We start from the raw sequence: 144179 nt of genomic DNA on the forward strand, positions 1-144179 counted from the left end.
TTTCTACATATGGCTAGCCAGTTTTCCCAGCACCCTTTATTAAATAGGGAATCCTTTCCCCATTGCTTGTTTTTCTCAGGTTTGTCAAAGATCAGATAGTTGTAGATATGTGGCATTATTTCTGACTGCTCTGTTCTGTTCCATTGATCTATATCTCTGTTTTGGTACCAGTACCATGCTGTTTTGGTTACTGTAGCCTTGTAGTATAGTTTGAAGTCAGGCAGTGTGATGCCTCCAGCTTTGTTCTTTTGGCTTAGGATTGACTTGGCGATGCGGGCTCTTTTTTGGTTCCATATGAACTTTAAAGTAGTTTTTTCTAATTCTGTGAAGAAAGTCATTGGTATCTTGATGGGGATGGCATTGAATCTGTAAATTACCTTGGGAAGGATGGCCATTTTCACGATATTGATTCTTCCTACCCATGAGCATGGAATGTTCTTCCATTTGTTTGTATCCTCTTTTATTTCCTTAAGCAGTGGTTTGTAGTTCTGCTTGAAGAGGTCCTTCACATCCCTTGTAAGTTGGATTCCTAGGTATTTTATTCTCTTTGAAGCAATTGTGAATGGGAGTTCACTCATGATTTGGCTCTCTGTTTGTCTGTTATTAATGTATAAGAATGCTTGTGATTTTTGTACATTGATTTTGTATCCTGAGACTTTGCTGAAGTTGCTTATCAGCTTAGGGAGATTTTGGGCTGAGACGATGGGGTTTTCTAGATATACAATCATGTCATCTGCAAACAGGGACAATTTGACTTCCTCTTTTCCTAATTGAATACCCTTTATTTCCTTCTCCTGCCTAATTGCCCTGGCCAGAACTTCCAACACTATGTTGAATAGGAGTGGTGAGAGAGGGCATCCCTGTCTTGTGCCCGTTTTCAAAGGGAATGCTTCCAGTTTTTGCCCATTCAGTATGATATTGGCTGTGGGTTTGTCATAGATAGCTCTTATTATTTTGAGATACGTCCCATCAATACCTAATTTCTTGAGAGTTTTTAGCATGAAGGGTTGTTGAATTTTGTCAAAGGCCTTTTCTGCATCTATTGAGATAATCATGTGGTTTTTGTCTTTGGTTCTGTTTATATGTTGGATTACATTTATTGATTTGCATATATTGAACCAGCCTTGCATCCCAGGGATGAAGCCCACTTGATCATGGTGGATAAGCTTTTTGATGTGCTGCTGGATTTGGTTTGCCAGTATTTTATTGAGGATTTTTGCATCAATGTTCATCAAGGATATTGGTCTAAAATTCTCTTTTTTTGTTGTGTTTCTGCCAGGCTTTGGTATCAGGATGATGCTGGCCTCATAAAATGAGTTAGGGAGGATTCCCTCTTTTTCTATTGATTGGAATAGTTTCAGAAGGAATGGTACCAGTTCCTCCTTGTACCTCTGGTAGAATTCGGCTGTGAACCCATCTGGTCCTGGACTTTTTTTGGTTGGTAAGCTATTGATTATTGCCACAATTTCAGCTCCTGTTATTGGTCTATTCAGAGATTCAACTTCTTCCTGGTTTAGTCTTGGGAGGGTGTATGTGTTGAGGAATTTATCCATTTCTTCTAGATTTTCTAGTTTATTTGCGTAGAGGTGTTTGTAATATTCTCTGATGGTAGTTTGTATTTCTGTGGGATCGGTGGTGATATCCCCTTTATCATTTTTTATTGCATCTATTTGATTCTTCTCTCTTTTTTTCTTTATTAATCTTGCTAGCGGTCTATCAATTTTGTTGATCCTTTCAAAAAACCAGCTCCTGGATTCATTTATTTTTTGAAGGGTTTTTTGTGTCTCTATTTCCTTCAGTTCTGCTCTGATTTTAGTTATTTCTTGCCTTCTGTTAGCTTTTGAATGTGTTTGCTCTTGCTTTTCTAGTTCTTTTAATTGTGATGTTAGGGTGTCCATTTTGGATCTTTCCTGCTTTCTCTTGTGGGCATTTAGTGCTATAAATTTCCCTCTACACACTGCTTTGAATGCATCCCAGAGATTCTGGTATGTTGTGTCTTGGTTCTCGTTGGTTTCAAAGAACATCTTTATTTCTGCCTTCATTTCGTTATGTACCCAGTAGTCATTCAGGAGCAGGTTGTTCAGTTTCCATGTAGCTGAACGGTTTTGAGTGAGATTCTTAATCCTGAGTTCTAGCTTGATTGCACTGTGATCTGAGAGATAGTTTGTTATAATTTCTGTTCTTTTACATTTATTGAGGAGAGCTTTACTTCCAAGTATGTGGTCAATTTTGGAATAGGTGTGGTGTGGTGCTGAAAAAAATGTATATTCTGTTGATTTGGGGTGGAGAGTTCTGTAGATGTCTATTAGGTCTGCTTGGTGCAGAGCTGAGTTCAATTCCTTGGTATCCTTGTTGACTTTCTGTCTCGTTGATCTGTCTAATGTTGACAGTGGGGTGTTAAAGTCTCCCATTATTAATGTGTGGGAGTCTAAGTCTCTTTGTAGGTCACTCAGGACTTGCTTTATGAATCTGGGTCCTCCTGTATTGGGTGCATATATATTTAGGATAGTTAGCTCTTCTTGTTGAATTAATCCCTTTACCATTATGTAATGGCCTTCTTTCTCTCTTTTGATCTTTGTTGGTTTAAAGTCTGTTTTATCAGAGACTAGGATTGCAACCCCTGCCTTTTTTTGTTTTCCATTTGCTTGGTAGATCTTCCTCCTTCCTTTTATTTTGAGCCTATGTGTGTCTCTGCATGTGAGATGGGTTTCCTGAATACAGCACACTGATGGGTCTTGAGTCTTTATCCAATTTGCCAGTCTGTGTCTTTTAATTGGAGCATTTAGTCCATTTACATTTAAAGTTAATATTGTTATGTGTGAATTTGATCCTGTCATTATGATGTTAGCTGGTTATTTTGCTCGTTAGTTGATGCAGTCTCTTCCTAGTCTCGATGGTCTTTACATTTTGGCATGATTTTGCAGTGGCTGGTACCGGTTGTGCCTTTCCATGTTTAGCGCTTCCTTCAGGAGCTCTTTTAGGGCAGGCCTGGTGGTGACAAAATCTCTCAGCATTTGCTTTTCTGTAAAGTATTTTATTTCTCCTTCACTTATGAAGCTTAGTTTGGCTGGATATGAAATTCTGGGTTGAAAATTCTTTTCTTTAAGGATGTTGAATATTGGCCCCCACTCTCTTCTGGCTTGTAGGGTTTCTGCCGAGAGATCCACTGTTAGTCTGATGGGCTTCCCTTTGACGGTAACCCGACCTTTCTCTCTGGCTGCCCTTAACATTTTTTCCTTCATTTCAACTTTGGTGAATCTGACAATTATGTGTCTTGGAGTTGCTCTTCTCGAGGAGTATCTTTGTGGCATTCTCTGTATTTCCTGAATCTGAATGTTGGCCTGCCTTGCTAGATTGGGGAAGTTCTCCTGGATAGTATCCTGCAGAGTGTTTTCCAACTTGTTTCCATTCTCCCCGTCACTTTCAGGTACACCAATCAGACATAGATTTGGTCTTTCCACATAGTCCCACATTTCTTGGAGGCTTTGCTCGTTTCTTTTTATTGTTTTTTCTCTAAACTTCCCTTCTCGCTTCATTTCATTCATTTCATCTTCCAGGGCTGATACCCTTTCTTCCATTTGATCGCATCGGCTCCTGAGGCTTCTGCATTCTTCACGTAGTTCTCGAGCCTTGGTTTTCAGCTCCATCAGCTCCTTTAAGCACTTCTCTGTATTGGTTATTCTAGTTATACATTCTTCTAAATTTTTTTTAAAGTTTTCAACTTCTTTGCCTTTGGTTTGAATATCTTCCCGTAGCTCGGAGTAATTTGATCATCTGAAGCCTTCTTCTCTCAGCTCGTCAAAGTCATTCTCCATCCAGCTTTGTTCCATTGCTGGTGAGGAACTGCGTTCCTTTGGAGGAGGAGAGGTACTCTGCTTTTTAGAGTTTCCAGTTTTTCTGCTCTGTTTTTTCCCCATCTTTGTGGTTTTATCTACTTTTGGTCTTTGATGATGGTGATGTACAGATGGGTTTTTGGTGTGGATGTCCTTTCTGTTAGTTTTCCTTCTAACAGACAGGACCCTCAGCTGCAGGTCTGTTGGAGTACCTGGCCGGCCGTGTGAGGTGTCAGTCTGTCCCTGCTGGGGGGTGCCTCCCAGTTAGGCTGCTCGGGGGTCAGGGGTCAGGGACCCACTTGAGGAGGCAGTCTGCCCATTCTCAGATCTCCAGCTGCATGCTGAGAGAACCACTGCTCTCCTCAAAGCTGTCAGACAGGAACATTTAAGTTTGCAGAGGTTACTGCTGTCTTTTTGTTTGTCTGTGCCCTGCCCCCAGAGGTGGAGCCTACACAGGCAGGCAGGCCTCCTTGAGCTGTGGTGGGCTCCACCCAGTTCAAGCTTCCCGGCTGCTTTGTTTACCTAAGCGAGCCTGGGCAATGGCGGGCGCCCCTCCCCCAGCCTCGCTGCAGACTTGCTGTTTGATCTCAGACTGCTGTGCTAGCAATCAGCGAGACTCCGTGGGCGTAGGACCCTCTGGGCCAGGTGCGGGCTATAATCTCCTGGGGCACCGTTTCCTAAGCCCGTCAGAAAAGCACAGTATTTGGGTGAGAGTGGCCCGATTTTCCAGGTGCCGTCTGTCTCCCCTGGAAAGGGAACTCCCTGACCCCTTGCGCTTCCCGAGTGAGGCAATGCCTCGCCCCTGCTTCGGCTGGCGCATGGTGCACTCACCCACTGACCTGCACCCACTGTCTGGCACTCCCTAGTGAGATGAACACGGTACCTCAGATGGAAATGCAGAAATCACCCGTCTTCTGCGTCGCTCACGCTGGGAGCTGTAGACCGGAGCTGTTCCTATTCGGCCATCTTGGCTCCTCCCCCAAGCCTTTTTTATATGATGCTGAACTCAGTTCACTAGTATTTTGTTGAGTATTATTTATAAGGGACATTGGTCTGTAGTTTTTCTTTTCTTGTGATATCTTCATCTCTTTTTAATGTCATAGAATAAAATTAATTTTTAAGAAACCTATGAAGCAGAGGAAAACAATACTACAATACTCTGACGTGAATTTAATAAGTAGTGTTTGAAAAAAATTAAAGAACATTTTTAATCAGACATTAAAAATTCATGATAGAAAAGAGCAAACCCAGGAATATATGAAATCAAAGTTGACCTGAATTAGGAGGTAAAGGAAAAGAAAATTGTCTTAGAAATAAGGCCTTAATTCCATGATGCTCAAAGAAGAATAGATTTAAATGAAAGTATAATAAAAGACTTTGAGGAAAGGAATGAAAATAGTTTAGAGAATGAAAACAAAATGAAAAGGTGTAAAGTGAGAGATACTTAAGATAGAGAAAGAAAATCAATAGAAGATAATAACTGAGAATAATTGAAAGGGTCCACCGTTTACCTAGGAAAATTGCACTGTAATATTCAACCTTGGGCCCTAACAAATTATTCAACTTGAAAGATTTTCTAAAATACGACCTCTCAGTAAACATCTAGATCATTTAACAGAACAAAAATCAACTTGGCTTTAGACCTTCAGGAGCAACAGATATGTATATCTATATGTCTACAGACATATGTGTATATGGTGCCTGTAGTCTTAGTACTTAGGAGGTAGTCAACTCATGGTACCGATTGCATGCCTGTTTTCGTTTGCATTGACTACCTGGTTTGGGGGTTCACTATTTGAATACAAGAGCTAATTCATGGGTCTGTTCTAACTCTGCTGATGTGGAAATATTCTTGGAACTAAAGATATATTTTGCTTTCACTTTCTGGCTTGCGAAGGATTTTGTTTTATTGTCCTTGCTTAAATGTATTTCAGCATGTTAAGCTGTTCAACAGTGATTTGCTCTGAATGTTGCTACATCATTGTTCATCTCCATACTCAACTTGTTGCTGACAGTAAAATTCACCCCAGGAACCCAAAGCAACATACATACCCACTCCTCCCTTTCTTCCTTTCTTCTTCCTTCCCTCTCTCTCCAACTCTCTCCCTCTCTTCCTTCCTTTACTTCCCTTGCCTTTGGGAGGGTGTGATGGTTAATATTGTCAAATTGACTGAATTGAAGGATGCAAAGTATTGTTCCTGGATGTGTTTGTGAGGTGTTGCCAAAGGATATTAACATTTGAGTCAGTGGACTAGAAGAGGCAGACCCACCCTCAGTCTGGTTGGGCACCAACTAATTGGCTTCCAGCACAGCTGTAATAAAGCAGGCAGAAGAACGTGGAAGGACTAGACTGGCTGAGTCTTCTGGCTCACATCTTTTTCCCATGCCGGATGCTTCCTGCCCTCAAACATCAGACTCCAGGTTCCTCAGCTCTTGGACTCTTGGGCCTTTGACCACAGACTGAAGGCTGCACTGTCGGCTTCCCTACTTTTGAGGTTTTAGGACTCGGACTGGCTTCCTTGCTCCTCAGCCTGCAGATGGCCTATTGTGGGACTTTACCTTGTGATCGTGTGAGTTGATACTCCTTAATAAACTTCCCTTTGTATATACATTTATCCTATTCTGTCCCTCTAGAGAACCCTGACTAATACAGAGGGTCTGACCTATCTTGTTTCCTTGCAGTATCCTGACTAATTCCAGTGGCATTAGTATGAAGTGGATTACGGTTTGGGAAGTATTCATTGAGGACTCAGCAATAAAGGCATTTTGAAGAACACAGAAGATCTCATTGTCAGGCACATAAGCACGGGAGACTTTCCTGATGTAAATGTTATATATTATTGTTCTGTTTTTGTTTCTTAAATTTTGATTTCTGCTTGTTAATACTACATGGAGGGATGAGAACACCCTATAAGAAATTTGGGTGAATAGTAAAAATAATTACAACATTTGATGAATACTATAATCAGGACAGGAAGCAAGTGCTGGTCGGCAGAGTGGAGAGAGATTTTATGCTGCTTGAGAGGTTAGGTATTTATTTGACAGGGGATGTGATTTTTTTAGTTCTGTCTTGGAGGATAAATAGAATTTCACTATTTAGAGAAAAGGCATGTGGCTTCTAAGAAGGAACCAGCGCAAAGAGGAACAGTGAGAAGTTCCTTGAGATTATGTTTTAGGGTAGTTGAGACAAAAATGGAGTAAGAAGCTGGGCAACACTGTAGGCTGAGGACACAGCCCAAGGTTAGACTTCATCCTTCCTTTGACAGGGAGCATCACAGGGTGTTAAGCAGGGGGACGGGATTAGATCAGTGTTTTAGAGAAATTATTCTTGAGGTGGCAAAGAGGGTAAATGATGTGGTTGGAGAGACTGGAGAATAATTCAGGTAAGATAAGATAGTCTAAATACGTCGTCTTCAAACATTTTGCTCATGAATCCCTTAAAAATGTTTGAAAAACTGTTCCTCGCATATTTTTAAGTTGAAGTGTACATTTTTATCTTAAGTTTAAATAATGGCAAAACATGTTATTTTCAGTTTATTGTAACAATTGATATTTTAAGATGAAACAGTATAAAACTATTTTAAATGTATCCAATAGAATAAATATGATAGCAATTTTATTCTTACCCACTAAAAATATACAATATCTTATTTAATCTTTATATCCTTTATTCCTTTCTATCCTTTAGCTTCTATTTCTATTCCACTTCTCTTCCAAAAATGTTATGGTCATATATTTTACTTGAAAGTCTCTTATTGTTCATGATATATTTGTTTTCAACAAAAGTGTATATATACACACATATATATATGAAATTTTATTTCTTAGACAATAAACCTCTAAGAGTGTTAAAATTTTCCTCTGGATTGAGTTTTCATGATAACTATTGATAACACATAAAGTTCTATAAACATACTACAAAGTTTATTTATTTTTTTTTAAATTTTTATTATTATTATTTGAGACAGAATCTCACTCCGTCACCCGGGCTGTAGTGCAGTGGCAAAATGTTGGCTCACTTGAGTTCAAGTGATTGAACTCACTTGAGTTCAAGTGATTGAACTCTCTTGAGTTCAAGCAATTCTCCTGCCTCAGTCTCCTGAGTAGCTGGGACTATAGGTATCCATCACTGCACCTGACTAATTTTTGTGTTTTTGGTAGAGATGTGTTGGCCAGGCTGGTCTTCAACTCCTGACCTCAAGTGATCTGCCCACCTTGGCCTCCCAAAGTGCTGGGATTACACGCATGAGCCTGAGCCACTGCACCCAGCCAAATTTTGACAACTGAGACATAAAAAATAAACATTTATTAGTGGGGCATTTGCTAATGCAATCGATGGAAGGCTTTTTTGCAATTAGTTCATGTATACCAGGATAAATACTGGTTATGTATTGACTGGATGATGCAAGATTCATTAGCAATTTAGCAATTATATTTCTTATTTTTTTATTTTTAAACTTTTTTTTTTTGAGACGGAGTCTGGCTCTGTTGCCCAAGCTGGAGTACAGTGGCACGATCTCGGCTCACTGCAACCTCCGCCTCCCGGGTTCAAGCAATCCTCCTGCCTCAGCCTCTGGAGTAGCTGGGATTACAGCTGCCTGCCACCACTCCTGGCTAATTTTTGTATTTTTAGTGGAGATGGGATTTTGCCATGTTGGCCAGGCTGGTCTCAAACTCCTGATCTCAGGTGATTCACCTGCCTTGGTCTCCCAAAGTGCTGGGATTACAGGTGTGAGCCGCTGTGCCTGGCTCATTTTTAAAGATTTAAGAAGTAAGAATACCTATGAGTAGTTCAAGCATAAGCATATGGAAATGGAAGAAGTTTTGATATAATAATGGCAGTTAACTCTTTGTACTCCTGAGTTACATGGCAAAAATCACGGAGTTACATCACTAAGTATAATTTTTAATGACTGGTAAGCTGACAAGTCAGGCCTCTTTCAATTCTGGGGAAAGTACAGAATTGGAAATCACCTGATTTGCAAACAATTTTTAAAATACAGTTATTAGAGTAATTCACTTTCTCAACACCAACATCAATATTTCAAATTGTTCCTTTATTTGATGGCTTGAAAGTTTCATAGGATTGCAAATAGATGGGATATATGCACTTCCTTCGAAAGAAGACCTATTTTAAGAGGGAAAGTGAGCTTGGGTACCTCTCCGCCCACCACAGGTGATTTCTCAAGCAGACCAATTTTAGGAGAAATTACATATAGAAATTAAACATGAAAATGGATTTCCTTAAAACTATATACGTCCAGCTGTCCCTCAGAAAGCTTTGCATGTTTCCAGGGCACACCTGCCCCATTGGTAGATCATCCATCTACCTTAAGACTAGGAAATAGATAATGGAGAGAAAATGGCAGAGTCAAGAGATTTAGGAAGAAAATTGACATGATTTTCTTCCTAATGAGGAAGTGAGAGAAAATGGTGAAATGTAACTACAGAGTTTCTAGGTGGATGGGGATATCATTGATCCAGGAAAGTGAACATGTTTTGAGCCCATGTGTTTTTAGCTACGTTAAGTTTAAGGGATGTGGGAAACATTCAACTGAATCTATTCAGAGGTAATATACATATGTGGCTCTGGTCTTCCGGAGAAAGATCTGAGTTGGAATTATAGATTTGGAAATCCTTGTTGTTTACATTATAATGGAAGGCACAGATGTACTTATCTTCTGAATGAGAACATTCAAAGTAGGAAGAGTTTTGCAAATATTTTCCCTACCTCTAGAAAGTAAACACTTGGAGAATCTGGTTCTTAGTTACACCTTTAATTTCCCCAGAGACCCCAGTACAGGGTTTGGGAAATGTGAATGAGTAAATATCCCTTGCATAACTAGCAAAGCAGAGTGGGGGACTACAGCTAAGCCTTATGCAAGCATCTGGAATCCACAGATTCCCTCCTTAGGATCCATGCAGACCTGGATGAAATTCTTTTTCTTTTTTTTTGAGGCGGGGTTTTGCTCTTTTTGCACAGGCTGGAGTGCGATAATGCAATCTCTGCTCACTGCAACCTCCGCCTCCTGGGTTCAAGCAATTCTCCTGCCTCAGTCTCCCAAGTAGCTGAAATTACAGGCACCCACCACCATGCCTGGCTAATTTTGTATTTTTAGTAGAGACGGGGTTTCACCATGTTGGCCAGGCTGGTCTCAAATCCCTGACCTCAGGTTATCTGCCCGCTTTGGCCTCCCAAAGTGCTGGGATTACAGGTGTGAGCCACGGCGCCCAGCCAGATGAAATTCTTGATAGCTGATAGCAGGCAATAGCTTCTGGAACCCAGGGAAAGTATAGTAATAAATTCAGCTTTGTATTCTAACTCTGATTGAGGAAGGCAATAGTTGTTACTTTACATCCTGAATAGATTTCTAAGACAGCAGAAGTTGCATAAATGGAAAGTAAACCTGAATTCAAGCCTCAAATTTCTCCACTCCTCTTAGTTCAACTCATGGACAAAACTTTAATCATTGCCACATTAAATAATTTAAAGAATTGCAGCAAACCCCTGAAAGCAATGACAATTCCCACATTTGTCTTATAAATAAGAATTTTGACTATGCTATATAATAATGATTGTGTTTTCCCTAGCTTTCTTGCTTTCTGTTCTTCTTTCAGGATAAATCAAAGATTTACCCAGTGAATGCCACATCGAATGGCTAAAGAGAATGGAGTGTCACTCGGCAATGTCAGGTCCAATTTTCTTTTCTTTTCTTTTTTAATGTAGAGGTTTTTAAAATTTCCAGATTGTATATCATAGAACTTTCTCTACTTTAGGCACCTCTGTATCCCTACCCTTCCTACTTAGGAAGTTGCTTAAAGGTTCCATAGGAGTCCACTTTAAGAGGTTCATTGTTACGGATTTAGTCATACTAGTAATGGCCGTTTCTCATTTGCGTATCTACTATTCTGTTGCATATTTTATGTACATTGTCTCTAATCTCCATTTTGAAGAAGAGGAAATTAAGGTTCATATGTATGAAAAGACTTACCCAAGCCCTAACAGCTAGTTAGTAAGTGAGCCAGGATTTAACTTTGTTCTTTTATTATCCCTACTGTCGCTTAAAGTCTCTGAAAATAGAGGTACTTAGAGAAAGAACACACTGAAGTCTATGATGGTAGTTTGCTGTAAAACTATCAGCCTTATGAAGTCAGTTCTTTATATTTTTTACATTGTACCAATTATATAAAACAATGTTAACTTTAAGAATGTTCCAATTCCTGTGGTTTAACATTCTTATTGTTATAATAGGCTTTTGTATTGACTTTTCTTTGTGGTTCCATTATTAGACAGGGAAAGGACAATAGCAAAAACTGAGGGTATTTTTAAAGGTATATACCTGTGTAACCATTCTTTACTGTTTTACTGTTTCCAGTTTTAGGACTTCAAGTTTTTATGAACCTCAAATATAACAGAATTTATCCATGTAACCTTACTGTTCATAAAGGCGTAATTATGCAGTCACAATCTCAGATGCTAAGACCCAATTGTAATGTGGTTATAGACTGAGCAGATTAGCCCTCAATGGCTAGCTTTCCCTACAAGAAAACAGACGATTTCTAAAGAAAAACACAATACTTGTTAATCTTACTGATTTCATTTTTGCATATTATCTTCCAATCTTTAACTGTATACATACAATCATAGTATGACCACAATTTTGAATTATGTGTTTTCACACATTAGTTTCTCTTGTTATTTTTAATGACTGCACAATACTCATTTGAGTTTCTTCTATTTGTTACCTATGGTAGGCATTAGATTTTTCTAAGTTTTTGCTTTCTAGAGACATTGTAAAAAATATCATCATGCATGTGGATCTTTAAAACATTATTTCCCTAAGGTAATTCCTCCAATAGTGAATTGAGTTAAAGAGTATGAACATTTTAGTGATCCTTGATACGTATTTGGAAATATTCCTTTGAAAAAGATAATCAACTTATACTGTTACTTAAAATATAGGGCTAACCCTGATTTGAGCAACTTACAATGTTGGTGACATGCTTAAAAACATGTTCTAATTCCACAGCTGTGAAATGCACCCCTCATATGTAAAGCCTATTGTCAGGGAGTCAACAATCTTCCAGACCCTTCACTCATTGAATTTCTTAGCTGGTTTTTAACTTTATGTCAAAATAAGGTGAAGCCAGACTGCATAGGTTCAAAGTCAGTTCTGCCATGTATCAGCTGTGTGATCCTTTGACAAATTATTTAATGACCTTGCATTTCAGTTTCCTCATCCATACAAACAGAGTACCTACTTCATAGGATTTTTCTGAGGATTAAATGCGATGCCTACCACACTTTGAAATTAAGCATATATTCTTTTGAAATGAAAGCTGTATCTTTTTTCAATATCCTAAATTGCGAACAACAACAACAACTTTCAGGATAGATTTAATTTTGGTGAACAGCACAAAGCTTTTTGGAGGCAGGGCTACAACATAGTTCATTTACGAAGCTGAGTCATAAATATCTCATCTATCAAATATGTTTAACCTTTTTAAAATGCTGGCATTTAAGCATTAGCTTGGGAAGAAAATTTATGTCTTTGCATTCATATTCTTGAGCCAATCATTTCATTGCTGATCAATGCCAAACTGAGTTACTGCTATTTTATTTGTCCACAATCTCTGTAAGTTTGCCTTATTTTTTCCCCTTTAAATGGATGGATGAGCTTGATGCCAAAGAAAGCAAGTAGAATATTTTATTAGTCTTGAGCTCTGAGAAAATTAGCTTGTATTATTTACTTGTCTTCTACTCTCCTTCAGAAACTTCTATTAGATGGATGTTAAAACTTTGTATCTATCCTCCATGTCTCAAATTTTCTCTCATACTTTTAGTTTTTTGCTCTCTCTCTGCATTGTGTCCTAAAAAGGAATCAAACTGAACCCTCCACCTCATTAATTCATTTTGTGTCTGCATTCATTCTCCTATTGAGCTCATCTATCACGTTTATTTTCATGATTCATTCATTGACTCAGCAAACTCTATCAAATTCTTCTGTGGTGACAGGGGTTGTCTGAGGAACATTTTTTAGATTCCCAGATCTTTTGGGGGATTGCAGCATCCTCAAATCTAAGGTTATTTTGTTGTCTTGTTTAGGGTGCTAATGTTCCTCAAATTTCTCAGATTCAATTCCCTACTTTGTCATTTGAGAATGCCTTTGTCCTCTAGGATCATCCATGTGGGACTGGTTCAGTCAAAGGTAGCCTATGTTGATCCTGCGGAACGCTGACTCATGCTACCACATGAGGGAAGCCAGGAAGGAGCTCGCTTTCTGTGGAAAAGGGCTCCTCATCTTATTGGGGAGCTGTAGCTACTGAAGGTTTTGTGGGTCTTCTCTGGCCCAAGGCCCACAGTCAGGGCTTTGGCCTGAGAGCCACTGCTGCTGCCGCCTCCTGCTCAGCCTAAGTGGGAGAGATGGTCACGTGATCCAGCTGTTTGAAGCGCAGCCTCCACAAGGGCATTTTCCAAGACCTGCTCCTAGTTTGCGTCTTCCCTGTGGTTACTCCCATTTGACCTACACTCCTCATTTCTGCAAAGCCATCCTTTCCTCAGGTCTTATATATCAGATCCTGTTTCTATCTTTCAGAAAGTCCTCAAAACCATTGGTCAGTTGATGAGATTTTGGTTGCACGATGCCATTATTTCATTTTCTTTGTCTTTTTTTTTTCTTTTTGGTGGGAGAGGTTTGGGGAGGAAAAGAAGGCAATGACATTTGCTCAGTCTAACCGTCTTTATCCCATCTCCCTTCTTAAATGGCATTTACTTCAATTCTGTTCAGTGGTCAGCCTAGGTCTTGGAGCTTAAATCTGTCTAAATTGCCAGATACCAGTAATAATACTCAGAAGATTGTTCATGTATTTAATTCAGTTATCTCCCTTAAGTGTCATAAGTGAAGTACAAGGAAAGTGCTCTGAAGTTCCGAGTTCTCCTAGTTAAGTGAAGGCATCTGAGTTACACCTGGAAAAAAAGGAAGAATTTGACATGTAGGACAGGCATATAAGAAGATAGCAACTAGGCCAGGCATGGTGGCTCCCTGTAATCCCAGCACTTTGGGAGGCTGATGTGGGTGGATCACCTGAGGTCAGGAGTTCGAGACCAGCCTGGCCAACATGGTGAAACCCTGTGTCTACTAAAAATACAAAAATAAGCTGGGCATAGTGGCGGGCGCCTGTAATCCCAGCTACTTGGGAGGCTGAAGCAGGAGAATGGCGTGAACTTGGGAGGCAGAGGTTGCAGTGAGCCAAGATTGTGCCACTGCATTCCAGCCTGGGCGACAGAGCGAGACTCTGTCTCAAAAAAAAAAAAAAAAGCAACTAGTTTGGTTTGAAACACTAATTGATGACAGAACTTTTAGATACTTAAAGCAATAAGGAAAAAATATTTGCCAATTTTTTTAAAAAAATAAATTGTACGGAAGGTGCAATAGAAAAAAATTTCAGAGTTAAAAATTATAAACAATAAGATCATTTATCATAAAATTAGTCAAGTGATAAGGCTAATATATTTCCATTAGTGTATGTGTGTGTATAAACATATACAAACATATATACATGTGTATATATACATTTATACACACACACACACGCACCAATGGAAACATATTGGCCTATTTAAATATATATACATAGTGTGGGTGTGTCTCTATATATATATGTAAATTCTTCACTTATATTACTAAGTCATTTTTTAAACAAGCATCTGTTTTTTGTTACAAGAAAACTTAATCTAATACCTTAGAAACTACTGATAAGGTGCTTTCCGTGGAATGGCCCACTCTTTAGATTCTTTCTGCAGAACCACTGAATAGATTCTCAATCTCAATTAGCATAATTGTGACAGTGAGGGTTGATCCTCTAGGGAGTCATTTCTGAATATACCATTTTAAAAATTCAATATTAAAAGATGACATATGGCTGGGCATGGTGGTGCATGTCTATAATCCCAGTGCTTTGGGAGGCTGAGGCAGGAGGATTGCTTGAGCCTAGGAGTTCGAGACCAGCCTCAGCACTATAGCAAGACCTCATCTGTACAACAACAAAAAATTTAATTAGCCATACACCTGTAGTCCCAGATACTCTGGAGGCTGAGGCAGGAGTGATGGCAGCAGTGGCCTTTCTGAACCATCACGCTCCATGGAGCCTGATGTAGTACACCTACTGTAGTGTGTAGGTGTGTACACCTACTCTGTATACCTACTGTGTAGTGTGTGTACACACAATTTGTGTACACCTACTGTGATACTATACCTAATATCCTAAAAATTAATAGGACTCCTAATATCACAGTTCGTGTACAGACTGTGATATTATTCGTAATATTCCAGCGGGATGTTACTCCTCAGGTCACAGGGGGCGAATACCCTGGGACAGTATTCCTCATATTCCAGGGCGGTGATACTCCTAAAGTCACAGGGTGTGTACCCCCTGTGATATTATTCGTCCTATTCTAGGGGGATGTTACTCCTAATGTCACAGGGATGTACACCCTGTGATATTATTCATAGCGTACCAGAGGGATATTAGTACTAATGTCACAATGCATGTACACCTTCTGATATTATTCGTAATATCCTAATGTCACAGGGGGTGTGTTCCGTGTGATATTCTTCCTAACATCCTGGACGGATATTGCTCCTCACATCACAGGGCATGTAAACCTTGTCGCATCATTCATAATATCCTAAAACTACGTTATTCCTCAGGTCACAGGGGGTGTTCACCCTGTGATATTATTTGTCATAGTTTTGTTCCATGTTACCCCTAAAGTCACATGGGCTGTACACAGAGTCACACAGTGATATGAGTTGTAATATTCTATAGAAATGTTGCTCATCAATCACAGGGCTGTACCTCCTGTGTTGTCATTCATAATATTCTAGGGGAATGTTGCTACTATTGTCAAGGGGGTGTACACCCTGTGATATGACTCGTCATATCCTAGCGGGATGTTACTACTAATGTCACAATGTGTGTACACCCCGTGATATTATTTGTAATATCCTAAAGAGATGTGACTACTAAGGTCACAATGCATGTACACCCTCTGATATTATTCGGTATATCCTCGGGGGATGTTACTCCTAATGTCACATGGGGTGTACTCCCTGTCATGTTATTCATCATATCCAAGGGGGATGTTATTTTCATGTCACCGGGGGTGTATATCATGTGTATTCAATGCCTGTGATACTATTCCTAATATCCTAGGGGCATGCTCTTCCTAATGTCACATGGGGTGTACACCATGTGTGTACACCTGCTGTGATATTATTCGTAATATCCTAGGGGAATGTTACTCCTGATGACACAGGCGGTGTACACTATATGTGTACACTATATGTGTACACCGCCTGTACTATTATTCGTAATATTCTAGGGGGATGTTTCTTTTAACGTCACAAAGAGTGTACAAAATGCCACAGAAGGTGTACACCTTGTGACGTTATCTGTAATACCCTAGAAGGATGTTACTCCTAATAGGTCACAGGGGTGTATACCCTTTCATATTATTTGTAATCTCCTAGAGAGATATTACTTCAAAGATCACAGTGGATGTACACACACAGTGTATACCCCGTGATATTATTCGTAATATCCTAGGGAGACACAACTCCTGATATCACATTGCATGTACCCCGTGTGTGTACACCCTTGATATTAGTCATAATATCCAGGGTAACTATTACTCCTCGTATCACACAGTGTGCACACCCTGTGATATTTTTCATCATACTTTAGGGAGATATTGCTTCTAATATCACAGTGGGTGTACCCCATGTGTGTATACCCTATGACAGTATATTTTTTATCCTAGGGAGGTATTGCTCCTAATATAACAGCGGGTGTTCATCCTGTGATATCATTCTTATTTGACCTTGCAGCCTTTTTTAACCCACACTACAGAAGGAATGGAACAGATAAGAAGATACTGAGATTAGACTGTGCTGCTGTGCGGCCGACGCAGGACACTTTTAATATCCCTGTTTCTCAGGCTGTAGATGAAGGGGTTCAGCATGGGGGTGACCACAGCGTACATCACTGAGGTCACTGCAGCCTTTCTCGGGGAAGATGACACATCTGAACTGAGGTGCCCCCAAACGCCTGTTCCATAAAATAAGCAAACAACTGCCAGGTGAGAGCCACAGGTGGAGAAGGCTTTATACTTCCCATCTGACGATGAAATCCTTAGAATGGAGGGGACAATTTTATAGTAAGACAAAAGGATCCCTGAAATTGGAAGAAAGCCAAACATAGTACTATCGAAATATATGAATATGCTATTGATGACGCTGTCAGAACAGGCAAGGTTGAGAAGTTGAGATGGCTCACAGACAAAATTAGAGATTTTCACATTCTTGAAGAAGGTGAATTGTAACACAATCCAACTGTGCAGCTGGGAATCCAACAGGCTAGGGAAAAAGGACACCAAAACTAAGAAGACACAGAGGTGAGGATTCACGATGACTGGATAGTGCAGAGGGCGACAGATGGCTACAAAGCAGTCATAGGCCATCACAGTCAGGAGCATGTCTTCTATACATGCAAAAAGGACCAAGAAAGGCATCCGTGTCAGGCAGCCCACATGAGAGATGACTCTGCTATGTGACTGCATGTCCACAATCATCTTGGGAACCGTGGCCGAGGTGAAAGCGATGTCAGCCCAGGACAGGTTGCAGAGGAAGAAGTACATGGGGGTGTGGAGGTGGGAGTCAGAGCTGACAGCCAGGATGATGAGCAGGTTCCTCAGCAACGTGACCAGGTACATGGACAGGGACAGCCCAGGGAGGACGGGCTGCAGTTCTGGATCCTCTGAGAGAGAGTCCCAGGAGGAGGAATTTTCAGACACCTGTGAGATTCCGTGGCTCTGTGTGACTTGGACACCTTCAGAAGAAAAGAGGATTGGAAAAATGAAAGATAAAAACCAGCCTTAATGCTGTGTGCACATTTTGGATGCCAGCAATTCACAAGGAACATTTTCACACTTGAGGACCATACACCATCAGCAGTATTTCTCAGTTATGACAAACCCCAAAATCTCAGAATTATGACATGACTTACTTTTTTCCTATTCAACTCTTTCTGTACATACTACTTTAGAGAAAATCCACTGAAAAATGTTAGAAGACCAAAAGGTAATACGTAAGAAATCCCTGATCTCAGTAAAATACGGCCTACTCTTTTCAGAAAAAATAAAATGCAATACAAATGTTCTTCTCTCTTTAAGAAAAAGATCTCAGTCTAATTGGAAGAAATTAAGAAGAAGTGAAATACACTCTATTTTATTCTGACACCGTGCTACCAATTCCTTTGATGTAGAATATTTCAAAGGACGGTACAAGAGCTAGAACCGCATTCTCTAAAAATGAAATCGAACCTTAGAGTTCTTCATCGGAAGACCTTTTCCCATGCCAGTTACTTTTCATATTTATTATCATCCTTAGGTTTTCTGACATCATTTCTTCATAAAAGTACATGCACATTCAAATATGGGAGCCGTGTTTCCAAATTAATTGAATATAGAACTCTTGGCCGAGCGTGATGGCTCACACCTGTAATCCCAGCACTTTGGGCGGCCGAGGCTGATGGATCACCTGAGGTCAGGAGTTCCAGACCAGCCTGGCCAACGTGGTGAAACCCCATCTCTAGTGAAAATAAAAAAAAATTAGCCGGGCATGGTGGCGGGTAACCCTAGCTACTCAGGAGGCTGAAGCAGGAGAATCCCTTAGAAGCTGGAAGGCAGAGATTGTACACCCTGTGATATGATTTTTGATATCCTAGGGAGATATTGCTCCTGACATCAGAGTGGGCATACATCATGTGATATTATTTGTAATCACCTAGGGAGATACGATTCCTAATATTACAGTGGGTGCACACTCTGTGATGTTATTTGTAATGTCCTAGGAACATATTACTCCTAATATCAAAGTGGACATACACCATGTGTGTACACTCTGTGATCTAATTAGTAATATCCCAGAGAGGTATTTCTCCTCATATCCCAGTGGGTGTACACCCTGTGATATTATTCGTACTATCCTAGAGAGATATTGCTCCCAGTGTGACAGTGGGTGTACACCCTGTGATATGATTCATAATATCCTAGAGAGATGTTACCTCTAATATCACAGTTTCTGTACACCCTGTGGTGTTATTTGTAATATCCTAGAGAGATATTATTCCGAACATCACAGGGCATGGGTGGACACCCTGTGATGTTATTCGTAACATCCTAGGGGGATATTACCCTTAATGTCACAGTGGGTGTACAGCATGTGTGTACACACTGAGATGTTACTCGTAATATCCTAGGGAGAAATTACGCCTGATGTTACAGTGGGTGTACCCCATGTGTTTCTGTGATGCTATTCATAATATCTTAGAAAGTTACTAGTCCTAGTGCCACAGTGGGTGTACACCATGTGTCTACACTCTGTGATGTTATTCGTATTATCCTAGGGAGATAGTTCTCATAACATCACCGTGGGTGTACATCATGTATGTGCTCCCTATGGTGTTATTGGTTATGTCCTGGGTTGATATTACTCCTAATTTCACCGTGGGTGCACAGCATGGGTGTACATTCTGTGATGTTATTCATAATATCCTAGGGAGATATTACTCCTTATGTCATAGTGGGTGTACAGCCTTGTGATATTATTGGTAGTATCCTTGGGACATATTACTCCTGTTATCACAGTGGGTGTACACCCTGTGATAGTATGTCTAATATACTAGGGAGATATTACTGTATACCCTGTGATATTATTTGTGACCTTTTAGGGAGCTATTTCTCCTAAAGTCAGAGTGGGTGTACACCCTGTAATATTCTTCCTAATATCACAGTGGGTGTACACCATGAGTGATATTTTTTGTAATATCCAGTGGGGGAGAGGATGATATTGCTTCCAATATCACAGAAGATGTACACCCCCCTGTGATATTGTACCTAATATCCAGGGAAGGAGAGGATGATATTATTCCCAATATCACTGGGGGTGTACCACCTCCCGCCAGGATATTGTTCCTAATATCCGGAGGTGGAGAGAATGATGTTACTCCCAATTTCACAGGGGGTCTACACCATCCCTGTTTGTAAACACCCCCTGTGATATTGCTCCAAATGGCCTGTGAAAGAGTAAATATTACTCCCATTATTGCAGGGGGTGTTCAGCTCTGCTGATATTGTTTTCTAACATCCAGGGAAGGAGAGTATGATATTACTCCCAATATGGCAGAGGTTGTACACCTTTTTGTGTTTTTGTGCCCAATATCCAGGAAAACAGAGGATGATATTACTCCCAATATCGAAGTAATTGCACAGCACCCCTGTGATATTCTTCCTTATATCCAGAAAGGAAAAGAATGAGATTACTCCCAACAGCGTAGGAAATGTATACCCGCTCTGTGATATCTTTCCCAATATCCAGCTGGGGAGAGGATCATATTACTTCCAATGTCGCAGGGTGTGTACACCCCCTCTGTGATCTTGTTGCTAACATCCAGGTTTGGGGAGGACGACATTACTCCCAATATCGCAGGGGGAGTTCACCCCCTGTGACCTTGTTAGTCATTTCCTGGGTGGAGAGGATGATATTACTCCCAATATCGCAGGGGGTGTACACACCCCTGTGAAAATCTTCCTAATATCCAGAGGGAGAGAGGATGATATGACTCCCAGTACCGCAGAGGGTTTACACAGCCCTGTGATACTCTTCCTAATATCCACAGGGAGAGAGGATATTACTTCCAGTATCGCAGGGGGTGTACACAACCCTGTGATATTGTTCCTAATATCCAGAGCGAAAGAGGATGATATGACTCTCAATATTGCAGGGGGTGTACACCCCTCCTGTACTATTGTCCTGAACACCCTGGGAGGGAGAGGATAAGGTGACATTGAGTATCACAGGGAATGTACACCCTCCCCCTCTGATACCCTTCCTAATATCCAGGGGAAGAGAGGATAATTTGACGCCCAATATCGCAGAGGCAGTACACCCCACCTGTGATATTGTTCCTAATATGCAAGGGGGGAGAGGATGTTACTACTCCCAATGTTGCAGGGGTGTTCACATCCCCAGTTTCATTTTTCCTAATATGTAGGGGAGAGACAATTATATGACAGTAAATGTCACAGAGTCTGTACATCCCTTCCTGATATTGTTCCTAATATCCAGGGGGGAAGAGGATGATATCAAATATCAAAGGGGGTGTACACACCCCACCCCTACGATATTGTTCTCAGTATTCGTGAGGGGAGACGATGATATTACTCCAAATATCGCAGGAGTTCTTCACACCCCCCTGTGATATTGTTTCTAATATCCAGGGGGGGAGAAAATAATATTACTTCCAATATTGCAGGTGGCGTATACCCCACCTGAAATATCGCACTGAATATCCAAAGAGGGAGAGGACGGTATTAATACCAATATCGAAGTGTGTGTACACGCCCCTTGTGATACGGTTTTTAATATCCAGGGGGCGGGAGGATGATATTAGTCCCAACATCAGAGGCTGTACACTACCCCTGTGATGTTGTCCCTAACTTCCAGAGGGGAGAGGATGATATCACTCCCAATATCTCAGAAGTTGTACATCCCCGGTGATATTGTTCGTCATATCCAGGGAGGCACAGGATGACATTCCATTGAATTTCGCGACAGACGTACAGGCACAGTGTGATATTGTTCCTAATATCCGAGAAGGGAGAGGGTGATATTACTCCCAATAAAGCAGTGGGTGTACATTACCCCTGTGTTATTGCCTCTAATATCCGGGGCCGGGGGAGGGGGGAGAGGATAACATTCCCTCAAATTTAGCAGGTGGTTTGACGCCCCTTGTGGTGGTGTCGTAAATATGCAGCGGGGAAGACAATAATATTATTTTGGATAGTCCGATTCATCCACTCCACCTTTCTGGAACTCTGAGGCCTGTAGGCGGCATGCACTTTCCGTGTGATCCCCAATACCTCTGCCGTCTTCTGTACCAAGTCAGCCACAAAGGCAGGCAGGCCCGTTATCTGAGCCGATCCGTAAGGGCAGTCCAAATGTAGGAATCAGATCTGGAGGAAGCACACGGGTTACTTCACGAGATTTCTCAGTTCGTGGTGGATAAGCTTCCACCCATCCAGAGTAGGTACGCCCAAGAACTAGTAAACGCTTGTTACCTCCACACTTTGGCATCTCTGTGAAGTCTACCTGGAGATCTTCAAAGGGGGCCGCTCCATAAGCTTGTATGCCGGGCAGAACGGCTTGACCTTGTCTCACATTATGCTGTCAGCAGGTAACACACCGCTGTCTCACCGTCTTGGCAAGGGCTGACAAATGCGAGATGTAGAAATACCAGCCTAGCAACTTTTCCAGTGACTCCTGACCTAGATGGGTGGTTTCCTGCACAGCCAGTACAACTGCAGCTCCTAGCAGCTGTGGCACAGCTACTCTCCCATCTGGTAACCGAATCCATCCTTCCTCCATCACTTGTCCTTCTCTCTACCTGGAGAAAGTCCTTTTCTTCCTTAGAATAAGTAGGTCCAAGATCAGGTGCTTGAGGGAGCAGAGGGGCCGTGACTGATGCCCGGAAGAGGGCAGATGCTGCTTTTCGAGCCTCTGAGTCAGCACGGGAATTCCCCAAACCCAGCAAGGTGGAAGCTCTCTGGTGTCCTCTGCAATGCATAACTGCCATCTTGTGGGGTTTCCATACTGCTTTTGATAATTGCAAGATTTCTTGTGGTTATTTTCTGTCTTTTCCCCCAGAGTTCAACAGGCCCTTTTCTTTCTATCATGCTCCATGCGCTTGAAGGGTTAAAAAGGCATACCGAGGATCAGTGTAAATGTTGACAGTCTTACCTTCACTGAGTTCTAAGGCCCAAATTAAAACAATGAGTTCAGCTTTCTGGGCTGAAGTGGCCTGGGGCAACGATCTGGCTTCAACAACAGTGTCCAGGGTTACCACTGCATACCCTTCACCTCTCTCTCCTTGTGGGTTGATGAAGCTGCTCCTGTCCACGTATAGTTCCCAGTCTACTGATGCCCAAGGCTGGTCCCGGAGGTCAGGTCTGCTAGAGTCAACTGAGTCCAACACTTCTACACAGTCATGCTCGACAGGGCTCTCTGATACTGGGAGCAAGGTGGCAGGGTGTATGGTGTTACAAACTTCAATGTTTATATGGGGATTTTCACAGAGCAAACTTTGGTACTTGGTGAGTCCAGCATTGGTTAGCCAATGATGTCCTTTAGTATTCATGAAAGTCACCACAGCATGGGGGGCCTTTATGTTCAGGTTTTGCCCAAGAGTCAGCTTATTTGCTTCTTGTACTAGCAGGGCAGTTGCTGCCAAGGCCCTCAAACAGGGGGGCCATCCTTTAGAAACCCCGTCTAGTTCTTGAGATAGGTAGGCCACTGGCCTCAGCCAGGGCCCCACAGTTTGGATGAAAAGTCCAGTTGCCATCTTTTCTCTCTCTGACGCATACAATGGAAAAGGCTTTGTCAGATCGGGTAGCCCCAAGGCTGGGGCTGCCAGAAGTTTTTCCTTTAACACATGAATGACTTGCTGTTGTTGGGATCTCCATTCAAAAGGTTCCTGGTCCCCGCCCCTTTGTGACCTCATACAAAGGCTTGGCTAATACTGCAAAATTTGGGATCCACAGTCTACAAAACCCCATGGCTCCTAAGAATTCTCTCACCTGCCTTCTGCTGTTAGGCTCCGGTAGATTGCAAATGACCTGCATTCTTTCTGATCCCAGGCTGCGTTCCGCCTGTCGGATAGTAAATCCCAAGTAACGTACCTGCTGTCGGCAGATCTGAGCTTTTTTCTTGGACACCTTATACCCACAGTCCTCCAGGTGCCGGTGTAGGGCATCTGTTCCCTTGGCGCACCCGACTGCCATGGGGTGTCCCAGCAAAAGGTCATCAACCTACTGGAGCCACAAGCAGCCTAGGTCTCTGGTGGGAAACTTCTGGAGGTCTCCAGCCAACGCCTCCCCAAAGATGGTGGGGGAGTTCTTGAACCCTTGGGAAAGCCCGGTCCAAGTGTACTGAGTAGTGACACCTGACTCCAGATCTTCCCACTGAAAGGCAAACAGCTTCTGGCTCTCAGGGGCTAATCTGATAGGCAAGAAAGCATCTTTCAGGTCCAAGCAGGTGAACCAGCTGTCCTCAGCTGGCAGCAACCCCAACAATGTGGACGGGTTAGGTACTGTTGGTTGTAAAGTCAGTGTAGCTTGATTAAGCAAGCGCAAATCCTGTACCAGCCTGTAGTCCTTGGTCCGTGGCTTGGGAACAGGCAGGAGGGGAGTGTTCCGTGGAGACTGACAAGGAACTCTAATTCCAAAAGTTCTTAGGTGCTTGAGATGGACCTGGATACCTTGAAGAGCTTCTCTGGGGACCGGGTCCTGTTTAAGCCTAACCGGCTGGGCCCCAGGCTTAACTTCTATGAGTACAGGGGCTTGGTTGACTGCCAACCCTGGAGGGTTGTCTTCCGCCCGTAATCTTGGCCGTCGCTTAGCCAGAGCTGGTCTTATCTCTTGGCCCAGCTCAGTTAAGAAAAGTCTCCATTCCTCCTCTCGGGGGACCGTAAGGGTCATAATGACTCCCATTCCGGGTAACTTTAGCAGCAAAGAGCCGTGCTCTGTAATAGAGATAGTGGCTCTCAGCTTGCTAAGCAAGTCCCTTCCCAACAAGGGCATGGGACAGTCAGGCATGGACAAAAACTGATGAATCACATTATGTCCTCCTACAGCACAAGTCTGAGGCAAGCAGAAAGCTTGCTTTGCTGAAACCCCCGTGGCTCTGATGACGTGAATAGTCTTTTTGGATAAGGGGCCGACCGGGGCGGTTACTAGCGAATGTTCAGCACCTCTATCTACAAGAAAATCAATGTCTCTACCCCCGACTGTCATTCTGATCAGAGGCTCTTTGGGGACGCTTGAGCCTGGTCTCCCTCAGTCCAATAACCCTTCTGCCAGCTTGAGCAGGGCCCCTTCCTCCTTGTCCGGGGCCTCCTGCTCTGAGTCACCTTGTTTTCTTTCGAGCTGAGGGCATTTGTTCTTCCGCTGTCCTATTTCTTTACAATAAGCACACTGGTTACGCTGCAAACTCTGACAGCCAAGCTGAGTTTCTGTCCCAGGGCCCCTCTTGCCTTGCCTCTCTCAGGGGGCCCCTCTGATTGCTGCAGCTAACAAACAGGTCGGTGTTTCGCCGGGCCTGACCTCCATTCTCTTTGCCATTTTCCTTACGGCTTACTGCATCCCTGTTTACAAACACCTGATTAGCTATTTCTAGTAATTGTGATGTATTCATCCCTGCAAGTCCAGCCTGTTTCTGCGGTTTTCTTCTCATGTCTTCTGCGCTTTGACGGACTAAAGCCACGTTAATCATGCGCTAATTTCAGGGCTATCGGGATCAAAGGGAGTATACATACCATAGGCTTCACACAGTCTCTCGTAGAATTGTGCTGGACTTTCTTCTTTTCCCTGAATGACCTCAGAGACCTTGTGAACGTTTGTGGCCTTCTGAGCTCCCCTCATTAATCCTTCCAAGAGAGCTTCCCTGCCTCGGTTTAGCCTTTGCATATCCCCTCTTTCATGTGGGTCCCACTGGGTGTTGGTTGCTGGTAACTGGGTCCTCACATAGTCTCGGGGTTTTTGATAATCAGCTGGTGCATGTTCCTCTAGCCACTTAGTTGCTGCTTGGAGCACTCTCCACCTTTCATCTCTGGGAAAGAGGAACATGAGCAACTGGTGGCAATCAGCCCAGGTGGGGTTGTGGGTCTGGGTGACAGTTTGGAGCAAATCAATCAGAGCTTGTGGCTTTTCGGTATAGGACGGGGTATTGTTTTTCCAGTTGAGAAGGTCGACGGAGGTGAAGGGCTGGTACCCAAAAACACGCCTCTCCACCACGTGACCATCCTCATCTATCCCAGTATACCGCTGCTCTCTCAGGGGCATTTGGATCCCCGTTTTGGGTAGTAAAGGAGCTGCCAAGGGAGGGGTTCCTCCAGAGTCCTCACCTCCTCTCTTGTCTACTCTGGGTGGCCTAGGGATATGCTTGTCTTGCGGAGGCGCAAGCACTGTGGGCTCCAGAGTGGGGAGCCTCTTTCCCTGGTAAGGGGAGGGCACCACTGGGATCACTGGTGCCATCTCCTGCAATGCGTCTTCTGATGCTGGGTGGAACAGAACTTCAGGAGTTGATTTCCCTGGGCGGGTGGAGCGGGATCCTTCCTTAGCTATCTGTCCCTTTGCTACTGGTACTGTTGCTGCCTGCCCCCTTAGCCACTGTGGGGGGTCTAGCACCAGCTGTCACCAAGTGTCTATGTATACGAACTGGTCTAGGTATCCTTTACCAGTTACCTTGTGCCACACCTTAGAAACAAGGGACCTGTCCAGGCTTCCTTCTGATGGCCAACCCACTTCTAATGGTGGGCAATCTATTTCCCACAAAGTTCAAAGTTCCCCTGGTGGTCTAGTGGTTGGGATTCAGCACTGTCACCGCCGCTGCTCTCGTTCGATTCCCGATCAGTGAACCAAGAAATCAAGTGGGACGAGCAGGGGACAAAGTCCCTCAGACAGCGGATTCAAGAAGAAAGAGGTTTTTTTGTTCAGCCGGGAGCGTCGGCAGACTCGCGTCTTAAAAACCCAGCTCCCGGAAGGAAGACAGAGTTCCTGGCCCGTTTAAGGGCTTACAACTCTAAGGGGTTACACGTGAAAGGGTCGTGATGGATTCAGAGCACATGTGCTTAGAGTGGGGTGGGGGGTTAATCTTTTCACCTCATGCCGGCTCATCAGTGCCACCGGCTGGTCTTGCCACCGACTTCGTTCCTGTTGTTTTTCCACTTCTACTTCCTCCTCCTCTTCAGAGACAGGAGACAGTAGAGAAATGGCTTCTCTCCTCAGGGCGACAGGATGATATTACTCCCAATATCGCAGGCGGTGTACACAGCCCTGTGATATTGTTCCTAATATCCAGAGCGAAAGAGGATGATATGACTCTCAATATCGCAGAGGGTGTACACCCCTCCTGTAATATTGTTCTTCATACCCTGGGAGGGAGAGCATAAGATGACATTGAATATCGCAGGGAATGTGCACCCTCCCCCTCTGATACACTTCCTAATACCCAGGGGAAGAGAGGATAGTTTTACTCCCAATATCGCAGAGGCAGTGCACCACCCCCCGCCCCGTGATATTGTTCCTAATATCTAAGAAGGGAGAGGATGATCCTTCTCCCAATCAAGCAGTGGGTGTACATTACCCCTGTGTTATTGTGTCTAATATCTGGGGGCGGAGAGGGTAACATTCCCTCAAATTTGGCAGGTGGTTTCACGCCCCTTGTGGTATTGTTTTTCATATCCAGCGGGGAAGACAACAACACTACTCTCAATATCACAAGAAAGGTACATCCCCCTGTGATATTGCTACTAATACCCATGTGTAGAGAGAATGATGTTACTCCCAATATCGTCAAAGTGTCTGCCCCCCTCTTTGCTATTGTTTTTCATATATGGAAGGCAAGTATGCTATGACTCTCAATGTGGAAGGAGGAATACATGCCCCTTTGATATTGTTCCCAGTATGCAGTGGAGGAGAGAACGATATTACCCCCAATATCGCGGGAGGGGTACACCACTCTGTGATCTTGTTCATGAGGTTCAATGGAAAAGATGATCCTCCTGGAAATATGGTAAATACACTGCGTGTCCACAGTGGCTGCTAACATGCAGGGAGGGACGGGGCTTGATATTACTCTGCGCATCAGCCGGGGTGTCCACGCCCCTGAGATGTGGCTCCTAATATCCATGGGGAAGGGGGGTAGATATTACTCCCCGCATCACTGGGGGTGTCTACCCTCCCGCGATGTGGCTCGTCATTTCGGGGGTGGGGGGGAGGGTGATATTTCTCCCTGCAGCGCAGGGGTCGCCCGCCCCCCTGCGATGTGTATCCTAATAGCAAGGGAAGGAGAGGGGGATGATATTACTCCCCGCATCGTGGCGGAGTCTATAACAGATCGGGATACTATCCACCCCCTGAGATATGGGGAGTACACCTCCTCTCATATTGGGAATAATATCATACTCTTCCCCCCTGAATATTAGGAAAAATATCATGGAGGGGGTGTTCATCCCCTGCCATATTGTGAGTCATGTCATTTTCTCTACCCCTGGACATTAGGAACAATGTCAGAGGGGTGGTGTACAACCCATGCGAAATTGGGAGATATATCTTCCTCTCCACCTTTGGATATGAGGGACAATATCACAGGGGAGGTCTACACCTTCTGGATTATTGGGATTAATACCGTCCTCTCCCCGCCTGGATATTAGCAACAAGATCACAGATATTAAGTGGAATGGCACAATATTACTTATCGCAATTAATAATATCACTTTTAATATCAATATTATCGCAATTAATATCAATTTCAACATCAATATTGATATCAATATTACTTATCGCAATTAATAATATTATTAATGCAATTAATAATTAATAACCGATAATATCCATTTTAATATCAATATTACTTATCGCAATTAATAATATCAATTATTAATTGATACTAATAATTATCAATATTAACTCATATAATTTTAAAAATCAATACCAATAATAATGATAATTAATATTAGTTATACAAACGATAACAATAAATGATTCATATTGATGATTAATAACGCCTGATATTAATAACTGATATTGATCTTATTCATTAGAAAACAGTAATATTAGCTCCTAATAATTAATATTAATATTCTGAACACTTTTTATTAGCAATTATTTATTAATATTAATATTGGTGATTCATACTCATGTGAATAATAAATGAGGAATAATGAATAGTAATATTATGCCTAATTCCTCAGTGGGTGTACACCCACCTGTGATATTGTTCCTAATGTCCAGGGAGGGAGAGAGCATGATATTCCGTTCAATATCGCAGTAGGTGTACACCCACCCGCTGATATTGATCCGAATATAATCTCCAGGGGGTGGAGTATGACGTTCCTCCCCATATAGCAGTGGGTGTACATCCACCCGGTGATATTACTGTTAATATTCACGGAAGAAGAGAATGCTATCACTCCCAGTATCGCAGGAAGTGTACACACCTTCTGTGACATTGTTCCTAATATCCGAAGGGGAGACGGTGATATTACTCCCAATATCGCAGGCTGTGTACACCCACCCTCTGATATTATTCCTAGTAGCCAGAAGGGAGAGGACGATATGACTCCCCATACAGCAGGAGGTGTACACCCATCCTGGGATATTATTCCTAATATCCATGGAGAGGAGAGGCTGATATTACTCCCAATATCGCAGGGGGTGGACATCCAGTCTGTGATATTGTTCTTAATATTTATAAAGGCGGAGAGGTTGCTATTACTCCCAATATCACAGAAAGTGTACAAACCCATGTGATATTGTTCCTACTATCCAGAAGAAGAGAAGATGATATCACCCCCCCATATCGCAGGAGGTGTACACTCACCCTGTGAATATTTTTTCTAATGTGCAGGGCGGGAGAGGATAATATTCGTCTTCATAGCGCAGGGTGTGTACGGCCCCCCTGTGATATGGTCCTTAATATTCCAAGGCGGAGAGGATGATCTTACTGCCAATACCGCAGAAAGTGTACACCACCCCAGTGATATGGTTCCCATGATCCAGGAGAGAAGAGGATGATGTGACTTTCAATTTCGCATGGGGTGGACACGCCCCCAGTGATATTGTTAATAATTTCAACGTGGGAGAGGATGATACTACACCCTATGCCGCTGGGGGTAGAAAGAATCCTGTGATATTGTTCTTAATATCCAGGGGGAAGAGGATGCTATTACTGCAAATAGTGCAGAGGATGCACACCCGTCTGTGATATAGTTGGTAATTTCCAGAGGTGGAGAAGATGTTACTGACAATAACATCAACACGCTGTGTGACCACCGCGGACCGTAATATCCAGGGGGGGAGAGAGCGGTGATATTACTCCCCGCATCGCGGGGGGCGTCCTCGCCCCCCTGCGACGTGGATCGTAACATCCAGGGGGGGAGAGGGGGGTGATATTACTCCCCCATTTTTCCTAGGATCCTTTCTCTACTGCCACCCTTGGTTCACACCCTGGAACATTGTTTTCCATATTCTAGCAAGATGCCACTACTAAAGTCACAGGGGATATACACCCTGCTATATTATTCGTAATATTGTAGGGGAATGTTAATCTTGTCGTCACAGGACTCTACACACTGTGATGTTATTCCCAATATCCTAGCGGGTCATTAATAATAATGTCACAATGTGTGTACACCTTGTGATGTTATTCTTGTTCTCCTAAGCGGAGGTTAGTTTTATTGTCACATGGGGTATGTTCCCTTTTATAGTATTCATAACATCCTAGAGGGATGTCACTGCTCATGTCACAGGGTTTGTACACCTTGTCAAATTACTCGTATTATCCTTATAAGGTGTCACTCCTCATATCAGAGAGGTGTGATTCTAGGGAATTCTAGGGGATTCTAGAGGTCGTATTCTAGGGAAATATTACTTTTCATGTCACGGAGGGTGTACACCGTGTGAAATTTTTCATTATAATTTTGTGGGATGTTACCCCTGATGTCACACGGGGTGTACACAGAGTGATGTTACGTGCAATATTCTATAGAAATGTTACTCGAAATTCACAGGTCCTGTACACCCTTTCATATTCTTCGTAATAATCTAGGAAAACATGACTGCTAATGTCACAGGGCGTGTAGACCCTGTCAGAAAATTCGTAATATCCTAGCGGGAGTTCACTACCAATTTCACAATGCGTGTACACCCTTTGATATTATTCGTATTTCCTGAAGAGATGTTACTACTGATGTCCCAATGCAGGTACATTCTCTGATACTATTCGCTATATTCTCGGGGGATGTTACTTCTAATGTCACACGGGGTGTACTCCCTGTGTTCTATTTTGTAATATCCTGGGGCAATTTTGCTTTTAATGACACAGGGGGTGTACACATTGTGATATTATTCGTGATATTCTAGAAAGATGTTACTCCTAATGTCACAGGGGTGTACACCCTTTGATAGTATTCATAATTTCCCAGGGGTCTATACTCCTATTGGCACAGAGGATAACACCCTGTGACATTATTCATAATATTCTACCGAGATGATACTCCTAATGTCACAGGGCATGTACACCCTGTGGTATTATTCTTACTATTGTAGGGGAATGTTACTGTTAATGTCACAGGTGTGCTCCTTCTGTGATATTATTGAAAATATGCTAGCAGGATATTACGACTAATGTCACAATGCCTGTACACCTTGTGATATTATTAGTAATATTCAGGGGGGATGTTACTCCTAACGTTACAGGGGTGTACACTGTGTGATATTGTTCCCAATATTGTAGGGGGATGTTATTCCTAGTGTCACAGGGGGTGTACACCCTTCGATGTTATTTGTAATCTTATAGAGAGATATTACTTTAAATATCACAGTGGGTGTACACACATGGGGTACACCCACTGGGATATTATTTGTAATATCTTCGAGAGATATCACTCCTAATATCACAGTGGGTGTACCCCATGTGTGTACACCCTGTGATATTATTTGTAATATCCATGGTAAACATTACTTCTAGTAACCCACAGAGGGTACACCCTGTGACAGTTTTCATAAAATCATAGGAAGATATTGCTGCTAATAACACAGTGGGTGTACACCATGTGTGTACACTCTGTGACATGAGATAGCTTATAGCCTAGGGAGATATTTCTTCTAATATCAAAGTGAGTTGACACCCTGTGATATCATTCGTAATATCCTAGAAAGATGTTGCTGCTAATATCACAGAGTATGTGCCCCCAGTGACATTATTCGTAATATCCCAGGGAGATGTTACTCCTAATGTCACAGGGGGTGTTCACACTGTGACAATATTCGTAATATCCTAAATGGATGTTACTGCTAATGTCACCACACGTGTACATCCTCTGTATTTGTTCGTTATATCCTCAGGCGAGGTTACTCCTACTGTCACACGGGGTGTACTCCCTGTGATATTATTCCTAATATCCTAGGTGGATGTTACTCCTCGTGTCACAGGGGCTGTGCGTTTTGTGATATTATTCACGATATCCTAGAAAGATGTTACTCCTCAGGTCACAGGGGATGTATACCCTGTGATATTATTCGTACTACCCTAGGGGACGTCACTCCAAATATCACAGAAGGTGTACACTCTGTGATATTACTCGTAATGTGTCAGGGAAATGAACTCCTAACGTCACAGGGCATGTGCACCATGTGTGCACAGCCCCTGTGATGTTATTTGTAATGTTCTCGAGGGATGTTAATCCTAATATCCCATATGCTGTTAACCATGTGTGAGCATCTTTGTGGTATTCTTCCTAACATACTAGAAGGATGTAACTCCCAACATCACATGGGGTGTATGCCATGTGCGTACACATTCTGTGATATTATTCATAACATCGTAGGGAGATGCTACTCCTAATTTTACAAGGTGCGTACATTATGTGTGTACTCCCCTTCTGATGTTATTCGTAATATTCTAGGGAAATATTGCTGCTAATGTCACAGGGAGTGTACACCATGTGTATGCAACCCTGGTAATATTATTTCTAACAGCTTGGGGGGATGTTGCTCCTAATGTCACCTGGAGTGTACACCATGTGTGTACACCTTCTGTGATATTATTCAGAAATCACAGAAAAAGATTACGCCTAATGTAACAGGATGTGTACACCTTGTGCGTCAACCGCCCTTGATATTATTCGTAATATACTAGGGGGATGTGACTTTTCATGTCACAAAGGGTGTACAAAATGTCACAGGGTGGGTATGCCTTATGATATTATTCCCGATATCCAGAAGGATGTTACTTCTGAGGTCACAGGGGGTGGACACCCTTCGATAATACTTGTAGTTGTACAGGGAGATATTACTGTAAATCTCACAGTGGGTGTACACTCACTGTGATATTATTTGTAATATCTCAGAGATATTACAGACTTATAGCTCTCTCTGTTATATTAGAGAGTTGTATCTCTCTAAGACAGTACAAATAATACCACAGTGGCTGTACCTCATGTGTGTACACCCTGTGATATTATTTGTAATATCCATGGTAAACATGACATCTAATAGCACAGAGAGTGTACTCCCTTTGATATTTCTCATACTATCATAGGGAGATATTGCTTCTAATAGCACAAAGAGTGTACTCCCTTTGATATTTCTCATACTATCATAGGGAGATATTGCTTCTAATATCACAGTGGGTGTACATCATGCGTGTACATTCTGATATGATACCTTCTATCCTAGGGAGGTATCTCTCCGAATATCACAGTGCGTGTACACCTTGTGATATTATCCATAATGTCCTAGAAGGATGTTACTCCTAATATGACAGAGGGTGTACACCCAGTGGTATTCTTTGTAATATCCTAGGGAGATGCTACGCCTAATGTCACATGGGGTGTACACCTGTGATATTCTTCCTAATATTCTAGGGGGATGTTACTTTAAAAGTCACAGGGGGCATACACCCTGTGATGTTGTTCGTAATATCCTAAGATGTTACCCTTAATGTCACATGGGGTGTACACCCTGTGATATTACTCGGAATATCTTATGGGGATGCTACTCCTAATGTCACAGGCTGTGTACACCCTGTGATATTATTTGGAATATCCACAGAGACGTTATTTTTGATGCCACGACTGGGTCCACGCTTTGATATTTTTTGTCATATCTTAGGGAGATATTACTTCAAATATCACAGTGGTTGTACACCCACTGTGATGTTATTCGCAATACCCTAGGGATATATAACTTTTAATATCACAGCAGGTTTACACACTACTACACAGTGGAGCCAATAGGGGAGGGAACAGGTGGGAGCCCCACCCCCTACTGAGTTGGCAGGGCATGAGCCCCACACTCATGGGTGCCATTGCAGCCACCCAGCTATGGCTCCAGACCTGGGCATGCCTGTACTCCTGGAAGCCCCCCTGCCCCCACAGGCTCAGAAGTGCCTGCTCCTGCTTCTCCCCTCTCCTGACACCTGCTCCAATTCTGGAGCAAAGTTGAGGCTGAACCCAGGTGCTATCTCAACCTGGCTGGATGTGCGTGTGCTAGGGGTGGTGCTGACACACCAGTCCCACCACCTTGGCCCCCTTTGAATTTTGGGCACCAACAAGCAGGGGCGGGAGGCCGAGGGGGCACTGAGGGCAGTTTGGCACAAGCCTGCCGGTGCCTCTTGGTAGCAACAGCCTGGTTGCTGTGGATGGCATGTTGATGGTGGCAGGATGGAAAAGGGTGGGTCCTGGTGAAACCTCACCTTCAAGCCAGGGATGGCCTGAAGCCTGGGGCCTGAGCTGCCAGTTCCAGCTGGAGTCCACTGCTTGGAGTGAGAACATATGGTGCTTTTTCCCCCAGCCCACCCATGGCCGCCCATGGACCGATCAGCACACACTTCCCCTCCTGAGCCCATAAAAACCCTAGACTCAGTGAGACTCAAACAGACCCTCAGGACTACCAGCTGCAGAAAGGAGCTACCCACTGCGGGTCTCCTTGACTCTTCTGGATGACCTGCTTGTGGAAAACAGCTACCCACTTCGGGTCTCTTCTCTGCTGAGAACTGGACACTCTTTGGGATGAACTGCCTGTTGAAAAGAGCTACCCACTAAGGGTCTTCTCTCCACTGAAAGCTGGACACTCATCAGGACGACCTGCCTGCAGAAAGGAGCTACCCACTTTGGGTCTCCTGAGAGCTGTTCTATCACTCAGTGAAGCTCCTCTCTGCCTTGCTCACCCTCCAGTTGTCTGTGCACCTCATTCTTCCTGGATGCAGGGCAAGAACTCAGGACTTGCTAAATGGTGAAACTGAAAGAACTATAACACAAACAGGGCTGAAACACGTACCCCCCTTACCCCCCACTCACCACATTGTGGGTGACAAGAAGAGCTGCAGCTATCTGGGGAGTCCAGACCCAAGGGGTGCCTAAGCCAGCGCTGTGACACCCTCTTTGGAGCTCTGTCGTTCCTGGCATCTCCAAGCTTCTGGGTGCCACAGTGTTCCCCTTGTCCAGATGTGGGTGCCTGCAGTGGAAGCCACATGTGGTGCATCTGGTCCAGCTGCAACCTCACATGAAGTTGCCCACCCCAACACAGCAGCTGGTGTGCCTGGTTGTGTGCAGTGTCTGGACCCTGCATGCACTTGCCCACACACCCCTCGCTGCTCTGTGCCTGGTTCGCTCTTGGCAGGTGGGGGATCTGGGCTGGTAGCAAAAGCCAAGCACAGCCTGCCAGGCTGAGTGGCCAGAACAAGCCCAGTGGGCATGAGCATTACTCAGGCAGAAGGCGCCACTAGCCACAGATGTTTCTGGCTGGCAAAGTGCCACCCCAAGGATCCTGTGACAGGAAGATCACTTGAGCCCAGGAGTTTGAGGCTGCAGCAAGTTATGATTGTGCTACTGCATTCCAGCCTTGGCAAGAGAGCAAGATCCTGTCTCTAAAAAAAAAATAAAAATAAAAAAAAAGATGAGTGACTGACATTTGCAAAATCCTAGCTGAGGAATTGGGAGCAGAAACAGTCCAGTCTATGTAACCAAGAGAAGTCTCAAATGGTGAGGCATCAAAGAAAAGAATTTTAGCCTTACCCTAAAGGGACACGGATTTTTAAAAGGTTGAAAAATAGTGCTTTAGGGATGGTTCTGAGGCCTAAACCCTCAATAAATTGCTTTTTTTTTCTCAAAAAATAAAAATGGCCAAAGTTTTTGGAAACCATAGCATATATCTAATGCCACCAAACCATAAGCAAAACTCATCTGTTCTTTAACATACGCAGTTTGGTTCCTCTACTGACTTTGTTTTATAACACTGACCTACAATTTAAGAAAAAGTATTAGGAATTTAGCTTTTATTCAAAATTAAATAAGCAAAAGCAAAAATTTTAAGAAACTTTTACAAATTACTTACATAAAAGAAAGTTAATAAGGACAGTCACAAATTTGCAACAAATAATTACAAAAGTTTCTAGGGCAGCATGAATATAAACCATGTCGCAGCATGGTGATCTAACTGTGATATGAATAAGGCATAACTAACATTTGCACCGAGACCAGAATTAAAAACAAAAACAAACTTTAAAAGCTTAGTTCTATATTAAACTTCTTCTCTTTTCCCAGATCCTTAATGGGTTTATACTATGCATTTTTTTAAAACAAACACATCATGTCAAACTATAAATTACATAAATGGGCAGTTAATGTGAAAAGCCCCCTAAAATGTACAAACTAACTGGTACTGAACTGAGTTCTCCCTTTACCTTTATGTACAATTAAATGTAAACCATATTTTCACAGTTTTGAGTGTTTTATGAATAGATGCACAGTACCATGTCAGGTTTACAATTGTTCCTGAAAACTGGCTCTAGGTTCTGCATCCAATGCCTGTCGGCCACTGTGATGCAAGTATTTACATAAATAAGAAACTGTGTCATAGTCAATGGTCAAGACAGTTCAGCAAGAGCAGTATTTCCAACAAAGAATGATCCTCAACACGATATTTTACATACTTGTGCAAATATAAGCATTAGGACAGATATATCTGAGGCAAATTCAATTTGCAAAAACTTGTATCGCTACTCTTGTAAACTTGGGCAATAAATGACCCTCAGCAAGTTCTGCTCTCTATGGCTTTTTCTTTTTTGTTTTAAAATTTTAAAGCCAGAGAAAATGCACACACACTACCCAACCCCCACAAGCACGCACGCACGCACACACCCACACACCCTCTCTCACAGACATACAGAGTTCTTATTTCATTTTAGAGTATGGTACATAGTGCAACTTCACAATGTAGAGGTTCAACACACATTCAGTGCGTGTTTTTCTGTGCAAGTTCTTAGTGGTCTAAATCCTAGTTGAAGGTATTCATTTGCAGAACCACATGATTCAGGAGGTTGAAGGAAAAAGAAAAGTTTCATTAAATTTCTGAAACCAGCACTAGATGTGCAAAGGCAGCAGACAATCTGGCCATCAATGCAGCCAGATTAGGGTAACTTTAAAGGGAGATCCAAACAGTTAGTTACTTAGATTGGTCTCTAGAAAAATAGGTCAGTATATGCTGTATCTTGGTCAACCGTTCTTTCAAAGACTTCATTGACAAAACCGACAGCTGGTATCGTGGATCTACAGGGAGAACTGCAAGAAGCCACCAACACCATGCAGGTCCATTAGGGGCTGCCTAAAAACAATGGACAGTTTATAGCATTAATAAAACAAGGATTTATGTAATAACAGTAGCAAACCACCAAAAAACTACTATTTATTGAGCACTTGTACTATGTGCCAGGTGCTATCTCCAATGTCCTTAACAATTATGCAAAGTATAAAATGGGGGAAACTGAAGCTCAGCAATGTAATGCAAATTGTCCAAGATCTCTCGGCTCATATGTGGCAGAGCCGAGATTCAAATCCAGACCGGACTCTCCACAGTCAACACGCGCTCTTTCCTCCTATTACACTAGCAAGGCTTCTTGACCTCAGGCTACCGACACTTTGAGCCAGATAGTTCTTTGTTGCGTGTGGCTGTCCTACGCACTAGAGCACACTCAGCAGCATCTCTGATCTCTGTCCACCAGGTACCAGCAGCACCTTCCCGCCCAGCTGTGGCAGCCAGAAATGTCTCCAGGCAATGACAAATATCCTCTGGGGGCAACATGACCCTAGTTCACAGCCACTTTCTTGAGCTATATATTTAAAGCATTAAGAAATGTTAATTGAGATTTAAAATTTCCTCAAAGTATTATGGAACCCTTGGGAAGACAGAAGAAAAAGGCCCCAGCTTCCAATTTTGTTCAAAAAAGAAACATATCTCCAGTGAAAAGGTCCTGGTAATGCTGTGAGGGCTGACTATTGGCTACTGAAAAAACTAGAAATTTCCATAAAAGGACTTGTAAGCCACCTTCACTGAACCTTCAGTTGCTATTTATCGGACTTAAAATATAAAGCTTCAGAATGACAAAAGGAGCTATGACATCAGTGCTGATCTCATAGGCCCCTCTAGAATCAGATTCGGTTTCTATATTTGTGTATTGTCTGCTGTCAGCTAAGCATTGCTACCTCCTCATCTGCATTCCACAGACATTACAAACTGTCTCCTAGAATCCCCTCTGCCATAGGGTTCCAGGTTAGAGTTGGCCGATGAAAGGCACTTTTGTTGGGTGTGGAAGCTGTAAGAGAAGCCATTATCCTCTGAAGATTGTTGCAAAGTGTGGGCAGGAACTTTCCAGAGAGCTCCTGGAAACCCTTTTCTCCACTGCTGTAGACTGAGATAGTGGTGCGGACTCGCTGGGATTCCTAAGAATTACAGCCACTTCCCCACTAGTTCTTCAGAAGCACGCTGTTGGCTGTTCCTGATGCAGGATCTCTGGTGGCAGATTCCCTGACTTCTGTAGGTGACATCCCTGACCTTTACTCCCACAGCTCTCCCAACTACTATATAAAGTCTACATCCTACATCAAACCCTTCATTCTGGGAATATGAAGGGTGGTTGCTTTTGCTTTCCTGCCCAAATCCTAACTCACACAACATTGCTAACAGAAAGCAGTGACAGAGGACAGGACAATAAAAGGCAAGGGTGGTGAAGGTGATGGGAAAGTTACGTTGAATTTTTCTATAAGCTGTTTTGTTATTTAAAATTTCTTATTCAATATTGTTCTTATCAAAGCCCATTTCTATGATGTTTAATCAGATTCAGGTAATCAGTTAAAACAAATAGATGCAACTGATAATACGCTAAACAAAATGAATACTAAATGTGGAGGTGGCCTAATGTTGGTGTTTCAAGTTCAGGTGAAGGATTCAATTGGGATTCAGACAAATGTAGACCAACCCTTGAAAACGGGAATGAGGCAGTGTGCATTACAATGAGATCTATTATCTCTCCATCTTCACATATTTACTGACAGCCATTCCTTTGTAAACCTATCACCTTCTGATCAAAAACATTTAATTCAATTCAAAATGCTTATGCCTAAAACGTAGTGCTTTAGTGAGTCTATGACCAGATTTTCCAGGAGCCAGACCCTTCTTTTATGCCTCCTGCAGTTCTGCTTGCACAGAAAAGTGCCAGATAAACATTCATTAGACTAAGCTTAAGTGTAAACCCTAAGTACCAGCAAGACTAAAAGAATAATAGTTTCATGAGAAGTGAGGTATTAAACATGAAGAGACAAAAATGAATTGAAGTGGTTGGGTCAAATGTTGGGAGATACAAAGAAAGGTGAGAAAAGATGTTTTAAATGTATAGAAAATGGCAAGTCTCTCAGCTGTCAAAGAATAACAGCAACAGGCGATGGGCTCGAAGGCATGGTTAGTTGTCTCACAGTCACAGTTTCTAGATAGTAACATCCCATTTTTAATTCCTTACCCCCTCCTAAAAATCCTCTTAAGGACTTGCTCCCTCTCTGGCACTCTCTCGTACAGGCATCTCAGCTGACATGTATTTCCAGCCTCTACCTGTACAGAATGTAGTGGAGACCACTGCTCTAGAGAACTCATGATTGCAAAGATGAGGTGGGGCTGGTGCCGGGGAGGGGGCAGTCAAACAAAAAGTAGTGCAGAAAGGACAATGAAAAAAACAAATGTAGAAGTGTGCAAATTTGGGTTTACAAAAAAGTGACTTTTGGAAGAACAGAAAAGCCACCATACCTGAAGGTTTTCCTCCCTCTCGGGCATTGATCCAAAGTGCTGAAGAATTTGGCTTCGAAATCTGTCTCTTAAATTCTGAAACCAGCTGCAGGCTTGAGAGTAAACCAAATCATGAAGCTCTCTGAGATTCTTAATCTCATCTTCATTCTCAACCTAGAAATACAATAGTCAGTAAGACTTCTGTGTCTCATCCCCCGCCCATATGCCATATGCCAACCAACACAAATGGAAAAAGGAATCAGAAGAACAGGGCGATACCTGTTTCAGTGCTGACCTCCCAGAGAGTATTATTCCTATGCTATAATACATATTTCTGTCTCATATAGGGCTGACCAGACTAAAGAAAGACAGCAAGGCCTGACCTATGCCTAACCTTGCTGACTTAGCAGCGCAATATTGCAGAACCCTACAACAGCCCCCAAGTGGGAGGAGTAAGATTGAGAGTGAGTTCTGGTTCAGAGGTCTACACTAATTTGGAATTCCATTTGTCTTTATGGATCAATGGCTTTTGAAAGCAGTGGAACAAAAAAGTGGATGATAGTTGCTACAAAAAAAGAAAAGTAGTTAGGGTGTAGATGACATGACAGAAAGTAGTAACAGGAGGAGTCCAGGCACATTACATCTTTTACTAAGGAACTGGGTCAAAACACAAAAACAAACAAAAAGCTACAACAAATAAGTTAGCATATAAAGCCAGTATGACAGAGAGTCAATTACACAATGATGAGCTTCTGCTGGAAAGGCCCAAGGCTATGGCTACCTCTGGAACCCCTCAGTGTATTCTTTAGACTACTGGGTCACCAAACTGCAAATGTAAAATTAATCGCATCAGGCTTCCAGCCTGAGATAGAAGAGTAGTCTCAGAGAACACAGGTGGGAAGATCTAAGTTTAACTCATCCATCTTATATTGATTTCTTTAATGCACACTTACATCCCACTTGCTACGTGCCAGGTCGTGCTCTGTCTCATATGCACAAACTCATCTGAAAAAATACCAGGCCTGACTCAGCCTTTCATACTTCAAGGATGACTCATTTAAAAACAACAAAGGGACTCCGAAAACATTTCGAAATATAAAAATAAGACTACAGCACACCAGAGACAAAAAAGCAAACTTTTTACTTTTGAAAGAGTTGAAATGAAAACTAAAGTTTAAAGAGCATCTGCTTTTTGCATAACAATGTGAATGTACTTAATGCCACTGAAGTGTGCACTCAAAGATGGTTAAAATGGTAAATTTTATGTATATTTTACCACAATAAAAATAAACTTTTAAAAAAGGTAGAGGAGCCACACAATTGAAGAATTTTGGTCTTGAAATGACTATACAAGATTCAGGCCCTTGCTAACATACATTGATAGGAGCAAGAAACAAACTTATGCCTTGTTAAATCTTTTTTTTTTTTTTTTTTTTAAAGCATCTGCTTTGCACCCTCACAAAATTCAAGAAAACAAATGACAGGCTCTGGTAAACAAGGAATGATAACAATTATAAGAGTCTGTGATGAAAAACAGAGCTGGCCAAAAAGCAGGCAGAGATGCTTTTAAAGTCTCTGCCTGCTTTTTGGCCAGCTCCATTTTAAAAGCAAGCTTTTAAAGTCAAGGAACTTTATTGTGATAATTTTAACAGAACTTAAAATTTCATTAGAAGTCACAGAAAACAGAATTATTATAAGAGGAAAATTTGCTATATAAAACAAATTTGAGAAGGTTTTCCAGAATGGACAAGAAAATCATTATATAGATGAAGACATTATGATGAGGAAAAATTACTAGACATTCCGAGGACCAAAGAGCACTCGTTTATAAATATCAAATCTGTAATACTTTTAGAATGTGATTCTATTGCCTACATGTTTATAAGTATTAATACATATAGTCATGTAATTCAGCCATATACTCAAGTGATTTTGTCATCAAATCCAATACGTGAAGACATAAATTTACATAAAACTGAAATACGGTTATTAACTTTACAAAGAAGAACCTTTAGCAAGTGATTCCATTAACCAAGTATGCCTAAGGCACAGATTATATCAATCAACTCAAAATTTCAACTCACACAATACTTTCGGCCAACTGCACAAGACAAAGTACCCCCATAGCATTTTTATAATAAGATAGGACTGCCAACGTCAGACTAATCAGGTTTATCAACAGAGAGCCAAATGGCATAATGATAAAGCTCACAGTCTGAGTCAGAGAGTTTGCTTTAATCATTTTTGTTACATTATCTATAGGATCTCAGGCAAATTAATTAACACCTCTGAATTGTACTTTCCTCATCTACTATTTCATAGAGTTGTGAAAATTCTATGAGTTAATGTTTGTGAAAATACCTAATGCCAATATCCAATAAATGTTGACGAAATGAAGGGCCTAAACAGATCAATGAACAAGTGAAGGGATAAGATCTATGTTTTTATAATGCCTTTCCAAAAGAAATTGCCTTCAATTTGGTATTTATAGCATCATAAGTCACTTTTCCGGTTCCTAAACTAACTGCAGTACGTAAACTGGGTATTGCAAACATCAAAAGGGCCACATTAACCCTATTCTAGAAAGACATCACAAAAACCCTACCCTGGTAAGATATCAACAACATGTACACTGACAGTGCTTTCTACGTCTGCCCCAGGGTCTTCACACAGCATTCAACTCTATTTTATCATTAAGGTTATCTTAAGGCACAAGAACAATCTTAATATATAAAACAATTCTTATAAGATTTGATGTGTTTACATTTACATCAAATTTCAATCTACTAATTCCATCAGCTTCAACTACTAATACATTCAATAAAACAGGGCAGAAATGTAAACCTTTCAAAACTTACATGGGTTGGAAGTTCAACCTACTCAACCACTATTGTTAAGTACCTATCATGTGTATACACACATGCACATGTGTACATATACACATACATTCTAGGCACTGGGCTGGTTGTTAAGCCTGTAGAAATAAAGAGAGTCTATGTTCTAGTCTTCCAAGTTCTCTTAGAATGTGCAACAATTTCAGAGCAAGATACGAAAAAGATAACTTGGAGCACATTCTCATAACCTTGGTAAGGCTCTCTGATAAGAACTGGTTCATGCGCCTAGAAAATAGCCTGCATGCCTGTACCAATCCCTGGAACAGGATATACGAAAGTATGCTGGCAAAGCACATTTTAAAATACCTTAACATCTTCCAGATATTCAATGTCGGCAGTGCAATATCCATCTTTCATTCCTCTTTTTAAAACCCTAAACCGCTTTCCTCCAACTGTATCAACCACAGACCTTCCATCAGGTAAGAAATGCACGTTTCTAATTTGTAACATACAACCATAATCTGCAAAACTAAAAGAAAACCTTGATTAGTAACAAAGCTGAAACGTAAACATGCAAGTTCTCATCCATATTGAGAGGTCTAACATAAATACAAATATTTAAGTTCACAAAAAGCATACCTATTTTGTGTATCACTGACACACATGCCAAACTGTTTGGTTCCAGTCTGTATACTTCTTCGAATCATCAGTCTATATCTTGGCTCAAATACATGGAGAGGGCAAGGCACAGTGGGGTAGGCCATAGTGCAAACAAATATTGGAACATTCTTGGTCAAGCTAAGGGAAAAACAGTTTAATTATTAGAATTCATACAAGAAAAATATTACCGAACACATACAAAAAATGAGTGAGGTTTATAACAGTAATGAACGAATGTAAAGCAAAAAAAGAATTAGTTCTAAATAAGGTGGTTTTTATTCTTGGCAAGAACAAGAATCAGCACCCCATTCATTAAGCTCACACTGATGAAATATTAATACTAAAAATCTGCTGTGATCCTCTTATTTATAAGAGTAAACTGAATTTTAAGACACCAGATTATCTTACAGAGCTAAGTATCTTTATGAATCAAGAGAATTTATTATAAGTAATATTTTATATTAAAATCTGTTTTAAATATTTATAAAATGACAATAAATACCTTTTATCCACTCATAGTTACTCTTAGACAACAAGAAAAAGTGAACTCCCACAACAAAGAGCAAATAATTAAAAATTCTTAGCCATTATTTTCAAACGCAAGGATCAGAAAATATATTTTGATGAGATAACATTTTTTCCAAGTAATTAAAATGATGTAACATTTTTCATTGCCAGATTGGTAGAAAGAAAGAGAAGGATAAAGGCAATGCCCAGTTCTGTCTGAGGTATGGGGAAAATGGCAGCAGTCTGAAACAGCACAGGCACGCTAAAGAACATGGCTACAGACAGCAGAAACCTTACGTTGTTGGCAGGAAATGTTCACGTTCTTGGAACCAACCAGCTTATTTTCAGACATGAGTGGACAAGTGCTATATGAATGTTCACCATAGCAATGTAGATAGTAACCAAATTGTAGAATCATAAAGAGGAGACTAGTAAGATCAACTATGGTACATCCATAAAACAGAATACTATGTTTCCATTAAAAGATGATGTGTATGAACTGAATTAGAAGAAATGCTTATATTAATGAGAGCAGCAGGTTTTAGATACTGATCATGAATAACATGATCCCATCTTTGTTTAAAGCCTATTTATACATACTACATTCAAGTTTGCAAATATATATGCCAAAATGCCAATAGTTGATTCCCTTTGGGTTGCAGATTATGGCTTTTTTTAAATGCTCATTTGTATTTTTGAGTTTTTTTCAAAATGACCATCAATGACTTATATAAACATAAGGTGAAACATGTTTAAAATCTGTGTTTTAAGAAACAGCGCCATTAGTAAGCAGTTGGACATCCTGTCGCTTCTCTTCTCTCCAACGCGCAGCTCTCTCTGTGTGACTCCCTCCTCTGTCCTTTGAGTCTACCACTCTTCCGTAGGCAGGCTGGTTGTGTCACTGTGTTTAAATTTTCAAAAGTATAACTGCAGTTTTCTTAAATCTAGATGCTTCAGCATTGATCAGAAAGGTTCATAATTGTCATATCATTTTATAAATCACACAATAAAATATCAATTCTGTGAGAAGACAAATCAATATCTATTCCTATAAAGAGTGGAAATCCTTCTTCTATGGAAGGCACCTGGCTCACTGAAGACATCTGATGGGCACATGTTGATAAAGGAGTCTACAAGCACAGCTTTTCTTAGAAAGTGACATACAAAATGTTCAATTTATATTTTGAAAATCAATGGAAACAAAAAGTTGTTAAATAAAACAGCATATACAAATTATAATTTTGTTTTTTAGTGTGTTCAATTAAAAGAGGGTAAAAGAAATAAAGAAATTAAAAACCCGTTAATAAAATGTAAAGAGACCCAAGTGACTGGACAAAGAGGGAAAGACATTTAGGGAAAAGAAAGGGAGAAAAACGGGAAAGAAAAACAGAAAAGGAACAACAAGCAACACGTGGCCCTGCCTACCCAGCTCCATCAGCTGCTGTGTTCTTTGCAGAGTGGTCTGCCTTACCGAATCCCAAAGTTACCTCCGAGATTTTCACCCTCCCGACACCAACTCAGTTGTGCTCCCACTCAGTATCTTCATTAACTGAGGATTTGGCCCTGAACACCCCTCTTCCAATTTCAATCTCAGATCTCATAGTTTGGAAAGCCCCCTTCCGGGCCTCCATGTGACAGAAAATCCCCTGCTAATCTAGGTTACTGACCCTCAACCTTCCTCTTGCCCTACCATGACACATGAGAGCCGCCATCACCACCAATGTCACTGTCACCAGCGCCCCCTCTCTATTTCCCATTCCACTGCCTGATGGCACTGTAGGAAATTCCTCCCCCGCCTAAAATACTGCTTCAGCCCACAGAGCTGAGTCAATAACTCCCTATAAAACATCCGGATGTTACCAAGTGAACTTTTATAAGATTCTGTCTGTTGAGGACCACAGAAAGAGACCAATACTTCTTGACTAGACTGAGATGAACTAAAGACAGGATCCAGCTTGCGGTGAGGTTTTTCCTTACTATTAAAGGGTAGTAGTTCATAATTTTTTTTTATGAGAAGAAACTTACTGTGAGAGTTCAGCAGTTTCTTCATCATATATTTTTTTTCTCTCAGACAGTTCATCAGGCAGATACTTCACTATTAATTCTTCCAACAGCTGTGTGACACAGTACCTCCTATCTGCTAGATACTAAAAGACAATATTATTTTACATTCCAGCAGTGGTTTTCCTACAGTATAAAACAGGCAACACAGTTAACTGATATATTAAAGCCTTTATTACATACTTATACCATCAATTCTGGATTAATTAGTGAGGGGAACATTACAATGGATGATGCTAAGCAAAAAAACCTGTCTGAGGCTTTGCTCAAGCGCAGTAAAGATAGTTGGCTGCAACCTGAACCAAGCCCTGTACAGAAGAACTGCTTCCTGCTGTGACCACAGCTTCTCTATTAGCCGCAGAGGGCCCTGCCCCGCTGTCTTCCACAACAGAGGCCCTTTTCCATCTGACAGCTCATGGGCACTAAACTATCATTTTAACTGAGATACAAAAAGGGGATAAGGAATAAATAAAATAACACATTTGCCTTATTTAAGAAAAGCAAAACATCTATTTTGTTCCCAATTTCAGACACAGTCTCTAGATAATTTTTCTTCCACTGTCACCCACTATTGAGTAGAGGAGCAGACCTTGAGTGACCCAAGGAAGGTGCGTTTCTTGGGACGCTATCACTCAGACCCTTATCAAGATACTGCTTTTCCTATACGATCCATCCACCCCAGCTCTATATAAAATCTTACATTTGCGCCGACCCCTAAATATTCTGAAAAAGTACTATCCTCATGCATTTTTGTGTCATTCTCTATTCCAACTTACAAAAGCCATCTCTCTCACTCCTGCCTGTGAAAAACATGTCTATCCTTCAAGGTCTGACTCCAATTTTACCTTTTTCACAAACTCTTCCTTAATTATTTTTTTCTCTCCCAAGAACCCATATTTTACTGTTTTTACCACATAGTAGGCATTTTAGAGTGTAGTGTATGCACACAGATACATTACATCTCTGTAGTTAAACTAAAAATTGCTTAGCGTAGGGCCAGGGACATGGTCAGGGTGTATGCACAGAACTTTGTACAAAGAAAATGCCCAATACATATTTATTTCATAAAATTAGTGAGGAAAACCTCCTGGGAAACTATCACAAGATAAAGCCATCCTTGAATCTGCAGTCAGTAAAAGCAAGGGTTTTGTCATTATCCAATGAAGAATAGATGGGGAAATGTGAGAGGTTGGGAAATTGGTGGTGGTTTTCAAAGTTGAGCATGAATCAGGGCTTGTTAAAATAGAGACTACTGAGCCCTATGCCAGACTCTCTGAGCATCTGGGGTAGGGTCCAAGAATCTATGTTTCTAACAAGTTGTCAGATGACAGATGCTGCTGGTCAGGGGAGCATGGGGAGAGGTGGCCTTGGGCAGGTAGTATATACACAGATAATAAGTGTTTATCACAAAATTAATCAAATTAGATATCATAAAAGCAATTCCATTATCATTTTCTATTAAGTTAATAAAGATGTTTAAAAATCTAGGGAAATACAGCCACTCTTACATTACTGATAAAAATCTCAATAAATGTAACATTTCTGGGGATGAGGCAATCCAACAGTTGGTTTTAAGGGCTTTATAAATATATGGCTTTTGATCCAATAATTCACCTCCCAAAAATTTAACCTAAGGAAATGGTTATTGTCTTATTTAAGAAAAGCAAAACATCTGTTTTGTTCCCAATTTCAGACACAGTCTGTAGATAATTTTTCTTTCAAACTTTTCTTCCATTGTCACCCACTATTGAGTAGAAGAGCAGACCTCAAGTCTGTCCTTGAGTGACAGATATATATCTGTCATAATATCTTTGATTATACAAAGATGCATAAAATCATTAATTTTAAATGATGTTGGCAAAAGCATGGTATATAAAAAAGAGAACAAGAAACCTTATATACCAACAACAAGGAAATGTTAAATCACTGGACTATTATGCTGCTATAAAAACCATGTATCTAAAATAGATGGAAATGGAAAAATGAGCAAAATAAAATGACAAGTAGGAAAAATGTAAAACTGAACAGCATACCAATATTTTTTTAAAGTATATGTATTTTGAATTTACAAATTATATTATGCAGGGTATCTTCAAAGTTGGAAACAGGATATTGCTAAATAGTATGTTAGTTATACTTTCAAAAAAATATGCTTAGTATATATTTTTCAATCTCCAGACATTTTTTAAAGAGGGAATATCCCTAATCAAAGCAATAGATCTAGTATTATGCCAAAAACCGCAATTACTTTTGCACCAACCTAACAGTTACTCTGAAAAAAAAAGCATCATAGTTATCCTGGGGAGTATTTAAATAAAGTCTGGAAAAATAGCATGTTTAGAGTACTTCATCTAAAAACATTGAGAATATTAGCTGAAAATGTAACTAACAAACTCTTTTAAGAATAAATTTATCTGATGTTTCCCGACTTTGAGAAAATTCTAAATATGCTTTTGTTTTACATATCAGCTTGTTATATATGTAAGACACATATCAAATGTAATAACAGACATGCTATTATGACATCCGTACTGAGTTGTTTTCTATATAGGAAATACTGTATGTATATTCACAATGGTTTTATGAATTTTTTAATTCATATTTGGAAGATACTTTTTTTAAGCAATCCTGTCAATCATCAGAGACAGAATCACTTTCCCCAATCAATGCTACAAACTGCAATTGCCTCTCAGAATCACAGGCTTTAGCCTGACCGTAGGTGATCTGCAGTCACTCAAGCATGATTAAGAGGGTGCTCTCTTCTCATCAATTAGAGAAGACATCCACTGAGATCTAGCTACTTACCTATCACAGGTTATTAGCACTGATCACTGACTCTACAAGAAGGGGAATAGGAAGCTGTACCTCCCTCTCTTCTTTCCAATCTACCACTTTTCTAGAGCTGCATTGTCCAATGTCGCAGCCATTAGTCACATGTGCCTACTTAAAGTTAATAAAATGTAAATATAGTTCCTCAGTCACACTAACCATATTTAAAAGCTTAATAGGCAAACATGGCTAATGGCTAATATATCAGACAGCAAAAATATGGAACATTTCCATCAATGCAGAAAATTCTATTGAACAAAGTTGTTCTAGATGTTAAGGAAGCTGAAACAGTCCTCACATCTGGCTTATTATTGAGGGTTGGAGGCAGGGCAATAGGGTTTCCCCAATACAGTCATCACCAAAATTGAACTTATCCCTGACCAGATAACTAACCATACCCACTTTTGTTTAAAAAAAAAAATTAAGTACAAGGGATTTGGTCTTCAGCATCTGTCTTCTTTCCCCCCATCCTCTTCAACCTCACTTTTCTCCAACATTAGCATATGGGTAATAAAACATTATCCTTGTTAGTCACTGAGAATATAGAATGTAATTCTGAATGTGATCATCACTATTTCTATGGCTGAACAGAAATTAAACCATGCTGCCAAACTTAAGACCAACAAACAGACACATATACAAATATTTACCTCTTTTAAGCTTTCTTTGCAAAGAGGACAATATGGTGCGTGATCTAAACAACGCTCAAGACAATTCTTACAGAACGAATGTCCGCAAGGGGTTGTTACTGGCTCAAAAAACAACCTGAAATCAACCAAGATACATGTTAGTTTTCACATTAAACTATCCACTGAAAAGCCTGTACCACTATAGAACCATAACACTAATCTCTATTTAAAGGAGGAAGAAAGAGGGGCCAGCAGGCAGGAGAGGAGGGAAGGGGCAGTGATAAGTGTAACCATACCCTCCAGAATGTTTTAAAAGTTCTCCATCAACAAAGGCCTCCTGCCAAGGGCCTAGAGCCAAGGGCCTAGAGCTGTCCTGACTAACGCAACAGCCCCTGGACACTATGGCTACTAAGCACTTGAAATGTGGCTAGTACAAGCTGATATGTGCAGTGAATGTAAAATACATACCAGATTTCAAAGACTTTCTGCAAAATAAGTAATGTAAAATACATCATTAAAAATTATTAGTTAGCTTTTGTATAGCCTTTAGATTCCCATTTTAATATCAACTTAAAAATGATTCCTTAATAGGTTTATAAGAGCCTTGTGATATAAAACTTATAAAAAGAATGGTCTAATAAATAATGCAGTTGAATCCTAATGTTAGGCTTAATACTAAATGTATCATTCAAACATTACAGAAAAACTAGTTTTACTTATTTTCTGAAACATGATAGCTTTGAATTTGCCAGAAATAGATTTAGAGGTACTTTAGGAACTGTTTAGTATAATCCCCTCACTTCACAGATGAAGAAACCAAGGCTCAGAATTAAGACTTGCTCAGGAATGTAACTGCTACCAGCCTAGTGTGACCAGCACTAGGTCTCCTGACCCCGTATGAATCTTTTGATCCTACACAATTCATGTAAATGAGAAATGTTATTTCAAAACATTTAGTCTTTTAGAATTATAGCATTCTGAATAATGGAAATCCTTATCCTTATGTTACTTTAAAAAGACTTTATGGTTAATATACATTAATAAGATAGGATCATAAACATAAAATACTAATTCGAATTCATACCCAAATTTAAAACCATGGAGATAGGTAAGTTTCAATAATGATAATATCTATAACTTTCTTAGTACTTTACAGTTTCCCAGATTCCTTTTATACTGAAGCCATGTGATTCTCACAATGAGATGTAGGCTATGCAAAGCTTGACCCCACTTTCTAAATTAGGAAACCTGAGGTTCAGAGATTCAGTTATTTGCCCAAGGCATGAAAGGTAAACCCAGGCCTAAAACTCATGTCTTTTGATTTTTATTCCAGCATTGTGTTACTTTACATTGTCTATTATTACCTTTATCTACACGGTATTTTATGTATACTAACATAAAATATTCATCTTCTATAAAGTTTTATATGCTTACCTCATGCAGAGAGAACACTCGAAATCTGAGACATCGATTAATTCTTCTGGAATATCACCATAAGCTAAGGAAAACATACAGACTTCATTGGGAGTTTCTATTAAAACAAAGACATGGGGTTTTCTTCCTTAGGAAAAACTTTAAAGACTATTCTGACTAAATAAATTTATTTTATATAAGTGTAGAGCAAAATTTTTACCTCCTTGTTTTTTAAGCTTATTTCTTCCATCTTCATTTACAATCACATCCTGGTCTAAAAGAGACAACTTTCTTTTCAGCAGAACACCTTTTTCTTGAACAGACAGAACAGGTTCTGAGGACACTCTTTTTAAACAGTCCTCTCTGGCAGGCATTTCTGTTGAATTTATAGACTGTGCTGACTGAGCACGGTTTAAGCTTCCTTTGACAGGCTCTGAAGTGACCTCTGGTATTTCTTCACTCTACAAAAATACAATAAACAAAGGTAACTGTATTTCTTTACTATCCTTTATTCCTCTCACCAAGAATCAAACTGAAATGAAATTTCAATGCCTTATAATGCTCATTTTAATGTTCATTTAATAGCACTAACTTGATTCCAACACTGTGACAAGTAAATGATTTTTGCCAGCACAGTTGGCCCTCCGTATCCACAGGCTGTGCATCCGTTGGTTCATCCAACTGGGCATAGAAAATATTCTAAAAAAAAGCCTGAACATATATCGACTTTTTTCTTGTCATTATTCCCTAGACAATACAATATAACAACTATTTACATAGTATTTACATTGTATTAGGTATTATAAGTAACCTAGAGATGATTTCAGTATACAGGAGGATGTGCATAAGTTATATGCAAATACTGTGCCATTTTATTAATATATCAGGGACTTGAGCATCCTTGGATTTTGGTATCTGTGAGAGGTCCTGGAACCAATCTCCCACAGATACAAGGGATGACTGTACTTACACAGCCCTAGAAATCAAGCTGACTTATGTTATAATGAGGTTTAAAAGTAGTTATGCTATAACAAAGCTGTTCCTATCCTGAGGAAACATAAATGCAATGTTCTATACATATTTTTAAAGAACTAAAAGTTTTCTTTCACGTGACCTAAAATTGTGATTCATTAGCAAATATTTTACATAAAAGATTTTAGTGTAAAATAAAGGCTATGGAAAAAATTCTACTAAGATAACTAACCAGGTTAAAAGTACTTAAGTAGGTACTAGTACTTGAAACTAGGAAAGTGAAGATCTTAACTTGTAAAGAAATAGATACGCTAAATTCATGATAACCTTGTCTCATCCCGTACCTGCTTTGGGCTAGGTTCACTGAGAGACTGAGACTCTTCCATCACTGAAGGAAAATCAAAAGGTCTGTTTTTAGTACATGGTAATGAACTCCAGGAAGATTCCTTCAGGCCTTCTTTTAAGTTTTCAGGTAATAATAAATCACATAAAATCTGTAAGAGAAATATTAAAAGTAGTAGAAAATATAAAATATTTGGTTAAGGATAATTTTGTATAAATTTACCTAATTAAGAATATTTAGAAAGTTTGTAGCAGACATTTTTTTAATGAGCAGGAGGGGAACAAGGTAAGCAACACTGTAAGTTCAAAAGTCTTGCAAAACTAGGTGTGCCTCATGGGGTCAAATCACCCGCAAAGAAATGATTCAAAACTTTGAAAGGAAAGCATGGGAGTAGTAAGACTCAGGATAAAGGCTGATCTTTTAACACAAAGACTATAAAAAGATCTTAAAAGACATATTAAATATTTATCTCTGAATCTTAGTGAGCCCTATCCTATCAAAATAGTTCATGGTTCACCTCAATGTATATTTACGAAGTTGGCCTTGGGGCACTTATGTGAACTAAACTTGGACTTCTAACTACAAAACTACAAAATTCCCTGTACTTACACTCAATTTAATCTCTCACTGAATAACTAACCTGTGTGGGCAGTTACTGCTGCCCAATACTTGGTTAGGAGCACCCCATGGCAGCTTCCCTATAATAGCGAGGAAATAAGCTGGGAGACAGCTGGAGAATCAAATTTCTGGGTGCTTATCTCAGGAATATGCCTAAAACTCCAACAGAAACAGGTTAAGATAGGGGAAGAACATGGCTAGAATAAAATGAAAGGGATTCTGATATTTTTGGTTGTCAAACAATCTGTATTTATAGGTACAGCACATATTAAAGTCTAAATTGGAGGTTCGGTTTTTCAGCTGTTATCTTTCAAATACACAAAAATCAGAATAAATCATAAATCATTCATGGAAATATAAACAATGTAGATAAAAGCACGTATCTTTGGTAGGTGCTCAAATACTCCATTTAATAAGCAAACATTTAAAAATCTGTATATACACATTTACATTTCCTCTGTTTTAAAAAATATATTAAACACACATCCACCCTAGAACCCAGCAATTCCACTGCTAAGTTTTTGCCAAAGGGATGTAAAAACATATGTCCACAAAATGACTTGTACAAGAATACTCATAGCAGCTTAATTTATATCAGGAAAAAATACTGGAAACAATCCAAATGAAAATCACTACTAACTGAAAACCACAAATTCCATTATGTTCATATAATGGAATACTTAAAAAACAATTAAAAATGACTAGATGTATCTAAAAAATATGCTCAGCAAAAAAAAAAAAAGACACAAAAGAGTATATATTGTATGATTCCATTCCAATGAAGTTCTAGAATAAACAACACTACTCTACAGTGACAGAAATCTGAACAGTAGTTGCCTCTAGGAGCAGGGGATGGAGGATTTACTGGAAAGGAGATGAAGGTACTTTCAAGGGTGATGGAAATATTCTCTGTTTTGATTGGGATGCTGTTACACAGGTACATACATTTTTCAAAACTCACTGAAGTGTAAAATCCATGCATTTTATTATATGTAAATTATACCACAACTTAGAAAAAGTACATTGGAGAAAAACAAAATATTCTAAAACATTATTTGTTTTGCATCTACCTGATCCTATTAACCGGCAACAGTTACAGAAATAGAAGGATGTCTGGCAGCATGCAAAATGCAGAAACACATGCTCTTAAAATTAAACTTTGCAGTCTTACCAAGAAGATAACACTAATGAACATGGAACAGTCAGAAAACAGACAATAGTAAACATTTTCTTCTTAAATCAGTGGGCTAGAATGTATATGCAAACAAACCTCATAGAGGCTATACCAATGCCAGCTGGATTCTTAAGGGGGCTGAGATCTGAGAGTAATCTCAAAGTTCTCATGCTTCAGGGTACATAAACATCTCCTGGGATGCTTCTTAAATGACTGCTCCAATTTCAGAGATTCTGAATCAAAGACTTGTAGTTGGTGGGCCCAGGACTCTTTAGGTTTAACATGATTCCCACATGATTCTGACAAAAAGCCACACACTAAGAAACACTGCAACAGTGATAAATAATGTGGCATGTTTTGAGTATGTGCAGGAGAGCATCATGACTGGGACCCTGAATTTGTATTAGCATAGATTTTCTCAAAGAATTTTTCGAAGATATTCTGTGAATAAATCTTGTAAGAGCTGAGTGCTATTTTATTTCATGCTGGCATATCAAAAGCTATGAAATGTTCTGGAGAAACCTAATTAACTTGGCTTAACCCAATGCTTCCCAAAGTCACTTCATCAGACAGCTCCCTTCCTTCCCTCATCTCCTATTTTAAAAAATTAATTACGAACACACCACAAATAGAACAAAGTATGGAAAGTGACATATGGAGTATTGAAAAAAATAAGGCAAAACAAATGGACTGGGCAATACTATTGGCAATCCTGGGGAGTAAGCAAAGGTTAGACCTGAAGTAAAAGGCAAAAGGCAGGTCAGTAAGGCTTCTGAGCAGGAACATCGTGATGGTAATGCTTAATTAAGGACCATCAGTCTGGCTCAGATTGAACAAACTATTAGAATACTAACAAAAAAAATGCATTGAAATATCTGTGAATGAAATGTTTCGATTTCACTAAGAACTCAATATAATACGTACATGAACCTGAAAACCACTCAAATTGTCACATTTGTTCCTAAGTTAGATTTATTTACTACTTATGTTCTTATTCCAACTTTTATTAGCATTTTTTTTAAACCTGTCTCTTAGCCCTACCTTGAACTGTAATTGTTGGTAAACTGATTACCTTTTGTACTTGCAGCTTTGCAGGTGCAAAATCTTCATCAAGGGCTAAGCACTGAAGAAAGAGTTGTAAGGCATCACCTAAAAAACCAGCATCGCAGAGTACTTTTCCTTTCCTGAAGTAGACCTTCAATAAAAGCACATATATAAAACCTTTGTGGTAAGAATTGCTTTTTAAAAAATCATTATCAAGTAAAGAAAAACAACAGTCTGCTCAGCAGTGCTGATTTTGGGCTGGGTGCAGTAGCTCACGCCTGTAATCCCAGCACTTTAGGAGGCTGACAAAGGTGGATCACTTGAGTTCAGGAGTTCGAGACCAGTCTGGTCAACATGGTGAAACCCCACCTCTACTAAAAATATAAACATTAGCCAGGTGTGGTGGCATGCACCTGTAATCCCAGCTACCTGGGAGGCTAAGGCACGAAAATCACTTGAACATGGGAGGTGGAGGTTGCAGTGAGCTGAGATCACACCAATGCACTCCAGCCTGGGTGACGGAGTAAGACTCTGTCTCAAACAAACAAAAAAAGGAAATGCAGACTTTGAAATTCTGAATAATTGAGGCCAAAGCATTTTAAAGGCATACCTACACACCACCCTGGAGAAGCACTAACAGGGGAACTGAGGCCCAGACAATGACTTTTTCACCTAAGTTCCACACCAAGTCTGAGCTTGGCAGGATCAGAAATACCATGTCCCCACACTTTAAGGAAATTACTGATTTAAATATTATTGATTTAATAAGAACTGTTTGAGGGAAAAGGAAATTATATGTAAAATTATACTGACTTTAAGAATCCATCAAAATTAAAGAAATATTAAAATGTGAAAAAAATTTTGTCTTAGATTTAGGGCAATATGGTAAATTTCTTCCAGGTTATTAGGAATGTATAATTGCCCATGCTATTTTTTAAGAAAGTACTTATAGACATGACACTTTTCATAAATCCCTTATTTTGTCTTTCACTTTTCTCCTTCATAATGTGAGTTCAGCAAACTCTACGACAAAAATTAGAGTCCTACTAATTATCACTGATAAACCCAAAATTCAGTTTGTGGGTTAGTCCACCAATAAAGTATCACCTGGTAAGCTTTAAATGTTCCTTGCTTATGTGATTAGAATGAAAGAGATTCTTAGTATTAATATAAGAGGAGCCTAAAGAACATTCTAGCCAAACAGTTTTTTAGCTACCACTTTAATGGCTGAAGAAAACCTTTCTGATTACATCACTTCTGTGGTAAGTCCAGAAGATTCCTTTTCAATAGTTTTAAAGCCATGCACACCAACCACTGCCCTCTTATTCTGAATACATTTGCTTTGTACTAACCAGTCATGCCATCCTGAGATTTCGTATCATTTCTCTAATTAATTTGTAATTTTTAGAGCAGCCTTACTACACTGTCCTCAAAGACACAGTTTTGAATGGAGGGAAAAAGTCACTTGAAAGAGTAACTTATATCTTAAAGAACACATTTGGACTAATTTGCCTTGACAATTTGATAAAAAGGAGAATCTGTAAACTGATTGTATGTTATACACATTCCAAAGTCTTTTTAAAAGCCACATGGGCAAGGCAACTTCCTTTGTCCCTATCTTCTGAATTAAATCACTGCCTAATTGCCTAGTTACCATATAATACCTCAAAAAGTTTCCAACTTTAAGAACCTATTCTCTTTCCATTAATAAATCTCATTCAGTGAAGTCCAGTTTGTATCCATCTTCACAACATGGCAAGTTGTATTTCTTTGCAGACATTTTGTATAATAAAGTCTTTTTTTTCCTGTACCATAAATTGTTTGTTCCTTACTTATGAAAGAAAAATCTCCTATAATTTAAAAAATTGTGAGATGATATTCATCCACTCAAAATATTGAACCTAGATTTTTTTTGAGACAGGGTCTGTCACCAAGGCTGGAATGCAGTGGCACTTCAGTGGCACAACCTCAATCTCCAGGGCTCCAGTGGCCTTCCCACTTCAGCCTCTTGAGTAGTTGGGACTACAGAGACGAACAACCATGCCAGGCTCATTTTTGTGTTTTTTATAGAGATGGGGTTTCACCATGTTGCCCAGGCTGGTCTCGAACTCCTGGGCTCAAGCAATCCGTCCAACTCAGCCTCCCAAAGTGCTAGGATTATGGGAATGAGCCATTGCACCTAGCTGAACCTATATTTCTAGAGCACTAGGTATTTTATTTGGAGTCAACCATCTACTTTGTTAAAATTTCTAACTGTGAATGAATGCACGTCCCCTATAGTTGAAATTTTACAATTTATGCAAACATAAAACAGTAATTTTACCTCAGGCCAATCTGGAAGTTGAAAAAGAACTGCATTTAAATCTTCTATGGCTGCTTTAAACTCTTGGAGACCAGCATATGATTCCGCTCTGTAAATTTTTACAATCAAGTCACTGGGCTCTGAAATAAATATTTTATAAGGATATGATTATTTTAAAAAGATTATTACATAATCCACAAAATATGATCATACCAGATTAAGAAATGACTTAGTGATTCCAGGGTTAATAATCACCAAACTAAAGTCTATAAGCCAAGGGCAGTATAGGCACAGCCCATTTCACATGTTGAATCTTATCTAGAAGTTGTATCAAATCATTGTAAGTAGATCATTTTGGTGGAGGAAACTGTTTTCCAGAATATTGTAAATACTTTTATAATATGAATAATCACTCCTAAGAAAACTTTTTTTTTAACAAAGGGTAGTCTACAAAGATTTTAAAGACATATCTCTTAGATGTTTATTTGCCTTTTTATAGTAAATCTTATATTTTTACCCTACTTTCTAAATCCTCATTTATAAAAATAGCCATATGTGTAACTATTACATGTGGAATTCCCACAGTGACAAGGGACTGATAAAGGCTCAATCTTATGAGGGTACACAGTAGTCTTGATTCTGGAGGAAATGGGTTAATAAGAGTCAGCTTTTAAGAGATCGAATTTTAATTCCTGCCACTAGCAAAAACAGTATTGGCCCAATTCAAAATATATTTAATTTAAAATACTCCTGAGAAAAAAAGCTTTGTGATTCATTTCACTATCATCTACATCTGTAACTAAGAAGCCAAATTATTATCCTATGGCATTCAGAATTTCAGATACTTAGCTGGTTCACTGATATTACTGCAATCAATTACTACAGGTACATAGTTCTAAAACTGATGTCCAAGCAAGAAATTAATTTTTAATATAGCAACAAATGACATTAACTTGACTCTTATTTTAAAGCTATCTTTGAGATCTTTAAAAGCATAAGGTATTCATTGTAAGATGGGCATAAACACCTTAATGCTCTAAATAAAATTTAATAAAATTCATCAATAGCTGCTGGGTTTACTCTAGTTTTTAGATGGCTGCTTTTCTATTGAAAACTCTCACTTGAGCGATTAATTTAGGAAGGCCTCTTTCAGTTGCTGGTGCCTGAGAACTGGGATTACAATGTTCCCAGAATTTTATATCAATGAAAACATTTAAAGAATAAAATTAATATTTTATAAAAATGTTTTACTTCTTAAAAAAGACATGTCTAGAATATTTTGTCTTGTGCTTCTTAAAGCAATGAAAAATTGTCTCTGAACAAAATGCATAAGAATTAAAAGTTCAATATGATTATCAATCAAGAATTAAGAGTTCCTAGCACAAACCTAGACCCTGTAGGTATTCAAAAATGTTTTACATTATTCCTGTCTTTGAGGAGCTTATAATCTAGCTAGAAAATTTTACTGTGAAACAGCATCATGCAACACTGACTTGTCAAGTACAACTGGAGTTGAGAAAACAGAGCAGTGTATGGCAAAATAGTCTAAGAACAAGTAGTAAAAGCATCAGCATCAAAAACTCCAGGCTATAAAGGACTAGGCTCAGAAAGTGCAGTTTTCCACCCACAGCTGGGGTGCTTTCAATAGCATCCTTGAGACAGACTCCGCTCTAGTACCTCCAGCAAGAAGGAGTTCACTACTGCAACAAGCAGCCCATTCTTGGATTTTTATTTTTTTTATTTCAATTTTTTTCTTATACATCAAGTTCTCACTCCTTTATATTTGATGACATGCACGTTCAGAACCGATGAATATTTCCCCTTTTATCCATGCCTTCACTGCTCAATAACCTTTATACAGTTTCTTTACAGCAGCAGTGAAAGAAGTGACTCAGAAGATCTGTCTTTGAAAAAACAAACTATAAAATGTATCCACTCTGACCAAAGCAAAAGACATATTCCTTCCCCTCTCCACACAGAAAAATTCAGGATATTGAGATCTCTCTAAAGGAGGTCCTAAAAAGTCAGTATATGTTGGGGTAAGAAGAGAAGATGCATGCCCTAAGTAGAGATAAAAAGAGCCAGATTTTAAAACTCTTGTTCTCTAACTCCTTGTACGTAATGTTCTTACTGAGAATTTCCAATGTTAACGGATTATTTTGAATGATTTTTTTTTTGGAAAAAAAAACCCATCAGGTGAGTTCAAACTTCCGATACTTTTTAAAAAAGATTAGGACCATCATACTCACTGATCTCAAATTCTTAAGAGCCAAGTGCGCTAAATGAGCCCCTTTGAAAGCATACACAAGGTCTGCCTTCCATGTAAACTTTCAAGAAAGACAACAAAATGGCTATCAGTCCTGACTGTATCATTAACTTAAGTTTGAAAGAGTCAACAAGTATTTACTGTATGCTCTCTACGTGACCTTGAGGACACTAGAGAGAACGAGTCACCTCACTGCACACGCCATCAGGGAAGATGCTGGTGCTCACTCCATTACTGCAGGTATCTGTAGTGCCCAGCAAGTGCCTGGCATATTATGTACTTTCCATTTTTGAAATTGACAAAATTTCAAAAGTTGTCAAAATTTTTGAATTTTGTTGTCAAAAAATTGACAACTTTGACAGAATCCAAAGACAACATGGTTTGGGCTAATTGTGTTGAATATGACTGTGGTACTTAACTCTGTGACCTTATTCTAAAATCACTTAATATCTCTAGTCTTGTTTCCATATCTACCAGAAGCAGGGACAGATGTGCTAGTCGTCATGATTTAATTAACTCCCTGATCTTTATCTTTAGTACTGATTTTTCACCCTAACTTCAGATTCATCAAATTTCCAACTGCCTGCCATACTTTTTCTCAAACTCCGCATATTCTTCACCAAAAAAGCATTTTTCATTGTATTCTGTATTACTGACACCACTAACTTCCCAAATCAGAATCAACTTTGTAAATGTCACCTCCTATGATATTCCTCAAATCTGCCCTTTTCCAATCCTATTGCTAGTAACCCTGGGTTAGGCTCCCCAAATCTCTCTCTAATACTATTGCAATAGCTTGCTCACTGATCTCCCTGCCTTCAGTTCTACTCTACCTACATCCTTACCATCCACAAGGTAAAACAGGTATTATTTAGTACAAGTTCCTCCACGCCTGGCTCCTGCCCATCTCTCCAGCCTTAATTATCATTATGAACCTTCCCACTCACTCAAAGTCCCAACTATACCTAACTACCCACACTGCCCCATGCATACCATTCTATTCCATGCCTCCTTCCTGTGCTGAGCTCCTCCCTTATCATGCCATTCTTTATCTTGATAACTTTTTATCATCCAGCAAGACAGCTCACCAATCTCCTCCCAAGATGCTTTGCTTTGGGTCTTCCTCCACAATTTATGATAACCACTAAGAGCATGATCTGGCTCCTCCACCTACTCACTGTGACTTGGGGTAAATTACAAGTAATCTCTGTACTTTAATTTCCTTAGCTTTAAAATTCCGGGGCTTTTAAAACATTATTAACACCACTATGTGTTGTTCTAAATGATTTACAATCTTCAGCACAATTCTAGATGGATCTAGGATTGTCCACATTTTTATAGAAAACAGTGGAGAGTATACGCAGCTTGCCCATGATCATACAGCTAGTAATTGGTGGATTCGAGATTCTAACTCAGGAAGCCAGCTCCAGAGTTCTAGCTGTTTACCTCCATGCTGTTAATATGTTAGTAACAGTCTCTACCCTGAGGCTTACTCTAGAGAGTAAGTTAATGGGTGCAAAGTACTTAGAACAGGGCTTGGTACATTGAAAGCATGGCATGTTTGCTATTATGATTATGTGCCTTCATTGTATATATACAGCATTTATTAAAGTAATTTAATTTAAAGATTTTTGAACTCCCTCCGTTATTTCCTGCCTTTTATCCTCAGATCCTGGCTTTGATAAATGTTTCCTGAATTAGGGAAAATTCATTAAAATTTGATTCCTTAAGCTCAATTCATGTGCCCATTTTCTCTTCTTTTATACCCAGTATTATTTGTAAGTCATTCGGCAAGTAAAAAGATTTAAATAAGACTCTGCTCCACCGTCTGAGGAATCTAGTCTTCAGCTGTCCAAAGCATTTATTTCATGGGTTGAAGAGAGAGTTTTCTATTCTAGAGTCATGGTTTCCTATCTTTGTTCCAATCCTTAGGGATCCATGGTTAGTAACAGGTCTTAAAGTTGTTTCTTTAGTTCACCTTCAAGAAAGTTTTTTTCAAATCACAAAAGCTTAAAAAATGTTTACTCATAAAATTTGAAAAATATAGAAATAAGAGTTAAAAACTATCTTTTTCCCATCACAAAGAAATAGCCAGTGTTGGTATTAACAAAAGAAAAAAATTACCACAAATTTAAAGTTCGAATTGACTTTTATTTGTGATTCTAGAAATGGGCAACAGCTCATTCTATAAAATGGGTCTTCTAATGAGCTAAGCAGAGGTGGTTAGCCTTCTAGGCAGAAAAGGGCTGAAGAAAGCAGAAATAAGGGACAAAAAGTAGATTGGTTGTTTTAAAGTTGAAAACTTTCTTTACAGGTTAAAACAAAGAGGACTTTCTTATTTCACTAACTCAGGTTGACTGAAATCTTTTTTTTTTTTCTTTTTTAAGAAAACGCTCATTTCCGTTCAAATTGAAAGCTCAGTTTGATTATGTGGCACTCAGCACAAGGGCCTCCATTCTAATTCTGTCTGGTCTGCTGGTGCCTAGTGCAGGAGGTCAGTCTAAAACAACGGCCTCCCATACATTATTGTTCTTTATGTGTAGAGCACATTTTTAACATGTAGTTTTATAAAATATACTATATATGCTGTTTATAATCTGCTTTTTTCTTCCATGTAATACTAGTCCACATGATTTTTAATAGTTGCGAAATATCCTACTATATACACAACCTATTTAAAAACTTCCTACTCTGCAATTCAGTTACTTCCAACCGCTGGCAATATAAAAAGGATAACAAGATAACAAACGCCTATCTGTCCATCTTTATGTATCTGCTTTCCTTTTTAGTTATTTGCTATACAGTATGTAGAAAGTTATTTATTTACTGTACTTTATTTATTTGAGAAAAGATCTAAGATCTCACTCTGTAGCCCAGGCTGGAGTGCAGTGGCATTATCATGGCTCACCGCAGCCTCGACCACCTATGCTCAATAGATCCTCCAGCCTCTGTACCTGGGACTCCAGGTGCGTGCCCCCACACCTGGCTAATTTTTAAATTTTTTGTACAGATAGGGTACCACTATGTTGCCCAGGCTGGTCTCAAACTCTTGGGCTCAAGTGGTTCTCCCTCCTTTACCTCCCAAAGTTTTAGCATTATATGCATGAGCCACCATGCAGGGCCTAGAAAGTTACATAGATATACAACATTTCCAACACATTCTGCCAACCCTTCTTTTATAAAAACTTTATTTTATACTCCCACAAGCTGTGTTTTTTCTCTTTGCTAGAAACATATAATTAAAAATAGCATCGTAATTTTAACAACCTCCATTTCTTCATTAAGTTTGACCTTTAAAACTTTGTGTTTATTCAGTATTTGGACTGTGTATAAAGTTCTCTATTCATATCCTTTTTCTCATTTTTCTGAGTGTCTTTTTCTTAGATTTATATGTCAAGCTATCAAAATTTTCAAAGGCTAACCAGAATATCAATTTTTTTTTTTTTGCTTCTATTGCTTCATTATGTTCAGTATAGTAGGACTTTGTTACCAGGGTTGAGCTCAAAGCTGCCAATTGATAAGTTGTTGATCACTGATTAAGAATGTTCAGGAGTAGGAGTTTGGGATAGTAAAATCATTAACACTGGATTCAGAAATTGGGTTCAGATCCCCTTTTGGTACTTTAACTCTTTGAACTCTCCTCACCTATAATATGCTTACCTCTAAAACACCTACATTTTATAACTGCTGTGAGGACTGAATAAGATAATGCATGTTAAACAGTTAACACCACACCTAGGACATATATGCTCCATCTATAATAATTGCTGATAACATTCCAAAATATCTCAAAACAAAGTGATGAAGATATTAGATCAACCCTTGATACAAGATACGGAAGAGTATTTTCTACCTTGTCTTTTACCCACATAAATGGTAGCCTAGATAAGAAACATCTTTAGGGATCAGGAGAACAGACTGGACAACAGATAGCACAAAGGTGGGTCAAGGGGAGGGGGAGCAAAAGACCTTACCAAAGGGAAAGAAAAAACCAAACAGAAGCTTCTATCTTGCATTTTAGAGTTCCCTGAAGTCATTCAACTTCAATAATAAAACAATTCCAATTCTGAGAAATACCTTTGGAAAGAGGCAGAACACTATACAAATTCATTTAAAATTTTACTTGAGATTTTCCAAGCCTCTTAGAAATATTCCAAAAAACAGAAAAATGATTCTGAATAAACAAAAAGTTAATATATAAATAACTAGAAATCTAAGATAATTCAGTTTTGGTAAATTCTGCATTTGATGAATGAAAAACAGTTAAAAAACAAATTACTCATTTGAAATGGGACACGTGAATCAGTTTTTTTTATCATTTATATCAATAGCCATTATAGTTGATCTTTTTAGTAACCCTGAGGCACTAAGGAAAAAAATCCTTAAAGTACCTTATGAATCAAAGAAAATACTTAAGAGATATAGTCTTGGTTAAGTAGAAGTCAATTAAGCAGTAAACCCCATTTTCTAGGGATTTTCAATTTGCTGCAATTACAAAAGAAACAAAAAATACAAACTCTACAAGGACAGGGACTTTATTTTAATCCTTTTTATATTTCTAGCACCTAAAACAATGCCTGGTATATAGTAGCTACTCAATAAAAATTTGTTGAATAGTAAGAATACTTTAGATTTATGTTTTGCGTGCTAATTTTTAAATAAACTTTGTGTTTACAATCAATATGCACATATTTGGGTTCTGCTTTCAGTTTTAACTTGGTCACTTACTTGCCTTAAGAAACTCACCTAAAATTCTTGGAACTTTTCTTAAATCTGTGAATTAGGGATATTAATACTTGCCCTCCTATCTCACATGAGTTTGTGTATGGATCAGTTACGATAATAGAAATCAAAATAATTGTGAACTATAATCACCATACAGACATCAGTGTTTACTGTTTCAAGTCCTCTGCACAATAAGTAAGGACATAAATAAGTTACAGGAGCCTCCCTTTATCCAAGGGGGATACGTTCCAAGACTCCCACGGATGCCTGCAACTTCGGATAGTACCAAGCCCTATATATACTATGATACCTATGATAAACTTTAATTTATAAATTAGGTGTAGCAAGAAATTAGCAACAATAACTGATGATAAAATAGAACAATGTAACAATATGCTGTGATAAAAGGTACAGGAATGTGGTCTCTCAAAATATTTGATCATACTGTATCATGTGGGTAACTGAAACCACAAATAACGGGAAACTACTGTATTGTTTAAATTCAAATTTCATTTTAACCTAGTTGAGTTACTAAATAAAAACCCTCTACATTTTCTTTAAATGTATTCAGTATTTACCTATAATTTGACTGATCTTCTGATAGCTAAAGCTTTTCAGTATCTATAGTTTATTGATGAATGCTAAACTGCTAGTTAACATGTGTAAACTAAAATCGGGATGTAATCGTTACTCTCTACCAAGTGATAGAACAGAACAGGATGTAAAATCGCAAGGTTTAGATTCCACTTCAGCGAAATCCCCTTCTAGCCGTAACACACTTCTACATTTTAAAAATATGTAATTAACATTTACTGGGCATTTACTCTGTGTCAGGCACTATTTAAAGCACTCAGCATGTTTTGACTCATTTGATTCTCAGAACACCCTATGAGGTAGAGCTTATTCTCATTTTTCAGATAAGGAAATCAAAACACAGATAGGTTAGGCAACATGCACAAGGTAGGAGAGAGCCGAGGGCTGCGTCAGGATTAGAACCCAGGTGTCAGCTTCCAGCATGCAGAGCTTTAATCACTAAGCCACATGGCATGTCTATCCATAGGTGCCTCAGTTTCCCTCTGAGGATAATATTACAGTACTCCATAGAATTCTCTGTGAAGATCAAATGATATTAATATAAATAATGTAAAAATACTGGGTAACAGTCAAGGATCATATTTTTATTTTAATTTTTAATTTTTTTTTTTTGAGACTGAGTCTTCCTCTGTTGCCCAGGCTGGAGTGCAGTGGTGTGGTCTCAGCTCACTGCAACCTCCACTTCCCAGGTTCAAGCAGTTCTGCCTCAGCCTCTGGAGTAGCAGGAACTATAGGCATGCACCACCACGCCTGGGTAATTTTTTGTATTTTTAGTAGATACGGGGTTTCACCATGTTGGCCAGGCTGGTCTCGAACTCCTGGCCTCAAGTGATCCGCCCGCCTCAGTCTCCCAAAGTGCTAGGATTACAGGTTTGAGCCACCAGGACTGGTCAAGGATTACAGAATTAATATTAAAGACAAAATTTTCCTTACCCAAATATTTTAAAACAAAATGTCACCCCCCCCTTACAACATTTATTATTATTTTTTAACCTGTACAAATTCTAAATTATACTGTTCTGTTGTCTTCTTTTGGGGGAGAGGTGAACACACGAAGGAGACAAATCGGTGCAAAAAAACATTAAACGCAAAAGGCAGGCAGCATGGCTTAGTGGGATCATTTCAAATAGGCTCAAGCACAGAGATTCAGTGCAGGAAAAACTTTACATAATATCCTTGAATACTAAAAAGACAGAAAGTTATGAAACATCTGAGAGTTAATACCAAAAGATCAATGGTTTAAATGTTATCTAAATATATTTCAATTCAACAGAAACTTATGTAATCTAAATGGGAAACTTCTGATTTTGGCAAAGGTTTTCAAGCTTTCCTTTGCTGCTGGTAGAGATAAGTTTGGATGTGTGTGGGCTAACTGCAGACTAGATTTTTTTCTAGTTAATAGTATTTACTTGTTTCATTATAAGAATTATATGAAGAAATTATAGTGAAGATCTTTTTTCATTATCAACAATAATGACAGGATCATTAATAACTACAACTGTACAGTTATATAAATACATGGCAAATGCCTAACTTGCCAATTCCAAAGAAGTTAAAGCCTAAGGACTGTACAAACAGCTTGACTGTACTAGTTAACATTTTGATTTACACCCATAAATTGTGAAACACTTATAAATCGGCCCTTTACCAACTCTAATTTGTTAGCTCTGAGATTTTTTTTCCTGTTACTTCACATTAAGAATTCAAAAGATTAAAAAACTTATCCTCATTAGTGCCATTCAGACATTTTCAAGAATGGAATTAATGATTCTTGAAAGAACTAAAAATGAGGAAAAAATAAGCTAATGCGGTGAAAGTCAGAAGACTTGGGTTCTATTCCTGCAAAAGTAGAATTAAGTTGCTAAGTGGGCAAAATCCTCATGTGCAATCTATGCAACTTGAAAAAAGGAGAGATTACATCTTTCAGAGCCTTTTCCTGTTAAACATAATATCCTCGATCCAAGAACCAGAATCTCTGTTAACTAAAATATTATCGGTCACAGAATGTTAAGCTAGACCTCAATTAGCAAAAGCGCTCACTGTTCTTCCACGGACCAGGACCTGGATTCTTGTGAAACCCCTAATTTAAGGTCAAATTACTAAATCAGTAGTAATGTCCGTAAGGTTCAGCCTCAGTGACCAAAAAAACTTCCTTGGATATGTATACTGAACATGTGCTATAAGGCAGGATGAACCCTAGACCAACGTTTAGGAGAAGTGGAAGATACAGCACTGCCTCTCCACCAGTTAACAGTGTGATGGTGTGCAAGTCTTCACTGCCTGGCATCTGCTTCCTCGCTTTAAAAATCACACCATGGTCAGTTACTAGGTGGTCTGTACAACTGAGTCCAGTTTCTCTTCTCTTACTTTATTCACCCAGACAGGCAGAGTCATCTGTATCAGAATTCTGTATTCCAAATACTTTTCTTTTGTTCTGAGCCTATCTTTCTATTTTATACCTGCCTACTCCTCACAAAGGCACTAAAAGAATACAAAAATCTCCGGGGTTTGTGCTTCGAACTCCAAAGATACTAAACAACGCAAGATCTTGACATTAGTTCAATATGACTAAGCACTTGGGACAAAAGATGACCCGAAAGATAATCCTTTCAGTTACACAGTCTACAAATTTACCTGTAATACCTAAAGTCAGTTGCTATTCTAGATGTCTATCTTCTCGGGGATTATTCCCCTATCATTTCATGCCAATGGATAGACCCTAAAATCTTGAAATACGCGTAACACAAGGTTTATCAACAGTGGCACTTGGGGCCTGATAATTCTTTGTTGTGGGAATCCTGCTGTGCCTCGCAGGATGTCTGAGCAGCATCCCGGGCCTCTCCCACTAGATGTCCATACCAGCACCACCCCCCACAAGAGGTGGCAACCAAAAATGTCTCCAGATATTGCTCTAGATAATGCCCCCTGAGAGAGGGGAGATAAAATCCCCCTGGTAGAGAACTACCGATTTATAGAACATCTTTTCCTTTTACATAAGAGAAGCTTGAAACTGCCCCCTTTCAGCGCCTAAAACCACCTTAAGAAGAAAGTGCTAACCTAGGTTAGGAGGCCGAGGCTGCTTCTTGGAGACTAAGAAATGCACTCAAGACCTACAAGGCCTTTCCCCACAGCCTGATCCTAAGTGGAAAGGCCAAGAAAAGCGTAGCAGAGAACTCTGGATCAGGGAGCCCCTCTCATCTTTACCATAAGCTAGGTGCACTGCAAAGTACATAGGAAATGAGCATGATCTGAAACAGGCCAGCTGAAACTTTCAAGAGGAACCAGTGCAGGCATTTCCAGGTAGCAAGGGACCACCCGGGGCAGCTCCGCCCCGCGCCCCAAGCCCGGCGGCCTGCGGGGCCTCCCGGGGCCGGGTGCCCGCGCGGAGCTCCCGCCACGCCCACCGGACGTCACTCGTTACACAACGCCCCCCGCCCCCAGCTTATGCAATTCTGCCCTCCCGCGGTTCCCAATTGTCCCGGTGACTTTTGTGGGTGAGGAAGGGAGACGCCGCCTGCCCGGCCTAGCTGCCCTCGCGGGGGATTCTCTCCCCGCCCCGGCAGTCGTTTCCCCGCGGCGGGCCCGGCCCGAGAGCCAATTCCCGGAAAGCGCGCGGCAGGAAGCGAGCGGCCGCTCGGGATAGCCCAGCTACCACCCATCCCGCGCCGGGGCGGCCTCGGTCCAGGTCACCCACTCCGCGCCGGGAGCGCGCGCCCGACAGCCAGGCCGCGGCCGAGGGAACCCCGCGCCGAGCGCCCCTCCCCGCGCCGCGTCACACTCGGCTCCCAGGGCGATCCCCATTGTGACCGAAGCACCCCGGGGCGCCGCCCCCTCCCACACCCCCCAGCACCCCGAAACCCGACACGCCAGCGGCCCAGCGGCCCCGGGGAAGCAGAGGAGACTCTCGGGGCGCAGACAAGCTCCGGGTCCCCGGCCCGCGGGGCCAGGAGGGTGCGGTCGGCCCGGCCCCGCCGCATCCCCGCGCGGTCACCTGCTCGCAGCGCCTCGCAGGCGGCGGCCAGGGCCTCCCGGTAGCGCCCCTGATGCAGTAGCTCCCCGAGCCTGCCGGCCGCCCGGGCCCGCTCGCGCTGGCCCGGAAACCACTTCTCGGCCAGGTGGTTGAGGACGACGCTGGTTCTGAAATCTGAGGCGGCGATGGCGGCGGCCAGAGGCGGCGGCCGCGGGGCGGTCCCTTCAGCATCAGTGGCACTGGCGGTGGCGGGCGGCAGCCGGTCCCGGCAGAGGCGGCAGCGGGCGCGGAGTTCCCTCCGCAGGCAGCGGCGGCAGTAGCTGTGGCCACAGGGCACGGTCACCGGCTCGCTCAGGAAGCCCCGGCAGCCCAGGCATCTGAGGAGCCCGCCGGCGCCGCCGTCAGCGCCCGCAACCGGGGCCGCGCTCCAGCCCAGCCCGTGGCGGAGCCGGTAGTTGAACACCAGGCAGTCCACCAGGGCGCCCAGGCACTCGGGCCTGGCCGGGGCCCCGCGGCGTAGCGCCGCCGCGAACGCCTCCAGCGCGCCCTTCAGGTGGCCGCCCAGCGCCAGCAGCTCCCCGCGGCGGAGCAGCAGCTCCCAGCGTTCCGACTCCGCGGCCGCGCGCTCCAACCGATGGCCGCTGCCGCCGCCCACTTCCCAGAACCGGCCTCGGCCCTGCGGCGCTGGGGCCATCTCCTGACTCCCTCCTGGGGAGCTCCTCGCCACCGCCGGAGAGGACATGGCCCGCGGAGGGCTGCGCCGCCGCCGCCCGCCGCCACGGTCCCGGAGCCTCCCGGGCGCGCGGCTCCGCACGCGGCCCGCGAGCAGGGGGGCGTGGCGCGCGGACACGGCGGGGCTGCGCGCGCCCGGGAAGCCCCGAGGGCGGGGCCTGGCGAGGGCGGGGCCGGGCTCGGCGACGGCGCCCGGGACTCCCCCACGCCGCCCGCGGCCGCGCTCCCGAGGAGGCAAGCGCTGGGCCCCGCCCTTTCCGAGCCCCCTCCGGGTGGGGGACGCAGGTCGGATGATTCCTCCGTCGATCTAATTGGCTTCTCCGGAAAGGAGGGCTCGGCTCGTGACGGAACAAAGCCCGAAGGAGCCCGGAGCTTCAGTCCCCGCTTGCCTGCCCGCCGACGCCCCCACCTGCGGTGGCCCTCGTCCCTGCCGGGGGTTGGGGGACGCTCCCCTGCCGCGCGGGACTCAGGGTCACCACCCCTCCCCCGACGCCCCCGTCCAGGCCGAACCTGCCCCAACTCCTGGCGGGCGGGGGTCTCCCGGCGTGGCCTCGCGCTTGTGCGGGTCTGCATTTTCATAGCTCTATGCCCAGGTTCCAGGTGGGCGCGCCCAAGCAGGGGGCCTGGGAGGGCACCTTTGGCAGATGACTGGGACTCTTCGGTTCTAGAGGACTCAACTTTAAATATGAACAAAAAACCCACGTTCCTGGGGCGACTCCCCCCAGAGGGCAAGGAGTTTTCCTGGTGCCGGGTGACTGCTTGCCCGTCTTGCTCAAAACTCATCGTGGGCCCACCTCGAAGGAGAAAGACCACAGGTTCCTCTGGTGTCTCCACACCTCAAGCACTGCCTTACAGCTGGTTAACGTCTATATTTGGCATTTTTAAAAGAAAACACCAAGAAACATGTTTTTCACATGGCGGTCACCGTATTACTACAACCCAAGCAGTTTTGCCGACAGAAGAAGATAATGGGTACTATTTCCCTTAAACTTCACAGCAGCAAGTTTAAAGCTCTCCGCTGAAAATATAGATTTGATGATAGGGTATTAGATTGTTAATGTTGGGAGTCACTTAGAACTTTTAGTCCTTTTTCAAATGATTGGAAACAGAGGGAAAGTTATTTGTCAAAAATCACACAGCTAATATAGATTTTAAGATCACGTCTATTCCACTATTATGTTACTACGCTAGACTAATCATTGTAATATTTAATAAAATATGTAATATTTCATAGAAATATATGAGATTTTCAAAGTAAAAGAAGTTGCTAATTGGAAAGTTCACCTGAGCATGCTATGTTTGAAATTGGTAAAAGTTTAATATTTCTCTTTATAAGGAACAGGCAATTAAGGCAAAAAAATGTTTTGAGTTAATGTGTTTTCACTACACAACGAACAAGTCGTGTAACGTCAGAAAAGACAGAGTTATATTACCCTAAAGGGAATGAATAAAAAAGAGGTGCCTGAGAAAAAGCCAAGCCTCCTGTTCCAACAGGATGCAGACAGAAACAAGTTCATTTATCATTCACATTGCACCTGAAGCAAATCGCAGCTAGATCCAAGGAGCACCTCCTAAGCATTTGGCGTGGGAAGCATTGGGATTAAGTCATGAGCATAACCTTAAATCCAATCCTAAACCCCTAAATTACTACCTTTCCTTAACAAGCAGAACAGTGACTTTCAGCTGATGTTCAGATACTCCCTTGAGACTTGAAATCACCAATAGTATAACAAATATCCATGTGTACACGCACATTCATTTTTGTAACACATCCTTGTTCTTAATGGCAACTTGCAAAATGTAAAATAGTAAATAATCAATGTGTTCATGTTTATTACAAGGAGCATAATAAATTAATAAACACTGATAAACTTCAAATATAAAGTCAGGTTCTATTATGGGATTTCTGCCAGAAGTACAATATGGTTCAGAAAATAATGTGAAGTATTATTTGTCCTTTGGAGTTCCTTTCCCTAATAAATATGACAACCACATGTGATTCTGATGTGAAATAAAATGGCACAATTATGATAATGTGCGGGAGAAAAAAATGGGACCGTAGGAGGAATCTTACCGTGTTCTCCTTGGCATTTGTGAATGGTTATAATTCATGTTTGCTGGTTTATACATTTACATAACTTGTTCTCATTTATGTAACTTATTTATGTAAGAGGCTGTACTGCCGCTGTGGCCTTTGTGTGCTGCATAACTTCCCTTTGAATCAGGAAGTCTAGGCAAAGCAGTCACTGGCACTATCACAGATCACCCTTCCATCATTCTCTGCCACCCAAAAGTTGCACAATAATGTGACTGCTTGTTTAAATTCAAAGGCGAGAAAAATTAGTGTCCTTCTTCGTTCATTTCCTAAAATTTAGACAGGTCTCTGAGTCACCCAGCAGGCTGTGAGGGAGAAGAGGGAATCCTGCTAAGCTGCCCCTGGCTAGGATAAGTATAATGGAGTGAAGAGCTCTCCTTTTCTTTCTGCATTACTTGCTCGTGTCGTTCTTTGCTAACAAAGTAGTAAAATCATGAGATTTGTATTCTGTTTCGGTTTTTGAGTGTTGTCTTCTAAAATAGATCAGTTATGTAAGAGAGTAAGAAGAAAAGCGTATCTGTTTCCTAATTTGGAAAATGCTTATCACCATCATTGCCTGCTTATCCCCGCCTCCCACTGCCACACCATAAGACTTTTCCTGATATAGTTTGGTAAACTCCTATTTAAGAGTAACATAACACAGTGCTTTTCTTATATACAACTCGGCTGAAGATGTGTATTTGAACCTCTTTTTTTTTTTTGCTGTGGGTGAATTTACCATTTGTTTCTTTACATTCTTATTAAAAAAGAAACTGAATTTGTCAGTCCAAGCAAAATATGTCCCATTCCTGATTCATTTCAGTTGATAATGTTCTATTCAAAGAGAGTAAACTATAACGTTTTGTATAAAGAGTACCTACCCAATAGATTTTTTTTTTTTTTTTTTGACACAATCTAGCTTTGTCACCCAGGCTGCAGTGCATAGTGAGTATATAGCTCACTGCAGCCTTGACCTCCTGGGCTCAAGCAATCTCCCACCTCAGCCTCTCCGAGTAGCTGGGACTACAGACGCATGCCTCTCTGCTCAGCAAATTGTTTTTTTGTTTTTTTTTTTTAACTTGTTGTGGAGGTGGGCCCCATTATGTTGCCCAGGCTGGTCTCAAACTCCTGGCCTCAAGCAATTCCCCTGCCTCGACCTCCCAATAGGCTGGGATTAGAGGCATAAACCACCACGCCTGGTCCCCAATAGCATTTTCCTACAGAATACACAGATGGAGGGGTCTCTAGATACCATCTTTTCATACCTCTCATTATATATATATGAGAAAATTGAGATCTGAGAAGCTGCTAGTTTCGTAGAAGCTATACCAGCGAGGGAATCCAGACACCTGGTGCTGACTGTATTTATGCCTCTATGCCAGGGAAGAGGTCACCTGGGTTCCCTGGGCCTCATTTGCTATCTGTAGAAAGAGGGAACTGGAACTACCCCTAAGGTGCCTTCTGCCTCTGGCGCCAAGCCCCAGGGCTTGGTTTGAACACAGTAAGAGGAGGCAGAGCATCTCCCAGACTGAGGAACACAGCAATGTGATACCTGCTGAAAATGTAACAGCAGGTGAGGGCTGAGAATAGAAGAGAAGGGTATCAAGAAACACATCTTGTTGGTACATACCCATCCCTGTTTAGAGAGGGGGAACCAGTCTCTGAGACCTGAACACCTGCAGTCACTGTACAGGGATCCCCTATTGCACTCACACCTCCTTGCCCCTACTGTAAAACTGTGGGAAGCTGAAAGAAAGCCGGGGGTGGGGGGGCCGAGGGGGAGCTGATTATATAAGTTGGGCATTTGTGGGAAAGTTTATATAAGATGCTAAAAATACCATATATGATTGCTATAATAGCGTTCCAAATGAAAAGCCCTAATGAGGACAACCTGAGTAGGTTAAATAGAGCTGATACGAAGTGTAAGTCTAAAGCCAATTGCCTGCAATGACTACCATCTAACTAAGTACCGTTTACTGCTCATTCTTTGTTATCCCTACAGGGTGCACAAAGTGCGCAAGGGCCACTACCTTTACAAAGGGTGCTATGCTTCATTCTTCATTTCTAATACTCTGAAGAATCTAGAAATACTAAGTGTGTGACCCATGGCCTATTTTGCTGGTAGTCAAATTGATCAAATGAATACATTTCCCTGTATCAAGCTGTTTAAAAAGTAGACATAGGAATAAACCCCATATATTATTTAACAAATTCTAAGAATTTACTACATATGAATCCCTCTGGTACTTTCCATCCTCCTTCCTTGCTGTCCCCCCACCACACCCACCCCCACCTTTAGTACTTATCATCTGACGTATGACATACATATCACTTGTCTCCACCCTCCAGAATGTAAGCTCCTTGAGATTTGGGATTTCTGTACATCTTGTTCACTGTCATGTCTCTAGAACCTAGGCACCAAGAAGACACTAGAAAATCATTGTTAAATGAGCCCACCCACAAAGATATCATGTACTATTCTTCATTCTTGTTAGTGATAAACATCTGGTGGGGCACGGTGGCTCGTGTCTGTAATCCCAGCACTTTAAGAGGCCAAGGTGGGTGGATCACCTGAGGTCAGGAGTTGGAGACCAGCTGGCCAACATGGTGAAACCCTGTCTCTACTAAAAATACAAAAAAATTAGCTGGGTGTGATGGCACACTCCTGTAGTCTCAGCTACTCTGGAGGATGAGGCATGAGAATCACTTGAACCTGGGAGGCAGAGGTTGCAGTGAGCCAAAACTGTGCCATTGCACTCCAGCCTGGGTGACAGAGACTCTGTCTCGAAAACAACAACAAAAATCCACTTACCATTAATACATTGGAGCAATTTATTTTCTTTATTTCTCCTCTGTTATGGATTGAAGGTTTTTGTCCTCACAAAAATTCATACGTTGAAATCTGATCCCCCGAGTGATGATATTAGGAGGTGGAGCCTGGTTGGAAGGAATCAGGTCATTAAGGTGGAGCCCTCGTGAATGTGATTAGTGCCCTTATAAGAAGAGGCCAGAGAGCTAGCTCAGTCTCTTTCCATCAAGTGAGGATACAACAAGAAGAAAGTAGTCTGCAACCCAGAAGAGAGCCCTGGACAGAATCTTACCATGCTGGCACCCTGATCTCAGATTCTGCCCTTCAGAACTTTGAGGAATAAATTTCTGTTGTTTGTAAGCCACCCAGTCTATGGTATTAGGTTGGTGCAAAAGTAATTGCGCTTTTTGCCATTACTTTTAATCGCAACTGCATCAACCTAATACTTTGTCACAGCAGCCCAAGCTAACTAAGACATCCTGTCTTTCTCTGATACTTCCCATTCGGTGTGTCAGACAGTCCTCTTGACCACTCTTACCCCTTCTACCCCACCACCACCCTGGCCCAAGGCAGTAGCATCTCTTGTTTTATTTACTTATTTTTATTATTATTATTTTTTGAGACAGAGTCTTGCTCTGTCAGCTGGAGTGCAGTGGCACGATCTCGGCTCACTGCAACCTCTGCTTCCCGGGTCCATGTGACTCTGTTGCCTCAGCCTCCCAAGTAGCTGGAATTATAGGTGCCCGCCACCACACCTGGCCAATTTTTGTATTTTTAGTAGAGACGGAGTTTTGCCATGTTGGCCAGGCTGGTCTCGAACTCTTGACCTCAAGTGATCTGCCTGCCTTGGCCTCCCATGTGCTAGGATGACAGGTGTGAGCCACCGTGCCCAGCCCACATCTCTCGTTTTAAAATTAAGAGAAGTTTGGGTATTCTTTAGGTAAGAGAAATAATTTTACACGTGGAAACAGATATAAAGAAAGTTATATTCGGTAAACTATATATACCATATATGTGTCAATCAAGAAAGCAAAGAAATAAAGCATTAATAATTTGAATATAGACTCCAGCATTATTGTTAGCATTAGTGTTTTAAACTGCTTCCTAAACTCCTGGGAATATCAGCAAAGTCTGAAGATTTTAGATTTGGTGGGATGCCTATATGAGTCAAAAGATCTCAGTTATTCTCGACTCCTCTCTTTCTCTCACGTGGCATCTGATCTGCCAGAAAATCCTTTTGGGTCTACCTTCAGAGAATATCCAAAATCTGACCCCTTCTCACCTCTCCCTGGCCACCACCCTCCCTGAAGACACCAACATCTTTCTCCTGGATCCATGCATCAGCCTTCTAAGCAGCCTTTGCTTTGATCATTTCACCCCTTCTTTCCTCTACAACAAAAGAGTCATCATCTCAAAACTTCAACTAGGTGCTCTTCGAAACACAGTATCTGCTTCCCATTGCACTCAGAAGAAAATCCAAAGTCCCAACTGTGACCTGGAAGTCGGCAGTTAAATGTGCCCTCACCCTGCAACCTCATCTCTGGCTGGAAGCCCCAGTCTTCACTAGTGTCCAGGCACGCTGGCCTCTCCTGAGCCTTTGTCTTTTCTGTTCTCCTTGCCTGAAACGCTCTTCTGATACACAGCCCCAAGCCTCCTTCCTTCAGACTTTTACGCAATGCCACCCACTCTGTGGTGACTTGCCTGGTCTCCCTATCTCCTTTTCCTATCTTTTTATCTTTGGCATCTATCCCTAATATACTGTATATTTAATTTACACTATATATTTGGTTTTGTACATTTTGCATATTTGATATTATTTATTATTTGTCTTCTCCAAATAATATAAATTCCAGAAGGGATTTTAACTTCTTTGTTCACTGCTGAATATTTGATGCTTGGGACACATAATTGATCCTCAATTTAAAAAACGGTTGTATGAACAAATGAGAAAAGGGCTGTGGTGCTACACACAGAAACGTGTTTGCTTTGATGCTCAGCACCTGACTGTAATGGTTGTGGTCACTTGTGCCACAACTAGAAGGGAGAGTGAAGCCCGTGGAATTAAGGATGTGCACTGGAAGCTCTAACATGGTTTCCTAGGACAGGATCTAACAAAATATTAATTATTTGTAAGAGAGACACGTAGAAATAAAGTTGTAATATCCAGCTTCTTGAAAAAAAAATCACTAGCTCTAGTGACCAACTCTAAGTGACTTTACTCCTTTGGAAAGTTCCTGAAGATAGTGGCAATCAGGTAAATCCCCCATGCCCATCAAATATAGAGGAGCCCCTGCCACTGTTCTCCTCCCATGTGGTTTTGTTTTAGACAGCCCTAGGATTATACGGAGGGTTGGGCTGTCACCTAGTTTAGAGGGCGCAGGCATGCAGTGCAACTTTACCTGGCACATTTTCAGCTCCTGTGTTATTTTTAAAACTCTGAGTTATGCCGAGCAAGGTGGCTCACACCTATAATCTCAGCACTTTGGGAGGCCATGGCGGGTGGATCACAAGGTCAGGAGTTCGAGATCAGTCTGACCAACACGGTGAAACCCCGTCTCTACCAAAAATACAAAACATAGCCGGGCATGGTGGCATGCGCCTGTAAATCCCAGCTACTCAGGAGGCTGAGGCAGAAGAACTGTTTGAACTCTGGAGGCAGAGATTGCAGGGAGCTAAAATTGTGCCACTCACTGCACTTCAGCCTGGGCGACAGAGTGAGACTCCGTCTCAAAAAAAAAAAAAAAAAAATCTGAGTTATTAGGTAAATTGTAAAGGATTCAGGATTGCAGTTCATAAACTAATGAGTGACATGGATAAGATAAATACATCTATCGTTTTGTTTAAAAGACTGGAGTAAGTTAATTGGGTGGGGAGGATGTTTGGTGAAGGAAGTCAAGCATGTTAAGTAGAAAAACACCTGTGACTAGGTTAGACTAGATGATCTGTATTCCAATATGGCCTAGAAGTTCAGTGCCAAACAAAGAGACACGATGACTTCAGATGATGGAAGAGTTCATGACCAGAGGATGAAATTGTATGGACCAGAGTCAAGACCAGGTAGAAATGGCATAACAACCAACCAGGTCAGCAGCTTAGAAAGTCAAGAGAAACAAGAGGAGAAGCAAGATGTAAAATACATCAAGTCAATGTGCATTACAGATGAGTTTTAGTCAGTGTCTAGTACATGTTTTAGGACAGGCACAGGTCTTGGACTAAACAGAAGGACCTTGGATGAAAGAGAAGGACACACATCTCTTTTTCCGATTCTGAAGTAGCTAGAGGAGGGGATATTATTTTCAAACTTAAGTGAAATTAATTAGGTAGAAAACATGAAGGACTCTTTTCTCTAGCATGGAACACTAATGTCTCTATTTGGATGGCTATGACAAAAATACCCTAGACTGGGTAATTTATAAACATCCAAAATTTATGGCTCACAGTTCTGGAGGCTGGGAAGTCCAAGATCAAGGCACCAGTAGATTCTATGTTTGGTGAGGGCCTATTTCCTGTTTATAGAGGGTGCCTGGTTGCTGTATCCCCACATGGAAGAAGGGAACGGGAGGCTCCTTCACATCTCTATAAAAGAGGCACTAATCCCATTCAAGAGGGCTCCACCCTCATGACCTAATCACCTCCCACATCACTACTCTTAATACTATCACATATGTAGGTGCCAACATATGGGGGACGCCAACATTCAGACCACAGCAAATAAATATCACAAAAGTTAACAAGATATAAAAGCGTTCCAAGGAATAATGGATACATTAAAATACTACTAAGGGGACGGGTGCGATGGCCACACCTGTAATCACAGAACTTTGGGAATGGGAGGTGGGAGGATCACTTGAGTCCAGGAGTTTGAGGCCAGCCTGGGCAGCATAGTGAGACCCCGTCTCAACACATAATTAAACAATTAGCTGGGCATGGTGGCTCATGCCCATAATCCCAGCTGCTTGCAAGGCTGAGGCAGGAGGATCAATTGAGCCCGGGGAGTTGAGGCTACAGTGAGCTATGATCACACCACTTCACTCCAGCCTGGGCAACAGAGGAAGACGTTGTCTCAAAAAAACAAAGATCTGCTACTAAGGGAAGTCAGGCTCTACTGAAATTCAGGTTAGTCAAGAAAAGCAATGATGTTTTTTCATGATCTATCCTTTGATATTTCTGTCAATAAAAAATGCCAGGCTGGATGTTCTAGAGGGCTAACACAGTAGGATGGTTCCCACATTCTTGTTTTTAAATAAGTATTTAAAAATTGCATTAGCTTTGGGGGTACAAATAATTTTTGGTTATGTGGATGAACTATAGGGGTGAAGTCTGAGACTTTAGTGCACCTGTCACTGGAGTAGTGTACATTGCAGCCAATATGTAGTTTGTAATCTCTCAACCCCCAATATTCATCTGTCTCTACCTAGTTAATACCATCAACTCCCTTATGAAACCAAATCACAAACGTGACACCTTGGAAAAAAATGCCTTGCAATCAGAAATATCTTGACCAGACAAGTGTAAGTAAAATGTGGAGTGTAGAAAGATGTTCCAGCACATGTCAGCGTATGGTGACCTTTTCCACACTCAGCTGCTGTTCATATGAGCCTTCAGAATTCTGATCACCAGTTTAATCTGATGCTGACCCTGGTCTTTGTGAAAATTCCAAACAACTCTTCTAATCCAGCGTGGGGGGTACCAAAGTTCCCCATGGACATGTTATTCCCAGAGTAACCTTGCTACAAGTGCTTTCAGCTTTAGAGGATTTATGAATCCAGTTGCCACTATATCATTGTCCCCAATGACATCAACTCAGGCCTAAAAAATTCAGGTCTCTCTCATGTAAAGTGGCTTTCCTAGATTTAGATCAAACCTTTCTGAGCAGCATGGGGCCATTCTGAAACACCTACTTTTTTGTTTTCCCTAAATTTGATGATTCTAAATATGAGTAGATAGCTCTAATACAGCCAGCAGTTACTGAGTGTACTCAACTTTCATTTGTATCTACTTACATGAACAGCTTGCTTAGAAGAATGCTTTGGAATTGCTTATATGATAAATCAGGCTTGTTTTGTGTTTATATGGAAACAGAATAGATCCCCATATGTGCACAGGAAAATTGGCAACTGCCAAGATGGTATTGTTACCTAGAATCCTGCCTTGGGGTGGATCCTTTAACCAAGGAGATCCAACAAAGCCGGACCTCTGGACCAGCAGTCTTGGTTCTCGTGATAGTGAGCAAAGAATTGCAAACTAACCCCGAAATGCAAGTTCAAAACAAGGCTTTCTGAAGCACAGTAATGCACTCTCAGAGGGACAGTGGGGTAACCTCTGCGAAGTGAAATCAGCCCCTCTTTACAGAGCTCAGGGTGCGTTTATGCAGTTTGTGGGGAGGAGTTGAGGCTTGGGCTGTGTTTGAGTGACAGGATTGTGTAATTTGATTAGCAGTTTATGCTTATATCACTGAACTTAAACTGCACGTCTTTACTCATACTTTGTTAAGGAAAGCCCACTCAGAAGGGCAAAACGACATGTAAATTTTATTATAATGACTGTATAATGAGGATGAGGTTCCCCGGGTTTATGGCCTAGATGGACTGGGCATGCGCCACGTTAGGGGATTTTTATCTGTGCCCAGTTCTTCTTTCTCCAGGATGTGCTGGCCACAGACTTTACCACAAGCTCCATCTATCAGGGTGGAGTTAGGGTGGTCTTGGGGGCTGAACTTAGGTGGGCCAGGGACTGTCTTAGTGACAGCCCTTCTGCCCTCCTCTCTTGCCCCCTCCCAGCTGCTAATGTCTAACTACCTAATATTATGGCTGGGACACTATGTCCCTGCGGTAATGCCAAAAACTGTAGTACCAAAGGGTAAGCCTCCTTGATTCTGTCCAGCCATGGGTGAAATTTCTCCAACTCTATGTAGGAGGAGAGTGTTGCAATAGATCGTTTCTAAAGTCCCTTCCAGTTCAGGGAGACTACAATCTCTGAACAAACACATTCCTGTCATCCAGTGGAAAAGAGGCCTTCAGGGCCCACAGGTGATAACTTTTATTTTGCAACTTAAAAAAAAACCACCTCTGAGTCGGCCCTCGGAGGAGTGGGCCAGCCCTTCGGAGGCAGTGTCTACACAGGCCTCGCAGCTTCCGCCTAGCACTCTGCAGGGTTTCCGTTGCATTGCGGGGCAGGGACCACCACGTTGTGGATGTGGGGAAGGAGATGTGAGGACAAAGGGCAGAGTGACGGTGATAGGTCACAATGGGTAGAAGGATGGTTTAGGTGGAGACGTCAGAGGAAGGCGAGCAGTGGCGGATTAGGCTCAGGCTGCTGTGAATGGCTGTCAGCCTGGGAGGCCCTGTCCAGTGCGCCCCCACATCTGTCCGCCCTCTATGGGATGGGCACAGTCTCGATCCTGGCACCAGTATCGACCTCAGCTGGCACCAAAGGCCTGAGTAGAGGGTAATCGGTGTCCCCATTCCAGCCTAAGCCCCCACTTCCTGGGTGTTCTGCAGCAAAATGGAGGCCTGCACAGGAGCCCCGGGTTCCAGGGAGACCTGGTTCAGCAGGGTGGCCTGTGAGACGTGGTGAGAAAGGTGTGGAGCAGCCACCAAGAACTGTCTTAATGAAACGTTGCCATGAGCAGCGAAGCTATGTAACCATATTACTTTGTGGAAAACAGCCAGCGGAGGGCAAGTTTAACAGCTCCACGGGGAAGCTCCAGGGACAGCTGTGCAAGAGAGAGTGTACTGTTTTCAAGTACACATCGTTCTGTTGAAAGAAAAAAAACTTTAGACAAATTAAATTGAACAGAGTTTAATTGTACAAAGAATGATTCATGAATCAGGCAACACCCAGAACAAGTGGAAGTTCAGAGAGCTCCCTGGGCAGGGATTATTTATAGAGAGAAAACTGGAAGTACCCTACAGAAATAGCTTGATTGGTTACAACTCCGGCATTTGCCTTTTTTGGACATGGTCTGATCAGTGGGTAGCCTGTGATTAGCAGAAGTTCGGTTGCTATGACTGGCTGTGCCACAGCTATTTGTTACAAAAATATGCTCCTAAATTAGGCTTTCGGTTTGTTTACCTACTAAGTTAGGTTGTGGCTCCTGACACAGAAACTCAAGGTATGGAGGCAGCCTCAGGCCAAAAATAAGTTAATTTAACAGATTTTTGAAAGAGACTTTTTCCAGATAGCAAAAGAAGAGCGATGATCCATCTATACACCACAGGAATGGTGGCTGTGGACCTTGTATCCACCAGCCCCAGCCAGGAAATATCTGACGCCATGCTGCTGGCCTGACCAGAAGCGGCTGAGAGGCTGGGCATGGTGGCTCACACCTGTAATCCAGGCTCTTTGGGAGGCTGAGGCAGGTGGATCATCTGAGGTCAGGAGTCCGAGACCAGCCTGGCCAACATGGTGAAACCCCGTCTCTACTAAAAATACAGACACACACAAAAATTAGCCGAGCATGGCAGCAGATACCTGTAATCCCAGCTACTCACGAGGCTGAGGCAGGAGAATCACTTGAATCCAGGAGGTGGAGGTTGCAGTGAGCCGAGATTACCCCACTGCACTCCAGCCTGGGTGACAGAGCGAGACTCCATCTCAAAAAATAAAAAATAAAAAATAAAAAATAAAAGTAGCTGAGACATCCAGGGTAGAGGCTGTAGGCCTGTAAAAACCTTCGAGGCAACAGGGCTGCCTCCTTGAGGTTTGTAAAGACAGCCATCCACAGTCATGACAACAGTTCCACCTGAAGTTTGCCACTGGCCACTCATTTCACCTGCAGCTGTGCCCCTGCAGATGGAAAAGATCTGGAAAAACTTTGTTTATCCCCTAAGACCACCAATGCAGGCTTACATCTGTACCCAGGCCATCCCGCTGAGGACACAATGGGCATACCTGTGTGGAAGGCAGAGCCCAGTGGCCATGGTGCTCCGTGGAGAAGGGAATCTGCATCAGGCCAGCATTAGGAACTTCCCATGTTCCCTGAGGTGTTTGAGGTCACCTCTGATTATGCTGAGGCGGAAGAAATTCAACACATCTCCGGCACATGTGTTCATGGAAGGGCACTCTTCTTCATTCTAATCACAATGCAACCAGTGCTCAATGAAGGGACAACAGCAGCGGTAACAACAGGCACCAAAGCAGGTGCTATGGACACACAGGCCACCAAGTCTGCAGACTCAGAGGACATTAACACAGCACCAGCAAGAGCGGCCTTCGTGGATCCAGTAGGATGTGGAACCAGCACATCGTGGCAGGTGTGCTCAGAGGATCTTTAGGTAGTGGGAACAACTGCTTACAAGCATGTCCCTGTGCTCAGAGGCTACGTCCTGCATGCCAGGAGGAGCTTCTGGTCTCTCCCCAAAGAGCACCCCGAGTGTGGTGGCTGAAGGAACAGAAATGACTGGCAAGCCTGCTGCAGAAACAGTTAAAGGCCTAATGGCAGGACCCCTCGTCTGGGCCTTGCCGATGAAGGATATGCGAGTGAATTGATGAGATGGAAGCCAGAAAGTCTCCCATCCCAAGACTGAAGCCCAGAGAAAGAGAGAAAGGTAAAGGACAGAACTCCCACAAGACGCCATTGCCATCACCAAAGGACTGGGACACACAAGTCAACTCTATGAGCATTCATCTTCTGATTCTGAGCAGAAGATGATCCCTGCAAGGGACCAATAGGGATGAAAAAAGGAAAAGGCTAGAGCAGTTCGGGAGGCTGAGGACACAGCTTCTCCTCTCTATGAAAATGCCAGTCCCATTCTCAGCACAAAGGAGTCTAGGTTATCTCAAAAACTGTGGGGGAGCACATACCTATACTGGCAGCTACTCAGGAGACTGAGGTGGGAGGATCCCTTGAGCCCAGGAATCCAAGACCAGCCTGGGCAACATAACAATACCTGTCTCAAATAATAATAATAAGAAGAAGGGGGAGTGAAACTATGACAAGTTTAGGGTCTTCAAGCAAAAATAACTCTTTGCGAAGTTCAGAACCTGCTTTACTCACCTGGAAGAGAGTAGAGAGGTGGAATCAAGTCTGAGACAGTAGAAAAGGGCAGTATGGAACACCGCATAGTCAGGCAGAGTGTGGCAGGGGCTGGGGATCACTGGGACCATAGCCGAGATGAGGGGGACAGTAACTTTAAAGCCCATCAAAAAAGAAATCAGAGCACGGAGACCAAGGGGTTTTTGGTTTAGGTGGCCTTGATTTAAGTAAATAAATACAAACCAAATACATTCTTAGAATGAAAAAAAAACCTGTTAAGTATCCTCCAAAGGCACGTGTCATTTCATCATGAAACTCACATATATGCATTGGGAAGAAGCGTTGTTTGAGGTAAGGAAGGAAGAGATGCACACCTGAGGGAAAGGGTGACCATGGCCTGTGCTGGTCAGCAGGAGTTTCTTACCTTCCTTCTTTTTCTCCAAAAGGCATACATTTCACTATTGAGCTTTGTGATTCCTAAATTGTAGTGGGTCTAAGAATCGTCTGGGGTGCTTTTCTGAAATGCAGATTCATGGCCCTGGACAAACTGAACCAGGATCTCATAGAGTGGGACTATCTTAGGTGATCCTCATGAGATGATCCAAGGCGTGGACTCAAGGCTAACATTGGTACATGGTCCAAAGTAAGAAGTGACCTTGAGAGTTAACAAGTAGGTTTTCGTGTAAATGTGCCCATCCTTTTGGACTATGCATTGGTTCATTTCAATCACAGCTACTGTCAACATTTATTCATTAGTTAACCAATATTGGAATAAGAGTTTACTACGTGCCAGACACTGTTTTAGCTGCTTTACTAGTTGAACCTTACATTTCTTGAGGATCTGGTTTTTAGAATGCTACGTGCAGATTTGCCTGATGCTCTTTAGCTGCTGGCTGGCATGCCATTGTGTGAGTGAGTGCTATACCACCGACCATTCCTCCTAAGGGAAAGGACATGGGAAAGAGAAAAGGGACAATGGCCCTCTTTATCCTTTTCCTTCTGACAATAACCTTTGCAAAGTATAGAACATTCACTGACTTTCCAAGGCTTTATAATGTTTTATTTATTTAGAAATATAAATAAATACACTGTGAAATATATGCTGGGGGAGGTTGTGAAGCAACCTTCACATAATACATAAGAAATTATAAATCTTTCTATTTTGAGACAGTGTCTGCATTGAGAAACAGATAAATCTATCTACCCCTCCTTTTAATCAGTAATCTTATCTCTAGTAACAGTGGAATGCACTTGCAGTAACACTTGCAAGGCTGGAAAACAGGTTAATGAGTAGAACAGGATACATATTTCAGGAAAAGAAATAGAATGCTTTATTGCCTCGAGATACCAAATAATTGCTTCTTTCTCAGTATTATCTCGTCTCAGCCTTGTGTAGTATGTAGGAGAAAGAAAAAGTCTTTCATTGAATGATAGTCACCTTTAGAACATCGTTTTGCTCTGGTTTTATACACCAAGAGAATGAGAGGTCTGTCATCTTGACATGTGTGGTCTAAGGTCTAAAATTAAGGCCCAGTGTTATGTGCTGCCTTGACATCTGTTGAAATTGGGAGGCCTTGAATGTTCTCACTGCAATTTCCCCTCCTTGCTTTGCTCTTGTGGATAAGGTCCCTTGGCTGAACAACTTTCCTTTCAAGGGTACCAGAGGCAGTTTCTGCTTATCCTGGAGTATCCTGGGGTTTCAACTCCCTGCCAGTTTTCCGAATTGTTCAAACAAGCCAATCACTTCCTCCTATGAACCAACAGACACCTTACCCTCTTGATATTACAAAGCCTGCCTCCCGCAGCACCTGGTTGTCCACTCTTTTCCTGAATACAACCCTACTTGGTCTACAGGGTCACCCCCACTCCCCGGGCAGTGAGTATATCTGACTAATAAATTGCTGTTAATCTTATCTTTCCGTTGTTGGTAGTAGCATCTTCAGCCATCCTTATAACCCTAGGGCAGAAATCCCTCCCTCACCAACTGAATGAATAGGAGGTGATTAAAACATGTTTTATCCACTGAAATAGGATCTTTCTTAAAATAAAATATATATGTGTAATTTTAGAAAGCATTAAAAATTAAGTATTTTTTTCACCAATACTAAGATAACCAGCAAAAGGGCTACTTGGATATTTTCTTTTTACTGTAGCTTGTCCTCGTAATAGTCTGGAAGCAAAAATATGAAAGGCAGGCCAATTGCACAGTGTCTTAAAAGGACCACAGGTTATCACAGTCACTGGTGAGCCCAGAAATTAGCCAACACTGGATGAAGGAGGAACTTCTCAGAAAGCTAACTAGGTAAATAAAAGAAACAAGGCCTCCCACAAGTTTATTTATATCTGGATTAGGAGTATGATAATACTTATGGGTTGACTCAATAAAAATAAGAGCTCAGGTCACAAGGCTCATATAGGACAGCAGGCATCATGGCTCTAGAAGAAAGGTTTGGTGGGAAAGAAGGGAAGAGTGTCCTGGGAGGTATTACCATCCAATCACTTCTCTGACTCTACTGTACATGCCAAGCAGGGGCACAGCAGCCCTTCTTGATTTCTACCCAGGCATGATTTTCATGCCCTAGTGCCAGGTAGCAAGGCCATCAAGGCCCACGCAGGCTCAGTAAGGATTACGTTTTGTAAAGGATAACCTAGGAGGTGAAGCCAGCAACAGGGAAGAGGGCTTTGACCTACTGAAGGCAGCACTTGGTTTGGTGGTTGCCTTCGCCTGTGTTTGTGACTGCCTTCGGAGTGCAGTGCTGAAGTGAATCATACAACTTATCTGCACAACATCAAATGCAGCTGGCTTTTCTAGTAACAAAGTTACTACCATTTATTAACAACTACATGGTTGCTAATCACACACTGGTTCATTATCTTCTTTAATCCACTTAATTCTTCTAGATAAGTACTCTTATCTACCTACATCTTGCAAATGAGAAAACGGCATTAAGCAACTTATTCAAAGTTGCATAGCTAACAAGGAGTAGAGCCTGGACTCAAAGCCAGAGCCAGGGTTCAATCATTTTTTAAAATCAATTTCATTGTATATATTTGAGGTTTACAACATGATGTCATAGGATACATATTGATAGTAAAATTGTTACTATAGTGAAACATATGAACATATCGTCTCACAGAGTTACCGCTTTGTGACAAGAGCAGTGGAAATCTACTTATTTAACAAAAATCCTTAATACAATACAATTTTATTAACTATAGTTCTCATGCTGTACATTAGATCTTCAGACTTGTTCATCCTATGTATCTGCTACTTTGATCTACATCTCCCCATCCCACCCCCTGCCTCTTGACCTTTTTGTTGTTGTTTAGATTCCACATAAAAGTGAGATCATGTAATATTTTTCTTTATATGTCTGACTTATTTCACTTAAAATAATGAAAGTGGTGTGTGCGTATACACGTATATATGTATGTATGTATTATATATAATGTATATATAATGAAATATTATTCAGCCTCAAATTAGAAGGAGATTCTGCCATTTGTCACAGCATGAATGGACCTGCAGGATTTGTTCTTAATAGCACCCAGGGTGTGTCTGAGAATTTCTGGGGAGAAGGGACTAGAGAAAGAAGGTTACCTAGGGCTATCAACTCCAAGTACAATGCTACTAAGAAAATAGGCCATGTCTTTAATACAAGTATAGGCAAGTTTGTTTTTGACAGAGAAAAAAAAAAACTCAACCAGGGGTCCCACAAGCATATACCATTAGGACCCATTCAATGTAGACTAGATTATAATAGACTAGTCATAATAGAGCTGAATCCTTTAATAGAAAGTGATGTCATAATTAAATAACATGAAACAAACACATATTTACACTGTGTGTTTTCCTGTCACTTCCAAATAGCTTGCAACTCATTGTACAAATTTATTGAAGCAATATTTTGTGTTGTACAGAAAGCACAATCCAAAACATGGGAGCTCTGAAGGGCACCATTCTGCATTGGTTATGTGTTTATCTCTCTTTTCCTTATGTAAGCGTGTTTATGTTATATAACATCAATACCCAGAGCAGTAGCCAAATGATGTTATGTTAACTGATGGGAACAGAAAAGTACTGCAGAGCTCAGCACCTCACAACAGCCCTTCCTTCTGATGGTATCTGGTAATTAGAAGCTACTCACCTTGAGAACACACCCCTTGTAGATCTGTAATTAGTTCATTTAGTTTTACTGCTTCTTTGACATTGATCATAGTCTCCTTTGAAGTACAAAAAAAAAAAAAGAAGAAGAATAGGAAAAACTGACCTGGCTCATACCTGATGACTTTTATCAATGTCTCTTGTATGAATCTTTTGTTATGAGGTATTTTAGACATAATGATTTATAATGGCATTTACGGAGCTTAATGTTAGGTCTGAAAGATTCACTTGTAAATTACATAACTTCAGTACATTCATGCTAATTGTGTTGGTTCAGAAAAAATGTTTAAATTGACATGAAATCACTATGTTTTGGAGACACTGCCTTTCATTAAACCCGCTCATGGTAAAACCAGACTACTTTAGTATCCTTCACTACTTCAGTACTTATTGTAATTAGTATTTATGTACACTATTTAAATATATAATTATCTGCACACATATGCTCTATAACCTCTAATTTGCTTTGACTCCTTTGTTGTTGTTGTTGTCGTTGTTGTTGAGACAGGATCTCTCTCTGTTGCCCGGGCCTGGAGTGCACTGTAGTGCAGTGGTGCAATTACAATTAACTGCAGCCTTGACTTCCTGGGCTCAAGCGATAATTCCTTTTTAGCCTCCCAAGTAGCTAGGACTATAGGCATATACCACCACACCCTGACTCTTCCTTAATACATTGCAAGTTTTACATTAGGATCGATATATGTCTTCTGCCTCCACAGGCTTCAAAACTCTGAGCAGAATTCTCTGAATATTGTGAACACACACACACATACACACACAACAGGATGTTGTTGGACAATAAGAGTTTCAAGTAAATTTCAAGTCAATTAACAATATTGTAGCTTTGGAAGTATCTCACAGGAATCAAACCTAAATGACTTTTCCCAAATACAAGCCCTCTCTTGGGTAGTTTTTAATCTTAGAGTAAAACACTTTCAAATTACTTGTTTGTAGTTTACCTAATCAAATGGCCGTATGCTTTGCTCCTCTGAGAACCAACATTAAAAGGAAATTCAACATCTAAGTATTCATTTGCAAAACATCTTACTGTTTCTAAAGGCTAAAGATAGTATAAATGTATATCCTATTTCTAGGTTATGCTGATTTATCTACTCACCTTTTTCCCAGCTTTTTCATTCAGATTCCATCAGTAATATTTTATTTTCCCAGCCCATGTATGCAAGTATTTCTAGATCCATCAGTTACCTTATAGGTGTTCCTTATTTAATAAAATCATATATATATGATATATATATATACACACAAGTATCACATATATATCACATATATATCACATATATGCCACATATATATCACATATATATCACATATATATGATATATATATATCACATATATATGATATATATATATCTCTCATATATATATATACACACAAGTCCAAACTTCCCCAGTGGTTAAATTGGGAGAGATATAATTTTACATTACAAATAATTTTTCACTTTATAAAAAGGAGCTCTCATCCCTTTTTTCTATAAATATCATTGATTACATTTGTAAATGAAGAGTTCTGTGGTTGGACGGTGGTGATGATAGCACAACAATGTGAAAGTATTTAATGCCCCTGAACAGTACACATAAAAATCATACAGATGGCAAATTTTATATTATGTGCATTTTACACAATTATATATACATAATTATCACAATTATATATATATAAAATTATCACAATTATATATGTATATATGTGTATATATGTGTGTGTATATATGTGTGTGTGTGTATATATATATATATAAATATATATAAATAATTGAGGCATCTCTGTGGGCCTGCACCGTGCTGGGTGCTGGGGCCAGGGCACTGAGTGAGACAGAGATCATCACTACCCACATGGAGCCTGCAGTCTAGTGGGACAGACATCTAGTCCACTGACCATGTAATCCAGCAAATGTGGCCTAGTGCTATGAAGGCAGGATATCAGCAGGACTTGTTTTTGGAACACTGGTCATGACCCCAATCACGACTCCACTGATTGGAGCAGGATCTGGTCAAAGCAAGGGTGCAGTGAAGAAGCTGGCCAAAACCAGTAGATGGTGATGAAAGCAACCTCTAGTTGTCCTCACTGTTCATTAGCATAAAGACACTCCCACCAGTGCCGTGACAATTTACAAATGCCATGGCAATGAACCACGGCAATGGCCCATAGTTACCTCATATGGTTGCAGAACATCCCTGCCTCATTTCCAGAAAGTTCTGAATAACCTGCCTCTTAATTAGCATATCATTGAAAGTGGGTATAAGCACAGCTGCCAACAGCCCATACATTGCTACTCTGGGCACACTGCCTATGGGTTAGCCCTGCTCTGCAAGGAGCAGTCCTTTGCTTCTGCTGTACAATGCTGCTTCAACAAAAGTTGCTGTCTAACACCACCAGCTCACCCTCGAATTCTTTCCTGGATGAAGCCAAGAACCCACCCCTCTCAGGGAGGTCATGTGAGAGATAGCCTAAGCATTGTCATCTTACCTAAAAATTTCCAGCCCTTTCTTCAATGTCTCTACATTCCTGCCCAGATTCAGCAACTCTTAGAGAATAACTGAGAAGTGCAGACGAAGGACAATTTTTTATTGGTAAAAGCATATTAACTTTTGAAACAAACGAATCCTACCACTGCAGTTAACACAGTACACATTTTTTCTGCTTCACAGTCATCCAAACGAGAATGTGGTGTTGCCTGCTCCTCAGAGTCATTCAAGAATCCAGGTTGCCAGAGGCTCTGCCCTCTTAAGTAGCTGGCTTCCAAAATTGTCCTAACCATCAACATCTAGCAAGCAGTTGTTGGAAAGGAATAGATTACATGTGATAGCTTTCACTTGTTCAGACCTAGACAAAGTGTCCATGACTTTCACTCACATTCCTCTGGATAGAATTCCACCTGCAAGGGAACTTAGAGATGTAGCCTGGCTGTGTGTCCAGGAAGAAGACGAAACAAGTTTGATGATCACTTAGCCATCTCGGTCTTATCAAAGATGCTGTGGTTCTCATATACAAAGAGTTATAAAAGTAGAAACGGAGGACAGATGGTTGGAAACTGTATTTTATTTACTCATTTGCTTATAGTTACAGGGATCAGAAATTAGGAGTCAAAAAACAATAATTTATTGTTTTATAATAGAAGAATATGTATTAGAAATTTGGAATAGTTATCAACTTCCCTCAACTAAAGATCTGGAAAAGGAACTTGGTTACAACCTACATTCAGGAAGGGGCTCAATAGTGATTCATATATAATATATGTTGGCAAGCATTAAATTAGTCTCTACTTACTACAAGTAAAGATAAGAAATAAATGGAGCCTATAAAAATTTGCTCAGATGAAATGAAATGAAATATCATATGAAGACAAATTAAAACACACCCCTGAATGTGACTTATTACAGAAGTCAGAAGAAAAGCACCCTCAGTAGACTGTAAGACTGCAAAGCCTCCAGGAAATAAAAGGTGTAAGTACAAGCAATGAAAAATCAAGATCAAAGAATGGGCATGTAGAGAAAAGGAAAGGAGACGGTTATTTATGACATTGGAAAGGGTCAAAAGGACACTAAAAATGCTGGAATAATTCACTGTTGAAGATGTGTAGGGCACAATTGGAGTAGATGAAAATGAGTTAGAGATATGGAAACAAAGTTGAGTTCTTACAGAATGAAAATAGAGTGGATGGATGTGAAAAGATGAAAGAAGGGAAGGTAGCTAATCAGAGAACTCAGAGCATCGCACGGGTAAGTTAGGTTCTAGACAAAAGGTCAGAGAAATACTTTGCAAAAGTGATCATATATACATACACATATATATGTGCATATATATATATAGAGAGAGAGACAGAGAGAGAGAGAGAGAAGAGTTTAAGAATCATTTAATTCCAGGCAAAAATCAAGTACAAAGAGATACAAAGAGCTACATCCTGGCACTCATTTTGAATTATAAGGATAAAAAATTTAAATCCTATCCAGGCTAAAAGACAAGGTACTTAGAAAAAAAGGATAAATGGACAAGATTCACCTGGCTCTAAAATTTTTGAGATCAGCTGGGACAGTTCTATCTAATATTAAGACAAAATTATTTCAAATCCAGCTCCTCATAGGCAGCCAAATTGTCCTTCAGGTGAAATAAAGATGTGTACATAAATGCCATAGCTTAGAGAAAGTATCATCCATGTGCAATTTTTGAAAAACTATTACTTGATTATATGATCACATTGACTACGAATGAAGCAAAATTATGAGCTCAGGAATAGGGAAATCGTAGTGCAAGAGTACTTGGAGTGAGCACCAAAAGCATTTGTATGTAGGTTTAAATCTAATCCATGTGCAAAACTAAATGATCTAAACTATTTCTTGAAAGAGAAAATATATAATGTAAGATAATAATTTTAAAACAGTAATATTAACCTATATTCTTAAGTTATACTAATAAAAACTGAAAAATCAAAGGGATTGTGATTGTATTTATTTCCTTAGCTTAGCTAGAAGAAGACCCAAAAGATTTATTTTGGTTCAGATAATTAGGGAAATAAAAATCGAGCAAGGCTTTTGAATCTTAAAGCAAACCATAAATAGTTTAACATAGAGCTGTATCTCCCAAATCAGTAGAAAAGATAAAAATAAAACCATGTCTGCATTTTTAGCAGTGAGAAACAAAATGGAGTCACTGTGAAAAAAAAAAAAAAAGCACAAAACAAGATGACATAAGCGAGACTGCATGATAAGGCATAAGGAAAGATGTCAGAAAATATGTCAGAAGTTAGACTAATCTTATTAGTTATAACAATAGATGGAAATGTACAAAAATAAAAGTAACAAAAGCAACATTGAATGGATCGAAACTCCCAATTTAACCTCCCAAAATGCTGGGATTACAGGCGTGAGCCACTGTGTCCGGCCTATTACTTCCTTTGATTTTCAGTTGACACACAACTGTACATATTTATGGAATACAGAGTGATATTTTGATACATGTGTACAATGTGTAATGATGAAATGTATAAAAATGACAAACACCTCCAATGTTTATCATTTGTTTGTGTTATGGACATTCAAAATCCTCTCTTCTAGCTTTTTGAAAATATGAACTAAATTATTGTTAACCATATTTGCCCAACAGTGCTACAGAATACTAGAACTTATTTCTCCTATCTAGCAGTACAATGTAACTTTGTATTCATTAACCACTTTCCCTATCCTCTCCCTCCTCCTATCATTCCCAGCTTCTAATGACTACAATTCTTCTTTCCACTTTTATAAGCTCAGTATTTCTTAGCTCTCGTATATGAATGAGAACATGTGGTATTTATTTTTCTGTGCCTGACATTTCACTTAACATGATATCCTCCACGCTCATCTATGTTACTGCAAATAACAAAATTTCATTGTTTTTTATGGCTGAATAGTATTTCATTGTGTATATATTCCACATTTATCCATTCATCTATTGACGGATGATTGGATAGGTTGATTCCATATCTTGGCTATTGTGAATAGTGCTGCAAAAAATCATGGGAGTAAAGGTTTCCCTTCGATATAGAGGTTTCCTTTCCTTTAGATTAATTCCCAGCAGTGAGAACACTGGATTCTATGATCATCCTATTTTCAGTTTTTTGAAAAACCTCCATACTGTTTTCCATAATGGCTGTACTAATTTACATTCCCACCAACAGTGTATGAATTCCCTTTTCTCTGCATCCTTGCCAGCATTTGTTATTTTTTGTCTTTTTGATTATAGCCATTCTAACTGGGTAAGATGATATATCATTAAGATTTTGATTTGCATTTCCCTGATGATTAGTCGTGTTGAGCATTTTTTTTCACATATTTGTTGGCTCTTTGTATGTCTTCTTTTGAAAAATATCTCGTGCCTGTAATCCTAGCTACTCTGGAGGCTGAGGCAGGAGAATCACTTGCATCCAGGAGGCGGAAGTTGTGGTGAGAGGAGATGGTGCCATTGCACTCCAGCCTCGGTGACAGAACAAGACTCCGTCTCAAAAAATATATATATAGATATGTGTATCTCTATATTTCTATATTCAACTCCTTTACCCACTTTTAAATTGGATTATTTGTTTTCTGTGGGTTTTTTTACCTTTTTGTTTTTTTTAAGTTACTTGTATGTTCTGGACATTAGTCCCTCGTTAGATGAATAGTTTGTGAATATTTTCTCCCATTCTGTAGGCTGTCTCTTCACTCTACTGATTATTTCCTCTGCTGTGCAGAAGCTTTTGGGTTTTATATAGTCTCATTTGCCTCGTTTTGTTTGTTTTTGATGACTGTTTAAGTCTTACCTGTAAAATCTTGCAATGTCCTGAAGCATCTCCTTTATGTTTTCTTCTAGTAGTCTTACAGGTTTGAGTCTTTTGCATTAGCCTTTAATCCATTTTGAGTTGATTTTTGTATGTAGTGAGATATAGGGGTCTAGTTTTATTCTTCTGCATATAGAGATTCATTTTTTCCAGCACTATGTATTGACAGGGTGTCCTTCATCCAATGTAAGTTCTTGCCACCTTTGATGAAAATGTGTTGGCTGTAACTGTATAGATATATTTTTCTGTTCTCTATCCTATTCCATTGGTCTATATGTCTGTTTTTTTATAACAATACCATGCTGTTTTGGTTACTATAGCTTTGTATGTATTTTGAAGTCAGACAGTATGATGCCTTCTGCTTTGTTCTTTTGGCAAAGGATTGCTTTGGCTATTTAGTGTTTGTGTGTGTGTGTGTGTGTGATTCCATATACATTTTAGGATTTTTTTCTATTTTGGTGAAAAATGTCATTAGTGTTTTGATTGGGATTCCATTGAATCTGTAGATTGCTTTGGATAGTATGGTCATTTTAACAGCACTAACTCTTCCAATCCATGATTATGGAATGCCTTTCCATTTTTGTGTATGTATCTTCTTCAATTTCTTTATCAGTGTTTTATAGTCTTCATTGTAGATATATTTCACATTTATTCCTAGGTATTTTGCTTTTCTTATCATAAATGAGATTGCTTTCTTAATTTACTTTTCAGCCAGTTCATTATTAGTGTGTAGAACTGTTGCTAATCTTTGCATGCTGACTTTGCAGCCTGCATTTTTTTTTTTTTTTTTTTTTTTGAGACAGAGTCTCTCGCTGTCGCCCAGGCTGGAGGGCAGTGGCGCCATCTAGGATCACTGCCAGCTCTGCCTCCCGGGTTCATGCCATTCTCCTGCCTCAGCCTCCCGAGTAGCTGGGACTACAGGCACCCGCCACCAGGCCCTGCTATTTTTTTGTATTTTTAGTAGAGATGGGGTTTCACCGTGTTAGCCAGGATGGTCTCGATCTCCCGACCTTGTGATCCACCCGCCTCGGCCTCCCAAAGCTCTGGGATTACACGTGTGAGCCACCGCGCCCAGCCAGCAGCCTGCATCTTTACTAGATTTTTCTATCAGTTCTAAGAGTTTTTTGGTGGCGTCTTAGGTTTTCCTATATATAAAATCATGTTGTCTGCAAAGAAGGACAATTTTACTCCCTCTTTTTCAATCTGGATGCCCTTTATTTACTTTTTTTTTTTTTTTTTTTTTTTTTTGCCTAATTGCTGTGGCTAGGACTTACAGTACCATGTTGAATAAGAGTAGCGAAAGAGGCAATTTTGTCTTGCCCCAGTTCTTAGAGGAAAGGCTTTCAGCCTTTCTGTATTCATTATAGTAGCTGTGAGTTTGTCATATACGGCCTTTATTTTATTGAGGTATGTTCCTTCTATGCATAATGTTTGCAGAGTTTTTATCATGAAAGATGTTGAATTTTATCAAATTATTTTTCTGCATTTATTGAGATTATTGTATATTTTTTGTCCTTTATTCTGTTGATGTGTAGAATTACAAGTACTGATTTGCATTTGTTGAAACATCTTCGCATCACTGGGATAAATCCTACTGGATCATGATGTATAATCTCATTGTATTGTTAGGTTCTGATTGTCAGTATTTTGTTGAGGATTTTTGCATCTATGTTTTCTTTATTTGTTGTGTCCTGGTCTGGTTTTGTTATCAGGGTAATAGTGGCCTCATAAAATGAGTTAGGAAGAATTCCCTCTTCTTCAATTTTTTGAAATAGTTTGAAAAGAATTGTTGCTGATTCTTCTTCAAATGTTTAGTAGAATTTAGCAGTAAAGCCATCTGGTCTCAGGCTTTTCTTTGTTAGGAGGCATTTTAGTACTGATTCAATCTTGTTACTCTGGTCTGTTATTGGTGTGTTCAGGTTTTCTGTTTCTTCCTAGTTCTATCTTGGTAGGTTATGTGTGTCAAGGAATTTATCAATTTTTTTCTGAAATTTCCTAAATTTGATAGGATTTCTATTTTTTATATTTGTGGAGATTTGTTTTGTGGCATAAAATGTGATCCTTCCTAGAGAATGTTTCATGTGCTGATGAGAAGAATGCACGTTCTATAACTGTTGGATAAAATGTTCTGCAGATGTCTGTTTGGTCATTTAGTCTATAGTGCAGTTTAATTCTATGTTTCTTTATCGATTTTCTCAATGATGAAAGTGGTATGTTAAAGTCCCCAACTATTATTGTATTGGGAACTATCTCTCTTTATCTCTAATAATGTTTGCTTTTAATATGTAGGTGATCCTGTGTTGGGTGCATATACATTTACAATTGTTATAGTCTCTTGCTGAATTGATCCCTTTATCATAATGTAATGATCTTCTTTGTCTCTATTTATTTTTTTGACTTATAGTCTATTTAGTCTGATATAAATATAGCTGCTCCCACACACTTTTGGTTTCCATTTGTGTGGAATATCTTTTTCTAACCCTTTACTTTCAGTCTGTGTGTGTCTTTACAGGTGAAGTGCATTTCTTATATATAGGTGGGTCTTCAGTTTTTAAATCCATTCAGCGAGTCTATATCTCTTAAATAGGACAGGTGAGGACTGACTCCTGTCATTTTGTTAGCTGATTTCTGATTGTCTCATATATCCTTTGTGGCCTTTTTCCTTTCTTGTTTATCTTTGCAATTTGGTGGTTTTCTGTAGTGATAACCTTCTATTCCTTTCTCCTTCTCACTTGTGTATCTGTTCTACCAGTAAGTTTTACACTTTCATGTGTTTTTTTTTTTTGATGGTAGATATCATCTTTTAGCTTCTGGTTGTAGGACTTCCTTAAGCATTTATTATAGTGCTAGTCTAGTGGTGATAAATTTCCTCACATTTTGCTTCTCTGGGAAAGACTTCATTTTTAGCTTTATTCCTGAATTATAGCTTTGCTCAGTTTAGTGTTCTTCACTAGCAGTTTTCTTCTTTCAGCACTTTGAGTCTATCATCCCATTTTCTCTGGCCTGTAAGGTTTCTGCTGAGAAATCTGATATTAGTCTGATGGGGACTCCCTTATGTGTGACTTGATGCTTTTCTCTTGCTATTTTTAGAATTCTCTCTTTACTGTTTGATGTCTGACAATTTGACAATAACGTGCCTTGGACATGACATTTTTGGGTTAAATCTATTTGGGAATATTTAAACTTCCTCTATCTGCATTTCTATAGCTCTTCCAAGACTTGAGAAGTTTTCTGCTATTTTTTAATTAAATAGGCTTTTTATGCCTTTTCTCGTCTTTTCTCCTTCTGGAGCTCCCATAATTTGAATATTTGTTCCCTTGATGTTGTCCTATATGTCACATAGGCTTTCTTTATTCCTTTTTATTCTTTTTGTTTATTTGTTTGACTGGGTTATTTTAAAAGATCTGTCTTCAAGTACAGAAATTCTTTCTTCTGCTTGATCTAGTTTAATGTTAAAGTATTCAATTGTATTTTTTATTTTATCATGGAATTCTTCAGTTCTAGGATTTCTGTTTGGTTCTTTTTAATAATATCTATCTCATATGGTTTGGATCTGTGTCCTTACCCAAATCTCATGTCAAATTGTAATTCCCCATGCTGGAGGTAGGCCTGGTGGGAGGTGATTGGATCATGGGGACAGTTTCTCACGGTTTAACACCATCCCCTTTGGTATTGTCATGATGAGAGTGAGTTATCACAAGACCTGGTTGTTTGAAAGTGTGTAGTTTCTCCCCCTGTCTTTCTTCCTCCTGCTCCAGACATGTGAAGTGCTGGCTCCCCCTTTACCTTCTGCCATAATTGTAAGTTTCCTGAGGCCTCCCCAAAAGCCAAGCAGATGCCACCATTATGTTTCCTATACAGCCTGTGGAACTGTGAGCCAATTAAATCTCTTTTCTTTGTCAATTACCCAGTCTCAGGTATTTCTTTATAGCATTGCAAGAATAGACTAACACACTGTCTCTTCGAATTTTTCCATTCCCATCATGAATTGTTTTTAAAATTTCTTTGTATTGTTTGTACTCTCTTATACCTGTTTCCTTAAGAAAGTAATATTTTAATCATTAATATTATTTATTATCAATCATTAATAATTATATTTTCATTAACATCAATATTATTTTATTATTAATACAACTATGTTAATAATATTTTGAAATCCTTTTTAAGAATTTTATGTTTTTTTTCTTTAGGATCTGTCACTGGATAATTATTATGTTCCTTTGGTGGTGTCATGTTCCTGGCTTGTTCATGTTTTTTGTGTACATACACTGATATCTACACATCTGGTGTAACAGTCACTTCTTCCAGCTGTATGCGGTAGTTTTCATAGTGAAAGACTTTTTCCTGCACATATATCTATACTGTCAGTTGGGTTGAGTACATTAGGTTTGGTTGCGGTGGGTGTCATAGTGTAGTTCCTATATGATTTCTTTGACTGTATCAATGTCAGCGGTGTCTGTGAGTTTCTTAGTAGCTTAGGTTACAGTTGTTTATGAAGGGTGTGGTGAGGCTTTTCTGGAGCCTGGGGTGCTAGATGGGCTGGTTCTCAGGCCCCTGGATTGTGCACGTGAGCACAGACTATGGCAGCAGTGAGCCCTGGTAAGGATCAGTTCCAGGGTCCACTGGCAGCAAGTGCAGGTGCCAGTGGTGGATTGGCTTTTGAGTCTCTCAGAGGCACACTTGGGACTGTGGCAGCCCTGCTGCTGGAGGCGGCAAGGTAATTGTTGGTGGTGGCAGCCCCTGGCAGGTGATTCTCAGGCTTTGGGGAGTACAAGCTTCAGCTCCATAAATCCTAGGGGCAGCCTCCCTAATACGCAAGACCACCTGTTTCCCACAGTGTAGGGCACTGTGTGGGCTTGGGTCTCTGGCATGCAGCCACACTGCTGGGTCCAGCTGGTGTCATGATGCTGCAGCCCTCTAAGTGGATATGAGGGGAATGTTGGCTGGGCCTCGGGGATGTGGAAATGTAGGGGTTCTTGGGCCCCAGGGCAGGATGTAGCCTGGTGTCTGTTCCATTCTTAAAACGGTGTCATGTGGCAGCAGCCTGGGTTCTGGAAGGTGAGCGGAACCCAGTGTGAATTCCCTCTTCAAGAAAATGTAATCACATGGACTCAAAGCAGCTCCCTTTACTAAGCACAGGGATTTTGAGGCCCGAGTGGCTTTCCTGTCACTATGATTGCAGGTGTGTGTTATGGGAATGTGGACTGTTGGAGATCTCTTGCAATGGGGATCATCACAACAGGGAACCCCTCCTGGCTCTGGCCAGCTGCTTTGCTGCCCTCTCCAGGCTATCGTCTTGAGTTTCCTTCCTCAGAGGGTCCCTATCACTTCCCTGCTGAATTCTAGTGTTCTCCCTTACATAATCTATTTAACATACTCTACTCACCATTTTGGTCCTTCTTTGAAGAGGAGATTAGTGCTGGACACCTCTAGTCAACTGTCTTAATCACATAGGGTGGTATTGTTCTGCCTTTTATATTCTTGCAAAGTGGTATGTGATGCTGGGCTCAGTGGCTCACACCTGTAATCCTAGCAATTTTGGGGGCCAAGGTGGGAGGATTGCTTGAGCATAGGAGTTCAAGGCCAGCCTGGGCAACATGGTGCAACCCTGTCTCTACAAAAAATACAAAAATTAGCCACGTATAGGTGGCATGCCCCTGCAGCCCAGCTACTTGGGAGGCTAAAGTGGGAGGATGGCTTGAGCCCAGGAGGTAGAGGTTGCAGTGAGCTGAAATTGTGACACTGCACTCCAGCCTGGGCAACAGAGCAAGACTCTGTCTCAAAAAAAAAAAAAAAAAAAAGTGGTATAGGGAACAGAACTATTTGCAGCTCTATTAGGCATTCATAGTCTTTTGATTCTTAATAGGAATTGACCATATGACAGAACCTACAAACTCAAAATTAGTTATTGATGCTTATACGGCACCTGTATTTTAATTTTAATACCATGGCTAAAATGAAAGTGAGCAGGGGGATCCCCAGGTGTAGAAGATAAATCTTGAGTATTTAGAAAAAAATTCTTTTGGGCTTCTTTTGTAGTGATTTTAAACCATTTTTATTTATGTTGGTGCCAAGTCTTACTACCTAGTAAAAAGCAAATTGCCCCACCCAGGCCTATTGAATCAGAACTCTTGTTTCAACAAGGCCTCCAGGTGATTCTGATAAATACTAACAATTGGAAACAATTGCCATAAAGACTAGCACAATGAGTATCCTCAGAGCACTGGTATTATGTTTGGATTCTCACAACAGTGGTCGATTCTGACATTTAAGTATCTTCTGATCAAATAGTTTTAATACTAAGTGTGCCAATATTAAAAAAAATCATACCTCTGAAAACAATTTTCTAAATTCAATCAGTTCAAACATAGAAAAAACTTCACAGAACAGACTAAATCATTACATTGTTCTTTAAAGAAAACATGCAAAATGCCAACACAAGAAATGTATGAAAGTGAAGGGTTCTGGTTGAGTGATGGTGGGAGACCTTAAGTCTTACATCTTGACAAATCCTACTCCTGGACCTAAATTCGGACCCTTCTTTGTCTCTGTGACAGCCTCTGGGATGCCTCTCTGGAGGTTCCACAAGATGCACTTTGAAAATCATTAACTCTTGGATTAGTCACCTGACCCTTAATTATATACTGCCTTGGCCTTGTATCTTCTTATGGTTTCGTTCTGTGTTGTTTTATTATTGCCTTTGATTACTTACTTTTTGCATGCTTATGGTCTGAGCCCCTTCATGTAGGAGACAGGAGAAAAAGCCACAAAGCCCTGAATGTCTTATGAATTGTAAAGAGGCACAGATAACAGTCATATCATCAACCAATATAGCCAGCAAGCTAGACAGGAACTACAGGCAGGGGCTCTGTGTGCAGTATGTTTCCTGTATTTTCCATAGTTTCTCAACTGCATGGAAGAAGGAATACAACTGGCATTAAGAAGACATAGCCCAGAAAGATGACAGAGTTAACAGCTATTTATCTGGTTCTTGACTTTAATAAAAAATCAGGACCACTATTTTTCTCTTATGGACCCCATATTTAGGAAGATTTTCTCCATTAGACTAACTATAGTATGCTAAGTAATACATTAGTTTTCCCCATTTTACTCAATAGATCATGTATTCTCAATAAAATTGGTTCTTGTGGTATGGGTGAATACATCTTACTCTTTTTTTTTTTTTTTTTTTGAGACTGAGTTTCGCTCTTGTTGCCCAGGCTGGAGTGCAAATGTGCGATCTCGGCTCACTGCAATCTCTGCCTCCTGGGTTCAAGCCATTCTCCTGCCTCAGCCTCCCTAAGTAGCTGGAATTACAGGTGCTCACCACCAGGCCCAGCTGATTTCTTGGATTTTTAGTAGAGATGGGGTTTCATTATGTTGGCCAGGCTGGTCTCGAACTCCTGACCTCAGGCGATCCACCTGCCTCGACCTCCCAAAGTGCTGGGATTACACGCGTGAGCCACTGCACTGGGCCCATCTTACTCTTTTATGCATAAAGCACAGTGCATCTATTGTACTAAAATTTCAAGGCAGTCATTAAAAAAAAGTCTAAAAGAATTCTTAGGGGAAAAAGGTAATGATACACTCATATAAATGACTTCCAATTAGAACTTTTGATTTATATGAACTTACCAGTATTCTCACACTGAGCTGGAATTTCAGTCAAAACAAAATAACATCATATTTCAACTTGTAGGTAAATGTAATTGTTCATTCATCAGTGAACACTTTGCTTGCCAGTAGTGCCGAAAGCATGGAAGAAAAAAGAACAATTGAAAAACTACTGCAATAGTCCAAGTAAGAAATGGTGAAGACTGGACAAGGATGTTCAGATTTGGGATGTATTTTAAAATATGCCTTCTGAAAAAAATTCAAAACAGCTCAATGCCCTCATAATAAAAGATTCTACATTGGGAAATACCGTATGATGCCAAAGTTCTAGGCCTTATTTCAGGGGGATCTTTGCCTGTTTGTATACATGTTGCAAAAAAATTCTTCCTGGCATCATCATTCTTTAGGCTGGCAGAGAAAAACAAATCAGCAAATCTCACATTTTCCTTTATGGGAAAATTTTGTTTGTAGCTGGACCTAATTTCTATTCGGGTAAGGAGTGGCTCTTATTCAAAGACAAGCTTTGTATATTTTGTTACACAAATGACCTTTATTTTTGAAGCTGTCAACAACATTTTCATAATTGCAAATGGTCTAGGTTGATGTAACCTGCCATATTTTGCAGATTTTACAATGCATTTGTATTTGCACTGCTCAAAAATTACATAATAAGCATCAGTAAATCTTCCCATGCAATTTTTAGCTCACTCCTGGCATTGATCAACTGTTGTGCTTAGCATGGTGTAAATTTCTTCCTGATAAACCCAACTTTGGCCCTGGGCTCTATTTTTCCAACAGCTATTAATCAACTTTGCAAGCTGCTTTAGATTCTTTTTGGAGATAGGATGTCATAAATAAGTAAAAGTAATCATTGTTTCATACAGGAAGTAAAGAAGTGCAAGCTAGAATACGTGCAAGACAGCATGGTTGTGTCATATGTGTGCAGATGGGAAAAGACCAATTCTTCTCTGTGGTTACATGGGTCATGTTGCCTGTATATCACTCTCTTCTGCAGTCTACCAAGCGTTATAAACAGCATGTGATCCATGGGCCTGCTATCAAAACGAATACATTTCATGAGATGTGAAGCGTCATTTAACTTGAGCAATGACTTGAGATTATTACTTAGGGTTTAGATGGAATGTTTTCTCAATGGGCCAATGTCTTTTGCAAAAAATAGGACTCACAGAGGAACACATAACAAGACTTTTTATTTATTTATTTTTTTGAGATAGGGTGTCTGTTGCCCAGGCTAGAGTGCAGTGGCATGATCACAGGTCACTGCAGCCTCAACCTCCTGAGCTCAAGTGATCCTCCTACCTCAGCCCCCTGAGTAATCCCAGCCTCCTGAGCTGCATTGCCCTGTGTTCTCCCCATGTTGCCCAGGCTGGTCTCGAACTCCTGAACTCAAGTGATCCTCCCTGCTCTGCCACTCAAAGTGCTAGGATTACAGGCGTGAACCACCGCACTGGCCCAACAAGTCTTTTTAAACAGAGACTTAAACTGGTTTCCTCATTCCTGAAGTCCAAATAAATTATATTGCTAAGTAATATGTATGTAATATACGTTGAGGAAATATTTGTACTCTATATTAAAGATAATGTTTGCTATGTCTTTGTGTGAATTCAAATATATTTTAAAATATTTATAAAGGAAAAATAATTTGGCTCATCTTACACCTCAGATAGAAAAATTAGCTGGCAGTCCTGAGACTGGGAATGGTTATAAAATGTTTAATGACCTATAGACCAGAAGATAAAAAGCTAAGAGCCAACTTACTTTAAAAGTACTGCAGCCAGCACATCATCGGAAAAGAGCCGTGTCTCTCCCATTCTCCCCGGGAGTGTAGGGGAGATTTAGGGGACGAATTATGCATGGAAGGGTAAACTCACTTGGGCTCATGCTGCTCAAGAGAAAGTCTCCTGAAAAGAAGCCAGCAGGGCAGTTTCTTCTTGCATGTCAAGAATTGTGGTGGATGCAATAATGTTTATGATCTTTGGGTAAGGACATGGAGCAAAGAAAGGTACAAGGGAAGATGGGATACTCCAAGATTTTGGTATGCTCTTTGTATTAGTCTGTTTTCATGCTGCTGATCAAGACATACCCCAAACTGGGCAATTTACAAAAGAAAGAGTTTGGCCGGGTGCGGTGGCTCACGCCTGTAATCCCAGCACTTTGGGAGGCCAAGGAGGGCAGATCACGAGGTCAGGAAATCGAGACCATCCTGGCTAACACGGTGAAACCCCGTCTCTACTAAAAATACAAAAAAATTAGGGCGTGGTGGCGGGTGCCTGTAGTCCCAGCTACTCGGGAGGCTGAGGCAGGAGAATGGCGTGAACCCAGGAGGCAGAGCACGCAGTGAGCCGAGATCGCGCCACTGCACTCCAGCCTGGGTGACAGAGCGAGACTCCGCCTCAAAAAAAAAACAAAGAGTTTTACTGGACTTACCGTTCCACATGACTGGGGAGGCCTCACAATCATGGCAGAAGGCAAGGAGGAGCAAGTCACATCTTAGGTGGACGGCAGCAGGCAAAGAGAGAGAGCTTGTGCAGAGAAACTCCTGTTTATAAAACCATCAGATCTCGTGAAACCCATTCACTATCATGAAAACAGCACAGGAAATACCCAACCCCATGATTCAATCATCTCCCACTGGGTCCCTTCCAGAACAAGTGGAAATTATGGGAGCTATAAGATGAGATTTGGGTTGGGACACAGAGCCAAACCATATAACTCCTGTTATGGCAACTAAAAACAGAAGGCGAAATGCTTTCTGACCACAAAAAGAACAAATCCCTAAATCTTAAGTTCTAACTGCACATCTAGTACTTAAAATCATGTGAGGGGTTTTACATGGAATAGCCCTAGAATCTGTGGCGTGTAACTATTTTATTTACAAATGAAGCATTTGAATTAGGAAGCAATCGCCATAATATTTCACGATAATGTAATATATGCATGGGTTGTAATTTAAGAATTTCAAAACAATACGTTAATAAGTAATCAAACCACCTCATAGTTCAAATTTTAAAATACAGTTTTCAAAAACTAAATAAAATAACCTTTTCTAAAGCAACATGTGTTGGTATAAAACAAAATAAAATTGTCATTAAGGTCAAAGGATAAAAACAAGCCCAATATTCAGATTTTTTTTTAGACCTCAGAGAGCTAAAGACTTTTTTGAAGACTTCCAACATCCAGACTTCCAGTGTTTGCAAGTCAGCTATTCTGTGCACAGTCCAAGATGTGGCACCATTTATGATAGCTGAAAACTTAATGTAAGTGTTAATTAAACTTTCAGCTCTAAAAATAAAAAAAGTACACTAAAAGCTATTTTAAAGTCAGCAAGGCCCTGCATTTGCTTAGAGGTCTTCTTTTTTAACTCTTGCTCTTAAGTAAATCTTGATAACTATTTTTGGTTCTCCATATCCTTACATGGAAAAAGAATGCATTTTGCTGGAGAAAAACAAAAATAATGCTCTAGATTTATGACTTATTTCTCTCAACTATCTTCCTCAGTAAGACCTTAATCTAAGAATATTTGGTGAAATAATATCCCAGTTCTAGAGAAAGTTGCTAGAATTACAAACATGTCATAGGAAACAGATATTTCAGTTTTAGCATGCATATTGTAACATTTCAGGCTTCCTTCTTTCCATCAAGATCTGAGCACTAAGTTTCTTTCTGAGTGAAGAATCAAATGAAGCAGATGGGAGGTGATGATAATATTATATTATTTATTATCAGATTTGGTGGCTGTTTTATGGTTATATAAAAGAATACTTTGGTTTTGGGAAAGGCTGAAGTATTTAGAGTTAATAAGGTTTCGTAACTACAGTTTACTCAAATGGTTCAAGGGAAAAAAAGCAACAAAGAAAGAGAGAGAATGACAAATCAAACGTCATAAAATGTTAACCACTGGGTGAGGAAATGAGGAGTCTTGTATTATATTCACAACATTGCTGCGAGTTTGAAATTTTTTCAAAATAAAAGTAGAACAAATTAAAAAGGACACAGTGAGTTTCAAGGGCCTCCAACTGGCCAAATTTACGACTATTCAAAACAATAATGACTGTAATTGATTGTAATCCAATGAATAAATAAGAATTCATGACTCCACATGATACTATAAAAACAAGAAAGAAAGAAAAAGAATAGTAGCCAGAGGCTACTATTATGCCAACAACTTACTCTGAAATGTTTTAGTGAAAAAATTAAGCACTTATCCTGTCTTTTTGAGAATAATTATAGTCATTCCCAGTTGTATATTAGTCTGTTCTCACACTGCTATAAATAAATACCTGAGACTGGGTAATTTATAAAGAAAGGAGGTTTAATTGGCCCACGTTCTGCAAGCTGTATAGAAAGCATGGTGGCATCAGCTTCTGGAGTGACCTCAGGAAAGTTACAATCATGGTGAAGGTGAAGAAGAAGCAGGCACTTCACATGGCCAGAGCAGGAGCAAGAGAGAGAGATAGGGGAAGGGCGACACACTTTTAAACAATCAGATATCATAATAACTCACTATCATGAGAAGAGCACTGAGGGGATGGTGCTAATCTATTCAGGAAGGACCCAACCCCATGATCCACTCACGTCCCACCAGGCCCCACCTCCAACATTGGGGATTACATTTCAACATGAGATTTGGGTGGGAACACAGATTCAAACCATATTATTCTGCCTCTGGCCCCTCCTAAATCTCATGTCCTTCTCACATTTCAAAATACAATCATGCCTTTCAAACAGTTGCCTAAAGTCTTAACTCATGCCAGCATTCACTCAAAAATCCACTTCAAAGTCTCATCTGAGACAAGGCACATCCCTTCTGCCTATGAGCCTGTAAAATCAAAAACAAGTTGGTTACTTCCAAGACACAATGGGGGTGTTGGCATTGGGTGAACATTCTCATTCCAAAAGGGAGAAATGGGCCAAAAGAAAGGGGCTATAAGCCCCAGGCAAGTCAGAAAGCCAGCAAAGCATTCATTAAATCTTAAAGTTCCAAAATAATCTCCTTTGATTCCATGTCCCACATCTGGGGCACACTGGTGCAAGGGGTGGGCTCCCAAAACCTTGGGCGGCTTCACCCCTGTGGCTTTCCTGAGTTCATCCCCAGCAGCTGCTCTCACAGACTGGTGTTGAGTCCCTGCGCCTTTTTCAGGCTGAGGGTACAAGCTGCTGGGGGTCTACCATTCTGGGGTCTGGAGGACAGTGGTCTTCTTCTCACAGCTCCACTAGACAGTGCCCCAATGGGGACTCTGTGTGGAGGCCCCGGCCCCACATTTTCCATCTGCACTGCCCTAGTAGAGGTTCTCTAGGCTGAAGGCTCCACCCCTGCAGCAGGCTTCTGCCTGAACATCCAGGCTTTTCCATGCATCTTCCAAAATCTAGGCAGAGGCTCCTATGCCTCAACTCCTGCATTCTGTGCACCTACAGTCTTAACATCACATGGAAGCCACCAAGGCTTCCAACTTGCAGCCTCTGAAGCAGCTGTCCAAGCTGTACCTGGGCCCCTTGTAGCCATGGGTGGAGCTGGAGTAGGTGGAATGCAGGTAGCAGTGTTCCAAGGCTGCACAGCGTGAGGCTCTGGGCCTGGCACATGAAACCATTTTTTTCTTCCTGGGCCTTCAGGCCTGTAATGGAAGGGGCTACCAGGAAGGTCACTGAAATGCCTTTGAGGCCTTTTCCCCATTGTCTTCATTATACAGTCATTATAATAAACTTTACATGTGGTTTTGCCCCCCTGAGTGGGCTTTCCTTAATGAATTACGAATTATGGGTAAAAACATGCACAGTTTAATTTCAATGATATAACTATAAATGCCAATCAAATAACATCATCTTGTCACTCAAATACAGCCCAAGCTCAACTTCTCCCCACAAACCTCATAAAAGCACTGAGCTCTGTAAAGGGGAGCCGATTTCACTTCACAGAGATCAGCCCGCCCTCCCTCTGAGAGTGTATAACTGTGCTTCAATAAGCTTTGTTTCAAGCTTGCATTTTGGTGTTAGTTTGCATTTCTTTGCTCACTATCACAAGAACCGAGACTGCTGATCTAGAGCTCCGGCTCTGTTGATCTCCTTGGTTGAAGGGTCCATCCCAACTCAGGATCCCGGGTAACAATAATACCTGCCTCTTGATATAAGGATTCGATAATTTTTTAAAGCACTGAGAACATGCCTGTTACACAGTAAGTAAACACACGCTGATTATTGAAATCTAAATCCTCACAACCACCCTAAGAGGTACATATTATTATTCCCATCTTACAATAGAGAAAATAAGCTCAGAGTAATTAATTTACTTGGGTCTTACAGCAAGTAAGTGACGGTACTGGTATTTGTACTTATATTGAATGATTTGACTCTAAAATTCTTCTTTTCTCTATATCAAATAGCCCCATGAGGAGTGTGTGTGTGTGTGTGTGTGTGTGTGTGTGTGTGTATTTTAAATGAGAACCAAGCAGAAGCTTATGGTAGAGACCAGGCTATCTGAGTCATGTATGATCGTCTTTACTATTTCGGTCAAAATATCTGGAAATTAGATTTGACAAAAATCACTTTCAGCATATAATGATTAAGATGACGAATTGTGCTCTAAATGTTGAGAAGCTATTTTATAAGATGTGGGAAAATCTGTAACACCTATGTGTGGAATGTGGCCTTGGAGTTTCAAGTTTTATCACAAAATGACAATTCTTGTTACAGTCTCTATATGAACAAATTTAAATCTCTACTTAATTTCTAAATTACCTACTGCCTATATCATAGCTTTGTTCTTTTAGTTTACGTCTACCTATGTGTAGCAAATACTCGAATACTTACGCATTTTTTTCAAAAAGGAATCAGAGATGTTTTACTTCTCTAAGCAACGAAGCTGTTGAAATGGAAAGAACTGAGCAAGTATCAACAATGTAACATACTTTGCTTTTTTCCCCATGCTGTAGATAACTGGAATAGTTCAGGCACCACATCTAAGCTCTTACATAAGACTTACGCAAGAGTTGTGAGCCAGTTCTTTCCTGAATCAGTGTCAGAGCTAATTCAGATATTTAAGGACCTTTGCTTCCTAATATTCTTGGTAAGCATGGCATGCACTTACTTAGTTCACTTCGGTTATTTTTAAATTACTTGGGTAAACACACACACATTTACATTTATAAACATCCTTGCCAATGCAATGAAAGCTCACATTGTGTTCCTCCTAGTATGCTTAGCCTGGGTAGTGTAGGGGAAAGGGAGGGAGAGTTTCTCTACCGTGAACGCTATTTTCTGAATCTTTCCTAAAAACATATACATGCACTGGATACACTTTTAAAGCAAGCTATTATTCACCAGGCCTTTTGTAGAGCATTAACTCCAGCATAGAAGGCTAACACATCTATTAACTGGCTCAGTGATTTGATTTTTCTTTTTTTTAATGAGGGAATTGAGGCAGCTAAAAGTTAAGCCAGTATGCTTCAGGACAAAGAGAAAATTCGAAACAGAGGTTAGGTTTCAAAGATCCTGTTTGGACCACAAAGTGAAGAGTAGCAAAGAGGAAACATAAAAAAAATCAAAAGATACAATTGAAGGAAACTCCTAACCCCTTCATTCCAAGTACAGCCTTCTAGGACAGCCCTCTTATTCTTTGTCTTAGCAGTTTACGTCCACCTTAATGCAGAATTATAAGTGATTATTTTGCTCTCCAGATGGAGATATTGGCTCCTTTTTGCCAGTCTTCTTAGAATATAAATTAGCTCAACACTGACTCGGGCAGCTACTGTTCTAAAGGCAGGGGATAGAGCATTAAACAAGCTGTCTGGGTTCACGCCTTTATGGAACTTACCAGAATGATAGTGAGAGGTGACAGCATGCTGGCAGTCCTCACAGCCCTCGCTCGTTCTCGGCGCCTCCTCTGCCTGGGCTCCCACTTTGGCGGCACTTGAGGAGCCCTTCAGCCCACCGCTGCACTGTGGGAGCCCCTTTCTGGGCTGGCCAAGGCCGGAGCCAGCTCCCTCAGCTTGCAGGGAGGTGTGGCGGGAGAGGCGCAAGCGGGAACCGGGCTGTGCGCGGCGCTTGCGGGCCAGCTGGAGTTCCGGGTGTGCATGGGCTTGGCTGGCCCCGCACTCGCACTCGGAGCAGCCGGCCGACCCTGCCGGCCCCAGTCAATGAGGGGCTTAGCACCCGGGCCAGCGGCTGCAGAGGGTGTACTGGGTTCCCCAGCAGTGCCAGCCCACCGGCGCTGCGCTGCGCTCGATTTCTCACTGGGCCTTAGCTGCCTTCCCGCGGGGCAGGACTTGGGACCTGCAGCCCGCCAGGCCTGAGCCTCCCACACCCTCCATGGGCTCCTGTGCGGCCCAAGCCTCCCCGATGAGCGCCGCCCCCTGCTCCACGGCGCCCAGTCACATCGACCACCCAAGGGCTGAGGAGTGTGGGCGCACTGCACGGGACTGGCAGGCAGCTCCACCTGTAGCCCCAGTGTGGGATCCACTGGGTGAAGCCAGCTGGGTTCCTGAGTCTGGTGGAGACGCGGAGAACCTTTATGTCTAGTTCAGGGATTATAAATACACCAATCAGCACCCTGTGTCTAGCTCAGGGTTTGTGAATGCACCAATGGACACTTTGTATCTAGCTACTCTGGTGGGGCCTTGGAGAACCTTTATGTCTAGCTCAGGGATTGTAAATACACCAATCGGCACTCTGTATCTAGCTCAAGGTTTGTAAACACACCAGTCTAGCTCAGGGTTTGTGAATGCACCAATCAACACTCTGTATCTAGCTACTCTGGTGGGGACTTGGAGAACCTTTGTGTGGACACTCTGTATCTAGCTAATCTAGTGGAGAGGTGGAGAACCTTTGTGTCTAGCTCAGGGATGGTAAACGCACCAATCAGCGCCCTGTCAAAACAGACCACTGGGCTCTACCAATCAGCAGGATGTGGGTGGGGCCAGATAAGAGAATAAAAGCAGGCTGCCCGAGCCAGCAGTGGTAACCCGCTGGGGTCCCGTTTCACACTGTGGAAGCCTTGTTCTTTTGCTCTTTGCAATAAATTTTGCTACTGCTCACTCTTTGGGTCCACACTGCTTTTATGAGCTGTAACACTCATTGTGAAGATCTGCAGCTTCACTCCTGAAGCCAGCGAGACCAGGAGCCCACCGGGAGGAATGAACAACTCCAGACGCACCGCCTTAAGAGCTGTAATGCTCACCGGGAAGGTCTGCAGCTTCACTCCTGAGCCAGCGAGACCACGAACCCACCAGAAGGAAGAAACTCCGAACACATCTGAACATCAGAAGGAACAAACTCCAGACACGCTACCTTAAGAGCTGCAACACTCACTGCGAGGGTCCACGGCTTCGTTCTTGAAGGCAGTGAGACCAAGAACCCACCAATTCCGGACACAATATGGTTTAGCACAGTGATTCTCAACTCTGGCTGCAATTAGAATGAACTGGAAGCTTTTATAAATCTTATGTCTGGGTCCCACTCTCCCTGGGATCCATATTCACTTGGCCTGGGGAAGAGGCAGGATGTAGCTGTGGTCAAGAACTATTGGTCGGAGAAATATTACTGTGGGGCAGACAGCTGTTATGCAAGGTGTTAGGTGATCATGTTCTTTATTTCTTTATTCCAGCTGTTTATCCAGTGTATATTCACGTGGGAGATGAGTTTAAGTAGTTCAAAAATGAACACTTTTTATCCAGATAGTTAAATATGTTTTATGTGCACTTAAAAATACATAACGGGCATGTCAAACTTATGAATGCACAGATATTTTGCTCAGTACTGAAGGAGAGGCAAAATTGTACTTCTGCCTTCAGGGTTTTTGGCTGGGCTTGAGGATTGAATTGACCAAAGACAGATTAACAGGAGAAATGCATAACACATTTATTTAAAATAAGTTTTACATGACACAGAAGCCCTTATAAGACCCAAACAGGCAGTTGGGGTAAAACACACATATCGAATTGGACAAAGAGGAGTAAATTATGAAAGTGTGACAAATGGAAGGGGCTTGGGCTGGGTCAGTTATGGTAGAAAAGTAACTAGGAAGATAAGGATTAGTTTAACAAGGTTTCTACAGATTGGTCTCAATTTTGACTCCCCATTTCTAGTGATAAGAATGTTACTTTCTTTGTGGTATATGAAGGACATCTTCCATATGGGGATTTATGCCTTCCTTTAGGAAGAAAAAGGGAAGATCAGAGGGTCCTTCTCATACCTACTATTTTTTCAAGTGCCTTCATCTCAAAATAATCCTCATGTCACACTGGCATACTTTGGAGTGGCATAGTCTGGCAGTTGTCAGTACAACAGTATGAAAGTTCCCTTTAAAATAGTGAATGAAAAATTACAGGTGTGTCAGATTCAAGAAAAATATCAAATACATAATAGTATAGGTACTATGAGGATATTGCAAAAATCATGAAGTTGGTATGAGATTGACACGTAGGAAACAGGGTATGGGGAAATCAATGTGCTGGTATGAACAAGTCATGGGTGATCTGTATTATTCTTGGTGATGGCCCATACGTCACTTTCAAGATGAGAAAGAAGTGAAACTGACTGTATTCGATTCCCTAAGTCATCATTTAACTAATGGCCATCTCACTGGATCACCCATTTGCTAAAAGCCAGTTCATTGAATAATTGGCTAACCAGTCGACCCAAAGAATACTGATAGACAGATATCTTAAACCAGATCTTTTAGTGTTTTGCTTTGAGAAGTGGAAGTAAATGCTTGGGAAATAACTGGGATAGGACATAAACTCTCAAAAATAAAGAAGAGAGTAAGTTGCAGTGAAGTTGGGCTCACCCTGTCCCACTGTTACAGGATCCTTGGGGTGTCGCTTTGCCAGCTGGAAACCTCTGTGGCCAGTGGTGCCTTTGCCTGAGTTTTGCTTGGGGCCATCTGGGCTCATTCTACCACTTGGCCTGACAGGCTGCACTCAGCTCGTGGTACCAGCCTGGATCCCCCAGGCCTGCCAAGGGTGAGCCAGGTGTGGAGCGGCAAGGGGTGCGTGAACAAGCATGGGGTCTGGCCACTGCGCATAGCCAGGCACACCAGCTGCAGTGGGGCAGGCAGCTCCAGTTGCTAGCATGGGCACTGGCTCCCTATGAGGCTGTAGCTGGACCAGGTGTACCACAAGCAGTTTCCACAGCTGGCACTGGGGAACATGGTGGCACCCAGAAGCTTGGAGACACCAGGAACTGCAGAGCCCCAAAAGGGGTGTCACAGCCCTGGTGTGGGGAGCTCTTAGGTCTGGACTCCCTGAAGGGCCACAGCTCTTCTCTCCTTCTCTCTTCTCTGTCACCCGCAGTGAGCAAGGGGCATGTTTTAGCCCTGTTTGTGTTACAGTTCTTTTAGCCTTGCCATTCGGAGGGTTCCAAGGTCTTGTCCTGCATCCCGGAAGAATGAGGTACGTGAACAAGTGGAGGGTGAGAAAGGTGAAGAAGAGCTTTATTGAGTGACAGAACAATTCAAGGAGACCAACACTGGGTAGCTCCTTTCTGCAGCTGGTTGTCCCATCATCTTCCCAAGTCTGGCTGAGTCTGGGGTTTTTATGGTCTTTAGAGGAGAGGAAGTGCATGCTGATTGGTCTATGGGCAGCCACAGGTGGGCCCGGAAAAGCACCACAAGTTCCCACTCTGGTCCCTGGGACCAGCAGCCTGGCCCCCAGGCTTCAGGTCCTCCCCAGCTTTAAGGTGGGGCTTCACTGGGGATCCACCTCCTTCTGCCCGGAAGTCTCTCTGCCTCCTGCTACCATTCATGATGCCCAGGCTGTTCATGTCAAGGGGCACCTGCAGGCCAGCCCCAAGCTGCCCTCAGCCCCCCTTGGCTTCCCTCCTGTGCTCGTTGGTGCCCAAAGTCCAGAGGGGGCCAAGGTGGCAGGGGGCTGGCATGTCAGCACTGCCCTTGATGTGCACACACCTGCTCAGGCTGCAACAGCAACCAAGCCTGGCCGCAACCTTGCTTCAAAATCGGAGTGGGTGCCAGGAGCAGGGAGAGGCCAGGCAGCGGGAGCAGACACCCCTGAGACTACAGGGCTTGGGGGGCCTTCCCAGGCAGAGATGCCCAGGTTTACAGCCAGAGCTTGGGCAGCTGCAGCTGTGCCCAGGAGGCTCCTGCTGGCTCCCTGGAGTGTGCAGCCCTGCCCTGGCAGTGCCTCCCCACTGCAGTCAGTGTCACGGCAGTGGCCACTCTAGATGGGCTGCTGCTTCCATCACCATTGTACCTTAAGAGAAGTTTTTTCTAGTGTCTGAAATTTAAAAGCAACTGAACCACTTGAAATTCACATCCAACTGAGCCGAGCTTAGAAATTCATGATGAGATGACTCTGTGTTGCTGAGGAGAAACTAAAACAAAAAGAAAAACCCTCAGTAATGTAACAGTGGACCACAGTGAATTGATTTTTGCTCAAATGCCTTTTTGTGAATTAGCTGCTTAACAAACTAGCTTTCCACAAAATAGATTTGCTTTAGAATAGCAACTACTGTACTTATAGAAAACTGGGATACTTTTATTGTAGGCAAGTCTTCCTATATAAGTCCCCTTCTCTAGACTGCTAACTTCTGGAAGTGTATCACATCTCTATTCTCTCCAACAGCTTATTCAATGTATTTGCTGGTGAAACAGCAACAAGCCCTATTAAGATATATTTGGGCTGGGCACGGTGGCTCACACCTGTAATTCCAGCACTTTGGGAGGCCGAGGCGGGCAGATCATGAGGTCAGGAGATCGAGACCATCCTGGCTAATACGGTAAAACCCCGTCTCTACTAAAAATACAAAAAATTAGCCAGGCGAGGTGGTGGGTGCCTGTAGTCCCAGCTACTCGGGAGGCTGAGGCAGGAGAATGGCGTGAACCCGAAAGGCAGGGTTGCAGTGAGCCAAAATCACACCACTGCACTCCAGCCTGCGCGACAGAGCAAGACTCTGTCTCAGAAAAAAAAAAAAAGATATATTTGGTACAATTTGGTACAGTGCCCATTTCCACTGCAATTTAGGGCACAAAATCTCAAATCCAAGTATCAATTCATTCTAGCCAATCCAAATATCTATCTATAACTAGAAATGATGAATAGGAGATCTATTTATCTTTGAATATGAGATAACTGTTAACTGGGATTTAAAGAAACAAATAATTAATTGAAAAAGACTAATTCACACTATAGATCATGAGCTATATACATTTAATCATAAAATTCGATTAATTTAATTGAGCAATCTTTAATATACAGTAAGAATTCTGATATTGTTAGGTGGTTAGATATTGTTAGGTGCAGCTGGGAAGGGGTGAGAGAGGAGGGCAGAAGGGCTGTCACTAAGACAGGCCCTGACCCACCTATGTTCAGCCCCCAAGACCACCCTAACTCTACCCTAATGGATGGAGTTTGTGGTAAAGTCTGTGGCCAGCACATCCTGGAGAAAGAAGAACTGGGCACAGATAAAAATCCACCGAAGTCGTGAATGCCCAGTCCATCTAGGCTGTAACCCCAGGTAACTTCATCCTCACTATACATCATTACAATAAAATTTACATGTGTGTTTGCCCCCTTGAGTGAGCTTTCCTAAATGAATTATGGGTAAAAAAAATGCGCAGTTTAACTTCAGTGATATAACCATAAACCACCAATTAAATGACATCATCCTGTCACTCAAACACAGCCCAAGCCTCGACTCCTCCCCATAAACCCCGTAAAAGCACACTGAGCTCTGTAAAAAGGGGCTGATTTCACTTCGCAGAGATCAGCCCACTCTCCCTCTGAGAGTGCATTACTGTGCTTCAATAAACTTTGCTTTGAGCTTGCATTTTGGTGTTAGTTGGCAATTCTTTGCTCACTATCACAAGAACTGAGATTGCTGATCTAGAGCTCTGGCTCTCTTGATCTCCTTGGTTGAAGGGTCCATCCCAATGCAGTATCACTGGCAACATCACCCATTTATAATCCTTCCTTTCCAGTGAATGTTGACTTGTTAACTTCCTCCCTTCGGTGTGACAAATAGAATTTTTTCTGTTCTAGTCTGATCAGAACTCTCATATCCAAGTTCTACTGATTTTTTTTATGTGTCTTCTGTGAAATTCTGGTCTCAGGCCGTTTTATACCGAGATTGTCATTCTTATGTATTAAGTGCAGAAAACAGTCTCTTGTGTTATAAATGTTCAAGGTGCTGATTTTAGATACAGTCTTTGCCAGGGGTATTTATAGGAGTTGATTTCCTCAAAGGATCCCTCTGAAATGCATGCCACACAATGGGAAAGCCTCTTCTATTAGGTGACCTTGGATTTCTCCCTCTGACTCAAATGTCTGACCTATTATGGCAGTAGAAGCATTTAAACTTAGCAACTTCAGTCAGAAAGAGTAATTTCCTGATTGGATCTGAGGAGATTATGACCCTTTACTTCTGTAAGTCAATTAACACTTGATGTTTGACTGACACTCAAGTCAAACATCATTAAATGCTTTACCAAGCAGCAGAACCTCAAGGTTTTACTGTTTAATCATTCACTACTACTATATGGACTGAACAAGCATTGTACATGCTGAATAAATAAACAAAAACTCCCCAAACAATATACTACTTTAATATAACTGCCATGTTTATCTATCTCCAAAAATATGATCCTTCTAAGAAATATTTTGTTTTAACCTAGCCAATCAGTCAGCCAGAACAGAAATAGCCACAGACATTAAGGGAACTGGATAGCCACCCAAATAGTAGGCAGATCCCTGTCTTAGTTTGTTAGGGCTGCTATAACAAAACACTTGGCCAGGCAAGGTGGCTCACGCCTGTAATCCCACCACTTTGGGAGGCCGAGGCGGGTGGATCACCTGAGGTCAAGAGTTCGAGACCAGCTTGACAAACATGGTGAAACCCTGTCTCTACTAAAAATACAAAATTAGCCAGGCGTGGTGGCAGATGCCTGTAATCCCAGCTACTCAGGAGGCTGAGGCAGGAGAATCGCTTGAACCCAGGAGGCGGAGGTTGCAGTGAGCTGAGACCGTGCCATTGCACTATAGCCTGGGCGACAGAGTGAGACTCCATCTCAAAAACAAAAGAAAACAAACAAAAACAAAAACAAAACAAAACAAAAAACCCCACAAAACACCTTAGACTGGGTCATTTGTAAACAACAGAATTTTATTGCTCATGGGTCTGGAGACTGGGAAGTCCAAGGTCGAAGCACCAGTATATTCACTGTCCAGTGAGGGCCCATTCCACATGGTTGGTCCCTTCTGTGTGTCCTCACATGGCAGAGGGGGCAGAAAAGCTCCCTCAGGCTTCTTTTATAAGGGCACTAATCCCATTCATGAGGGCAGAGACCTCATGACTGAATCACCCCCAAAGGGTCTACCTCTTAATACTATCACCTTGGAGTTTAGGTTTCAACATATGAATTTTAGAAGGACACAAACATTCAGTGCATAGCAATCCTCATCCCCAGTTTTCCCGCTGAAATCCTATAAAGAGAGGCATCTCAGTCATTACTTTGAATTTGAAACTCAGTTATTCCCAAAAAGGGTTTTATATTATGCTCCCAAAGGCTGTCTCAACTGGGTTTAATGAACAGATACCTTGAAACAAGACAGGTTACTGGCAGATGGCTTAAGAATTGAAAACTTGCCTTGGTGTTTTGTAAAAGGAGGTAAAGGGGCAGGGACTGGGAAGACAATTGACTTGGTAGGGAAAGGGACCCAGAAATAGGCATTGTCTCATTCCCAGCACCCTGAAAGGCTAACTGATCGTAGACATTTTATGACCTTTGTGACATTATCAATAATGCCTATAAAGAATCTCCAGGTCTAGACCTGCACTGCCCAGCAGAATGGTCTGCAATGATGGAAATGACTTCCATCCACTCTATCCAATATGGTAACCACTGGCCACATGTGGCTATTGAGCATACAAACTGTAGCTAGTACAAGTGAGGACCTGAGTTTTTAATGTAAATGTGTAAATATAAATAACCCCAGGTGGCTCGCAGCCACTGTCAGAGAGTACAGGTCAGGACCATGTTCCCTATGACAGTTTTGCCTATATGTTGCCAAAACCACACAAAACTCTAATTTTTTTTTTTTTTTTTTTTTTTTTAGAGACAAGGGTCTCCCTGTGTTGTCCAGGCTGATCTTGAACTGCTGGGCTCAGGGCTTAAGTAATCCACCTGCTTTGGCCTCCCAAAGTGCTGGGATTACAGGTATGAGTCACTGCGCCTGGCCTTACTACTTTTAATTCTAACAACAGACCTTCAAGATAAATATTAATTTTTTTTACACAATGAAGTTGAAGTTCAGAGAGGTTATGAAGATAGTACAGGACAGAGCTGGAATTTAAACCTAGACCTGTCTGACTTTGAAGTCTATGTTTTTTCCAATACATCATAAAAGCTACCAAACATATAAAAAGACTTAAAATTTTTATCTATGTCTGCTTTTGCAGATCAAGCCATACATTTATTATATTTTATTAGCATAAAGAATACAATTTTTTTCTCCATCATTCTCTGTACCTATTTCTCTTTATTTGATACAACAGAAGAGAGTGACTGTTGTCTACAGCAGAGGTAGTTATCTTAGAAAACACAAATAGAATAATAAAAGGTAAGGACCAACTTACGACTAATAGAGGCAACAGTGGCTACTAGCATTCTGAGATATAATTATTTTTAAAGTATATTAGGAAGAACAGTTGCATCTTCTCACTGCATGTTATTTGAGGTAACTATTCATAGCTGAACACTGATACGGATTAATCCCGGTATGACTCAGTTCAAATCCTATGTTCTTATGATAGGCCATTAGCAAATTAAAGAATAAGAATCCTACATAGAGCTCAGTTGTAAGCTAGTAACTTATTAGTTCAAGGAAGGTCTCAAGCTTTATCTGCCGGTGTCATTATGAAAAAAAATACCAACTGCTTGAAAATCTAAGACTTATGAAAATCAAACATAAACAAATGTTTATGTATTTGAATAAATTCATGAGAAGCAATGTTAATTTGAGAGAAAGCAGAAGAGTATGATACACTTGACAACACAGTTGTAGACAGAACCCCAATTAATCAGTTTTAAGTGCTCTTTGCAGTTATTGGATTTAATCTTCTTGAACCAGACTTTAGAGGCTGTAAAATGAGCCAAAGTGAAAAAAGAAAAGACTAAGTATCCAATTAGACCCACAGCATTATGGAAGGCTATGCTTCTGAACAAGCAAGTAGGGTCAAGGGCCAGCTATTTTACGAACAAATGGTACCCAGAGATATCAGCTTAAAGGGAGTGCTTAGAAACGAAGAGTTAGCCCTCAGAAGAAAACCAGACAATATACAAAGTAAAAGTTCATGGTATCTGGCAAACTAAAAGTGGGCCAGACATTCATAAAGAGCCCTTATGGGTGGGCAGTTGGGCACTGACAGGATAGGAGTCACTGCAAGGAAAGAGGTCAAAAACAGAACAATCCAGCCACGAGGGAGACTGCAGTGTAGAACAAGAAAGACTCTAGGAGGATAGTATAGGAGCCAGGCCACCGAAGAGCTAGGGTGTCAAGAAGAAAGCCAAGGATGGGCTGAGGATGCAGCCGCCAGTGAGCTCAATGCATGACCGACTCATCGTTGAGCAAGATAGAAGCTCCCTCAGAGTCCTTAGAGTTCCCTTAGGAACAATGAGGTGCCAGCTGGTAGGCATGAGGACTCGGACCAAGAAAAAGCTCAGTTCAGTCTTTAAAGAGGGTGAGACAACTTGATGTGCAATCTTAGTAGAAAGAGTGGCCCTATGGGAACCAACATGAATCGTATCTCTCCCCGGGGGCTGCTGAAAAAGATCAGGATGCCAGAGCCGTTACTTGCCATGGATAGATATGGACTTGGGCCACGGTACCTTGGAAGGTAGCAAGGACAGTAACCTAATTCTCTCAAGCTTCTGTTTCTCTACCTAAAGGCATAGTCAGAGTTAATCAGAGATTTTCATCACCGCAATTGGCACAGACACACTCTCTGAACCACAGGTGTTCTCTGATAGCAGTGGAAGACGATCCTCTTTTCCTTTAATATTTTTTATTATTTTCACTTTATTCATTTTTATTTATTTATTTTTTAGAGACAGAGTCTCGCTCTCTCACCCAGGCTAAAGTACACTGATACAATCATAGCTCACTGTAATCTCGAACTCCTGGGCTCAAGCAGTCCTCCTACAACTAGGACTGTAGTCATATACCACCATGCCCAGCTCTTTTTTTTTTGAGATGGTGTCTCAGTATGTCACCGAGGCTGGAGTGCAGTGGTGCTATCTCAACTCACTGCAACCTCCACTTCCCAGGTTCAAGCAATTCTCCTGCCTCAGCCTCCTGAGTAGCTGGGACTACAGGTGTGTGCCACCACGCCTGGCTAATTTTTTTATTTTTAGTAGAGATGGAGTTTCGACATGTTGCCCAGCCTGGTCTCAAACTCCTGGCCTCAAGTAATCTGCCCACCTCGGCCTCTCAGAGTGCTGGGATTACAGGCATGAGCCACTGTGTGTACTCCCAGCTAGTTTTTTGAGAAATTTTTTTGTAGAGATGGGGTCTAACTATGTTGCCCAGGCTGGTGTCAAACTCCTGGCCTCAAGTGGTCCTCCCATCTCAGCCTCCCAAAGTGCTGGGAGAACAAGCGTGAGCCACCACGCCAGGCCCTCTTTTCCACTTTAGTGTTTTCTTTCACCCCTGTAAGAACCAGATCCTACTATGTCTTTAGTGCCATCATTTGCACCCAGGAAAACTGCAAGAGTCCCTCTGTATTTGCTCCTCTGATGGGGGGGGGATTGTAAGTATAAAAGGCCATACTCTTCCTGCAGCACAGGGTACAATGTCACTGATTATCTCCACCATGCAAACCGGTAAAGGCATGCTTTGGAAAAACTCACGTCTCGATGCTCTCCCACTAGAATCCATTTACTCCCTTTGTGTGTTTACTATGTTTCCCCACAGTATGCAAAAGTCGTGGCAGTTGCACTTCAGTGTTTAGCTTGTTTTCTTTATTTGTTAGGAGATTTGGCTTCTGAGAGGAGTAAAAACATGGGGAAAAAATGTGTGGATGGGTGTATCTTGAAGTCTACTGTGAAAACCTTTGCAGTATGCCAGCTGTGGTGGCTCACGCCTGTAATGCTAGGACTTTGGTAGGCCAAGGTGGGAGGATTGCTTGAGCCCAGGAGTTTGAGAGCACCCCAGGTAACATGGCAAAAACCCACCTCTACTAAAAATACAAAAAATTAGCCAGGTGTAGTGGCGGGCGCCTGTAGTCCCAGCTACTCAGGAGGCTGAGGCAGGAGAATGGCATGAACCCGGGAGGCGGAGCTTGCAGTGAGCCAAGATCGTGCCACTGCACTCCAGCCTGGGTGACAGAGTGAGACTCTGTCTCAAAAAAAAACAAAAAAACAAAAAAAAAACATTAGCCGGGCATGGTGGTGCACTCCTGTGGACCGAGCTACTCGGGAAGCTGAGGTGGGAGGACTGCTTGAGCCCAGGAGGTTGAGGCTGCAGTGAGCCGTGATTGTACCACTGCACTCCAGCCTGGGTGACAGGAGTGAGACCCTGTCTGAAAACAAAACAAAAGAAAACCAAAACCAAAAACCAAACTCAGCAGTGAAATCTACAAATCTGCCTTTGCCTTCTCCAAACTTTATTTTCCATAGTCTCGAATATGTGTGACTCTCTCTCAAAGTTATTCTATCAAAATTCTTTGGTTTTAGTTTCTTCTTGAAACAATTAATTTGGGCTAGAGTCAACAGAACACCAGAGCTACTTGGAAAACAACAAATTAATCTCATAATTACTATAGAAAACATTAAAACCAGAAAAAATATATTAAGAGTATGCCTGGAAAAGTTTAGAAATATTTTCTGTAATAGAAAGAATGACGTTTATAACCTACAGCATAGTATACCCAGAAGGAGGCAAAAACGCTATTGAACAGTGAGAAAGAACATTGCATGTTCTCATTTTCAGTGGGAAAGAAAAGCTTTATCAGAGGCAGGCTGTTTTAAGGATTAATGTTCCTAGATGGAGATACATCTTAACTATTGAAATAGTGTTTTCTCAGATCTAATTTAAAAAGTGTTCGCTTCTGGAAATCTCATACTTGTTCCTTTGTTGATAATTATTTTGAACATTTGCTTTCTGTTATCTGTGAAGAGATTTGAAAAGAGCGGGTCTTTTGGATGGTGGCTTTAGGAGTGACCTCCCTTGGCTTAAACAGGCATTTGCTGGATAACATCTCTGCATGATTTTTAAAAGTTAGCAGAAGTGAGAAGGGTAACTGAAGTTTCCAGAATCAAGAAAAACTACAAAAGAAGCTAATTTTTATAAATGCTATTGTCTTATATAACCCCCTGGAAGACAACCAGTTCTCACTTCTAAGAGCTCTCATGAGTCAGTTTGTCATTTGATATTTTGTAGAGTTTGCAGTAAATTGGAAGACGTGAATTCTTCTGCTTAACTTCAATGACAAACTATTTTCTACTTTAGTTTCTTAAGAAACTAAATAGAGGGAAAGGGAACCTATTTTATCTCTTTCCTATCTGTGTCCAACCTACTCCCAACTTCTAGAACAGTTTCTTGCATGTAGTGAGTGCCCCATAATTGTAGAATTAAATCGAATTTGGGAAATTTTTCCTTCTTTTGAAAATGAAACTAAAAAAATATGAAGCCAGGAAGTTTTACCAGTCTTCCCCACAACCACCCACAGACATCAGCCTCTCAAGCATCTGCCTTTCCTGGGCTGGGGAATGAGTATCCTGTCTTCCCTCCCCTTCCTTCTTCTCCCTTTGCTCTTCCTGCTCCTACCTCCTCCTCTTTCTCCCCTACCCGCTCCTGTTCCTTCCCTTTCTCCTCTTCCCTAATCTAGAAGTTTCTAACCAAGAAATCTATACACACAAAGAACAACTGCCAATGGGAAAACAAAATATCACTTCATTAAGAGCTAGGCAAGGACTCAATCATCCCAATACAATGCTCTCTAGCAAGAGGAATTTGGAGAATAAAGTTGATGTAAGGAAGCCTAAGTCCCTGTGCCTGACTCTAAGATTATCAGGGAGTCCACTTATGCTCCAAAACACATCAAAAACGATATAAGAAGGCCGGGCATGGTGGCTCATGCCTGTAACCCCAGTACTTTGGGAGGCTGAGGTGGGCAGATCACTTGAGATCAGGAGTTTTAGACTAGCCTGGCCAATACGGTGAAACCCTGTCTCTAGTAAAAATACAAAAATTAGCCAGGCATGGTGGTGCACGTCTGTAATCCCAGCTATCGGGAGACTGAGGCATCAGAATTGCTTGACCCCAGAAGGTGGAGGTTGCAGTGAGCCAAGATTGTGCCACTGCAGACTGGCCTGGACAAGACAGTGAGACTCTGCCTCAAAAAAAAAAAAAAAAAAAAAAACATGTAAAAAGATCTTACAGCAAGTCAGCAGGGTCCACCAAGGTCTTTGGCCAGAAGCAGAGAGTTTACCATGTGGACACAGGAAACAGCAGTAGAGTGACTCGGGTGGGTTTGTCCTTAACCACTCAGGAATTTTAGCAATTCCGACCATGGGTAAAACCCAGTGCGGTGACACTCTCCCGTTCTCGCTGACCAGGAAACCACTTACTCTGCTTTGGGGAGGAGTTAGTGGAGGACTGGACGTGGGCAGAAGAATGGATACATTTTGCTTCCCTCATGGACAGAGGTAGGAAGTGGGAAGGGGAGACTAAATGTTCCTGGACAGGAAAGCATAGATCCAGAATTGGAACGTGAGTTTATGATGTTACTCTATTTCTATTTTACAGAGGAAACCAGTCCACAGAGCTGTGATTTGCCCTGTGATTTGCCCTGGGCCTTCCCACAATTCTAGAAACCCATGACTTGTCATCATTGCGCGGCCACCTGACTCCCAGCTGGCTTCAGCCTCTCCGTTTCATCTCCCTCTACTCTCACTCTGCTGCTACCAAATCAGATTTCTTTTCAGGTCCTTAAACAATCTCTGTACTTTTCCATCTCTGTGTCTTTGATGACTTTATTCCCTTTCCTCACTCCATCATTAACATATGTACCCCTCAAGACCCAGCTCAGATGCCACTTCTATGAGACACTCTGTTTCTGTGCCAGAAACAGTTAAGCCTTTATTTGTGTGTCCAAAGTGTGCCCCAGAGCAAGGATATGGCAATCTGCATTTGAAACCTGGCTCCTTGGCTTCTTAGCTCTGACCTTGAGCAAATTACTTATTTTTTTGTTGTTGTTACTCAGTTTCCTAAAATATCATGTAGGGAGTTGTTATGTCATATTAATGGACATAATATAAATTAAATAGTATAATGGCAAGTATCCATCGGTCACCAAAAAGGGAGGCTACTATTACTGCCTGTAGCTATATTTTAGCATTGATGACAAAATATGGTAAATTATATCTATTTGTAGACCTAAGTTATCCCTTCCCATTGATTATTCACTTGCTGAGACTGCAACAATAGCTGCCCATTTTTTATCTCTTTCATCCCCACCCAGCTGTCTTGCACAATATACACAGTCAATACATGTCTGATCAACGGAATGGACTTAATGTGCCAAAACAGACCTGATTCTCTATCAATGATACAGGAGCTAAAAAGAAATTATTTAGGCAGAGAGTGAGAGTAAGGGAGTCCTTGGCAAGGCTTCCCTTTTAACAAAAAGCAGCCCCCAAATAATTTCTTTTCTAACAAAGAGCAGCCTGTAAAATCAAGCTGCAAACATAGATAAGCAAGCTGGAAGCTTGCGCGGGTGAATGACGGCGGCTGTGCATTGCAATGGGAGAAGCCTACCTGGGGGCCAGGCATGTTCAACATGGAGGCTCCATCTTCGCTTTTCTCTGTCACCACGTGTACAGTATAGGAACAGGCAACTTGGCGCTGGCCAGGTAGAGAACCAACTGCATAATTAAAGATTAGGGTGGGGTGGCCAGCTATGCAAATGGCACACCTGGTCTCACCAATCTCTCATGCCCTATATAAATCAGACACCGCCTCCGCAAGCTCATCTATAAAATCTTATGCACTTGGCTGTGAACCGGAACACCTGCTGGGATGCCCCTCTCTCTCTGCAGGAGAGAGAACTCTTCCTTTTCTTTTGCCAATTAAACCTCCGCTGTTAACCTCACTGTTTGTGTGTCTGCGTCCTTGATTTCCTTGGCGCGAGGCAACAAACCTCAGGTATTACAGACCAACGATGCCGCTTCACCAGCTCATATATGGCAAAAACTGCAATAACTTTTGCACCAACCTTAATGCTAAATTATTAATTACTACTTACCTAAAAAAGAGAACCATATAAATTAATTAGTATTGTAGAACACTACATGTAATTAGTCAAAATACCAGATAACCTAACTTTATGTTTATGTATACATCACATGTATTTTTAAAATTAATTCTTCACTTTAGTGAAGTATTATAAACTGTTAATCATTCATCCTAACTTTTGCTTAGCCTTTGAAGTTCAGACGTCTCCAAAATTTTTTCCTCCACCTGGTTAAGAACTATTTTCTTTGGATTTAATCTGGTTTTTCTTTTGTAGATCACATCTAATCAAGGTAGTTGAATAGACTCAACAAACAAGTAAGAGGTTGTTGAAGTATCATCCATAACAAAAGGTAACAACAGTTCTTTATAGGCCGTATCTCATGCCTTCTGTTTTACTGGTGCAAGTTTGTGCCCCAGGAGGGTTAGGAATGGCATCTAACACCCCCGTGGAGCAGACAGACCTCTTTTGTGAGTGTGTATTTGTTTCAACCACATGCCTCAAGCTCAGTTTAAAAAAATAAAATAAAATAAAATTCATGTGAGTATAGGAAGTTTGCATCACATTCGCTCTACAACATCTTTAAAGGCAGCAATTATTCCAGAACACAGAGGAGACAAACAAGGCCACTTTGTTCCAGGAGTGCACTCCTTAAAGAGCAGTTCCAAGCCCATCAGTCTGAAGGGCCAGGCAGTTGGCCCCGGGGGAGCCTGCCAAACACCCAGAGATGCTTCCCGGGAATCTTCTGCTGCTGCTGAAGTGTTGACAGGCTCTTGAGCTGAGAGCTTAGGCTGTTGATAGGAATATATAGCTCAGATAGTCAGAAATCAACCTACTCAAATTTCTCAGACCATTCTCTCCTTCGTTTCTCTCTTTTTAACAATCCAAGTACAGATTTTCTTTTAAAAACCTTCTTCCAAAAAAATGTCTACTTTCCTGCTTCCCCCTGGGGGTGACGAAATAAAAGGCTTAAAGTGCTTTAAGGCAAATGGAGTCAGTTCCCCTCCCTTCAGCCCTCAAGTTCTGCTGATTCCAAGGGGTGGGTGGGGAGGGCCAGCAGTTGGCGGCCACCCCCTCCCTGTCTCCTCTCACTTGGTATCTCCCTGGCCTCACGCTCAATCAGGTCTTCCGGGACCACACAGGGAAATGAAGAATACTGTTGGCTTACGAAGAATGTGGGAATCCCTGCAGTCCATGATTTTCTTTTTTCTATTTTACTTTCTTCTCAAAAGCCTTTTATTTTTTAAAAGCACATACAGTATAAGCCCATTCTGATGATTTTAGGAGCATCCATTCCTCAATGCAAAGATATTAATGCTAGATAATAAAGCTCTGAGTTCATACATTTAAAAGTCGAGAGAGTGAGGAGTGAGGGGAGAGAGAGAGAGCAGAAAACGCTAGCTGCCTTAATTCTCATTTTCCTCTTCTACAAACACTTGATATTTAGCTAATGTACCCTACCTTTCTCAAGTTCCCCAGCAGCTAAGGAAGGCCATGTGACTAATTCTGGCCAATGGGATATAAGAAATTCAAAGTGCATTTCACGGAGCATGTTAGGAACACACCCATTCTTCCAGCCCTTCCTCAACTCTGGTGTTTGGACCAGGGACTTGGTGTCAAAGGCAACGTCCCAGAAGAAACCTCATGCAATGCAGTGACAATATCAGCCCTGGAAACCCTATCTCTGGACTCTGGGGTAAAAGAGCAATACATTTCTATATTGTTTATACCACTGTTAATTTGAGTTTTAATTTTATTTCATGAACCAAGTCATATTTTAAGCCAAGGTGGATTTCCCACAAAGCTAATGGAGCAGAAGCTTTAGAAACCCTCACTTGCATCAGGCGTGGTGGCTCAAGCCTGTAATCCCAGCACTTTGGGAGGCCGAGGCGGGTGGATCACCTGAGGTCAGGAGTTCAAGACCAGCCTGGCCAACATGATGAAACCCCGTCTCTACAAAAATACAAAAATTGGGTTGGGCATACTGGTGTGTGCCTGTAATCCTAGCTACTCGGGAGGCTGAGGCAGGAGAATTGCTTGAACCTGGGAGGCGGAGGTTGCAGTGAGACAAGACCATGCCATTGCACTCCAGCCTCGGCAACAAAAGCGAAACTCCGTCTTAAAAAGAAAAACAAAAACAAAACGAAACCCTCACTTGCCAGGATGACTCCAAAGCCTGAGGAGGAACCCCGACATTAGGGTCACATGGTCATCTTATATTCTTTTCTTTAAAGGGTTCCTCAATTGCATAACCCTCACACCTCATCCATGATAAGCCAGTGAGTCTTTCCACATGTGCCTCTTGAGTGGGGCAGCGCCATTCTGATCAGCCCACCTTACATGTAGCACAGTAAATAGTTCAGTTTCTCCTGCATCAGATCATCTACTTGGTGAAATTTAGGAATAGCACAGCCCATTGTTTCTCAAAGTACATTCCTAGATATTAATAATTGTTATAAGAAAAAAGAGTAACAGAAAAGCATAATATTAGTTAATATGTTTTTGTCTATGTTTTAACTACAATATTTCTCAGAGAAAGCAACGTGGGAATGCGCACAGTGAATATCCTAGCACAAGAGAAGGCTGTATTTCCTAAACGTATTGGACCACCAACCCCCTTTTTAAGTAGTTTGTGGGTTATATTTTTGTGAAGCATGATTTGAAAGCACTCTCCTGGTCTCAGCAGCAAATATTTGTTGACTATCTCTTTGGGGAAGCTAAGTGTTTTACTTTTGTAGCATTAGTGGAAGAAGGTGATTTTTCTTCCTGATTTTATTGTTTAAAATTGCTCCCTGTCTGGAGTTTGCTGTTCAGTAAGCATTGATTCCAACAATATTGTCATTTCTGCATTGACACTGGTGCATCTCTCAGGTCTCCAACAAAAGCTAAGAGTGACATGTATAAAATGTTAGATCACCTGTGGAGGAAAGGGTGTGAGTTCAAGGGAGTTGGAGTCACACTGAGGTTTTATCTCCCGTGAGGAAGATCTTTGATGGTGGGATACAGAAAGCTACAACCACAATGGAGACGTAGTTCTGCACAAAGGACCCATTTCTGTGCTTATGTCAGTTCTTGGAGAAATCTCCAGGCTCAGTTATGTGAGCCACATTTTCATTACAGGAAAATAACTGAGACCATGGTTCTTGTCTTTAACTGAAATTTAAGCATTTACACCTCTATTCATCTTCTAGGGTTTCTACAAAAAGTATCATAAACTGCATGGCGGCATGTACCCTACCTTTCTCAAGTTCCCCAGAAGCTAAGGAAGGCCATGTGACTAATTCTGGCAGAAATTTATTTTTTCACAGTGCCGGAGACTGGAAGTTCAAAGGCAAAGTGTCAGCAGTCCTTGCCTCCCCCTACCTTCCCTTCTGGTGGTGGCCATTGATTCTTGGCATTTCTTGGCTTGCAACTGCACCACTTCAGTCTCTGCCTCTTTCCTCACATGGCATTTTCCCCTTACAGGGGTTAGGAATTCAACATACTTTTTGGAGGGGGCACAATTCAATCCATAGTAACACCAAAGACTCCTTAATTTTCTGTAGGGCAGCATAATGTCATGATGGACAGAGCTCCGAGTTAAGAGTCCGAAGGCCTGAGTGGGCACTTAGAAAATCTCTAGGCTACATTTCTATATACATAAACAAGGATAACAATACACTCCTTAACTTCCCTGTAAGGGTTGTAACAAAGATATAGAAAAGTGCTCTGTAGCCTTTCAATGATGATAGGAGTGTTATTGTCTTCAAAGAGAAACGTGGCTAATGTGGGTAATTGAAATTTGGCATATGATCTCACACCTTACTTTAGACAACGATTTTGACCTCTAACTCATTCATCTCTCTACTAGACAAGGACATAATTTTGTTTATATTGCTGCCCTTGCACTCTCTACTAAGTGATGTTAGATGATGAGGAAAGTCCTTGTCAGTGCAGCCAATTCTCAAATTGAATTGGAAGCATCCGGTAATGGGAAAATGTCCATATTGCTTCAATAATCATTCTTTAATGGAGTTTCAACTTGGAGTAAAAGACTGAAAAATGCCAGCAGAAGACTTTTTCTAAAAAAAAAAACCAACTACATATTAATTAATCTAAAATTACTCAGCTTCAGTTGTATGTGCCTTTAACATGATAATAAGGGAATAGTAGGGCCATGGTTCGTAAACCGGTGACTTCGTCTCTAGAAGAACTGGTGATAGTAATGGGAATTTGCAGGCTAGTTCAGTTTTGTAGAAGTTCCCCAGATCATATTTTCATTTACTTAGTGCAGGGTAACTCAAATGTTCATCCTTTTCTTTTGGATAGAATTTACTACATTGTTTATCAATAGTAATACTGGTTATCTCATGTTGGGTAAATGTTCTCTTTGGCAATCATGTATCAATCCAAATAAATAAAAATAAGTTACTTATAATGTGCGATTTTTCTTGATATGCAAAATCTTATAAAGCATGGGGATAAAGGGAGATTGAGATCTTAAACAGGGATTCTTGATAGTTAAAATATTGAGAAAAGAGTGGAGTTGAGGGTGAATACTGATCATATGATTCCCCTTTAATGAACATTGGGAAAACAAGGCAGGCTTCCAAATACTCTGTTCTATTTGTACTTCAACTAATTACTTGACTTAAATGCCTTTTAACTCTGACCTTCTAGAATTTCCTGTGCAATCTTCCACTGTTTAAAATGAAGTTGGCTGATTGATTTCTTTACCATTTCAGAATGTCCTGTATCATTTTAATGACTGTGGAGTGTGACTTTGTTCTCAGCACAATGAGTAACAAAGCCAACACACTGGAGAATACGTTTACGTATTCAAGAAAACCTCAGACAGGGCAGAATGCTTTCATAATACAGAACATTAAAATCAGATGAAGCCTCGAAGGGCAGAATCACCGACCCTGAAAAATCTCAAGCTGGAAATCAGAGTGTACTACAGAAGAAGACAACAGCATTTGAGCACATTTGTTGAAGCAGCCTCCTCTCCCTTATGGTATGATAATCCCACACTGTTTTACCATGCTCTCTGGCCTTCTGGGAACATCAATAAAAACTGCATCCCCTGACTTTTCTTGGTGGTTTCTGTTATCTTCCCTAAACTTTAATTTAATATGATCTTACTTAGGCATTTCTCTTAGAGAGTAGGTCATTATAACAAAGGGTTTTTCACCCTCTGGGAAAGAGGTTTCCACATAAGGGCCAGGCCATGTTTTCCCTTTCATCCAGGGATTCTACCATAAGCAGCCTCTCATCTTCACTTTTCCCAACAATTTTCTTAAAATCAGTGTATTTTTTTGCAGGACCGGATATCACATTACATTCTCTAGTGTGGGGTGGGGGGCGGGATGGGAAATGAGAACAAAGAACGATAACTCCCGAAGTGATTTTTTAAAATGTAAACTTTCTTATGAAGCATAACATAGACACGTGCCAACAATAAGGGTACAGCTCCATGAAATTTTATGCAGACACTCACTCATGGAACCACAACTAGAACAGGAAATAGGATTTTGCCAGCACTCCTATAAGGCACCTTGCAGTCGCTCCCCTCCCCTATCCCACCCCAGAACATAACAAGCTCATTTTCTGACTTCCATCACCGTAGATTAATTTGCCACCTTTCCAAACTTCAGTAAATGGAATCGGACAGTACATACTCTTTGGTACCTGGCTCAATATTCTGTTCCTTGAGTCTGCTGAAGCAGTCATTTGTTCAATTTTATTGCTGACTCATATTCTGTGCTATGAAAATGTAACAATTTATTTTTCCATTCTGCCACTAATGGGCCTTTAGATTCTTTCTAATATTTGACCATAATGGAAAATGCTGCAATAAAAATTGGTGTGCACATCTTTTGAGAGCACATGTACCTCTTTCTGTGGATATATACCTAGAAGTGTAATATCTGGGTCATAAATAGTCGTGTGCCTATGCAGGCTTGCACTGCCTCATGAGAGCCCAGTTTTTGCAATCTAATTGTTAAAAATAGCCATAACTGAAAATTAAGTTATGTAAACTTACCGTTAAATAAAATAATTTTTAAACAATAATAAATACTCAGAACTGGTTGTTTCCTATTTTACTACATTTGACTAACATCTGTTTGATTAATGAACATTTTATTATTGCTGCTTAATTTACGATTCTACCTAAGATATTTTATTTTTACTTACTTTTTTTTTTTTTTGAGACAATCTCACTCTGGTTGCCCAGGCTGGAGTGCAGTGGCTCAGTCTAGGCTCACTGCAGCCTCGACCTCCCAGGCTCAGGTGACTCTCCCACCTCAGCCTCCCAAGCAACCGGGACTACAGGCATGTGCTACCATACCCAGCTAATTTTTTTTGTATTTTTAGTAGAGATGGGGTTTCACCATGTTGCCCAGGCTGGTCTTGAACTCCTGGACTCAAGCAATCTGCCCGCCTTGGCATCCTATAGTGTTGGAATTATAGGCATGAGCCACCACACGCAGCCTGATACTTTAGGATTCTGGCAAATAGAAGACATTAATACAGAACAAAAACAACAAAATCATTTAATCTAACTTATGGTAGAGACTTCCAACCTCAAGAGTCAATGCCTCCCTTATTTTAACCAGTCACCATAGAAAACCTGAAAAACAGAGCCTGTAAGAGGCATCTGAGAGGTCTTCAAGAGACTGAAAACACGAACCAGGCCTCAGGAAGACTGAGCAGATCTGCTGTGCTGACCTCCAGTTTTGACCAACATGTACAAGTGGAGTCATGCTTTCATCTCATACCCACAGTTCTGCTTGGGGCATAATGTCTTAGTCTGTTTGGGCTGCTATAGCAAAATGCCTGAGGTTGGGTAATTTATAAAGAGTAGAGATTTATTCTCTTACAGTTCTGGAATCTGGGAATTCCAAAATCAAGGTGCCAGTAGATTCCATGTCTGATGAGGGTGTGGTCTCTGCTTCAAAGATGGCAGCTTGATGCTGCATCCTCCTGAGGGAAAAATGCTGGGTCTTCACAAGGCAGGAGGAACAGGAGGGCAAAAGGGGGTCAAGTTTTTCCCTCCATCAAGCTTTTTTTTTTTTTTAATGGCATTATTCTGTTCATGAGGATGGAGCTCTTATGATCTAAACACCTCCCAAAAGCCCCACCTCCCAGAACTCTTGCATTGGGGATTACATTTCCAACACACGAATTTTAGGGGACTTGTTCAGACCATAGCACTTGGTAAGAGAGAGGAAAAGAAAAAACAGTGGGCAGAGGCACAGATGAGATGAGATGAGATGATCAGGACCTGTCTGAAAGTTGCATGCTTTCCCACCCCCATTTACTGTGAATGTTTCCTCACTTCCTTCTTTGTCTGGATCATAGAATGATACATGTGCTGCCGAAGCGAGCGGTGGATCACAGGATGATAAGGGAGAATTTGGTAAATGGGAAGGGTGGTTTTTGTGTCTCCAGTGGCCTGATCAGTATAATGACGTGGCTTGAAAAAATAATCCCTTAGGTTACAATCAGTTCAAATTATTGAGTCGGCATTTAATCATTGCAGCATGTATTAGAATCGTGTTCATGACACTTTGAGGTGCATTGATCTTTAATAAGGTAAGAATAGAACATTGGCTTAATTTTACATAGGAAGAAAGTGAACCTTAGAGGGAAAAAGTGACCTTCTTATGAGCCCAAGTGAGTTAGTAGAAGAGTTAACTGGATCTAGAAACTCAAATTCCTAACTCCCAGACATGTCCTCTTTACTCTATCACTCCTAGTGGCTATTTTATTATTATTAGTGATACTAGTGATACTGGATACCAGAAGACACTACAGTGAAGTTGGGAGTTTCCCTTATTCTGCTGTTTATTCTGTTGACTGCAATGCAACCAATGGGCCTTAACACTTGGACCCATAATTAATTTTAGATTACAAGAGAGAATTCAACTCACACTAGATTGAGTAGGGGCAGACAAGGAGGGAAATTTATTGGATGGAGTTGAAATGGGAAAAGTTCCCTTGTCCCCCTCGCAGGGCATGAGACAGGGGGAGTGGCTCGCTTCTTCAGTGCCCCACTGCTCACACCTCTTGGGAAGCATACAGACAGGCAGGCTGTGAGGCTCTGACTACCCCCCGCACTCTCTAGGGTGAATGTTTGCAGCTTCTGAAGCCCCAGTGGGCATGTGTTACAGGGTGCTCTGAGTTTGCATGTATAGGCGGCTTTTGTTAACCAGCTCAATTAGACCCTCTACCTTGTTGCAAGGACAGAGGGCTTTTTGTATCCCCGGTTCTTGCCTTGATGTACGGGAAGAATTGGATCACTAGTGGGCTTGGAGAATGAGTGCAAAGTTTTGAGTGGAAATAGCTCTCTGCCAATGGGGGAACTATAAGGGAGATTGTTTTCCCTTGGAGTTGGGCCACTGGGCACCCCAGCTCTCTGACTGCCCTGGCCAAACTCTGCCTCGTCCCACCAGCCAGTGGCTTGCGGGCATGCCGCAGTCTGTTGGTGTGCTCTTCTGCCTGCCTGCCGCTTGCCTTGTCTTCTGCTGATGTGCTTCTCTCCATGTCTGGCCACCTGTGTCTCTGCCTTGCTAGGGTCTGGGGTTTTTACAGGCCCAGGGTAGGGGCGTGGCAGGGCCAGGTTCGTCTTGGGAAATGCAACATTTGGGCGGGAAGGCAGGAGTGCCTGTCCTCACCTAGGTCCGTGGGGGTGGAGCCCTAGCCAGGGACCATGCCCTCCTCTACCCAGCACTTCCCTTCCCCCTTTCCGTATTATTCAAAGGGACCACGCTCTTCCCTTCTCAGCACTTCCGTATCAGAGTGCAGGTGGCCTTGGTAATGATTAGGACAGGGGACTCAAATGTCATCCACTTTCCTCTTCATTTACTGCCTCTGCTTTGCTCAGCATGATAGCTTGTCTCTTACTTCACCTCTCCTTTCTCCAAGCTGCAGCAGACACAATGGGTGACAGCTCATCAGCTCTGAGAGGAAAGGGATCCTCTTTCATGCTCTTTTCTAAAAACAATCTCTAAGGGAAATTTTGATTGTCATGACCTTGGATATAAGGCCACTTCCCTGCAAAAATCAAAACGGCTGGGAAGATACGATATTATGACGGGCGATGCTGAGAAAGGTCTCTGCAGGTAAACAAATCATTGAGGCCAGAAAGGTAAGGTAGCTGTTTTATAAACCACATTAGCAATGGAATGGGGGTGGTAAGGAATAATTCTCTTAAAAACAGGTGGGTACCATGGTCGAGGTGGATACCACTGGGGTTGTGAGAAGCCAGGAAGCCACATCATCTTTTACCAAGAGGATGGCCTCAATATCACAGTATTTATTATTTGAGTTACAAGGTTTTAGAGGGAAGCAAATGTCAACTGAACAAAAGCCCTCACAAATGAACTGTCTGTCCACTTAGGGAGATTGTCGCTGATTTTCTTTTTTGATTTTGGAAATAAAATTGTTATCACAATGCCACATAATGGAAAACAATTGACAAGTGAAATCAGCAATCATGCAAAAGTTGCCTTGAAAAAACAGATTTCGGGAAACTGCTCGAATCATACACATATCTGTTGATAATGAGGACCTGACAAAGTAACAGCAGCTTACAACTGAGGAAGAGAGAGCCAATGATTGCATGATGTGATTTCAGTATCAGAGAATTAAGAATGGCCCCTGGGAAACAGGTCAAATCCTAGAATTTTTTAGTGAAATAATCTTCTTTACAATTACACTGCATCAATGAGGCACATAAAGGAAAGGTGTGTAAAAGGGCCAACCTACATTTTTAGAAAGACAATGTCCCCCAAAACTTTATACATAAACATTTCATTTATTCTTTGTTCATTTTAAAGAATTAATATATAGATGCAATGAAAACCAACATTTTATTAAATATAAGATAAAATAAGCTTATATTTACAATTCCCCTGGTTACTTTTCAAGATTAAATCTTTTTTTTAACTGTTTACTATGAAATGTTAGTATTCCTGTAAGGTGATTCTCCACAATTGATGTTTTCTGGTTAGCAATATTCCAAAGTAATCTATCTATAAGTTGCTGTTTCAAAGAGCTCCTCTTACTAAGCTAGATGATTTTGAAATGTGGTTTAGGGCACCTAAAATTGTTTGTTTATTTCTCTACTTCCTCTAAGTAGTTGTGCCATTTCAGCTTATCCTACAATGGCTTCTTGGAGAGTTCCAGCCAACACACAATCTTTGTACATTTCTAGTTGAATGAATTCAATATTATTAATTTCAGTTCAATTTGATTGTGATATACTGAATTGCTTCAAAGTGGATAGATATCTTGTGTTTGAGCATTGTAGTTTTGGTGATATATTCTTAACTGGTTATATGACCTCTGGGAAAGGTCAATCTGAAGCTCAATGCAAGACTAACAACTATTCAGGACAGTTGCTTAATATTAAATGATGCAATATACATGATTCCTGGTATATGGAGACAATCAGTGCTAGTTGATGTTGACTTTGTTTTCCTATTTACTGGTAAGGATGATGCTTACATCGCAGCTAAAACTGTTCAAGGAGCTTTGGCAGACGCAGATCTCATAGCCATAAATAGTATTAAATGTAAGACAAAAAATTGTGGTGTCTCTCTGAATAACTGACAACATACTACAACATAATGCAAAACAATTGCCAAGTGAAATCACAAATTGTGAAAAATGCCCCGAAAAAAAGCATTTGGGAGAACTGCTCAAACAATATATAAGTCCATTACTAACATTTTCAACACTTGTTAGGTCAGAATAAAATATGCTATAATTATTGCTTTAGTGGAAGGATCATGGGAGTCAGATCACAAGAATGTATGCCAATGTGCTCTGAAAACCCTTGTCATTACACTGCACCAGCACATTCCATCCTACCATGAGCTTTATTTCCATGAATCCATTTTCCCAGGACCTAATAGTGTCTTGTCAATCATACTTAAAATTTTGAGCTGACAGAACAAACAGAACAGAGAGAGCTAAAAGCAACCCTAAGTCTTTCTAAACCAGCCAATTTGATAATAATACTATTCATGCCCTCTCTTTTTAAGTCATTTTTTTGAGATAAAATTCACGTAACTTATTTTGAGCATTTTAAAGTGCACAGTTCAAGGGTTTTAGTATTATATATTCACAATCTTATGCAAGTATCATCACAATCTGATTCCAGACTATTTCCCCTGCCCTCCAAAAGAAACTCTCCTTTCGAACATACTTCTGGAGGGGCAACACAAAGTCCAGCACTAATATTTATACATTTTCAATTTTTTAAATTCCCAAGGGTAATATAAACTTGAATGCACTAGGGAAAAGAGGTTACTTGAAACAGGGATTCAGAGTTTTAAAGCAAATATGAATAGTTCATTACCTGGAGGGGTAGTTGTGGTAGCCTGCCTTTAAGATGGCTTGCAATGATCTCTGCCTCCTGTCTGTCACACTCCGGATAATCCCCTCCCAGACGATATCAGGATTGGTCTGGATGATCAGTGGAACACTGCAGAAGTGATGTCATGTGACTCCTTAGGCTGGATGATAAAAGATATTGTGGTTCAGCCTTGCTTTCTCCCTCAGTTCACTCCCTCTGTGGGAAGCCAGCTATCATATCATGAAGACACTCAAACAGCCTATAGAGTGCCTAATGGATCAAGGAACTGAGGCTTTCTGCCACCTGTCAGGAAGGAGCTAAATCTTTCTTCCAACAGCCACGTGAGTGTGCCATCTTGAAAGCAGAACCTACATACCCAGTCAAGTCATCAGATGAGACTGCAGCCGTGGATTATACCTTGATGACAGCCTCATGAGAGTCCTTGAGCCAGAGCCACTCAGTTAAGCTACACCTGGATTCCTGACCCTTTGAAACTATGTGTAATAAAGGTCTGTGGTTTTCTACTGCTAAATTTTGAGGTAATTTTTTTACAGAGTAATAGACAACATACAGTGGTATTAGGTTAATAATTCAGCAAAGATGGGAATATGAGAAGAGGAAGTATCTCTGCCATTTTGGGCAAAGCCCTGAGGCTCATAGATACACAGTCAATGTACAATCCCTTTAACTGTCACTAACTTTGAGCAGATCAGATCAGATTGCAGCTTCCACATATAGTCTTTTCCCTGCCACCAGAATGCACTATTGCAACTTCTTTTTTCAATTAATACAGTCCTTGTTCAAATTAAGTCTGTATCATACAGAAATCAGTAGAGAGACTTACGTAGTATAATTTTTGATGGGTCCTATTCTTGGCTAGATGGAAGGCTTTAATCCCCTGAAACTTCACAGGGATGGGCTGAGAGAAGGTTGAAATAAGTACTTTCCAGAAGGGCCTTCCAATTTTTTTCTATGTTTATTTGTACTGGATTTTACTGAAAAAGGTAGAACAAACAAACATAAATTTAAATCAAATGCAAACAAAATGGCAAACCAATTTAAAATAAGTAAAGGATCTAGGAAGAGAGAGTTTGAAAATGTTAAACCAGGTATTAATACCTTCCCCAACCCTACCCTTCAGGAGAGGCACTAAGTTCTCCTTTCCTGGAGAACCGTCTATTCTTTGAGGTGCTCAAACCACTCTACAGTGTTTTCTTTTGGCACCAAAATATGTTTATACAATTCAAACCTCCAGTCTGTTCAGATCTTGTTAAAACTTGTTGTGCTTTGCTAACTCCTAATATAAAATCAGTGCATTTTTGTAGTTTAGGCCATAGACTTAAGCTGCATTTCACTAGATGTTTTCTTGATAGCATCAATTTCTGTCACTTAGTCAAGTGACGGGAGGTGGGGTAAATTTTCTTTTTGAAGGAATGTGGACCAAAAATTTGTTTAATAATTCTGGGCACCAGGTTCTTGGACTTGCAGTAGCCCTTAGATGGCAACGGTGAGAATAAGCCAGATGCCATCCAGTTACAAACATCAACAGTTGGGAGCCAGGGGAACTCATCTCCTGTTTCATCAAATGAAAACATAACACAGATGCATTTTGTTAATTGGGCATGAAGAACAGACAAAAATCCATGAATTCATTTGTTTTAAAAATAGGCCCCAAAATAATCAGGATGTTTCTCTGGGACTCTTAGAATCAGGTATAAATACAGAGTGATGATGTCTTCAAGACTGGCTCCTCCCTGTTTTCTCCTCCTCTTCTGCTTCCATAAGTGGGTTTTTGTTGTTGGTTGTGGTGGGTTTTTTGTTTTTGTTTTTGAGACAAAGTGGCCCTCTGTTGCCCAGACTGGAGTGCAGTGGCGCCATCTCGGTTCACTGCAACCTCCGCCTCTTGGGTTCAAGGAATTCTCGTGCTTCAGTCTCTGGAGTAACTGGGATTACAGGCATGTGCCACCACACCTGGTTATTTTTTTGTATTTTTCGCAGGGTTTTGCCGTGTTGGCCAGGCTGGTCAACACTTTCACAACTTAAAAAAATTAACAATAGAAATTTATTTCTCATAGTTCTGGAGCCTGGAAAGTCGAAGATCACACCACCAGCAGATTTGATTTCTGGTGACAGCCCACTTTCTGGTTCACAGAAAGTGCCCTCTAGTTGTGCCATCTCATTATGCTTTCAAGATTTATCTATTTTTGATGCATATAGGTTATTCTTTTTTCTTAGTAACATATTCCTTTATATTATAATATCATAGTTTTATATTTTCTAAACAATACTGGAGTGAACACACTTGTACTTATCTTGGGACAATTCAAACCTCCAGTTTAACTTCTACCATACGTAGAAGTGAAATTGCTCTCTAAAATGGCTGTATCAATTTTTATTCCCACTTCCAGTGTAGGAAAATTCTCACTACCTTAACATTTGGGGACCATTAGATAGTTTAATTTTTGTCAATTTGATGAGTATGAAATTGTAGCTCATTGTTTAAATTTGTATTCTCCTTAATTCTAGTAAAGCTAAGCACCATTTCATAGATTTTGGCTCATTCTTCCTCCTTCTTTGATGAATTGCCTGTTCATTTCCTTTGCCCATTTCCCTATAGGGTAGTTATTATTTTCCTCATTAACTTGTAGGACATGTTTATATATTCTGACTATCAATCTTTCATCAGTTATATGCACCACAAATATCTTAATCCAGTCAGCTCCCCTTAAAACATATGTATTTATGGTGAAGCTTGGTTTTCTCAGTTGCAAAATGTGGATTATACCATCTCACTCACAGATAAATCAGATAATATGCATGAAAGTTCCTGCTGCAGTGCCACGCAGAGATTAGGTGTTCAGTAAATGTGAGTTCCCTCCCTTCTCCTTTAAAGAACTTCAGGATCTAGCAATATAGCAGTGGCTGAGATAATAGGCTCTAGAGTTGGACTGGGGACTTACTGAATCCCAGCATATGGTGGCTGTGTGGCCTTGGACACTGCTTTAAGCTCTCTTAGCCTCAGTTTGTGCATCTGTAAAACAGATATTGTAATATTTGCTTGATAGAGTTACTGTGAGGAATAAAGCAACAGCTAGGTAGTGCTGGCCCAATAGTGAGCCCTCAAAACAATGGTAGATGTTATTATTGTTGTTATTACTATTAGAGAAAATAAGAGTTGCATCTGAATAACAAATGTGAACTAGAATATGATCATCTGTCTATAAGAGAAGTACTAGCTAACTGCTATGAGAATGCAAAAGGAAAGAAGAGATTATGTCTAGCCAGGAGTTGACAGAGATCCAGGGAACACTTCGCAGAGGAAATGCCATTTAAATGCTGCTTGGAGGAAGGGTGGATGAGACATAAATAGTCAGAATTAGAGGAGAAGCAGATTTTTGCAAATGAAACAAATTATGTGGAAGCATTAAGCGAACACACAAACAAGAAAAAAAAATACACCCTAGTATTCCAGCTGTGTAACAGTGTGGGATAATGGGAGAGGGAGTTGTAGAAAAGCTGGAAAGAGATGATAAGACCAGATCATAAGCACTCTTAAACGTCTTCGAACTTTGAAATCAGTGATAAAACAGCATTTAATCTTTGAAGATATCAAAGTACATTTTGCATTAAATGGTATCTCATGCCCTAAAAAGAACCCTCTCTAACTATGGAGTGCTTTTGGCCATGAGGTAACATTTGTGACACAGAGGTCAGTGACTGAGTTACCCACAGGTGGGAGTGGGACGGCCTGGGGACTCTGCATATGACTGATGTAATGGAGTCCAGGAGGTGTGTTAGGGTAAACACCAGGGGCTACATCACTGGCACTATGGAATCCAGCTCGAAGCTGCTTAATTATCTGGTTAATCGAGGGATTATCCTGTACCAGCTAGATATGGGTTTTCTCCCCGCTTCAGAAGGAATGATATATGATCCTAAATATGATACAGAAAAGGCAAGGGAGTCCACAGGGTTCTCTCGCAGGCATTTTTTTAATGGATCCATAAAATTAGATAATAGCTTCAGCCACACTTTAAAAACTTCAATGAAATATATTCCCTTCAAAAATTTTTGTTTTTGACAGAATGTGCCTCATTTATTTTCCACCTAAAGCATAGCTACTCCTCTTTGTAGCAGGTAATTTGGCTATGCCAAAATTATTCCATTTGTCTTTATTTCTTGTGTTTTATCTGGGCTTTTTTCTTTGCAGTGTGCTATCACATGATCATTAACTTTAAAAGATGCTTTCATCCTGTCTTACAATTTTTTTGTCAACAAAACATTCCAAACCCTATTTATTTACTCATAAGAGAACTGAATTTCAAAACATAACTAGATATGACTACAGAATCTATGGTTTGAAATTATGAGTCTGAGGTTAGAACTATTCCTCTTTTCCAAGCATGCTCTAGGCCTCAGAATGATAAAATGCTTTCTCTCAAACAGAAAATGATGAGCAATTCTATTAGCAAAACCAGAAATGAATCATGTCACAAGAGAGTTTTATCTCCTAACCTCCATTTTGCCCCACTTATTTAAAAAAAAAGACATTTCTGAAGGAAAAAATGGAAAGCTTTCACTGTAAAGTTACCATATTGCTGTTCTTGGTCCAAAAGGATTCTGCTGGTGTTTACTTGCCAGTGGGCCCAGATAAAGCTGAAATGACCTTTGTGAGACCAGCACTTTTCCCTCATTTTCCATCAGGTGTTTTGTAGCACCTGGCAAGAAGTAAGTAAATAGCAGGTGTGTTCACTGTTGTTTATTATTTCTGAGAACCATGTCTTAAGCCTTTCAGTCTTTCTGCTTATCTTAATCTAATTGGTAGAGAGCATGACAAGCTTTTTGAAACAAGGTTGTCATAATATAATTTTCTTTATCTGGGACTTTAAAAACAAAGTAAGTAATTCATCAGAATATTCCTTCTTTGTTTAACCCAGAAAATAAAGAAAAATATGTATGAGATTTGTGAGTTGATAGCTATTTTTTAAGACAATTTTTTGGGGGCAGTTTTAGGCTTACAGCAAAACAGAGGGAAAGGTACAGAGATAAACTATAGACTCCCAGCCCTAGGACCCACATAACCTCTCCTAGCATTGGCATCCCCCACAAGAGTAGTACAATTGTTACAACTGATGAGTCTACATTGACCCAGCATTATCACCCGAAGTCCATAGTTTACATTATGGTTCACCCTTGGTATTGTTCATTCTATGGATTGTGACATGTATCTGTCATTATAGTATCCTACAGAATAGTTTCACTGTCCTAAAAATGTGCTCAACCTGTTCATCCCTCCCTGCCCTCTTGTCGTGGTAACCACACCGCTGATTTTTTCATGTCTCTAGTTTTACCTTGTCCAGAATGTCACATAGTTGGAATTATACAGTACACAGCCTTTACAGATTGGTTGCTTTCACTTAGTAATAGGCATGCAAGTTTCTTCCATCTCTTTTCATGGCTTGATTGCTCATTTCTTTTCAGCACTGAATAATATTCAACTGTCTGGATGTATCACACTTTATGTATCCATTCACCCACTGAAGGACATCTTGCCTGCTTCCTCATTTTGGTAATTAGGAATAAAGCTGCTATAAATATCTGCGTGCAGGTTTTGTGTGAACACAACTTTTCAACTCCTTAGAGTAAATATCAAGGCGCATAATTGCTGGATCATATGATGAGTATGTTTATTTTGTAAGAAATCTCCAAACTGTCTTCCAAAAGGTCTGAACCATGTTGCAGTCCCACCAGCAAAGAGAGTTCTTGGTGCTCCACTTTCTCACCAGCATTTGGTGTTGTCAGTGTTCTCGATTTGGGCCATTCTAATAGGTTGTGTGTGTTTTAAATGGGTCTTGGAGAAGTTACTTGACTTTTTTTTTTTTTTTTTTTTTTTGACAAGGTCTTGCTCTGGTTGCCCAGGCTGGAGCTCAATGGCATAATCTTGGCTCACCACAACCTCTGCCTCCTGGGTTCAAGCAATTCTTCTGCCTCAGCCCTCCAAGTAGCTGGGATTACAGGTATGCACCACTACATCCAGCTAATTTTTGTATTTTTAGGAGAGACGGGGTTTCACCATGTTGGCCAGGCTGGTCTCAAACTCCTGACCTCAGGTGATCCACCTGCCTCAGCCTCCCAAAGTGTTGGGATTACAGGCGTGAGCCAATACTCCTGGCCCTTGAGTTTTATTTTATTTTTTTCGTTGTTTGTTTTTTCTTTTTTTTTATTATTATTATACTTTAAGTTTTAGGGTACATGTGCACAATGTGCAGGTTAGTTACATATGTATACATGTGACATGCTGGTGTGCTGCACCCATTAACTCATCATTTAGCATTAGGTATATCTCCTAATGCTATCCCTCCCCCCTTCCCCCACCCCACAACTGTCCCCAGAGTGTGATGTTCCCCTTTCTGTGTCCATGTGTTCTCATTGTTCAATTCCCACTGATGAGTGAGAACATGCGGTGTTTGGTTTTTTGTCCTTGCGATAGTTTACTGAGAATGATGATTTCCAATTTCATCCATGTCCCTACAAAGGACATGAACTCATCATTTTTTATGGCTGCATAGTATTCCATGGTGTATATATGCCACATTTTCTTAATCCAGTCTATCATTGTTGGACATTTGGGTTGGTTCCAAGTCTTTGCTATTGTGAATAGTGCCGCAATAAACATACGTGTGCATGTGTCCTTATAGCAGCATGATTTATAGTCCTTTGGGTATATACCCAGTAATGGGACGGCTGGGTCAAATGGTATTTCTAGTTCTAGATCCCTGAGGAATTGCCACACTGACTTCCACAATGGTTGAACTAGTTTACAGTCCCACCAACAGTGTAAAAGTGTTCCTATTTCTCTACAGCCTCTCCAGCACCTGTTGTTTCCTGACTTTTTAATGATCGCCATTCTAACTGGTGTGCGATGGTATCTCATTGTGGTTTTGATTTGCATTTCTCTGATGGCCAGTGATGATGAGCATTTTTTCACGTGTCTTTTGGCTGCATAAATGTCTTCTTTTGAGAAGTGTCTGTTCATATCCTTTGCCCACTTTTTGATGGGGTTGTTTGTTTTTTTCTTGTAAATTTGTTTGAGTTCATTGTAGATTCTGGATATTAGCCCTTTGTCAGATGAGTAGGTTGTGAAAATTTTCTCCCATTTTGTAGGTTGCCTGTTCACTCTGATGGTAGTTTCTTTTGCTGTGCAGAAGCTCTTTAGTTTAATTAGATCCCATTTGTCAATTTTGGCTTTTGTTGCCATTGCTTTTGGTGTTTTAGACATGAAGTTCTTGCCCAGGCCTATGTCCTGAATGGTAATGCCTAGGTTGTCTTCTAGGGTTTTTATGGTTTTAGGTCTAACGTTTAAGTCTTTAATCCATCTTGAATTGATTTTTGTATAAGGTGTAAGGAAGGGATCCAGTTTCAGCTTTCTACATATGGCTAGCCAGTTTTCCCAGCACCATTTATTAAATAGGGAATCCTTTCCCCATTGCTTGTTTTTCTCAGGTTTGTCAAAGATCAGATAGTTGTAGATATGCAGAGTTATTTCTGAGGGCTCTGTTCTGTTCCATTGATCTATATCTCTGTTTTGGTACCAGTACCATGCTGTTTTGGTTACTGTAGCCTTGTAGTATAGTTTGAAGTCAGGTAGTGTGATGCCTCCAGCTTTGTTCTTTTGGCTTAGGATTGACTTGGCGATGCGGGCTCTTTTTTGGTTCCATATGAACTTTAAAGTAGTTTTTTCCAATTCTGTGAAGAAAGTCATTGGTATCTTGATGGGGATGGCATTGAATCTATAAATCACCTTGGGCAGTATGGCCATTTTCACGATATGGATTTTTCCTATCCATGAGCATGGAATGTTCTTCCATTTGTTTGTATCCTCTTTTATTTCATTGAGCAGTGGTTTGCAGTTCTCCTTGAAGACGTCCTTCACGTCCCTTGTAAGTTGGATTCCTAAGTATTTTATTCTCTTTGAAGCAATTGTGAATGGGAGTTCACTCATGATTTGGCTCTCTGTTTGTTTTTGGTGTATAAGAATGCTTGTGATTTTTGTACATTGATTTTGTATCCTGAGACTTTGCTGAAGTTGCTTATCAGCTTAAGGAGATTTTGGGCTGAGACAATGGGGTTTTCTAGATATACAATAGTACATATGTGGTGGTGATTCTAATGAGAGACACAAGTCTTGTGCCACTTTAAAACCTATATTTGTCATCTGTCAAATCATGATTCACAAATTACACTTAAAATGCTATTTTTCCTCAAGAGAGCTTTTATTTTTGTTAGTTGAGGCAATTTTTAAATATTTCTATCAATTTGTTGTAATTTTCCCTAAGTAACTACTCCAGATGGCACGTTAGAGACCAGAACACAGGGTATTAAAT

At 41.0% G+C, this 144179-nt stretch overlaps 2 protein-coding genes across 3 annotated transcripts; both read right to left on the reverse strand.

Moving 5' to 3' along the window:
* Nucleotides 1-16776: 16776 nt before the first annotated feature.
* On the reverse strand, nt 16777-26882 carry LOC129042038 (olfactory receptor 7E24-like). The gene is made up of 2 exons (XM_063668479.1): nt 26611-26882; nt 16777-17723 (listed from the first exon to the last, which is right to left on the reverse strand). Exon 2 carries the CDS (start codon nt 17605-17607, stop codon nt 16777-16779), a length of 831 nt encoding a protein of 276 aa, XP_063524549.1. The 5' UTR covers nt 17608-17723; nt 26611-26882.
* An 8889-nt stretch (nt 26883-35771) lies between these two features.
* On the reverse strand, nt 35772-69354 carry LONRF1 (LON peptidase N-terminal domain and ring finger 1). Of its 2 annotated transcripts, none has more exons than XM_054498336.2 (12): nt 68527-69354; nt 56972-57090; nt 54677-54799; nt 51814-51963; nt 50718-50958; nt 50519-50582; nt 49106-49220; nt 45591-45712; nt 43038-43196; nt 42765-42927; nt 39586-39738; nt 35772-37116 (listed from the first exon to the last, which is right to left on the reverse strand). In XM_054498336.2, exons 1-12 carry the CDS (start codon nt 69245-69247, stop codon nt 36958-36960), a joined length of 2289 nt encoding a protein of 762 aa, XP_054354311.1. In that variant the 5' UTR covers nt 69248-69354; the 3' UTR covers nt 35772-36957. The 2 variants fall into 2 exon arrangements, with proteins under 2 accessions (XP_054354311.1, XP_054354309.1); XM_054498334.2 differs by having other exon boundaries at nt 50519-50615.
* Nucleotides 69355-144179: the final 74825 nt, after the last annotated feature.

Source organism: Pongo pygmaeus, chromosome 7 (assembly GCF_028885625.2).
Source record: "Pongo pygmaeus isolate AG05252 chromosome 7, NHGRI_mPonPyg2-v2.0_pri, whole genome shotgun sequence".
In the NCBI taxonomy this organism is placed as follows: Eukaryota; Metazoa; Chordata; class Mammalia; order Primates; family Hominidae; genus Pongo; species Pongo pygmaeus.

Coding starts and splice junctions, on each gene's coding strand:
- LONRF1 (XM_054498334.2), bottom strand. CDS start 69,247: ATGTCCTCTCCGGCGGTGGCGAGGAGCTCCCCAGGAGGGAGTCAGGAG. Junction 50,959..51,813: donor GTGAACCTAGCCCAAAGCAG/GTACGGGATGAG, acceptor GTATTTTTGTAG/AGTGAAGAAATACCAGAGGT. Junction 39,739..42,764: donor AATATCTGGAAGATGTTAAG/GTATTTTAAAAT, acceptor TTGTATTTCTAG/GTTGAGAATGAAGATGAGAT.
- LOC129042038 (XM_063668479.1), bottom strand. CDS start 17,607: ATGTACCTGGTCACGTTGCTGAGGAACCTGCTCATCATCCTGGCTGTC.